The sequence below is a fragment of the Pagrus pagrus genome (assembly GCF_965226575.1).
Source record: "Pagrus pagrus genome assembly, chromosome: 9".
Lineage (NCBI taxonomy): Eukaryota > Metazoa > Chordata > Actinopteri > Spariformes > Sparidae > Pagrus > Pagrus pagrus.
The window spans coordinates 31,041,788-31,185,966 of NC_140193.1; the positions used below are offsets into that span (position 1 = coordinate 31,041,788).

At 40.9% G+C, this 144,179-nt stretch overlaps 4 protein-coding genes and 1 long non-coding RNA gene across 9 annotated transcripts; 1 reads left to right on the forward strand and 4 right to left on the reverse strand.

Moving 5' to 3' along the window:
* Positions 1-21,459: 21,459 nt before the first annotated feature.
* Positions 21,460-27,274, reverse strand: rgcc (regulator of cell cycle; the record flags this gene model as incomplete). Of its 2 annotated transcripts, XM_084362928.1 has the most annotated exons (5): positions 27,131-27,274; positions 26,606-26,779; positions 24,174-24,281; positions 23,157-23,219; positions 21,460-22,214 (listed from the first exon to the last, which is right to left on the reverse strand). In XM_084362928.1, exons 1-5 carry the CDS (start codon positions 27,156-27,158, stop codon positions 22,207-22,209), a joined length of 381 nt encoding a protein of 126 aa, XP_084219054.1. In that variant the 5' UTR covers positions 27,159-27,274. The 2 variants fall into 2 exon arrangements, with proteins under 2 accessions (XP_084219054.1, XP_084219053.1); XM_084362927.1 differs by lacking the exon at positions 21,460-22,214 and having other exon boundaries at positions 23,146-23,219.
* Positions 27,275-29,674: 2,400 nt separating this feature from the next.
* On the reverse strand, positions 29,675-53,230 carry f5 (coagulation factor V). Of its 2 annotated transcripts, XM_084362884.1 has the most exons (26): positions 53,201-53,230; positions 50,635-50,888; positions 49,925-50,007; positions 48,283-48,405; positions 47,516-47,728; positions 47,229-47,390; positions 45,844-46,065; positions 45,568-45,733; positions 44,274-44,454; positions 43,297-43,393; positions 42,966-43,171; positions 39,781-39,928; positions 39,467-39,679; positions 37,087-39,241; positions 36,803-36,971; positions 36,253-36,489; positions 35,699-35,918; positions 35,425-35,604; positions 35,101-35,217; positions 34,903-34,974; positions 34,710-34,795; positions 34,448-34,603; positions 34,195-34,339; positions 32,795-32,946; positions 30,946-31,128; positions 29,675-30,334 (listed from the first exon to the last, which is right to left on the reverse strand). In XM_084362884.1, exons 2-26 carry the CDS (start codon positions 50,793-50,795, stop codon positions 30,188-30,190), a joined length of 5,994 nt encoding a protein of 1,997 aa, XP_084219010.1. In that variant the 5' UTR covers positions 50,796-50,888; positions 53,201-53,230; the 3' UTR covers positions 29,675-30,187. The 2 variants fall into 2 exon arrangements, with proteins under 2 accessions (XP_084219010.1, XP_084219011.1); XM_084362885.1 differs by lacking the exon at positions 53,201-53,230 and having other exon boundaries at positions 49,930-50,007; positions 50,635-50,775.
* Positions 53,231-53,767: 537 nt separating this feature from the next.
* Positions 53,768-63,085, forward strand: slc35a5 (solute carrier family 35 member A5). 3 transcript variants are annotated; one of them, XM_084362519.1, is made up of 11 exons: positions 53,816-53,853; positions 55,831-55,897; positions 56,043-56,199; positions 56,353-56,451; positions 56,539-56,672; positions 56,966-57,033; positions 58,283-58,471; positions 59,085-59,285; positions 59,378-59,505; positions 61,278-61,546; positions 62,037-63,085. In XM_084362519.1, the coding sequence occupies exons 3-11, from the start codon at positions 56,073-56,075 to the stop codon at positions 62,103-62,105; spliced, it is 1,284 nt and encodes a 427-aa protein (XP_084218645.1). In that variant the 5' UTR covers positions 53,816-53,853; positions 55,831-55,897; positions 56,043-56,072; the 3' UTR covers positions 62,106-63,085. The 3 variants fall into 3 exon arrangements, with proteins under 3 accessions (XP_084218643.1, XP_084218644.1, XP_084218645.1); XM_084362517.1 differs by lacking the exon at positions 55,831-55,897 and having other exon boundaries at positions 53,768-53,853; positions 56,040-56,199; XM_084362518.1 differs by lacking the exon at positions 55,831-55,897 and having other exon boundaries at positions 53,774-53,853.
* Positions 63,086-64,138: 1,053 nt separating this feature from the next.
* ccdc80 (coiled-coil domain containing 80) lies at positions 64,139-84,988 on the reverse strand. Its single transcript, XM_084363074.1, has 10 exons — positions 83,443-84,988; positions 83,012-83,209; positions 81,182-81,657; positions 79,737-80,084; positions 78,208-78,364; positions 74,216-74,352; positions 73,120-73,271; positions 71,505-71,608; positions 65,781-65,864; positions 64,139-65,039 (listed from the first exon to the last, which is right to left on the reverse strand). The coding sequence occupies exons 1-10, from the start codon at positions 84,131-84,133 to the stop codon at positions 64,717-64,719; spliced, it is 2,670 nt and encodes an 889-aa protein (XP_084219200.1). The 5' UTR covers positions 84,134-84,988; the 3' UTR covers positions 64,139-64,716.
* Positions 84,989-85,462: 474 nt separating this feature from the next.
* LOC311262547 lies at positions 85,463-86,053 on the reverse strand. Its single transcript, XR_014623270.1, has 2 exons — positions 85,968-86,053; positions 85,463-85,678 (listed from the first exon to the last, which is right to left on the reverse strand). It is a non-coding gene; the product is annotated as an uncharacterized lncRNA (long non-coding RNA).
* Between the last annotated feature and the right edge of the window lie 58,126 nt (positions 86,054-144,179).

Genomic DNA, 144,179 nt, shown 5'->3' on the forward strand with positions numbered 1-144,179 from the left:
CTAATCAACAACTAAGCACATGGTTTCAGTTAACAAAATTACTTTTCCAGTGAGGCTGTGTGTGTTAATCTGTTGAAACTTTAACTGCCTGGCAGTGACAAGGACAAACGCAGACAGTGTGTGTGTGTGTGTCCATGCATATAATATCCTCCTTATGGAAACTGAATTGGCATTGTCCACTTTCTACCCACTTACAACTTCCTTGCAGCCACAGACACCTATTCAATCTCTCCAAGTCTGCATCCAGTCTTCCATTCAAGTCATATTCATAGACTGCTGTTTCATTTTACAAATTGAGAACATGCAATGAAATGAAATGTGAAAAAAGTTCAAACTGACAAACTGTCAATTTATCTAAAGCCAAGTATGGATATATTTCTATCATTCACCATTACACTCCCTGTGAAATCAGACATCAGCGACAGTGAATGCTCCATTACTAATGCTTCCCATTTAGATAGTTGGAGCTTTCATTGTCATGTGATGAGTCTTACATCATGCAGAGGATGTGGTATTGCAAACTGTTGCTGTGATCAGCTCTCAGAACAGATATGATAATGCTGTTGTCCTTGACAACTGGTAAACATTGTTTTGTTTATGTGCTTGTGACTGTGAGTTGTTAGTTACGCTAGTTTTTTTTATTGTACAAACATGTCATGGGGATTTTTTTTGTCAGATTCAGTATTATCCCAAAATCAAATGTTTTGTGTTTATAGCAGAAACACTAAGGAGTTTGAATGTGTGATAGAGATGAATATCAAGAAAGTGCATGTGCCCTACCATGACATTTATAAATGAAATCACAAGAAAAAAAAACAACAACATCCACAATCTTGTTCAAAAGACAGCTCTTCTGTCACTGACAGTACTAATGTGTCTAATTTAAGAGTCTGGTGCATTTTTATTTGCTCTATTTTCAACCCTTGTGTGGATATGTGTGTGTCTTTTAACACATGTTGATTTATGGGGCAGGCAGAGAGACTTCCCCTCTGACAGGGTGTTTCTTGAGCAGACGCACTGAGAGGACACGCCTGGAGCTGTTTGGGGAACAACACAGCTCTTTTAGATTCTTGGACCTTCTCTGCAGGGCTAACATCCTCTTCCTCTGCCTCCTTTTGCAGTTGAACCAAAGTCAAATCAAGACAAGTCAATTATATTCATATTCAATCTTTAGACCAATGATTCAGATAAAGAAAAACTCAAAGAAAATTTTTGATGGGAAAGGGAGGCTACACACTTGGCACTGGAGCTTCAACCAATTAATAATTATTAAAGTATTTATGATACTGATGACAAATGCATGTCTCACAATCCACAAATGTGTTTTCCAATGCACAAACAAATAACATCAGCTGTCCCATTCTGAAATTCCACATGATTGTGCTGGAAAGCCAGGCGTCCATGTTTCCCACCTGCACTGAAACACAACATGTATCTGTGAATCAGGGCTGTGAAAAGGGTCTCACAATGCCACACACAAATGTAACCCAATATACAATTGTAGACCATGGCTACTGGACCAGAACCAACCTGATAGGCCAGGCCAGGTTTTGACAAATTCTGAAATTATAAATTACTTGGTGATTTCAATCTATTTTAGTGAAAATGAGTTGCACAAATAATAGTGTTTATATTATTTCTTGTTTTATATCTATGTGCATTGAAGACGCCTTTTCATGGCCATCTACACGGTACATGTAATCAGGGTAAACAGACAAGCTGTAACCATTGTATCAGCCGGGCGATGGGGTGAAGGCCTTTTCACAACAAATCTGATTTTTTTGTGCATGTTTTTTTCATCTGTCTTGTGATAAAAAAAAAACAAAAAAAAACACAGTAACCTGGCACAATGAGTCCGATGGGTTTATTATTCTGTTCATCATGAAACTTCACAATACGAGACAAAATGGGAGTCGTCAAGCAGTGAAGATGATTTTGTGTTCCCCTCACTTCTTGAACAAAGAAAAAGAAAATACTGGGTCTATCCAATCCTAAAAACAAGAGCAAGGAGAGTATCACCTGCTGATGAAGGAGCTGAGGAGTTATCCGATCACATCCAGGTGTATGTCACCATGTCAGCGGTCCACTTTGATATGCTGCTCGCTACACTGGAACCACATATAGAACCTCGCTTGCTGAAGGTGCTCACTTGCAAAATCAGCCGATTGTGTTTAAGGTCCAAATTTGTACATACTTCACTGCTCAAAGGCACAGGAGTTGAGTCCAGTGGTTTAAACAGCTGACCAGTTCATAGCCACATGAGAATTAAATTGCATACTTGCTGACTGTGCATTCATGTTTGCACATGTTGACCAGAGATGTGTTGTCCTGGTTACAGGCTGTGACTGACAGCAGAAACCTCTTTTTCGTTGTTCATTGCTGTTTGTAAGTTGTTCCGCTTGGAGTGTGTGTGTGTGTGTGTGTGTGTGTGTGTGTGTGTGTGTGTGTGTGTGTGTGTACAACAGATGCGGCGCTGATTTGTTTTGCAGATTTCTCCCGTTTCCTTCCCCTCCCTCTCTCTGTCCCCCCTCCACTCTGTCATTCTTTCCTTCCTGCTTCTTTCTCTCACACCACCACGTCAAACCAAGCTGGTCTGGCAAGACCTGAAACCAGCCCTCTATCTTTCTCTCTTTGTCTCTATATCTCTCTTCCAGTGCATGTCAGAGATAATATGCAATCATTCTGCTAGATCAGACCAATGTCAATGAATGTCTCATTACTATCATGATGAAAGATGTAGAAAGGGATTGTGCTACCAGACACAGTCTGCTTCACTCAGTCTTGTATGTTCATGCTTCATCTGCCTTTCTTTTATTTTTCTCCCCACAAGCACAAAACAAGGGTGGAGCTGTCGCTGTTGACCTCAAAACTGTAGTGTCCTGCAGACTGTCTAAGCCAGAGCTTATCCCCCAACAACAGCCCTGAGGAGACAAGCAGTAATGACCATAATGATGATGAATGATGCAGTGAAATGGTGACAGGTGGATTTCGAAGTTTGTTCGAGAAACAAAGGTCAAATAGTCAAGATTTCCTCAAGTTAGGCTTACCTGTAAGCCTTTATCCTGATGTAAATGAAAACAACATTACCACACACCCATACCCATGCCTGCATTCCTCCCAAGACTATACATCTTTAAGACAGCACTGCACCAGTAGAGGATTGTGTGTGTGTATATGTTCCTGACCTTTACTCCAGAAAGGCCAGGACATTCACCTGGAGTCAGATCTGTTTTGGAATAACAAGAGACAGTGCCGGCCCTGACCAATTTGGTGCCCTAGGCAAGATTTTAGCTGGTGCCCCCTCGCATCGCAGTCAATTTCACAATCAATTTTCATAAACTCACACTGAAACTGCATGTATTCAATATTTTATTTCTTTTAAGTCAAAAATATCACACGAAATAAAAACTGAAGAAAGAAACAAGTGATAAATGAAAAATACAATATAAATAAGGTATTGCACAAACATATTAAAGAATATTGTCACTCTGCTGTGCTGAGGTAGAGGGGACAGGAGCTCCTGATGCTGTGTCACTGGGGGTGGTGGTGAAATATTTTAAAAGTGCATCTGAAGAGAGAAGAGAAGTATATGTGACCAATGGATGTTACATTTTAATAAAAAACATGCTTGGTGTTTGCTATACATAAGACTAATATAGACTAGTAATGAAAATACGATGAGATTCATTCAACTTTATCATCATTGCAATGCAATTCAGTCTAACCAGAGTGCAAAAAGCAGTAAAGTGCACTGAAATTAATATATATATATATATATATATATATATACATACTCCATCTGCTGAGGAAGCTCAGGTCCTTTGGAGTGCAGGGGGCACTCCTGACAACTTTCTATGACTCTGTGGTGGCATCAGCCATTTTCTATGGTGTAGTCTGCTGGAGCAGCAGCATCTCGGCAGCAGATAGGAAGAGACTTGATAAACTTATCAAGAAGGCCAGCTCCATCCTGGGATGCCCTCTTGATCCAGTGCAGGTGGTGGGAGACAGCAGGATGATGGACAAGCTGTCATCGCTGCTGGTGAGAGGTATCGCAGGTCCTTCCTTCCTGCTGCTGTCAGACTCTACAACCAGCACTGCTCCCAGTAGACCTCACTGTGCACTGTGCAATACAAAACTATACACATATCCACACACTTTCTGGTTTGCATTAGTTGGACAATTTTTAATACCCATATTTATTATTTATTGTTTGTAAATATAAATAGCAAACTGTTTATACTTACACTGTTCATATTGTAAATACTAAGTTCATATTGTAAATACTATATATATACGAGTTAATTCTATTTCTTATCTTCTTATTATATTGCTTATTTTTTACTTTTTATTATTGTTTAGTGTGACACTGTCCTTTGGCTGCTGTGACTAAGAAATTTCCCCATTTGCAGGACGAATACAGGAATTCTGATTCTAATTCTGATAAAAACATATATGTATCCTATGATTGATATGGGAAAGCTAAGGTATGGCGTATTAACAGTAATACACTTTAACACTGATGTAAACTAAACACATGTAAACTGATGTAAACTAAACATAAACTGTGACGCAATAAACCAAAGGCTTACAACTGCCCTATTATTTATAAAGGGGATGGAAAACTAAAAGCATTTTAACTGACATACAAGCAGGAAAACACAGCCAACAGGTTAAAATAACACCTGAACAGGCCTGACGTTAACTTCCCAAATGTCCCTGATGAATTTAAGTGGAGTAACATTAACTTACGTCGACTCAGCTATTTACTGATTATTAAACAATGCTACTATCGTCCAAAGTAAGCTAGCAAGTTAAGACTCCAACAACGGTAACTACGATACATTAAACTATTCATTTCATTCACTTCATCACATTGACGTTACTGTACCCCTTTCTTTTTCACGTTTTTCTTCCTCTTCTTTCCTTCTTTTCCTTCCCTGGGCGCCGGATGGTTTCAGTCTTTTGGACACTGTGGTTCCGCTACAGTATCAATAAATGTCTCTCTTGGTCATTGGGTCACCCTGCCTGCCCTGTCCTCTCCCTGCATTTATCATAACCACAATGATCGCTACTGAGTACTAGGCTCAGTACTAGGACCGCTTCTGTTTTCACTATACACTAGATCACTAGGCTCTGCAATCACATCACATGGATTCTCTTACCACTGTTATGCTGACGACACCCAGCTGTTCCTCTCCTTTCCCCCATCCTCCAATACCCACGTTGCCACGCGCATCTCAAAATGTTTGGCAGACATCTCCGCTTGGACAACTGCCCATCATCTCAAGCTCAACCTTAGTAAAACTGAACTCCTCTTCATCCTGGAGAAAGACTGCCCTAACATGGACCTGTCAGTCACTGTCGAGGATGTCACTGTATCCCCTTCATCGACTGCGAGGAACCTGGGTGTAATCCTCGACGACAAGCTATCCTGCACCCTCAACATCACTGCGGTGGCCCGATCCTGCAGATTTGCCCTCTACAACACCCGCAGGATCCGGTCTCTTTTCACAAAGGACACGACGCAACTCCTGGTTCAATCGCCGGTCATCTCCCGCCTCGACTACTGCAACTCGCTCTTGGCTGGACTCCCACGCCTCTGCGACTAAACCGCTGCAACGTATCCAGAACGCTGCAGCGCGCCTTGTTTTCAATCTACCCAAACTCTCCCATGTGACCCCCCTCCTCCGTGACCTCCACTGGCTTCCTGTTGCGGCCTGCATCAGATTCAAGACCATGGTGCTGGCCTTCAAGGCCGTCAACGGAACTGCACCAATCTACCTCCAGACACTGATCAGACCACACGCCCCACTTCGCTCTACTACATCAGCTGGCTGGGTGGTACTGCCATCGCTAAGAGCAAACAAAGGCCGCCCAGTGAAGTCGCGACTCTTCTCTGTTCTGGCACCTCAGTGGTGGAACAAACTCCCGACCAATGTCAGGACAGCAGAGTCACTCGCCATCTTTCGCAAAAGACTCAAGACTCACTTGTTCAGACTTCACCTCGACCCCGCATAGCACTACTGCTAATACTAATACTACTACTAATTTACTGCCTAATGAGATGAGAAATTAAAAGTGTTGGAGTAACACTAATTTGCTTCCTGTTAACTCCTTTACCGAATAATGTAGGCAACCTGCAATTCTTCAAAGAGAGGGAGAGAGATAGAGTGGATAAAATAGGTCTAATTAGCATAGCCACAGTTAAACTTGGCTAATCCTGTGTGTCTAAGGCTTGATGGTCCTAATTACCTCAACAGTCAGGAAATGCCTCTCTGAATGAGTTTCCTTCTCTGCCAAGTGACACAGCCTGAGCAAAGCCTCTGGTTTTCACTCACAAGATCACACTGCAGACTCACTGGTTGTTGATGGGCAGAATTTTTCATTAAAGTTGCACTATGTAGTTTTGGGAAAGAAATTTTAATCAGAAAAAAAAGATAACCTTTCACTGACTGATACTGTCTGCCTAAACATACTAAATACACAAACTCTTTGTTTCCATGACTGAATAAACTGAATAAACAAACTGGGGGGTGGCTGTAGCTCAGTGGGTAGAGCAGAAGGTCGCTGGTTTGAACCCCGGCTCCCCTGGGCGGAACTGAGCTACATGCCGAAGCATCCTTGAGCAAGAAGCTGAACCCCGAAATTGCTCCTGATGCGCAGTTGGCACCTTGCGAGGCAGCCTCTGCCATCAGAGGGCCCTGCGATGAGCTGGCGTCTCATCCAGGGGTGTACCCTGGCCTTTGCCCATTGAGAACTGGATTTGGCCCCAGTAGCCCCGCAACCCCCCGAAAGGGGGGATAAAGCGGCAATACCCCGTGACCCTAAAACAGGAATCAAGCGGACAAGAAAATGAGATGAGACCTTAAAGGGTGACGGACCCTGCCACCTTTCTAGCTTCATACAGTGTTCTGGGACCTTATTTTCCTCTGAGAACAGCTTGTTTACTCAGTTATGGAAAAAAAACAACATATTTCTGAGTTTCTATTATTACCTGACTGTAATTTTGTAGATATTAAAATTCTGAGTTACAAACTACACTACACTGCATAGTTCCCCTTTAAAGAGCAACTCTACTTTGAAACACAAATACTGTGTATAAAAACTTCATTTTAGGATCTGACTTTCCTCAGTATGTGCCTGAGCGTCACCAGCTGCAACAGCGTCGGCTAGTAATGTTTTCAATTTGTAAGTCTGTGTCTGTGTGTGTGTCATCATGTTAAAATGTAGTCCTGGTGACACCTTTTATAGTGGAGACTAACACAGAAACCATTTTGAATATTTGGTGGGCAGATTTTTTTCAACCCAATCTCAATCGTGTAAGATGCAGTCATGAAACTTCACAGGTGTGTAGTTTGGATCAAAATGAAGGCTGAGTTGATGATGGGTGTGGTCTCATAATAATGTAGTGACCGCTACTGAGTAGTCATGGGTCAGAACATGAACATGTTATGTCATTCACACACCCGCAACCTAGGAATCATCTTTGACAGTAAGCTAAGGTTTGACCTCCACATCAATCATATCACCAGGACTGCCTTCTTCCACCTCAAGAACATCGCCCGTCTCTGCCCCTCACTCACCTTCTCTGCTGCAGAAACCCTCATCCATGCATTTATCACATCCAGACTGGACTATTGCAACAGCATCCTCCATGGCTCACCATCCAAACTTCTCAATAAACTGCAATACATCCAGAACTCAGCCGCACGCCTGCTCACCCATACCCGCTCCAGAGACCACATCACCCCCGTCCTCCGTGACCTGCACTGGCTGCCCATCACTCACCGCATACAGTTCAAAATCATCCTCCTCACACACAAAGCACTAAATAACCTGGCCCCCCCTTACCTCACAAACCTGCTTCATCACCACACCCCCTCCCGCGACCTCCGCTCATCCGAAGGAAACATCCTCTCCCCACCTACATGGACCAAGCACCGAACCTGGGGAGACAGAGCCTTCTCCATCGCTGCCCCCTCCCTCTGGAACTCACTCCCCAAACCCATCCGTATCTTCACACACCTCCCAACACCATGCTCAAAACGCACCTTTTTAAATTAGCTTTTAATATATAATCTTTATGTGCTTTATACTACTTTACTGCTATACTGTTCTATACTGTTTTGTGTGTTTTATACTGTCTTCTGCTGTTTTTAACTGTATATTTTATGATTTTTTTCAAGTGTATATAAATAAAATGTATTAGTATTATTATTATGTTGACGGGAAGTGCAGCTGGTGTGATCCCATCATAAAATGAACTCCACAATATTTTGGTGCTCAGATCTTCATCAGATAAATGTTGGAAAAGTGAGCCACAGTGTGCACGATTTCACTGCTATAACTTATTATTGGCTATTTTGTGGAAAGTTTTACATCAAATAAGTTTTTCATTAATTTAAAAGTCACAACTCAGTAGGGAAGAAAGAATTTAACAGTGCCGTTGTAACTAAGCCAAAACTTTTCATCAGGAATCAGTGACTTCCAGTCATGAGCTGACTTACAACTTTCTGAGTTAAACTCTGCAGAAGTTGATGATAAATGTGTTCAGTAGAGCTCAGAGAGGACGGGAGGCATGCAGTGTCTTGTTAAGGCATCTTGTGAAACTTTCTCTGTCTGTTTATTTGTGCTGTGAGGGAGGACAGGATGATAGATAGTGATCTCAGCTTTTACAGGTGGGATTATTTAATATTTTAATTTGACAGTCATTTATCATCTCTCCACCACAAAGCTTCAGCTGATGACAGATACATTTGCAGAAGGAAAACTAATGGCTTTAGGGAAAAATCCTGGTTTCCCCTCTAAGGTATTATTGAGGGGTGGAGTTGGGGAATACGGTTAAATATGTATGAAGCTTTAGGTCACACACCTATAATCCTACTGATTTAGGCTCATTCACTTTTTTAAAGCTCATCCTTCTCTGATTTATTGTCCCATTCTTGCCTAAATTTATGGGCAATGGACTAAGCGGCAAAAGAAAGCATTAAACAGTATCATCTTCACTTTCTGTCAAACACACACACCAGGCATGCAGAGTTTGAACACCCCTGTCCTTTGTCAAAGAGAGGACAGTATTTGACTTGTTTTCACAGCCTGTATTGGGCAGTAATTATGCAAGGAGATTTCACTGATGCCCTGCAGGCTCAGCTGAAAATGAAACAGACTCTTTTAGGTTCTGCCCTCTAAGATAAAAGGGGAGACTTTGCCCTGAGGTGGCACTTGCAGTACTAACTGTCTAAATGCAAAGTGTTGACAAGTGCTTTAAAAATGCCCACCTCTCTGTTGAAATGACTGTTGTCATTTAAAACTGTTTAGGAAATAGTTTGTTGAACACATTAGGGTTCAGTATTTCCAAAGTTTTACTTTAACTAATCAAATATAATGTAGAGGGCTCATTAACGATGATAAAACTGCAACAAATTATTAGCTAAATCTGCAGCTGTACTGTGTTTTTAGACAATTCCAGCACATTGTTTTGGTTTGGCACATTTTCCATATCGTTCAGTCTTACCACTGTCATTAACTCATGTCTCCAGCAGCAGCACTAAACAAACCTGGTTTGCCAAAACATTTTCCAATGGTGGAGGGAAGTCAAGCTTTGTTGTATGAAATACAACCTCAGTATTAGCTTCCTGCTGCCACCTTGTCTGTCTTTGTTATTTACTGATGAAAGCCTAAATCATTCATCACAACAGGAGGAGAGCTCAGAGATGTATTTTTAACTTAAGATAACCTTCATTCCTGTTTATCAACCTGACTACAGCAGCCATCGATAGAGGTGTTTATGTGCTGTAATGGGAAATGTATTTTACTTCATGAACGTAGAGAGGACAGGGGAGAAATAAGAGAGAGAACCAGAGTCTCTGGTGAGTGCTGAATTCAATGAGATGTTGAACTGGTGTATGCCATGGCTCACTAGCTTACGGCTAATGAACAGTAAAGTGATCTGGCTGTTAACAGCAAATAAACACTCAGGCAAATTTTATGTTTGTATTTTGAGCAAAACACAAAAAATGAAAATCTATCTGACATGACTCAGACAAATGTTCACAGATTGAGGTTATGTTTTAAAGATTTATTCACGTTAAGTTTGGTCTCATTTGCCGACTTCCCTCCTCTCTCCCTGACTCTCTCCTGGAAGTTATAGTGACAGGCAACTGAATGAAACGCACCTTGAGTAAACTGGATTTCTCTGGTTTGAAAATTGTTGGAAACATTTGAGATGATCTAAGAACATGACTCAACAAACCATGTGTCAAAGGTCTTGTTGTTTTTGGACATGTTAATGCAGAATTTTTTTATTTTTTTTTTATATCTATAAAAATGCTGATATGTATTTACAGAATAGTAATTCCAACGGGATAATCTTGAATGTTCAGATGTGCTGCGGTTTATACTAAATCAGTATATTATTTGTCAATTTTTGTCTTTTTAGTTTGAATGTGATTTTATGTCAGGAAATCGGGGGAGAGCGATGTGAAATGACATGACTTCCAGGATGAACATAAACTGGGGACATTGCTATTTATGGTCAACAGCGTGGCCTCCATGCTACTGGGACACCCTGAATGGTGTATTCTTAGTGTGACTGTCTGACTAAACTTCAGTCAATGAAACACATCAAAGTAATTAAAAAAACTCACAGGACCAAAACTCATACTGGACTCAACTGTGAATTACATTGACTTGGCCTTACATGACTTTCTCTGATAATCCTATTTTAAGGTTGCAACCCTGTTTATATTACCATGTGTGAATAATCACAGGAATGAAAAAGGGGATTTCAAGTGATGTTCCAAGCCCTCTTGCAGCTTTCCTGAGGGACATGGCTGCTATTGAAAAACAATTGTTGTAACCAACCAACTTTGTTTCTAAAGATGTGACATGACTGTCTAAGTGGAACTTGACAATTTTGGTTTATTTCTGTATTTTTATTCCACTACATACTTATTCCAACCTTGACGAGTTATTTAAATTGTACCAGTGACATACTGCAACTTCTGCAGATGTAATAGCTGAGCTATAAGAGGAGGGGGCAGTGCTGGTTGAGATTTCTGCCATACCTGTACACGATCTCAAACACGTGTTAAACACAATAACTACTGTGTGTTTGTATGTGTGTTAGAAAATGAAAAGTATAAGAAAGTTCTCATCATCAAGCAGGTGAGCTAAGGTGAGCTTTCCCCCTTCAGGTCCAGTTCCCATGAAAAGTCTGGTCACATGTAAACTCAGCCTTAATGACAGGGTGCTGTTGCTGGCCTAGAGCTAAACCCTGACCCACCTTTATAACCTGGCCTTGAGGCAGGCTGCACTGAGGGAGGGGGGGACAAACACAGAAAGAGGGTCAAGAGAAGCAGAAAAAGTAAGCCAGATCTCTGTAAAAGTGCCAGAGGTTGTGAGGAGTATAGACAAGAAAGATAGACAAAGCTATAAAAGACAATAGACAGTTTATTTGTGAAGAAGAGACATGCTCAGACAAAGGAAGAGGGTGGAGAAGAAGAGCTTAGTAGGGTGGTGGAGGAGAGGAGGATGAATGCTATTTGGCGGATGGGAGGAGAAGTGAAAGCAGGAGGAGGCCTGACAGAAGTCAACAGCTGTTGAAACTTAGTTATTAACGATGGCCTGTGTCTGCTAAAATAATGTTAACTCGCTCAAATGGATCAGGATTTACACAGCAGCTGTTGATTAATATTTCATGATAATGCATTTAGAATACTGAACACTCAAACTGCAATAAAGCTGAACCCTCACCCTTGGACCCATTATGATGGGTTATGATCTTTCATTAACATCGCAATAAAAAGTTGGGGCATGGTAGTAGTTCCTGTCAGGCACTGTTGTGTTTGAAGATTAATTTTTTTCTTCTTTTTTTTTTGTCTTCTTTATTTTTTTGTTTCTTTTCAACAGTTTTCAAAATAATCATTGATGATAAAATTGAAATAAGACAAACATTAACAAACAAGCGCTAAATAAATATACTGAAGAAGTTTCAAATGTCTGCAAGATGATTTGTATAAAGACTTTAATACCAACACGCCTACCAGGACACCAAACACTAATTGAAAATGTTTTGCATGTGAAATAAATGATGGAAGCAAATATTGTACTTTTTACTCACTACATTTATTTGATAACTTTAGTTACTAGTTACTTTGCATATTGCATGCTGCATCAAATCTAATCGACAATCTGATAAAAACACTGATTCTGATAATCAGAGAAATGCTAAATATCAGATCCAATGATCAGCCAGGCCCACAGTATGTATGGTATATACATAAATATAAATATATTTTTAATTTACACTTAATTGTACTTTTGATACATTATTACATTCCATATCAGACTTTAACTGAAGTACTATTTATATGGGTTTCACGTTTACCAAAGTAATAGCTAATATGATATCTTTACTTTTACTCAAGTCAGACTTGGGTACTTTTTACAACGCTGCATTACAATTGTATGACCTGGCTTTCATATCAGGAAGTGGAGTTGATGGTGGCAGAGTCTGGCTAGGTGAGAAGGCTGCTGTGCCAGTGACTGCAGTTTGAGACTGTGTGACTCGTTTCTTAAGGAGACCTTTGACATTTTCAGTGTGTTTGTGGCGGCAAAAACAGGTATTTTAAACCAAAACATGATCTTTTCCTAAACCTAACCAAGTGGATTTTTGTGCCTCAACCTAACCAAGAACAGCATTTTCACAACTTGAAAATTGAAAATTGAACCTAAAGAAATGTTAAGTTGCAGTGTATCAATGGTTTGCAGAAACATACATTGCCAACACTTATTCTGGCTATTTAGTTCAGATAATAGCCTCAGCCATGCAGAAACATGTGTTTGGTCATTTAAAGCTTCATGCAGCGTGACTGTGTCACACAACGCTTACAGCAGATTCCCCTCTGCCCTTTCTTACTTCTCTTATCAAAATAGAAGATGTTGAAGATTACTGTCAAAATTGCACAGCACTTCCACAGCATTCACAGCATCAACAACTAATTTTATATGTAGTGGTCAATACTGTGAGAGGCTCTGTGTGTTCCCAGAGATTGTGGTTTGAGTGTAATTAAACAAAACTGTGGAGGACAGCTTGTCTTTCACTGCTTCAGCGGTGTGTCACATCCCCAAAACCTCCAATATCCGATATCCAGATATTGTATATTGATACTGATCTAGTTGCTGTTATTGCAGAAAATCCCTGCCCTGATGTTGGAACTGGCATGTTCCAACATCAGGGCAGGGATTTTGGATGTTGGAACTCACTGTGGCCGTACACAGGACCATTTAGGAAATTACTACGAGACTACGAAACTACAAGGGGACAAATTGCATCACTGCATAACATTCCTTGAGAGAGTGTGTCACACAGCATGTACATCTTACCGAGGCTACAGTACGGACTGCTCAGACCTTATCAAGTACATTATGAAACAGAAGGGACTGTTTGTGGTCGGATATGTTATCTCTCTCTCATCCCCTCCCTCTCTGGTGTGAAGGTACTGACTCTTCTCTGAAAGACTTTTTGATTTCATCTCTCCCTCTCTGTCCCCCGTCCTTCAAAGAATACTTCCAGAATTAAAACATGGGTCTCCTTTTTTTAGCTTCGCGCTTCTAGCAGTAAGGATAACACTGGAGTCACTCAGGAAATTGCAGGGACCTGTAACCGTAGCAACATCACTAAAACAAAGTCAGACAGGGTAAGTGACACAAGCGTATACACGATCAAACAGGTTTAAATCAAGCCAACAGCTGAGCCAGATTATCTAAAAGCTTGTGTTTAGAGGGAAACTTTATTATTCCTCATTGCACAGGAAAACTCTGTGCACGCTCAACTAAAGCTGCACAAACTTAAACCAGGATGTTGTTCTGTCAACTGTCCGGGTAACAAGTTGTACTGTTTGCCTTCGTTTACTCTTCCAATTAATGATAGCTATCCTTGAGGTTTGTTAACAATGTGTCTGATTATCTGACTGATAATGTTTCTTCAGCCATATGACTTATTTTAAGTGATCACTCAGACCTCAGCAATTAACTTGCGTGCATTACATGAATGTATCATAGACCTTGATACGATGGTGTTGCTCAGCCTTGCTTCCAATTTTGCCCAGTGGCCACTCACGGTTTTGCAGCGTTGATCCTCTTTCCCCCTTCCTTGAGCCGAGGAAAGTGATTCAAAAGTCTGAGGCATCATCACAATGTAATCTCTCTGTGTGTGTAATTGCTTTGTAACTCTTCTTTCATTTTTGTTTGATTCTGGCGGCCCCTTTGGACATAACAAGGATGAAACAAGGTTTTGGTGCCATACCACCAGACTATAGAGCAGCTTCTTTCCTCTGGAAGGCTCTTCAGTTCATCCTCAGCACTCCACAATAAAAAAATGTTTTAATTTTTTTTCAACTGATTCAAGCAGTATAAGTCAAAAAAAGTTCCTATGACAGGCATTAAGAATTACTATAATAATTACACAGAAAAAGACAGTTTTCTTGCTGGTGGTCTTGCTTGCCTATGGTGGTCATATAGAGGCATCAGCATTAAATTGATATTCATAACCATTTAGAAGTTCCTTTTAGTATGTTTGAAGTTGTGCTTGGATAAACTACGTCAATTCCCTTCAGTGTCTTTTTTTCTCTGCAAAAGTGCCAACTCACAGCTCTAGGACAGATTAAAAGCATGCTGGTGGAACACCTCCGATGATCAAATATGAGAAGGGTTCCCAGGGACAGTCTGGAGGGTCAGCTTTGAGCTCACGGTCCTTTTAAAGAAGCAGCAGAGAGATTTGGAGGATGAAGGAGGGGGAAGTGCACAACTAGAGGGATGTATTGAACACTGGACATTATAGAGCTGTTTATAAGATTTCATGAAGATGTAAAAGCACAGAGGGATAAATGGGAGGAAGTAAAGTGAGCAACAGATGGGAGCCAGACAGAGTCTGACAACAGCAAGGAGAACCACGACAGCAGAGAGCCATCTGGGACCTGCCTGGTCCAACACACACACATACATACACACACACACACACACACACACACACACACACACACACACACACACACACACAGAGAGAGAGAGAGAGAGAGAGAGAGAGAGAGTCTAGGTCTGAGGGATTATACTGTGTGGCACTGTGACCTATCACACAGAGGGAGTTGGCTGTTACATTCACTCTGTTTCACAACAACTTCTGGATAAAAATGTGTCTGTTTTTTTTTACCTACTTACTCATTACTTTTTCAATGATCTGTCTATATTTTTACAAATGACCTCTGTGTGAGGTCCATGTCTGATGTTGCACAAGATGAATGTTTAACCACAAGATGAACGTTTGCTGAGTTCACAGACAAACTGATCGCCGTCTCCACATTCATCATATGTGCAGCACTGCAGTGACTCATTGATTTGGAAACATAGGGTCAGACTCCCCTTTATACTAATGGACCGTACACTCTGACTCGGAGTTTGTCTGCAAACTGGTCACTGCCACGTAGACGTCCTGCATGATTCACAAGAATGAAGATTGTCTGGTTTTTATCAAGCGCTAACAGTGGATTTACTGTTCATGCTCAGGTGCAAAATAGCAGAATTAAACCACTTCAGTGGCCTTTTTGTGGTTATTTGTAACCATGCAGATCACAACCCCGTCTCCTTCAGGTGTTTCTCTCTCAACTGTTAACTGTCCAGTAAATCAGGTATGTTCAACAATTTTTGTATCAAAATGAAAGTTGTATTTGAGCAAACCAGTGCTCCAGTTTCTCCTCTTTGTAACCCTTCCAGTGTGAGTCAGCCAAGCTCAGAGGAAGTCAATGCTGAGTTGAGAGTAGCCAAGGGAGACAGCTGTTTCCAAACATTGGCTGGGGAGGCAGCAGGCTTAAAGCCCAGTAATATCACCACCTCTATATTCATAACGCATACGCCAACATCTCCGTCATAATGCATACGCCAACATCTCCTCATCTCATGTCCCATCTGTCATACTCTGCTACAGCCACATGGAAAACCTGTAGTGTTGATATACTGATATACTAAAAAGAATAGTAGCTGTTGCACTCGACAGGTGGACAGGTACTCGTTCAAGCCTACAGAGTGTAGGACTACAGCAGGACGACGACAGGTGTTTATGTCAATGATGCGTTGTGCTCAAATGCAGTTAAAGTTGACGGACAGTGTTTACCTGATGTCAAACTGTGTTATCATCATCTGGTTGTTGCTGTTTACATTCACCCACGCAAATATAAAGATGCACGAGTTTATACTTATATATGTGTATATACGTAACATGAAGGAGTTTCACTTCCTTGTGTTGTATAAAGATAAAAAAACACCATGAACCTCAATAATTGTGACTAAAAAAACTTCCCACATGACTCAGCAGCAGTCACACATCCATTTTGAGATGAATTGCATAAGCACTTGAATGTAACCACACAAGGACAGTATGACTCATGTTGTAGGAAGCGAAAAAAACTTTTTTTTCGTAGTTAAGAAGCAATATTAATATGTTTTGCCAGATGTATTTATCCAAAGATTACATACATTTTTATTTTTTCATTTTCCTCAATTTATACACATTAACAATATGGGATTCAGTGTTTGTATGTAACTTCTGCCACAAGGGACTCACAGTCTGCTTGCTCTGGAGGAGAGCGTTGAACACAAAGCCAGACCATCTGTAGCAATACACTCCCAGAGTCACATCGGATTCTGCTCTGATCCAGAGCCGTTAACTTGCCAGTTTACAGATAATGTACAGTAAAGTAATCTGTTTTGGGCAAATAAACACTTGAGCCAGTAACTTAAATAAAAACATTAGATTTTCACAAAGACTGATAAAAGAACACTCTCACCCACTGACCTACAGATGCAAGTGGAATAGAGGAGAAGTGCCCCATCTTTATACAGCAGAATGATTAAGGCTATTACATAACAGTCAGACATAATTCTGTTGTCATAACACCCTGTGTTACTGTGTGTGTTTTGTCCAATTTTAAATAGTTTTTTTCAGTGTACACATTCAACATTGTTTCTAAGTTACCAAACAAGCTAAAAAGTCATGTGTCACTATGTGTTCATGGAGTGAGTCTTCAGAAAACCATCTAGCACCTGCTACTGAGCTTTCTATTCAGCTGCATGGACGTCCACAGCAGTAAATTCACTGCTCTGTCAGCTCCAACACACCCACACATTGTTCAGACTTCCCAGCGGCCAGCCACAGTCACTACTGTGTATGTGTGTGTGTGTGTGTGTGTGTGTGTGTGTGTGTGTGTGTGGCATCTGCCTGCATAGAACAGTGTGACCTAATTCCCAAGGTGGACATGAGGCTAAATTTCATCATGCTCAGAAGTTTGTCAGAAGTTGTGTGATATTAACACGGACACAGGGAGGTGTCTTCATTACCATTAACAAGCACTAACCATCCATACTTCATCTTCCATCCTGTTGTTTTAACATTGTTTTTATGACAACAACTCACACACAGTGTCAGTCAGGGCAAAGATAAGTCAACCTGACGAAGACAAATGAATGAAAATCATAATGAGGGTGCAATTTAAATGACTGCACGAGGTCAAGGAAAGACAATAATTATCTCCACGACAGCCAAACCCTCCTGTCAATCCTTATTTGACTCAGTCTTTCTTGACTCATCTGTCATAATGGTTAAAGATTTTCATTGACAGTATTTCTGTCTGTGCATGTGATGCACATTTTTTTGACATACTTAACATATAAAACATAAGAACTGTATCTAGTTTTGTGAATATTATTTGAGATAGTGCCCCCTCACCATTCAAACACGCTCTTATTAAAACCTATTAAACATTTAGCATTTGACAATTGACGGATTTCTTTGCGTCTAACAATCTATTTGGACCCTGATGGGATATCAACCACTTCACAGCACTGAGCCTCAGCCAAAGTAGATAACACTTGCTAGGAGTCTTAATCACATGTATGAGCAAATTAAATGTGCAAGTTCACTTGACTTTACTGTCTTGGGGCCGTGGCAGGAAATCAGAACACCTTAAGGAAAGCTACAAGAGGAAGCTGCAAACATCCCACTGAAAGAAGTGAATCAAACCCTCCTCTGTAAGGCAACAGTGGTGAGCAAGGTGAGCAGAAAGGCAAAGACCCATACACACAAATAGACACACACAGACCTTTCCACACACACATATAAACATTGTGAACAAGCACAGACATGCTCATACACAAACGCATTCATACAAACCTCTCTGTACACCGGAATGCACAATACATGTATGCACACACATAGTACTTACTGTAAATGTATGAACAAAATAGTATTATCGGATGCACACATTTGAAGAGACCAACATGACTCTATGCAAACATATTAACGTTCTCCTCTCTTAGCGCTGCCAGTAGTGACATCTGGACACCAGTGATGGGGGACCCTGTGGAAAGCTGAACCTGATATTTGGCTCGGTGTATTTATGTCTTTTTGTGATGTGGACACACATCTGTGTGTCTCTGCCCAGCCTATTCATAGAAAGACCACTTCAGCAGTCTTGAGGGGCCTCCCATCGGAATCCCTCCTGATGTAAAGACTGAACCATGGTTGTAGGATTTTGTATGTTTGTCTTTCTCTGTCCATTTCTCCATCTATCCACCCATTCCTTCATTCACCTTAATTGGTAATCTCTAAAGGCTCCCTACTGTGTTCTATTAACGTCCTCCACCTATCCCACTCCACTCTGATCTCTTGCCTGTGTCTCCTACTTTCCCACACTTTCGGCCCTGCGTATCTACAGGCTGTCCACTGGTAAGGGACAGACCCATGCTGCCAAATAGATGCCCTCCTCTGCCAAGTGGGACAGTTGTTTTAGAAGAAAGGGCAACCCACCCTATGCCCTCAGGGGATCATGTGTTGTGTCAACACGGTTTCTCAGGTTAGTGCCAGCAGTCTAGTCGAAACCCACCAACACCATACCCATGGAGCAGAAGAGCGCAGATAGGTGGACAGTGGAATAGTGCCCACAGCTTCCCTCTGCCAACTGTACTGAAGAAACATCAACAAGACTAGTGTCTCCATGCCAGCTTCCTGCCATCAGATTAACACAGTCTGGTATGCACTGATAGTAGGCTGGCTGGATCCACAGACTGTGAACAGCAGTCTGTAAAGGACTCTCAGTTTGTGGACTGAGGTTTCATCTGAGCACTTCAAAACATGAGACTGCATAGAAAACTATATCAAAGGCTGCAGCACAAATCAGTTCAGATGCAATCAGTCACAGGCTGAAGGAAAGCAGGGGCATAATTTCTTCCTTTACACACAGTGAGGACACAGAGCCACATTACAGATCAACACAGTATAACACGGCTCTTCACTGATTTCACACATGAAAATCAGTTTACTGGGAAGTACCACAAAGCCTTTCAAAACTGTTGTGTAATGTCTTGTGGCTCTGACCGGAGATTTCTGGAGTCGGAAAAATATGATGTCATAGTGATGTAAGCAGAGTTGTCTCGACTTGGATTCATGACGGATTATTTCAAGTGAAATAATTAAAACTTCTCTGTTAAGTTGATATTACATTTAGAAAACATTAGTTGATTCCACTAAATACTTTTTATAGTGCGCAAAGAAACATGGTGAGGATATTAGTGGACTCAAAGGGGCAGTTTTTTTCTCACCACTGTTGCCAAGTGCTTGCTCATGGGGGGATGTTGGGTCTCTGTCATGAGATAACTTTTGTTGTGAGTTGGCGTTATTTAAATAAAATTGACTTGACTTGACTTCCTAGCATGCATTGCTTTTCATAGTTTGAAAAAAACATATCTGAAAACTTACTGTGTCTTTCATACATTTTAAGATAAGTCAAGGTTGTGACAAAGGTTAGCACTGAATTCATTCCCCCTGGTGTGTTTACAGCAGTTTCACATATTGTCTTTGTACCAATGCTGGAACAAAGTTGCTCCAATGGGAACAGCTGCAGTTTTACTTTTGTGAAATGACAACTTGACACTTCAGACTGAGAAAATGCTGAAAGGAAATCAAATTTGTTTGTGGTATTTGCGCAGGCTGGAACAGTTGTTGATTCAACTTAACCGGTTAAGGAATTTCTCAAGTTCAGTCAACTTAAAATTTAGTTTCACAAAAAAGACTTACAAGAGGACTAATTATTCAACCTAGGTTACATTAACTGCAATATTAATGCAGCAGTTGAACTTACATTTTTAAGTTAAAACAGCCCAACATTTTTTTACAGTGTAGACACCAATAGTCAGGATATCTTTGACTCTTTTGCACAGATTTTGATCCTTTTTTTCAATCTCTCTTTGACAAGTACCCAAACTTTATGAAACCCTAATATTAAACTGTTGGAATATTCCTTAAGTGCATGAAACAGGATATCATTAATTTGATGGTGGTCCATCATCTTTGTTCACCTGCTGCACTGCCTGCACTGCACTGGTACCAATATGGAAACGTATCTGCCTGTATTCAGTGACCTTTGACCCCTGGTGGTCAGCAGACAGAGGGGTGCCTCTGACATTTGATTACTTCAGCCACACCTGCTGCTGGGCCTGGAATGGGTCACACACCCCGTCTCCCTCCACCTCTGGAAATAGACCCTGTTGCTACATTAGTTACATAAGGCCCTGCTTTGTTGAGTGGTTGATTAATGAGCACAGAAGGTAAGAGACATGTAATATCTATTTCAGTATCAGTGGGTTGTAACATGTTTGAGTTTACGTTCTTGAGAGGAAGTGAAGGTCCAACCTCTTCTGACAGTATTACATGCAGTCTATTTTGGTGGATCTCTTTGGTGGCCTACAGTACATAACAACATCCACATTCCAGGAAAAAATATATTAAATATATAAATATATAGAAAAATAAATGTTGAACTTGTAATGTTAAGTGTAAACAGTTTAATGTAGATCTCATTTGGTTTGGCTGCCGGTGCCCTCGGCATTATGTCAGCCTTGGTCCTGGAAAGGAAGCTAAAACTTCAGAGGGAGCTCAGCAGCTCATTGAAACACACAGAGAGACAGGGAGAAGGACAAACCAGGGTGGTAGTGTTGGTGGGTTATAAAGTGCTGAAGCGGGGAGGAGCCAGCTGTCATTCAAAGAGACCTACTGTGTTACCACTCCAATTGAGCCAGTCAGCAGCTTTACACCTACTGGGTTAGGGTTAGCTCCATGGCCTCTGGAGGAAATCCATACCTTCTTATGTGGTTTGATTTTAGTATAGATATGAGGACTTTCTGTATAAAAAAGATTGAAATGCAATGTGAAATATGCTATTTGTTTAATTTCAGATGTTTTTCTATACTGTGAATGGCAGAATGCACATATGTGCAGGCTTTAATGGCTAGAGAGAGAAAAAGCAAAATAAATGCAGGGTATATAAAGCTAAACAGAACTGCACATTGAATACATTACTGAAACAATCTGACAGGAGCCCTGCAAGTCCAAAATAAAGAGAGGAAGCATGCTTTAGTAAAAGAAAAATACGTCTTCCTTTAATATTAACTCTGGCAGGCATTGGCAGTATTAAATACACATATTGCTTTCCAGTTTTTTCAGGGTGGATTAAGTTTTCAGTTCACATTTAGGCATGTAACCAACTTTATTCCAGTCAACAAGTGTCAAAACTTAATCCGAATGTTCTGTTAATACCAAGGCAAATACCATTGGGAACAATTATTATTTACAGAAGATACAAAAATATATTTCACAAAAAAGACAATAAGGAGCTCTATAAAATTACAAATATATTTCTATTATAAAAAGCTATTTTTAAATACTCTTCCAGCTCAGGTTTTGGATTAGGGAGTGTAACCTGGTCTGTGTGTTGGGGTGATTTATTATTCTGACAATAAATGTTCCAGTGACTCTTTGCAGCTTGTCTTCACTCCTCACAACTTTTCATGGAGTCCATTACCTCATGGCTGTTCAAATATTCTTTTCCTGGGGTTCCCTACAAAGCTAATTTTGACCCTTCTTGCAGTCCTCACAGCCCAGTAGGCAGGTGGCCTGCAGTTAGTAGAGCACTGATGGGTTAACTTTAGATGTGTGCTGGCTAGACGTGATGTCGTGGTGGAGCCACTTAGAAGTTGCTGTGCCATCCAGCTGTATCCTATTGGGTGTTTTTCTGGCATGGGGGCACATGCTGCTCAAGGGGGGTCCAGACATCCTTCCTCCCTCATGGCTTCACTCCAGGATGACTTTGAGCCTCCTCATCACATACCTAACAACAGACAGAGACAGACAGAACTGATTAGAACAGGACTCCCTGGCTCCTGGGTTGCTAGTTCTATTCTCAGAGTGGCGAACGTTTTATAGGCTGGTCATCGTAAACACTGGTGCCGCTAATAAACGCCATTCTCCAAAGCTAACAGGGGGCTGGCCGACTGCCCAACTACAGAGAGACTGGACACCTCCGAGCTGTGAAAGACGGACATTCAGTGGCTGAAACAGAACAGAGCAGAGTAGTGGAAGGAAAAAAATATGGAAATAAGGGCAACGTTTCAACTCCCACTCCTGTCTCATTCCATTCCTGACATTTACAGTTGGAATTTCAGCCCAGGTTTGCACCAGCACACATTCCTTCCACACTTACTCTGATGCAGGTTCCAACACTTACAAGCCCCGTAGTAAAGAAGAAGTCCAACACAAATTAGACATGTATGTCTATTACCCATGACGTTCTGTAAGCTACTAAGCGTCACCCTATTGCCTTCTATTGGGAAACAGCTTCATTCATGAGCATACACAGAGCTCTATGTCTTTGTTGTGCAATAAAGGAAACAGAGATAAGGCCAGAAAAGGATGGGACAAAATAGAAACCCCAGAGTTCTCAGCACTATGTGGTGTGTACACACTGTATTGTGTTTGTAGCAGCACTTTCTTCAAATCTGAGTGATGGGTTAAAAGAGATACCCTGCCTTTCTTTCCAGTGTAACCCCAGATGCCTCATGGTGCACATAACATGCTCCAGCTCCTTCATAGTCCTGACACATCATTGTTTCTTAGAAACCTGAGGGGAGTGACTGCTGTGTCACTTTATGAGTGGTCGTTAGCATAGCTGACATAGGGAACAAACGCTACTGTTAATCCCGAGCAGCGGGCGGCGCCAGCACACAGTCTAATTCATCAGAGGTTCTGACAGCTAGGTTGCATTAGCACTTACTCTCTAATGTCTTGTCAAGGTCGGCGATGAAGTCCTCCAGTTCTTTAGTGTCGCCCAGTTTGGCTGCAAGGGAAAGAGGAGATTCAGGTTTCAGTCTAGTGAAGTGTTTTATTATAAACATCTTCAATCACACATTACAGATGACATATAAGACTGAGGTTGGTGGCAGAAACATTAAACCTCAGTCTATCTGCTGTCTTATACTGTCTTCAATCATATGATTTATACTTTATACTGATATATCACGTTGACCCACGTCTCAACAGTGATTTGATTCTGTCTGCAGCTCATGTCTTTACCAGAGTGAGTAAACCTGGGTTGTTGTTTTTTTTTTTATTAAATGTGCAAAGTCATAATGGTGCGTGTGTTTAAAGCTTTAATTTGTAAAATATGGCCAGAATTAGAAGGCAGTTCCAAAGCTATAGAGGCCATCATATGACCAGAGTAACCAACAACTGCATAGTTTGCCCAGGTGGGGACCTGTGAGCATGGGGGAGTCACCATGGGCAATGGGCATAGGCATGACAGGACAAAACAGCTTGTAGAGTCAGAATATCTTCACATCTTAATTTTTGAACTGAGGATTTCATTTGACCAAACCAGAGGTGATTGTGGAAAGACAAACCAAGACTGTTTTGGCAAGTTTTACTCGGAGTCGAATTTGAATGAAGTATGTTTTATGAAGGCAGTTAAGCTCGTCTTAGCTCGGTAAAAGAGAGAAACTTAAATTCAAACAGTACGTTGTATTTTCTGTTAGTAAGGAAACTAGACTTTTTCCTTTAACGAAAGTGAAATAATTTTGTTTATTTATAACACGACTAGGTGTAATAAAAGCTGGTGAAATGTCACAAACTGGCCACTGGCATGTATATCATAGCTGAAACTCACCTCTTGCTGTATAAAGAGGAATTGTAAATCAAGACAGGGGCTGGCTGGTTAGCATGCTAATTTTGAATGTTTGACAAAAATATTTTGACCATACAAATTTCTCCTTTAAGCCTGAGGACTGTAACTCACGTTTTGGTGACATAAGAGGAGGTGAGCTGGTGGTAGGGGACAGCACCGTGGGGGAGTTGAGCCTCTCATCGCTGAAGCTGAAGCTGTTTCTGTTGAGCGACTCTGCACCTGTTAGAAAAAGAGAGAGAAGACAAAATGCAAACAGATTAGATTGGAGGCGCATTCACTTCTCTGTGTACTGTATTCAACACAACAAACTCAAATCTGATCTGTGTCAGTGGAGCATCTTCAAGGTGTAATCATTGCATTCTCCTCTAATGACAGCCTTCCGCCATGGCCTGTCACACACATGCACGTGCTTGTATTTGCCGTAACGTAAGGTGTGAGTACACACAAACACATACTTTGACAAAATAAAAGTCTCAGGTGTAAAAAATGTACTGCAAAAAAATGATCACTGTAATGACATCTTCTGCTACACTGGACAACGCTGAACAAACACCATTTACAACTACCTCTGTGACCAAATCTCCATTGTGGCTGTTGGTGACAGCAATATAACAGGTTGTCCAGTTTATTTAAATCTCTGATATGTTTAGATTCTGACACGAGAGAGCACATTCTTGCTCTGGCTGCTGTCTCTGTCTCCCCTGTACCACCCAAACTAAAAACAAATGGTTACATAAATGATATAATGGCCACTTTGATTCTGCCAGATCATATTTCAAGCCACCACATAACATATCACATTATCATTGTTTGTGTGTCTGTCTTTGTAAGAGGAGGAGAGAAAGAAGCTAGATTCCAGGACAGAAGCAACTTTTATGTCATCAAATCTGGTAGCAGAAGTATAGAATCATTGTAGGACCTCCTGATCATGCTATGCATGTGACTATGAAGTGTGTGTGTGAAAAAAAGAAGATTAGGCAACACTTAAAACAGTCCTTGTCTATCTCCCTCCTCTCGCTGAACTCCAACAAACCCTAACAGGGTCTCAGATGACTGCTTACTTACTCCCCCCTCTCTGACCTGCAGCACTCCCACTACTCAACACTGAACACACAGCTTGAGAGAAGGGACGCCACACACAACGGGGAGCACCCAGGCGCAAACACACACACAGAGCTGTGGCCTTAACATCGACATTTGACTTGGACATCAAACCCTGTCATTTCTGTTTTCATTCCTGCTCTTATAATCACTTGTGTTGCTCACGCTCTCCCTCCTCCACCTTCTTTTAATTCCTGCCCCTCACTCCAACATACTCTGAGACCCTGCACAGTTTGTGCCATTCATCTGCACGTTGAACAGTCCATCCATCCATCAGGCTACAACACAATAGGCCGTCCCTGCATGGGACAGGTCACTCTTCATTAGACTGCTATGGAGAGGACAGAACTCATGCAGGAATCTGATCCCTTGAGCAAATCAACAAGCTCATTAGCACCAGAGACACAGGTTTGAACACATCCCCCTGCCTTTATCATTGATGTTGCTTGCAGGATCTGTGGTTATGTGGTAATTACACATAAATTGTAGCTGGATTAGTAGACATTATGGGCATTGATGATACTTCATAAAACCACTGGTATCCCAGTCATCATAATTGCCAAATTGCTGTCCCAAAGGAAAAAAGCCCAGAATGAAATGATATTTTATTCACATAAGATTCTATCTTACTTTTGAATGCAAGGCGATCAAGTGTGCAGTTAACTGGGCAGCCTCTCTTCACTGCTAAATGGTTCCACAGACAGCTTTCCCAGAGACTGAAGGCTATAAAGCCCCAACCCACTCACACGTGTTAGGGAAAACATCCTTGCTCATGGGGACCTGAAGCATATTTTTCTCTGTATATCAGTATACGAGGCTATAACCCATGTGGATTAGAGGCTGTAACATGTGACAGTAAAACTTTAGACAAGCAGTCACAATATGGGGGCATGTGCGCCAAAATATGCAACAGTAGCTGACAGTAATCTGATGCCAGAATCTCTGGACTATGAGAGCAAGGACTACTCTCTCGCACTTTCTTTCTGTGTTCATGTGTGTGTGAGAAAACAGCATAGATGCATGTGCTACAGTTTGCCTGTGGCGCCTGCTGTCATCTTGATGGAACATGATAACGTACTGCACAACATTAATGAGGCAAAGTTTTAAGAGTTTCTGACAGAAAGACTAACTTCATGCCCCTGTATTTTGTGTCAGAGTGGGCAGAAGTCATTCAGACCATCAGTCATAAGTGACGCATATGCAGAGAACATATCATAACTTAATCCTTTCTACAGTGCCTGATCTCCATTCTGGAGACTCGGTGTCAATGTTAAGTTGCTGTCTGGAACCTTCCTTGTGTTACGACACACAAATGTATCCATATGACACAAATTGCAGTCTTTCATAGTTCCATGGTCCATCACAGTAATAAGATACTTATTTGTCATAACATGGTCCCTACACCTGATGAATATCCAGCTGGTAATTCATGACTAACTCACTCTCTGAGTCGCTGATGCCGCTGTCGCTGACGCTGGCGCTGCTCCTCCTCTTCACGGTCTTCAGGTGTTCGTCGTACCTGAAGTGTCGCTTCTCCACCGGCGACGTGAAGTCTTCGATCACCGCGTCGAACTCACACAGCACGTCGCTCAGGTCCTCCTCGTTGACGAACTTCGCTGTGAAGAAAATGCCACAAAAAAGAAAACATGAAAACAACTGTTTTACACTATGAGCAACATCTTCTGATCAACTAAGGTTTGAATTGAATCAGGTATTGACAAAAATCATATCATCAAATATCAATGCTGTGTTAATAGAACATTATATTAAAGTAAACATGCAGGAGAATAATGTAAAAGTATTCCAATATGAGAAACATTAAATGCAGGGCTGTAGGCTAATAAAACACATCATATTTATGACTTAAATACTATAAGAACCTTACTACAGTATGAACATGAAGAGCCGTGTTGTTATTACATTATTGTTATTAATGCAGGTTGGGAAAAAAACAAATTCATATTTACCTTGAGTTTTCAACTTTGGAGACTTCATTATTCCAGTAATAGGGGTTGAGATTATCCAGTATATTAAAACGTCTGTGTAATGTATAGATATATACAGTGATGTGCCTCAGTGTTAAGTCCGACTCCTTCCCTCTGTTGCAACACCCTGAAGGTCTCCTCCAGCCCGGGGACTGCCGCGTTTTAATGAGCCCTGCTCAGTGGGGGCGGTGACCGAGGCACAGAGGGGAGGGGAGAGGAGGGCGTGTGTGTGTGTGTGTGTGTGTGTGTGTGTGTGTGTGTGTGTGTGTGTGTGTGTGTGTGCAGTGACCAGTAAAAGTCTCCCGGCTGAAGTTACACTCTTTTGACGTCTCCCTCATAAAAGCGTGTTTGTAAACAACTTGTGTGTCCCCTGCCAGCAGTGTAACACACAGATATTTATAATCATGACCCGGTGCTTTTCATATTGTATCGTCAGGCAGACCATGACAGAACGAGGCCAAACTGAGATTAACATATAGCAAGATCATTTGAGGGACAAGGCTTTTTAGACCTTTACCTTCATGGATTGGTGCTCTTTTAAATGATATTGGACCTCATAATCAATCTAACTGAATTATGCATAGCAGTGATGGCAGGCAAGCCACAGTGAGGCAAACATTTGACTCTAATATAAAAACTGTGTAATGGCGGACAACATAAATAATTACTTCAAGGTTCTAAGTTCATTTGTGTATCAGTTTACAACATAGGGTTGTACAACAAAATGTAAGTTGTAGTCTCCTTAACAACATGTTTTTCATGGTGGAGTGTTGAAGATGAGTTCAAGAGTCTCGCAGCAAGAGGGAAGAAGCTGCTCTGTAGTCTGGTGGTATGGCAGTGGATACTTCTGTATCTGTTGTCTGATAGCAGCAGGGTGAACAGACTGTGGCTGGGTGGGTGTTGTCTCTTAGACATCTCACAGATGCTCAGTAGATAGGTACCAATGGTGTTCTGGCTGGTTTTGAATTTTACATACAAAGCTAATAAAATATGACACAATGTTAGAGATTAACTACGAGTAGGTAGAAAGCATACATTTAGTTTCACCTTGCCAGAGTACTTTTACTTTCCATTTACGAGCAAATTTTGCTTCTGTTATTTTCCTCAAGTTAAGTTTCGACTGTAGGATACGGCATTCATCAAGAACTTCTGGGTCCCAACAGTCCCAGCAAATGAAACATTATTTCATTAGCATATTTATTCCATAGGGTTACTACCATGAGGTTGTCGGCTTTAAATTAGGTTTAATCTGTTTTATTCTTGTAAAAATCAAATTTCTCTAAATACCCATGGCCCTTTTAATCAGGGATTATGCTTCATTTTCTTAAAAGCACACATTTAATTTTATATTTTTATTATATTTAAAGTTTCTGTCAAATTTTTGAAGTTGACAACATAAGAACTGCACTGTACTCAGAAAGAACCTCAGGCAGGAAGTCATCTGGTTCTGTAACATATGATTTCCAGACAGTGATCTTATCAGGTGCAGGTGTGTCAGAAAAAAACCTTATCACACTGACATAAAAATGAAAATATTTTGTCTAGGCCTGATCCTCAGCATAGGTGAAGTTGGAGTGACATCTGGTGGTAAAATGTCACAATTGCATCTCATGATTTGACCCTTTGAATCTTGGGTAAAATACCAAGGGCGTCACTTTGTGTTGAAAAGTGGTGGGGACCTAATGGTTTTGGACATATGGGATTTTAGGCAATCTAATGGGGAGATAATATCAAGACAGACTAGATAGTTACAAAAATGGATCGCACCTTTATACAAAATCTGCTTTGTTGTTTCAATGCTGCAATCTTTTACGTTTGAGAGGCAGAGTGATCATAAGAGTTCATGAGTCAAGTTCAACCAACAGTGGAGACGTCTGAAGTGAGCAAGTAATCAGGTATACCTACATTGGCTTGGTGTCACTTGTTTCTCAGGCATGAAGTGAAATCTTCCCAAGATTGTGTCTGAAGCCTGGATGAGCAGCTGGGTGGCCTTCGTTCAGGACCCATTCAACCAGATAATGTCCTGTTAAAATGTCCATGAACGCCTACCAGATGTGTCCTCTGCAAAAAGAGATTTCCTGAGCAATACAGTTATTTTTACATACAGTTTTGCCTCAGTCAAATTAAACAGAGACTAACAGCTGGTTCTCATCAGTAGTCCCAAAGCCTGAGACAGCCAGTTGTCCAATAAAGTTATTTGTGAGTTAATTTGTCTTCAAAGATCAGTAGCATGCAGCACAGCCATGCTGAGACTTTCACACCTCCAGCGCCCAGTTTAACATGATTAGCAAATGGATAAACATGCCATGTGTTTGCAGCTGCACGTGTCTGTTGATTCTGGAGGCCCTGAGGTGCTGCTTAACGACGGGCCTGGCCTCCGCAGAGGTGCTAAAAGTGACACCTTCAAGACACCATGAGAAGATATCAGTGTTCACATACTCATACTTGGCATAACAAGACTCGCTATTTGCAAACAGAATCCGTTCATTTATGTACTCATAAATCACTGACGTGGACGCTGAAAAATAAGAATGGTAATCATATTTATTGAAAAATAAATTACATGATCTCTACTTACATATTTACATTCATTTGTATTCATTTATGATACAAAAAAATGGCATACATTAGCTTAAAAATGCTTTTAGTATTTCAAACACACAAAAAAGTATTGACAATATGGTTAAGATTACTCATACTTAGTGCATTCACCTATGAGTTTTAAAAAACTAATGTTAACTGGACATATATTTGTATAGTAAAACACTTTTCCCAGGTACACAAGCAGTAAGACATTTAACAAGTTATTAATGTTTGTAGGTCTTTGCTTTTGCCTGAACACAAAGATTGTGATTAACTATATTTATGTATGAAAGATCCTCCATACATGACCCTGTGTTTGGAAGTGGATGTATTTTGGATTTTGGATGTAGATGTGAATAGTTGACCTGACCTGTCGTCATTTGGGATGGATATGTGTGTGTGTGTGTGTGTGTGTGTGTGTGTGTGTGTGTGTGTGTGTGTGTGTGTGTGTGTGTGTCATTCAAAGTCACAGCCCAGTAGTTCTATTCTCATGGTGATGGCGGCCATCCAGCTTTTGGGGATGATTCTTATGAAGCGGGAGAAAATAGGAGGGTAGATGTAGTTCTTCACGTGGTCATTGTTATCCGTATTTCCTAAAAACGTCTGGATTTAATAAGAAGGAGACATGGTTTAGAATCATCATTTCTCTACTGTTGTCAAATAAATCTCCAGTTCCCAGTGAACTGGTTAAAGCCAGAGTTGGTAAGTTATTCTAGATGCATTGTTTGTTATATTTGTAAAAAAAAAAAAATGTTAACAACCTGGCAGCAATCAAATAAATCAAATGCTCTGACAAATAAAGGAAAAACATCCAGTATCTGTAGCTGCTGTAGGGCCATCCAATTGTCTCAGTCTGTGTGTACACATGTACCTGCCTGCACACACTGCCTGTAAACTCATTGCAAATGTCTTCCGCCAGGCTAGGCAGATGTACAGTAATGCTAAAGCTATTACAAGTCACACAAAAATGGAAGAGAAAATGCAGCCATGATTTTCCAATACTAACACACTAGCTGGAGAGCGGTGAGTGTTAACAATAGCCATGTTTGTTGTTTACATTCATTATGATAATGTAAGGAGTTTCTATGTGAATGAGACATGAGGTAGGTGTGGTTAGTAATTCTGCTGTGCTCACAGTACACAGTGCACAGTCACAGAGCCTGCTGTTCAGCTTTAATGTCAATACGACTTCATGTGATTTTGCCAGAGCTCACCTTCAAAGGGAGGCCCTCATCATCAGTGTAATGTTTCCAGTGCATCCCATTGTCGCTGTACTGCAGAGAGTAGGAGATGACATACATCTCCGTCCCCAGAGACTTGGCTCCTTGAGTTATGATACCTGTGATCTTCTTAATTTGGGGCAGCTCCACCTGAAGCCACTGGTTCATGTCATTATGCTGCGGAAGAGACAGCACAGAGAGAGGTAGATATTAAAGTTGATCCGCAGGTTGGTGTGAGCACACATTTGTGAACTACCGAAGGTATTTGTGTGCTATTTCATTCAAACATTTCTAAAGGAAAAGTTCAACCCAAAATGATGATTCAGTCATTATCACATACCCCCACACAGATGGAAAGCTGGATGAAGTTTCGTAATCCACAAAACATTTCTGGAGCTTCACAGCACAACAGCACTGCAGCATTCTGCTAAACAACTGAAGTAGCTGGGGACTTGTTTTAAAATGTAACAAAACAACCATACAGCTTGGCCGGCGTAATCAAAGTCTCAGGAAGCCCCAAGATCCCAAAATTGATTTCAAAACACTCTTTCACACCCTCGACGTGTGGCCCATTTTTTGCACCCACTTGGGACAGGATGCCTTTAGCTTAGCAGCTACAGTGAAGATTTTGGCTTTAAAAAGGGGCTGTATGGAGCCATTTTATGTTTTTTTTGGATGTTTTATACATTTGAAAACAAGTCCCCAGCTACTTCAGTTATTTCAGAGAATCTTATGGACTACGAAACTTTAACATTTTTGGGTGATTTTTTTCCCCTTAAAGGAATAGTTCACTCTAAAACGAAATTCAGTCATTGTCGACTCACCCTCATGCTGATGAGAAATCCGGTGTAGATTCTTATTCCTCAAAGTGCAGCTGGAGACCCGCGGGGGTACCCTCCTGCAGCAAAGATCCGAATAACGGCCGTCAATGTGCCCGAGACGAAAAGGTCCATAAAACTACACAAAAACTTTGTAATATTCCTCCATACTGCTCATCCGCTGCAATCCAAGTGTCTTGAAGTGGCAACATCCAGAGTTTACTCGAAACAACGTCATTAGTACATTTTTCTAGCATAAACAGTCACTATGCTATATTTGCCTGGAGGCACGCTCCCACGTGCACGCGAGTCTCCCTCACAGCCGCTCGTACTACGGAAGCTGTAGTCCGAAGCCAAAGTCCTCGGACATTTTTCTTTTTTCTTTCAAAGTTTCAAATCACTAGTGCAGGCAGATCCCTCTTGTGTTTGTGTGTCGCTCGGTCACTCACAGCAGGATGTAAATACTGGTCTGTATCTATCGCGAGTGTCCTTGATCTTGTCTGGCGCGGCTTCCGTAGTGCAAACCGCTGTGAGGGAGACTTGCGTGCACGAGCGTGCCTCCAGGCAAATATAGTATAGTGACTGTTTAGGCTAGAAAAATATACTAAATGACGTCATTTCGAGTAAACTCTGGATGTCGCCACTTCAGGACACTTGGATTGCAGCAGACGAGCAGTATGAAGGAATATTACAAAGTTTTTGTGTAGTTTTATGGACCTTTTCGTCTCGGGCACATTGACGCCTGTTATATGGATTTTTGCTGCAGGAGGGTACCCCCGCAGGTCTCCAGCTGCACTTTGAGGAATAAGAAACTACATCGGACTTCTCATCAGCATGAGGGTTAGTCGATAATGACTGAATTTCGTTCTAGAGTGAACTATTCCTTTAAGGGTTTTCAGAGGCTGCTGGGGTCTTATCAGGTCACTTACATCCTGTGTTACAAAATCAGCAACATTCAACCTGATCATCACTATAAATTTGAACGCATTCACTTTGACTGGTTATGTCAGTATTAGGATTTGTACCTTAGCCTGCCAAGCATTGATGGTGCCTTGTCTGTTGAGGCGTGCAAGAGAGGGTTTCCAGGGTCCTGAGTACCAGCTGGAAGCTATGGAGCTGGCTGTGATGCGTAGGTCTTCTATCAGTCCGCTCTCCATCCCCAGAGGCACCGAGCAGCCTGAGTCAGGAGGTTAAAACTGTCACATATAGAGTACATACTGCATACACATGAATTTAGCTTTTGGAGAAAGTATTTAGAAACCAGGAGAAATGATTTACTATCACAGTGCCACCTATGTTTAGATTTGCAAATTTAACCTCATTGTGTATATTTATTTCAAAAATATGTTATACCTTTTACACCAAATGTTAAAAAGTAAATCCAAGCTGATAATGGATGTGCCAACTAAAACCCATGCACTTTGAAGAATCTATTGGTGAGTGAGTTTTTCCAAAAATGACAGAGTAAAGAGAGAGGGAGCAAATTATATGGCTAGTAAACAATGTCCAAACTCAACAAAGCGTGGAAGAACCATTCACCATGAGGTTTCAGACATTCTTTGACACCCATTTTGTCACTCTGTGATGAAAGACCACCAGTATGTGGTAGTAGATTCTGCATATTTCACATATTTAATAAAGGCTAAAATGGGTGTAACTTATATGTAAGTGATGATGCCTAACAGGGTATTGATTATCAATAATTCAGTGAGGATGTGGTTTGATGTAAATTTGCCTACAGGGAATCCATTAAATCATGATTATGGACACTTCAAAGAGCATTGTTCCACTTATACTATGGTCACTTGCCAGGGAAAAAAAATGAAGACCATTTATTTTATTTTCATGCGTTTTGTGATCAAAATGCAATGTTTTTCACAAGCTATAACTCTATTTCCCTGGCAACATCTGAAATTCAGTAACATTGCGTGCAGTTGACAGTTATTCTAATCTATCTGTATGTTTAACACCATATCATAATTTTCACAAATGGTAGTCCATGTGTTAAGTAAAGAGTAGTGAATGCGAGATGATGGCTTGTGTCCGGATAGTGTCGGCTACTTTCTGCAGCTTGTGTGTTACAGGTGCCATCCTGTGGTGTTCAGAGGATGATGGACTATACTCACTGTTGGAAAAATATTCAGTTTCTTCTTTTCCTGTCTGCAGCCAACTGATGCTAATGCCATTCATTTTAGAAACAGGCTACAGAGCATTAATTCAGAACAGCGAACAGAAAGTTTCACTGGATTCCATAGCTGTTCATATATCAGGAATCAATTACAGCCAGTCAGAATCAAATACTCACCCAGACCATGATTTAACAGGAGCAGAAGCTTTATATAATGAATGGATAGACATAAAGTCAAAATTTCAAAACATTTTTGTGGCTTGCCCACATCCACCCACACACACAGCAACACCTTACCATCAAGCTCACAGCCGTAGAACTCCATGCGGACTGTAGCCTTGTTGTACCAGTTGATTGGGTGGAGCCTAATGAATCGTCCAACCACAGGAGGAGAGAAAATGTTTTGCTTTGTTTCATAGGCATCCCGGTTCCCATCGAATACCTGATGAAAGATGGAGACAGACATAGAAAAAAAAAGAGGTGATCACGCACTTCTCTCTCAGTTTGTGGCTGTTTGCATTGATAAAGGCGGTGATCAAACGTGTCCCACCTTCCAGAGGCCCCTGCTGTCGCCCTTGTAGAAGATCCACTTCCTGCGATCGGTGCTGTAGGAGATAGCGTATTTGACCACAAACTGGGAATGGAACATCTGCTTGGCTCCCTGGGTGGCCACCTGGCTGATCACAACTGGTCTCTGGAAGTCCACCTGTATAACAAGTAGTCCAAAGGTAGCAAATTGTAATCAAATAGAAAGCAAGTGCTTATATGCAAATCCAGTCAAACACACACACTTATTCCACTACAACACATACCTGAATCCAGCTGGAGTTCTGTTCTGTGCTCCACGCATTGTATTTACCCTGATTGTTCAATCTGGCAAGATGGGGCTCCCAGTATCCTTTAAAGATGGAAATATTGTCATTACTAAAGTGACTTATTTGCTTATAGAGCATTAATTCAATACTTATTGTATTTGCAGTAGGACCACGGTGGAGGTATGGCTACCTCTAGTGTTGATTGCTGTAATTTGGTTGTCTTTTACACTGCTTGACTGTAGACCCAGTGGACGGGAGCAATCTTGGAGGAGACATACAAGCAATATCTCAGTATTAAAACACAACATAACAAAATAGCAATTTAGAAAAAAAATAATACAAAATATTTAGGAAAACATGATGCTGCAGAGTGTTTAATTGTTTGTACCATTATCTAGAACCAGAAAGAGGGTCTGCATGCCCTTCTGTTGGTTGAAACCAATTTCTGTCTCCAGCTGCCACAGGCCAGGTTTGGACGGGTACATCTCCAGAGTAGCAAAGTTCCCTGCAAAGACAGTTTGATGTAGTAATTAAGCTGAAACCTACTGTATATGCTGCGTTATCGACATCAAATATTACCAATAGCTATTCTCTATGTTTTGAGGTATCATCAATGCAAATACTAGAGGGGGACTTCTTTTCTAAACTTGAAAGCACAAAAGCAGCAAAAGATGTTATTCTGAATTCACTTAACAAACATTATGCTTCTCACCAGGCAGCAGGGGGTAGATGGCCTGTCTGTAGCTGGTGGTCTTCTTGTGAAGGAACGTCTGTCCGTGGAAGTGGACACTCTGAAAGTCCTTGGGAGAGCCCATGTTGATCAGATGCCAGCACACAAGCTGGTTGGTGTACATCCTCAGGCCCTTCAAGTTGAAGATAATGCCATTGATGGCTGAGCAAACAAGAAACATTTTTATTTTTTCTGTTCTGTAACAGACAACTCTCACATGCATGGAAGAATATGTATTGCAACATAAATGCATTACAATGGAACTTGAGGGTCTCCTTGAAGTTGGGGTCGATAACTCTCCTTCGGCTTTTCCTCTGCATGGTCTCAAGGTTCTTCTCATAGTACCAGCTCTGTGACTCATCAAAGGTCATGAAAAGCAGTGTGAACTCCCTCATATCTACGTTGTTCTCGCTGTTCAGGGTGCTCTCTCGACACACCAGCAAAGGTCCGATCAAGCCTGAGTGCACATCTCTTTCCTAGGAGACAAGCATAAACTAGGTTTAATATTAGTTTTAAAATTGTGAATATATTCCATTGTGCTCAACCTAAATGCCTAGTTTAATGTACCACATGAAGTGAATTCTTAATTTAAAGCTCCTATGTGTAGAATCTGTATGTGACTTAGCATAATAATGGCAGAAAAAAAGACAATGCTGGTGAAAACTGGTGCAGCGTGTTTTTTATGCTGCTGCTGGGAGATGGCCACAGTCAGAAACTCAAATGCTACATACAGCGGCTCCTGCAACACTAGTATAACTTATATATAGTTAATAATAATTTTCAAGTTTTTTTCAAGTACAAATTACTCACAGGATTAACACCCGAATAGTAGGCCCAGGTCCGACAATGAGACTCCTCTGGCTTTGGCCCAACCATAGAATTTACCTTCCATATATATGTGAAGGTGGAACCAGGTTGAACCTCATTGTCATATTTATACCAGTACTTAGAGCCATCCTCATAAGACAGACCTTCTGTCTGCTTGGTATAGGAAACCCCATTAGGGTGTAAGGAGTATGGACGGTTGGCACTGTTCTTGAACACCACCTATGAGACAAAAAGAAATTCTGTGATTGGTTGGCGATGACTTTAAAGGAATAGTTATACATTTTGGAAATACGCTCATCAATCTATCAATACAACTGTCATGTCTGTATGGTAAATATTTGTTTTCTCTCATTATATATAGAAATATAATTTTTCTCGAAAATCTCAAACTGGCCTTTTCAGTTAAGGCATGGCTACATAAAACAACAAACCAACTGTAGATGCTTTAATTTACACAGAAAATAACATTTGAAAGTGTGAGATTCCAGAAGAGATAGACAGGTTCAGGCTAAGCAGCTGATGACAGTCTTACCATGATGCTTTGTCCAACCTCCGCCTTGATGACAGGTCCCAGGATGCCGAGATGCTCATCTATCTCTCCCCGGATTTCAGGTGTGCTGAAACTACTGTCCATGTAACTTCGGAACACCACTTTGGTGAACTTTGTTTCTCGGCTGTTCGGTTGCAATTTATCTTGCCTCCTGTTGGATTACAGGACCTTATTTCAGCTTTGTGTGTGTATGATATGAACCTGCTGTACAGTCAGAATAGTCGTATGAGCTTTTATCACTGCTGTCACTGAGCAGTGTCACTTACCTCTGTCCGTAGCCAGCATAGTCCCACTCAACCTCCTCTGCAGCAATGAAATAAGTCTTGACATTCGGGCCAGATAATTTTAAGTAGTATTTAGTGGTCTCGTCCAGGTTAAAATTCTTGACGTCTTCATGACTGCTGTAGGGGTCTTTGTACATCACATACTCATATTCATCTGCTTTCACATCGTGCCCATCCAGCCCTAGATGATCTGGTTCATCTCCAGGAACGTACAGCTCATAGTCACTGAAATCAGGCCGGGGTACACCAATGACCACAGGGGTGTTAATGAGTTCCTCTTCATCAGAGACAGGTCGTGGCACATTGGGTCGTGACCCACGTGGGGTCATGCCTGGATTGAATCCACGAGGAGAGAATGGTAAGCCACTCCTGGCCTGAGGCTTGTATTCCTTCCTCTTCCTTGTTTTCATGCCTTGGCCCTTCTGGGGCCACTGTCGAAGGTTCACCTTCCTGGTCTTTTTTGGGGTTGGCGTTGTTTTAGGGGTCTCTCTCCCAAAATATTTCTTCATGTTATCAGGAATGTCCATGGGTACCATTTGATGAGTTCCATCATAAGTCCAGTTGTGCCCCTGTGTTCTGACGGAGGTGGTTTTGATCAAATTTGTACTGTTCTCTTTAAGGTAGATGAATACTTCTTCACTGCTATCTGAGGCACTTAGCTCCACAGAATTGCTCTCTCTTACTACATCTCTGAAGAGGGACAGGTTACCTGAAGTCTCATTGGAGAAACTTTCCACAGCTCTGTGGTTCAACTCTCCACTAAGAGCGGTGACATTCTCCATACTGTCCGAAATAATCTCCCCTGATGGATCTGATATGGATGTATTCACTATGACATTCTGTGAGGGCCTGATTTTGAGCAAAATATCAGTTACATTTTCAAGGCTGGAGTTGACTGGAATAGTCACAATTCCAGAGGAATTCTCTTGTCCATACGCTGGCTCTGCTGTGGTGATCCGAGAGTCATTGGCACTGGTTTTGTTGTCTGTGCTCTCCAAGATGGTCATGTTGTTGCTGCTGATCTCACCTTCTCTAGCCATTTGAATGGACAATGAATGGTTTAGTCCATCTGCTGACGGGTTCACTTGCTTAGTTGCTGTGTTATTTTCATTTTCCTTTTTCAAACTGCGTGACAGAGAGGTGACATTGCCTTCTGGTGCACTGTGGAGATTGTCGGTGCTTGAAGTGGATAGAGGCACAGAGTAAGAGAACACATCCCCTCTGATGAGTCTCTCCTCTGAGTCCATAGAAGGGTGGTTATCACTAGTCAATGTAACATTTATTCTTTCAGTCTTCAAGATGGAACTGGAGTTTCCTTTTAATGTTACAGTAAGATTGGTGGTTTCTTTTAATGTTACAGTAAGATTGGTGGTTTCTTGTAATGTTACAGTAAGATTGGTAATCCCTGTAGATACATTTCTGACCACTGGTAATGACGTAACATTGTGAACTGTTGTGTGTTTTGTGTCAGAAACTGCTAAATTATCACAATTTGAGACATTAGCAGAAGCACTACTATTTGTTGTTATACTGTCATTCTTTAGTAATATATTTGGGCTAAAAACAGTTGTATTCACTGTTTTATTGTCAAAAGTTGATGGCATACTGCTGTTTTCCATATGTGTTGTATTCTCACTGATGCTTTGGGCTATCAGATTAACTGCTGTGAGGTTTAGTCCATCCACCTCTTTCCAGTTTGGGAATAATGTGTTATTCAATGCATTTGGCTTTAGAACAGAAGTCTCATTTTTTCTCTTTGTCTCTCTGAAATTAAGTGTGACATTCGATTCTCCATCAAGCACATCAATAACATCATAGTCGAGGAAAGAGAGGTCCAGCTGCTCCACATCCGTGCTACTAGATTGGTTCTTCCGAGACCTGAGACCTAATTCAGCTGCAAACATTGCTGTGTACATATCAACCTCCTCTGGTTTCTCTTTTTCAGGTTTTGGCTTTTCCTCTTCTTTCTTTCTTTCCTCCAAGCTTGGAGGCTGCCACACCTTAAAATCTTTTTGTGCTTGATCTTCATAGTCACTGTACTCATACTGGGAGTCACGATAGCACTCAACATCCTGAAACTTTACGCGCATTGCTTTCGTTGTCTCATAGAAATTCAGGGAGGCCAGGAGCCAGACACCTGGTTCAAGAGAGACACACAAAAAACCTCCATGAAAGACCTTTAAAAAGCCAAGCAGCTGTCACTTTTAACATATTGACGTTCTTAATATCACTTATTCTTAAATATAAAGAGCATATCGATTTTCTGTTGTCACAGTAGTTTAAATTATCCCTACACATTGAACATTTTGATACATAATACATCATTTGACATTAGAAAAATGCACTGTAAGCTCTGACTGACCAATGTTGTCCATGTTCATGCTGATGGTCTCTCCAATCATGGGGTAGAGGCTGAGAAAGTCCTCTGTCCGCTCATTCAGTGTAAATGTATGGCCATAAAACGTAGCTGTCTGGATGTAGTCCTGTGCTCCAATACTGGACACGTGCCATGTTGCGACCTCACCATTGCAGAAACCCAAGACTGGCCCACTCTCAAACGCATAACCGTTAATTGCTGTGAGGAGAAAAAATTATTATGATCAAATGATGGAGTGATAAATAATTTCTTTCAGGATTAGCTTGTATTAGCTTCAATCTGGCTATGGCAAAACTTACTGTGCATGACGTTGGACTTATAAAAGTCTGGGTCTGCCTTGCTGACTTTGGATCGATCACAGTATTGGCGAATGTTGTCATCCAGGTACCAGCTTTTGTTCTCATCGAACACAGCGAACATGGCATGCTGCTCCTTGTCCGCTTTCAGCTGTACAAACAAAACAAAACCTCTTCATTTTAAAATATTGTACTTTTATAATATAGTGTTGAATTTATGAATTTTGACTCTGACTTTTAAACTAAACTCTTTCAATATACAGTGTCTGGTAGAAATGTGTACATCTTTTAGAGTAATATCAGTAGTCTGTATGTAAAACAATCTTAAAAATGTAATACAGAATTAGTGTATAAAGTTATTTTTATTATATTGTCTTGCTAAACATTTTGCTCCAATCACATAGAGTTGAAAAACAGTTTGGTCAAGGATCAAAAATACAATAAGACGTCTTTTACTCAGAAAGGATAAAAACACTTGCTGCAAACATTGAATTCACTTGACTTTATCTCCCATAATTTCTCCAGTAGCTATTTAGCAATGCCAAAAAACAATTCACTCTTCATGTTGAAAAATCCTGAAACTTACTCACTAAAAAAGTGATAAAGACTTTACAGCCATTTTAAGAGCTCAAGAGGTGTACTATGGCAGTGTCAACATGCTCACAGTAACAATGCTAACATGGTGTTGTTGAGCAGGTGTAATGTTTGCCATGTAAGCTTGAATCACAAAATATAGCTACGGTTGATGGGAATGTCAATTAGAGACAAATTTCAATTGATGGTGGCAGTAGATGAAACATTAAAGGTGTAATTTATAAGAAATGGCCATTTGAAGGTTGCTCCAAAGTTATAGGGGACAGCATAATCATTAACTGCTGCTCAGTAAAGTCTTACTGTAGCTGTTAACTGTAGCGACAAGCTGCTGTTAGCAAGTAGCTCGGGTGGCTGTTAGCTGTAAGTCTGCCCGTACCGTAACATTTCATATCTTACTCTGTGAATTGAGGATTTATTTTGACCAAACCAGAGGTGATTGTTTTGGTGAGTTTCATTTGTCTGTCGAATTTGAATGTGTTTTACAATAAATTATTGAGGCAATTAAGGTCTTCCTAGTTTAGTAAAACTCACCGCTGTATATATCTGAAACTACAGGGGGCTATATTGTGCTATTGCTTCTTGAGGTACAAAGTTGTATTACGCGACAGGACTGCCTAGGCAAGCTGGTTAGCATGCTAACTTCAGTAGATACCTCTGCAACACAGTACATTGACATAATTTATAAATGGAATCATGGTCAATATAATTTGGCTTTTTTTTTACAAGAATTTCCAAAAAAGAACTCTTTAATGTTAAAGTGAAAACAGATTTCTACAAAGCAATTTCAATTATTAAAAATGTATGATGTAAAATAAGTGACTGCATAAGTAATCACCCCCTTCAAGTCAGTATTTAGTAGATACACCTTTGACAGCAATCACAGCACTGAATCTGTGTGGATTGGTCTCAATCAGGCTTGCACATCTGGACACTCCATTCTTCTTTGTAAACCTGCTCAAGCTCTGTCAGGTTGCACGGGGATGAACGTCCCTTTTCAAGTCCAGCCACAAACACTGTTGCCAACTCCTCAGTAAGGAATGTCGCTATTGGCTGTCCTAAAAGTTGCTAGAAGTCGCTAAATGACGTCATCACCTAATTTGCATAACTGGCCATGTGCATTTAATTGTAATGGATGCTGTAGGAGAGAGGAATAACGTCGTGGGAGAGATAAAAAAACACCCTTAATGTGTTTAGAACTACAAATGAACTTATTTTAGTGCAGTGATTTATTTTGGACAAAGAAAATTTTAAATCTACATCCAGCCCTGACTGTAACCCAGGGTGGGATCAGCCAGCGGCGGCTTCGCGCAGTCTGGACGCGAGGGGTGAACTTCTCCTGCTCTGACTGCAGCTGGGAGGGACTGTTGCGCGAGGACTGGGACGCCTGTGAGTGCTTTGGGACGGCAGCACCCGCTGCTCATTGAAAGCTGCTGCCGAGAAGCATCCCCACAGCATGATGCTGCCACCACCATGCTTCATGGTGGGGTTGGTATGTTTGTGGTGATGTGCAGTGTTTGGTGTCCACCAAATATAGCGCCGAATCTGATGGGCAAAAAGCTCCATTTTGGCCTTACCAGACCAAAGAACATTCTTCCAGTTGACCTTGGAGTCTCCCACATGCCTTTGGATGAACTCTAGTCAAGATTTAATGAGCTTTCTTCAACAGTGGCTTTCTCTTTGCCACACTCCCATAAAGCTTTGACTGGTGAAGAACCCGGCAACAGTTGTATGCAGAGTCTCTCCCACTTCAGCTGATGAAGCTTTAGGTGTCTTGGTGGCCTCCCTGACTAGTCTCCTTCTTGAACGGTCACTCAGTTTGTGAGGACGGCCTGCTCTAGGCAGGTTTACACATGTGTCATATTCCCTCCATCTCTAAATGATGGATTTAACTGAACTCGGGGGATGTTCAGTGACTTGGAAATGTTTTTGTATCCATCCCCTAACTTGTCCTTTTTAAAAACCTTTTCACAGAGTTGCTTGGAGTGTTCTTTTGTCATGGTGTAATTGTAGCCAGGAATACTGATTAACCAGTGACTGGACCTTCAGACACAGGTGTCTTTATACTACAATCACTTAGGACACATTTACTGCACTCAGGTGATCTCCATTTCACTAACTGTGAGACTACTAGGACCTCATTTGGATGTCACTAGTCACTTTAAAGGGGCTGAAGTGTTTATGCAATCACTTATTTTACATTATATATTTTTAATTAATTGACATTACTTTGTAAAAATCTGTTTTCACTTTGACATTAAAGAGTTCTTTTGTTAGTTCTTGCCAAAAATCCAAATTATATTGACCATGATTCCGTTTATAAAAGCAATAAAAGGGGAAAACATCCAAGGGGACGAATACGTTTTATGAGCGCTGTATTTAAATGTTATTGTGGTGTTAAAAGAAAATTCAAGGTACCACCAAAGTTGGTATGGTCACATTCTGTGGAGACCCTAAATAAAGTCCATGTAATAGTTGTTGAGATATTGTAGTCTGGACCAATAAAAATGGACCAACCAATTGACAGACAGACTGAAATAACCATTGCTAATGCCATGCTGCTAGCGTGGCTCTGAATTAAAGTAGAATCTTTTTACCTGCACGTTCCTGACATTGAGGGACTGGCTCTTGCAGATGAGGATTGGTCCTATCAATCCTGAGGCAATGTCACGCGGTGTGTCCACTGCACTGTGGTACTGGCGTGTCAGACATCGAGCGTCATCGTCCAAAGGCTCATCCTCTTCACCCACTCTCCATACATAGGTGTGTGTCTCACCTGGCTCAACACCATGAGACTGGTTGCCTGGCAAAAACATTGAGATATATCGCATCAATTTTATTTGACTCATTTTATATAATCAAGCAAGAATGGATAATCCACTAGACCCAAGTGTTCAAACAATTTGTTTTACAGTAAGGAGATAGTACCTCCTGCTGGGTAGTTGACTCCCTCCTCCGACTTCTCTATTGTCAGTCCATGTGGATAGATGCTGTAGGGCCTGGATGCCATGTTCTTAAAAACTATCTGTAAAAAACCAGAGGGATGTGTCAGGACATGCAGTCCGTAGACAATGACAGATGTTATGAAATAAAATCATTAGAGTGACACATGATTCATTTATTGTGCTCACAGTCATTGATTTAAAATACCACAGACTGGAGTTAAAGTTCTGATTTTCAGCTTTAAAACTGCAGCCATTTTCTGACACATTTCATTCCAATTTTAGGAGACAGTTATTGGTGTTAACCTGGACAAAAACTTAAATCTTAAATATTTATTTTAAACCCTTTGCAGTCATTAGCTGACCTCTATTATTAATAATAATAATAATAATAATAATAATAATAATAATAATAATAATAATAAACTTTATTTCTATAGCGCCTTTTAAAACCAGAGTTTTAAGGTTTTGAAATTCTTCACAAAAGACAAAACCATAAAATATCAGTGCAAATATAGCAAGTCATAAGGAAATAAAACAAAATAAAATGCGATAGAAACCAGAAATTCACAAGCAATGAAACACGAAATATAAAACTTAGAGAGATAAAAACAAAAAATAAAAGAGCAACAAATTTAAAACTTTTGAATAGACATTATCCAAATGCTTGTCTGAACAGGTGTGTTCTTAAAAGCATTTTAAATTGAGGCATTGAATCAGCTGATTTGATATTTAACCACCAGAGCAGCTTTGAATTTCAATGTGGTGGAGCACAGAGCAAAAGCAATGCTTTCTGACTACACAGTGTTTCAAATGCACTACCTTATAATGATAGAGAACACACATTTTATCTGTTTTAAGGTGTCTTCAACAGGTGCCTGTTTCAGAATATACTTTGTGTTTTGTATTAAATCGTTCAATACACTAAACACTTGATTTGATTTTAATTGAATGTGATCTCACCTTGATAACATCCCTGATTTGTGCTCTGATCACCGGGCCCAATATCCCAAGTTCACTTTTCCTTTGCTTGGTCTCCGACCTTTCCGTGAATGACGCATTTTTGTACAGCGTGTAGACTGCCTTCTTGTATTTCCGACCTATGCGTGTTGGTGACTGTCTCAGGTACTGTAACTTGAAGTCCCTACACAAAAAGATTGAAGAAGAAGGTTTTCTTACATTTTGAGACATTGATATTGTTACCTTAAAGGAATAGTTCACTCTAGAACGAAATTCAGTCATTATCGACTCACCCTCATGCTGATGAGAAATCCGGTGTAGTTTCTTATTCCTCAAAGTGCAGCTGGAGACCCGCGGGGGTACCCTCCTGCAGCAAAAATCCATATAACTGGCGTCAATGTGCCCGAGACGAAAAGGTCCATAAAACTACACAACGTCATATTACAACGTTTTGCTGCAGGAGGGTACCCCCGCAGGTCTCCAGCTGCACTTTGAGGAATAAGAAACTACACCGGATTTCTCATCAGCATGAAGGTGAGTCAATAATGACTGAAATTCGTTCTACAGTGAACTATTTCTTTAATCAAATAAAACCATTTAGAACACTGATGCCTCACAGCCTCAACATGTACTTCAAGCTGTGTGGCACCAGTGTTTTCAGAGGTCTTGGTGTAACATAACTTAAACAGTTGAGGGATTCTCTTAATGGATGCAGCAGAGTTAAAGAAGTTATAAAAAGCAACACTACTTATATGTTTAGCCTCTTCAGTGAGGGAAAGGTGAAAAAAAAAACAGGTTTATTTAGAAGAGACACTCATCAGCAGCAATATTATAATCTCCCTTTTCACAGTAAAGAGAGCAATATAGATAGATAGATAGATAGATAGATAGATAGATAGATAGGCTTTCTTTATCCTACAATGGGGAAATTCACTTGTTACAACAGCTCAAGATGCAACAAGTACAGGAAAAAGAATCAGACAAATACGCATAAAGTTAAATATAAATAACATAAACATAAATACATAAATAAACATAAATAAAATAAAATAAGATATTTACAAAAAACAAACAAGTAAGTGGAAAGTGATTGTTCAGGTCCTGCTTGAGTTAAACAGTCTGATGGCTGTGGGGATATATATCAGGACATTTCAAATGCTATCACGATAAATGAAAATACGACAGTAGCACCTTATATAAGGATATACTTTATTTTGTTAATCTCTGATTAGTTTGCATGCATACCTTTTGAAATGCTATCAAATGTATAAAATATATATATGTAAATGCTGCTTACTCGTCAACATGTTCATGCATGGTAGGTGCATAGTCCCAGACAACTTCCTCAGCAGCTATGTAGTATACCCACTCCCTGCTGTGTCTTTTTTGTGCAATCGTCATCCTTCGCCAAGGAGCTTTAAAGCCATCACACTTTGTCACATCCACAAAACCACGCATGCCAGCTGGAACAACAGAAGTGTAATTTTTCTTGTCAGTGTAGTTAGACAGGTAAATAACATTTATCCATGGTGGATGACAGATGCATTTGACTCATAAGTAGAGAAACACCTACCTTCCATGTGCTTGATGGTGTGTGAGGAAAGCAGCCAGCGGCCTGTGTGGAGAGCTACCATGCTGGCAGTGGTAGAGGAGCCGCTGATCAGGCCCACTGATGACATTTTATGCCCGTTCTGCTGCAGCACCTGCCCGTTCATATGTACAGAAAATACCTCAGGCTCTGAACTCATCCCCACTAGATGCAGGCTCACAGAGGCATAGGCACACAAACTGACATCTGGAAAGAAAGGAGGAAATTGTTAGTCAGTTGTGTGTTTTATCTTTGCATAGTTTAGTTTATGCAGAACATCTGGTGAATGTCTTTTCACCAACTGTTAACCAAATACACCACTTGGTACCATTCATCATAAATCTGTTTATATAAGCAGTAGTGGAGGAAGTATTCAGATAATTCCCCTGAGTAAAAATAGTGTACCACAACAGTAAAGCTCAGTTAAGTAAGGAAGTAATGTCATTAACATGTAAGAATCAATAGTAAAGTTTCGTGACAGATAGTGGCTCTGTTGTGATGAATTAACTAAGTAATGATGAAGTACATTATAAGGTTTTCTGATATACAGATAATGGGCAAGTTAGAGACAAAAATTGCCAATATGTTTATATCAGTACATGTGTATCCGTACAGAGTGCATTATTCCACATATACAGTGGATAGTGAAACAAATTTAATTAATCTATCAACAGAGAACTAATTACCAAGAAATTATTTCATTGTAGAGTCAAAAAGCAATACACATCTCTATTTGCAGCTTTGCAAGAGTGAGAATTTATAGCTTTTCTCAGTTTTCAAGGAAGAAATTGCGATGAGCAATTTTACTACTTTGTGCAAAAATCGAAAAAGGTCATCTGCATATCAAGTTTTAAAAAATACCAACAAAGGAGACCTTGTTGACTAAATGACTGGCTCAATGTTTAAAGGCCCCTACACAGCTGCAACAAAGACTGACCTCATCTCGGCCAAAAAGCTGCACTTGAACACACCTCTGGTGGCCAACAAGCTTGTCTGCGTGAAAGGAAATACCACTGTACAAACTGTTGTTATGATTAAGCAGCATTTTGTGACACCATTCTAGTGTTAATTTAACCGCTCCTGATGGAGAATATGTCTGATAATACGTTGTAAATGGTACTGACAAAGACGTGGAGGGGACAAATAAGGAGAAACTGCAGTAATGGGTGAAATCCTGGATCCTACAGCGACAGACTCAAGGGGCTTTCCCTTTCTTTTCTTTTATTTCTGTTTCTCTTCTCTCTTTTCTCTGTCTAGTGCTGCAATAACTAGAGCCACGAACACTCACTGACTGCCCTGACAATGCCCGACAGTCGACTGTTGGCCTGGTGTGTAGGGGCCCAAACTCAATGAGTGACAAAATGACTGACCAGGTAGCGATCCCTCCGTGAATCCATTGATGGTGTATTTCACATGCTTGTCTGGGGCATAGCTGTTTGGTTTGTACTTGCTCTCTTTTTCATCAAAAACCCCAAAGAGGAACACATACTCCTGGTGGACGCCGACCTGTTTTCCAGACTCATCCAGACTGCCTGCAGAGAGAGAGAATAGTGGAGGGAGTAAGAGTGATCAAAAACACCAAACAAGTCATTTTGGTGCAGCAGCAGCTGATATTTTGTGATTTTTCCATTAGCCCAAAAAACAGTTTACTACTTACCAGGCTTGCAAATGAGTAAAGTACCAATGAGGCCCGCGTTGTAGTCCTCCACAACATTTTGGTGGGAGACATAGGTGTAGGTGAGACAGGTTGGGTCATTTGGCTGTGGAGAAACATCTGATGTCACCTCCCAGTAGTAAACATGTTCTCTGTTAGGCTGCACAACGTCGTCCTCTTTCTCTCTCTGTGATGTGTTGTCAAAGTAGTTGGCTCCTGCAAAAAACAGAGGCGTTCAGTTTGAAATTGAGGGCCACCAAAATACTCTAATTAAATGAGATACCTTTTGCAACAGGGGTCTGAGGACATTATTGACTTTCCAAACACAATTTGTAAACTGACATTCCACTTAATCCCCCCAAAATGATGAAGACTTAATGAAGAATACACTGCAAGATCTTTAATTCTGAACCTCTGCACTCTGAGTTGTGCATTAAAAGTGAATTAAGAAGTCCTTAATTTTAATTTCCTGCATCTACAACAGCAGGAATTTATTGTTTTTTCTCTTGATATGAACAGACACAGACAGTGATTTCCTAAGGCTTAGCAATGCTTCCTGTTGGACTTCAGTACTGTCTACTTTGATTATCTGCCTGTCCTGGTTAATATTTTAGAAAAAGACAAACACGCTTGTTTGTTGTGTTGGCCAACATCATGAGCACCCACAATGACCCCAACAGACAGGCAGACAGCGTTGTAGAGTGTAACTGGTATCTTCTTGTTTGTCACAGCTGTCAGATTCATCTGCAGCTGGTCTAGAAGGTACCCACCCTCTGACTGTTTCCCGTAGGCAACCCCGTGTGGGTGGATGCTATGTAGTCCAGTCGCCATGTTTCTGAAAGTGACGACAATCGTCTCCCCCTCCTCTGCCCTTAGTGTGGGTCCAAGCAGCCCTGCAGAGAAAGACAGGCTGAAGTTTATTTAGACTCCACAACACTTGGCACACCATCATGACATACTGGAACAAGTTACAAAGTGTCATACTGACTCATTACTGGTTTTCTGTTATTATAGCTGATTCACTGACTGTTATTGAGCAGTAAATGTCATTTCAACATCGTCCAAAAACTATAATGTACACCAATGCAATAAACAAGATAGCCTTTCTTCTGCTTGGTATTTTCCGAGAAAGGAAGTAATATGTAACAGAAAATGTACTTTACTGGTTACATGAAAAATGGAGAAAGCATTCAACTGGGACAGGAAAGTGAAACAGTAGCCTGGTTACTTTTTTAATGGTGCAAAATGTAAGAATTGTAGTTTTTAAAAAAAACTATTAAAAATGATAAAAAAGAATATGAAGAAATAAGCGACAAATTTAGATGTTATGTTGAGGACATCTATGTATTTTGTTGCAGGGTTATCTATTGAAGTTAGCATGCTTACCAGCTAGCCCCTAGCCACTTACTCCGATAGCAAACCACACCAACACTCCCATGGTACTGTGAGCTCCCAGCCCAGGCAGAGTTAGTAAATATGTGAGCACTAGCTGCACAGTTAACTGATCTTACTAGCTAACAGGAATTAGCAGCAGTTAGCAATTACTGATATGTTTGGTGTATGAATTTGACAGGTAGCCAATTCTTACATGTTTTTATACATCTGGCTGGCTGTATACTGGCTGTATATACTTCACAGACTTTACTGACTAACTAAATAAAGGCTTTTAATATCTCCTTGTGCCTGAAGAGCATTTTCTTTTCCATCTCAGTAAGGTTTTGGGAGGGGGGGGGGCGACACCCGTTCCGAAGGGCCGCCATTCTGATGGTCCGCCATTCCGACCGGGTTATGGTTAAGGTTAGGGTTTCAGGTTCGGAATGGCGACATTTTTTCAAAAATAATTAAGGGCCGGCATTCCAAAACATGAAAGTGAACGTTCGGAATGGCGGCCCTTCGGAATGCCGCCCTGGACCTGGTTTTGGGTAACCACCAGCTTCAGGCCACTGACTCACAAGTCTCTCCAAAATCTCCCTTAGCTGTTCAGTTGGCTGACTATAAAGAGCATAATTTAAGTCACATCATTTTCATACTCACACTATTCAGTGAACCCTAGTTCCCTGTATGGAAGCATCTACAATTGTTTTGTTTCTACACTCATCTATTCAGGTTTGTCCTTTAGATTCATACATATCTGTATAATCTGTCTAATGAATATGTTGTTATTTATTTTTACAAAATGAAATAAATCAGAAGGTACTCACTTAGCTATGTTTAATAACATCTTAATTTCCCCTCTAATCAGTACCAGATTACATTGTACTTTTTAAAACCTGCAGGGTAATAACAATTATGCACATATCCATTCCTTCCTGGGAAATATTACGGAAGAAATGTTTCTATGTGGGTGGAAATGAGCGTGTCTTAGTGATTAGAGCCAGACAGACTTTGTACTCATGTAAATCCAAAGTTTACCTAACCAGGAGGGATGAGTCTTAGCTTGTCTGAAATCTTTCTCATATTCCCGAAAGACCACTTTCTTATAGGTGGGACCAAACCTAAGAAAGAGAAAACCACAAAGTGTGAATCAACAAATGAGCAAAACTCATCCTACACACCTCACTGTATATTAACAAGATATTGTCTTCCAGATATGAAGTTACAAGTTTACTTATGTGTGTGACCCACTATGTGTGTGTGTGTTTGTGTAGTCTTGTTTTTGCTTTTTTGCTTTTTGTCATTTTTCCAATTTTAGGGTGAAGGTTAGGGTTAGGCAAGTATTTGTTATGGTTAGGGATAGGTTAAGGAAGTGAATGTAAGTCTATGTAATGTCCCCTTAGTTGATGAAAACATGGATGTGTGTGTGTGTGTGTGTGTGTGTGTGTGTGTCATACTAACACTGATACTATCATAGGATAAAGAACAGACTGCCAAAGGAATTAAACAAGGACAGACTGGACTGTTCGGTACAAACAACTTGAATAGAATGCTAGACAAAACTTCACAGATGAGCTGACACAGACAGAATTCAGATAAATAAATAGTATTAATGAGACAAAACTACAATATAAAGTAATAAAATTGTCGAATATTGTAGGAAATATCTTATAGGAATATCTTATAAGGAAATAAAATATAGTCTCATTCTTCATTTAATATCATAAATCCTCCAAACAGCATCTTACCTGTGTGTGTCATTCCCAGAGTAGTTCCAGTCTATCTCAACAGCAGCAATGTAATAGTGTCTCTCTCTGGTTAGATGCTCGTCTGCTTTGACATGAAGGACAGTCAAAAGAGCCAGGACGAGCAGGAGACACCAGGCTCCAGCCCACGAACAGAGCCTCATATCTGGGATCAATTCTACAGGTGAGACCGGTCTGCTCTGTGAGTGAAGAAGCTGTGATCTGACAGAGAGGTCCGCTCTGTGCTTTATCTGTCACTGACACACACACACACACACACACACACACACACACACACACACACACACACACGTTTAAACATTATGTCCCAGGGCAATGAACTGTGTCTCTGCATATTTTTTTTTCTTCTTGTAATTGAAACCGTATGTGCGTGGCTGTGAGTCATCCCTGAGGGGTGTGCTTATTCCCAACATCTCTGGGGATGAGTGTTGTAAATTACTCTCACCTCAGAATGTCCCAGGAAAAGTCATCCCATGGAGATATGGCATAATTCAGGAACAAAACATTACTGTATGTGATATAGATGCCATATGCCAGATGCGACCCATCACAAACTTGGCTTATTTATGTTTGTGGAATAAAAAAAGTCATAATGCAAGGTAAACATTAATGTCATCCCAGTGTACATCAATTATGGCAACCTATCAAACCTGAGTAAGTTATATGAGAATAGGTGTTTTTAATAATATCTGCACTTGGCACAAACAACAAAACAACTCTGTTATGACTAACTTTTTTCATTCAGAACTACTGCTAAATTTAAGCATACTTCTCCTTTAGGAATTTGGAGTATGTTATGTAGGAGCTGGTAAGCATTATCTCACCAGCAGTTCATCCAAAATGCAACACAAAGACTCCTTATTGATACCAAAAAGAAACAATATAATCTTTCCTACACTGGCCTCCCATCACTGGTTATCAGTGAAATACAGTATTTATTACTACCTCCGCCAAAGAAGTTATGTTTTCACCTGTGTCCATGCTTGTACAATTTGATGCAGATCTGGTGAGCTTTAACTATAGTTAAGCAGTTATGAGTTTTTCAAATTTAGAAACAGGGCAATCAAGTTTGATATTAGATTAGGCTTGAATTAAAGGGGACTGCTGGGCCTCGTCTGAGGTATGCGCTCTGCTGAGTGCCATTCTAGTTCTATTTGTTCACTGCATGGATTGCCCTATCGTCATGTATTATTTTTCATATGATGGATTATTATTACTGATGCATTAAAGTATGGGTATTTTGAAAGGAGTAAAAATAATAGGTGCCCTGACCTAAAATGATTGAAAGGTGTAGGCTAAATCTCTTGAGCCTCTGACCACAGCAGACATCATTGCTGGGTGTGGTCAGGTGTAGTCTCTAGTAATTGTGACCACACCCAGCTGTGATGTAGCATGGTACTATTAGTGCAACAGCTGCTTATCATAAGCAGTGTTTTAATGTTGGTTAATGTGAAGCCAATTTAAACTACTTTTTATGTTTTTGAGTGGTAAATAGCATTACATTTAATAAGTTGATCATATGTTTTGGACATAATATCTATCTGCAATGTAACTATTGCTCTCAAATTATTTTAGTGTATAGTACAACTCTGATTACAAAAAGATAGGACACTGTGTAAAACATAAATAAAAATAGAATGCAATCGCTTGAAAATGAAATGTACTTACTAACAACTGTTATATATAAAGTGTTCATGAGCCCATGTAGTAATATCCTTTATACAATCATGTGTTTCACACAGTGGTGAACTTCACCCCATCCTTGCTTGTGATCGACTGAGCCTTTCCAGGTTGCCCCTTTCATACCCAATCATGATACTATCTGGATGCATGTTTAAACAAAAGGGACACAAAAGCAGACACAAAATCAGGCAGGTAGGTAAACAAAAGGCAAGCTTTATAAACATAAAGCAGAAGTCCAAGTACAATAAATCCAAAAATGTGGCAAAAAAGAAAACCAAACATGGGAAAACCAAGAAACAAAAGCAAACAAAGTACAAACCAGAAATAACGCAAGGAATCAGGAACCAAAAGCAGAAACACATGACAGGAAGATGGGTCAGGGAGACTAGGGGACACACAGAACAGGAAAAGATCAGGAGACGCATAAACAGAACAGACAGCTGGGAAGACAAGGACTTAAATACACTAGGGGTGATTAACTAATAGAACACAGGTGGGGAGTGAATAGTGCGGCAAAACAGACACAGGGAGCAATGAAAAGCAAAACATGACACATGAGAACAGAACTTCAAAATAAAACAGGAAATAACTGAACCACAAACTCAAATCATGACACTATCACCTGGGCTGCCATCAAATTCAGAATAAACACAAATTAACAAAAATCAATGAAGCATTAAAACATTAAATATGTTTATCTTTGTACTCTTTTCAAATGGGTATATGTCAAATAGTTAGCAAATGATCACATTCTGTTGTATGTTTTAGACAGTCCAACTTTTTGGAATTGGGGTGTTACAGTACTTTTCTGAGGAAATAGAAAGGAAGTAGTGAGTGAATGTCTCTATGGATATACTTGACTTACTCTGTTCTGCCTTGTGCTTCGTGCTTATTCTGGAATAAAAAACAACAGAGAAAAAACAAGACATTACAGAAACACTGTAATGCCGCAGTACAGGAAACAACAATAGCCTTCAAGGGTACACAAAATAATAGCATTACCAAAAACGTTACATGTGTTGTAATATTGGGCTCTTAGCATGAAGAAACTGTTGTTGCCTAACACAAAAAACATAAGGGGAGTAAGCTACACTAAAGTCTGCAGCTCTTGTCTTTGTTTGAGTTGTTTTCACTTGTTGGTGCACTTTCTATCTTTCTTTCTTTCTTTCTTTCTTTCTTTCTTTCTTTCTTTCTCACGGTCACTTTATAGGCTTGTTTAAATCATTGTGTAACTGTGACTAAAAAAAAGTATACGTGCCGAAACTCTCCTCTTCTGAACACAGAGCATATAGCGTTGATTCACATACAGTTCGTGGACAGACACTTCAGTCTTCTCAGCTGGGGACAATCCAAAGTCCGTGTAAAGGGGTGTCACGTGGATCTGCAGTGCGTGCAGGATGACGTCAACGCGTCACTTATGCCAGTACGCCTGCGCAGATTAACCAGGAAGAGCAATGGCAGTTTGAGACAACAATACAAAACACCTCAGCTATGTCTTGGAAGAAAGGAAAATAACAAGTAAGCCCGTTGAAATTTCACACATTATTGGCGGTGACCTGTTAAATGTATACAAGACTAATGAAAAGACGACGGGTGGGCTTTTATTGGAGGTGTTTAGAGACATGACAGCTGTGGTGCAAATGATGCTAGCTCTGAGCTGACAGACTTCACTGCTCGGTTGGTTTAACTCTTGTGTTAACTGTGTGTGTGTGAGTGTGTGAGCAGACTGACTCACGACCCCGACAACAGTGTGACTTTTGCGCTACTGTTGTGAGTACTGTAAGAATATTAGAACATGATCAATACATGTTTGTTATTATGTTTGATTTGTGCTTTCTATAAAATATTGGGTCAGTGAGAAAAGCCGAGTTGTCTTCATGTTGTTCATTTTGTCCTACCAACAGACCAAACCCGAAACGTACTTCATTTTCCCATGTGAGAAGCTGGGACCACGACGTTTTTTTGCTTCTGAGATGAGATTTATGTTTAATCGTGAGGCCAACAGTCACCTGCAGTTCAATCAAGCCTAATCCAATATCAAACTTCTTAGTCGTGTCACTTTAAATTATGAACCACCCATAACTGCTTCATCACAATTTAAGCTGACAGATCTAGGATCTGCATCAAACTGTACTCACTCCAGTCACCTAAAGCCATCTGATTAATTTAATCAAGACCATAATATGCACATGATCACATATTGTTGATATGAATAGTGTAATGCTACTTTTTTCCTGTTCTGTTGCCTTTGGTTTACGTTACACTGAAAGCTCTTAAAGATATAATATGTTGGAATTATTATTATTAAGAGTGTTCAAAAATATCTTTGTTATATATTTTGTTGATTTGTCTACTTACCCAAATGTTTCAAACAATTTTCAAACCCAGAGAAATCCACAAGTTTACTCATAGTAACGGTGCGTTTCAGTAGGTCACTACTGCTACTACCGCGATAGGGAAGTAATCGAACAAGACTAAACTTGAATTAAAACTTTAAAACATTATTTCATCTGTGAACATTTGCATCACCTCAGATAGATTGTCAGTGGTGGTTATTTAACGGTGTGCACACCACCAGTGAAACAGGTTTGACAGCAGCATTTTTGTTTATTCAACTTTGTCATGCAGTATTTATCCACTGCAAACAGCCAGATTACTTCAGTACGTAAGTCGTGATCTAACGTCAGTCAGCATTGACACACAAGAAGAGTGTGTGTGTGTGTGTGTGCGCGCGCGTGTTTAAATTCAAGTTAAAGCTGTGATGCTCTCTCTTCTTTTCCCCTTTAGTCTCTGTAATGTTTCCAGGAAACAAAGTACATTTCCCCTCCAGCTCCAGTCAGCAGTCAGCATTACAGTAAGGTGACATAAATACAGACAGCGGAGGTGTCCACGGCAGATCACTGCTTCAGTCAGGTCGATAATCGGTAGTGAAGATAAATCCACTTCTTAATCCCAAACGTTAAAAAGTGATCTCTGAGCTCTACTCCCGTTGGTAAACAGCTCCAGATCAGAGCAGAATCTGATGTGACTGTTTATTCCTCAGGTCTGGCTTAGCCCCGGTACTCTAGCCGGTTCTGAGTAGCTAAGAAGCATCTCCTCTCCACAAAACACTCTGCAAGGGTCTTATGTCTTGTTTTGACTAATGGAAATGACTAATGAAAGCAGCTGTTTACTGCATTCTTAGTTTTAGCTAGGTGTACCTAATAAACTGGTACTGAATATAAATTAAATATTCTTATAATATATAATTTCCAGCATTTGTTGATAAGATAGAACTGTCAGTGCTGGTATGTTAAATATCCTTTTTTGATAGTCAAGTGTGATGAAGCTTTTCTTGACATATTGAAAGCTCCTGATTAGCTTTTTAACAGATATGCAATCATGGGAAATGTTCACCCCTATGTAAAAACCAGTCATAACATTCATGCATAGCTCAATCTGGTTTTCAATGCTCCATATTTGTTTTATTTTCTAATATATTTTCTTCATTGACAGTTGCTTGTCCATCTCCATACCCTGCAGAGCTCTGACTGAAGATTGTTTGCAGATTTTTTTATTGAAGGTGTTGGAAATGACTTTGTTGATCTGGTCAATATGGGATGGAGATACACCAGTCTCACCATCTCTTTTGCAATATGGATTCTGAAACTGAAACTCAGTCTGACACCAGCACTGTGCATGTCTGTGCTTTTAATGTGCTCCAGCAGGTTTGATTGCCTCCAGTCCCAGTCCTAGCCATGGTGCGCTGCCAGTCCTGCCCCAGGCTGTGCTCCCGCTCGTCAGCTTACACGCTGGCCCTTGGCCTGGGCTTTGTAACCTTGGGGACCAGTCGTTTATTGCTGCTCAAACTATCTGCCAATGCTGGTGACTGACCAACGATGAGACACATTACACTTTTTGTTTCAAACAGATAATCTTCAAGTCAACAGTAAAATGGTTTTAATGTTTCCTCTGTGTATTCCACTGGAGTGCTTGCATCTTGTTGACTTTGTGTCTTTGTTTGTGTTCAATTTGCAGAGAACAAGTATGACTTCCTCCCTGCATCGGTCAACCTACTTGCTGAGACACTCAAACTGCTCTTCTGTCTGGTTATGTCAGTCAGGGTCGTAGTCCGAGGTAATCATTGAAGCCTCAGCTGTCTCAGTGGGTCTGTGTGTGTGATGGTAAGGTTTACTGATTGGCTCTTTTCGTCTGTTCCTTCAGAGGGACGATCATGCAGAGAGCTTGGCTGTTCCTCCAGTGCTTCGTTCCTCAGTTCCTTGAAGTGGGCTGTGCCTGCTTTCCTCTACTTTCTTGACAACCTCATCATCTTCTATGTGATGACTTACCTGCAGCCTGTTAGTTCAAATCTCAATATTTAGTTATATGACCACTACCTTAAGAAAATATTTTGTATGATAGCTTTGCAATGCGGTTTCTGAAGGAAATAGATTCCAGTTATTCAGCTTGTGTATTTGTAATTCTTTGAAACCCTGTTGGGAGTTTACTGAAAAAAAAGATGTTATTTAAATGTAGATTTACAGTATCTTCTCATATCATACAGGCTTTTACAGAATGTCCTGTACACAGTCTTCTGCTATCACTCTGTACTGTTTAACTATAGACCAGCTGTTCCTCCCTCTGTTCCCAGGCCATGGCAGTGTTGTTCTCCAACTTTGTTATCTTGACCACAGCTGTACTCTTCAGAATTGTTCTGAAGTAAGTGGCTCAACTGACAACTCTAATGTTTTGTTCTTTTATAGGGTAATGTGATTATCAGCTGACTCACTTTTTCTCATTCCCCGTTTCATGCTGTTGCTTTTCTATACCTTTTACCGATTTGTGAGACTTGTTTAGAATTAATGTCTTCCACTGAAACAGATGTTATAATAATATTAACAAATATTATAAAAGTGGCTTCAAAGTCAGATTTGACTTTACTACACAGTAGGGCAATATTACTGAATGTACTGCACTAGTTACAATGATTTTTCTAAAGCAAAAAATAGACAACTTTTACTAGACAACTAGTAGATAACTACCGTTGCAAAGACAGCATTAGCAACATGGCTAGTGCTAACAAGTAGGCTACTGTCCAAAGCAAAAAACAACTGCAAGAATTCCAGTGGGACCTAGAAACCCTGATCTCGGTGCTATGAAAAGGCAGAGTAAATCAATCAATCAATCAATCAATCAATCAATCAAACTTTATTTGTAGAGCGCTTTTCATACATGTTAATGTAACTCAAAGTGCTTTACAGAAATTAAAAGCAGCAGCAGCAACAATTAAAGCACCCAGTTGTATTAATAAGTATGCAGGTTTTGCTTCTTACTGATATAGTGAAAGACAATGTTGGTTTTGAGCCGTCTCAAGTCCCTGTGGTAAGAGGAAACGCATATCAGCAGGGTAATAACACTGGCGCTCTCCATTGAGTGAATGCCCCTCCATTCACTCTCTATTACTTTCTATCACTCTTCCTCTATGCCTTCTTTCTCGAGTTTCTATAGTTATTCCAGTTGTTCCACTGTTACCTGGGTAAAGCAACCAGGGAAAACAATTTCTTTTCCTGTTTTTGTTGTGCAGTGGCAGATGCGCTTCCTTTGTGCCATAATTTGACCTTAATTTTTCAGGGAAAAGTCCAGCTCGGTGGCAGACCGATTAGCATAGTGAAAGCAAGACTTATAGGGAGCCAATCTGTGCAGACATGGTGTCATGTAACCTGTACACTGTGCAATCAGTATTTACTTAAAGCAAGTTCAAGCAAAAAACGTTGTCTATTGCTAGTCTGAGTCACATTTAAGTTGAATGAAATACTCAAACTTTCAAGTTTTTATTGCTTCATCATTTCATGCATCATGTCATACATATTAGTGTAATGTTGCATATTTAATACTTTCACTGAGAATTTTACATGAAATACAGAGTCCAGATAAAACTAAAATGTTTGTTTCTCATCTTTTCCCTCAGGAGGCGCCTGTCCTGGGTTCAGTGGGCAGCATTAGTTGTCCTCTTCCTGTCTATCGTTTCCTTGACGACAGGATCAGGGAGCAGCCAGAAAGCCCTAGCTGTACCAGGTCTCCACTCAAACCCCCTCTCCACCCCTTCCAACTCTTGCCTACTCTACACACAGCTGCTGGAGCAGATGAGGAACAGCAGGTAATATGAATGCAGAAATACATTATAGGTGATGAATGAACTACCTGAAAAGAGAATGTAGCAGAACTAGTGATATTGACTTTTTTATTCCATGCATTCTCCCTCCTTGTCAAACCTACATTACCCACAATACAACTTGACCACCAACAGTTCATCTGGAGATGTTAAGATGTTAGATACAGGTAGTGGCTAATGTAGCTTTAAGGCAGCTAGCAACCAGATATGAGGATTGGGCTACAGAGGTCTATATGCTTGCGTCTTTCTAACCCCACACCTCCAGTTTTTTATTTTCAAACTTGTCACTTGAGCCAACATCAGTTGGGTTTGAAGACTGCATCACTTGAGCAAACTTATCATGCACCCAAAGAACTGAAATCTGACTTTGATGGTCCTTTGAGTTCAACTTCGACAACTTAAAAGAAAATCTAGTGAGGATAATTGTTGCCTCATAGGACATACTATTTACAGTCTATCGGCGTTTAATACAGTTGTTGATCAATATGTATGATTCTCCAGAGTCTCACAGCCTATTGTATACCTTATTTTGGAATAAATTTGAGTCAGTTATGTTGCTTTAATTTCTCTTGTTTTTTTTTTTTCTCTCCTACAACAGTGCCAGCGAATCATGGGTGTCGTCCCTGCCTGGACCGGCCTGGAGGGACAGGTTAGTGGGGAAGCTTCAGTCGCTGGGTGTTGGTCACATCCTGCTAATCCTCCAGTGCTTCATCGCCGCCATGGCCAACATCTACAATGAAAAGATCCTCAAAGAAGGAGACCAGCTCACTGAGAGCATCTTCATCCAGAACAGTAAATTGTGAGAGCGACCTATGGAAAAAATGAGAAGGCAGAAGACACATAGTTGCAGTCAGTTATTCCATTCTAATCGTAGTCTGCATAATCTTGTAGGTATGCCTTTGGTGTGGTGTTTAATGGTCTGACCCTTGGGCTCAGCAGTGAGGCAAGAGGCCTTACCATGCACTGTGGCCTCCTCCATGGACATAACATCTACTCCCTGGGTCTGATGGTGGTGACTGGTGAGTTAACAGTGGAGAAGAACAAAGTCCTCACATACATAAATGACAAAAGAGCTCATATGTCATTAACTTCTAAACAAATGATGTATCTTATTTGCTTTCTTACCAAGAGGTAGCAAAGAAGCTTGACACCACTTTTCTGTCTGTTAAATATTAAGCTCCAGCCAGGAGAACAGTATCTTATCTTAGCAGAAAGGCCAGAAGCAAGGGGAAACAACCCTGGAAATGGCCTGATTTTGTGCAAAAGTAAAAAAAAATCCTCTTTCCATCTGTCCTACCAGCATCTTTTCAGCTCACTAGTTAACATGTAACATGGAAAAAAAACTAGTTCATACCACATCGACAAACTTAATATAATATGTTACTTTGATGCTGGTAGAGGGATTTTTTTTTCTTTGGACTGAGCCAAGCTATCTGTTTTCCACTGCCTCCTGTCTATATGCTATGCTTTATATTCAAATAAATAAAAAAGCAACTAGGAAGGCACCCAGTTGATTGGATACCTCTGCCAAGGCCCAACAGTACCCTTTCATGCAATCAAGCCTAATCCAATATCAAACTTGATAGCCCATAACTGCGTAAACATGATATAAGATCACCAGATCAGTAACAGCCAACCACTAGAACAACAAAACAAAGCAGATGGAATCAGAATCTCCTTTGTGTTGTGGAAGAATAGTAGGTTCATAAGAGAAACAATGCTGAAGTCGAGCTGAAATTAAAAATGCCTTTTTAACCATTTTAGATTACATCCATGACCATTAAACTATTTAACAATATATGACAAAAAAATCAATTTCTTTGTATTTTTATATCAAAACCAAGTCATGTCGTCATCCTATAAAACAAAATGTCACGAGTGCTTATCGTAGCTTGAACCAACCAATTTCAACCAATAGTGTCATGCCATCCACCCATCAATCAATCTTCAACTTTAAGCAGTGGGCAACTGATTTCATGTCAGAAGGACGCTGCTGGAGCGGAGTGTTTCTGGGGGCTGTGGCACAAAGATTACTTTACAAATACACTCATTTATGACTTTACTTAGTGATTTTCATAAAACTGGATCATATTTTATGGTTTTCCTTCTAATGTCCTCTGGCTGCTCTGCCTGAACCCTCTGTGAGTTATGGAGCTTCCTGATGACCCGATGGCTTTACTTGTTGCTAAAGTAACCTCTAACAGTGGCTAACTGTACTGGGCTCCAAGTGAACACGGCTGGAGTCGGGACCCAACTCAAACTCTGAGACAAACTGCAGCCAGTTTGATGACATGAATCCAGTACTGAGGTGGTTTACAAATTTAGCTGCTGTTAGACAGTTACCGCTTGCTCACTTAGACCTTATGTTAACATTCGCGGTCCTCTTAGCTGACCAACGTTAAGCCGCGGGTTGCCAGGAGCCAAATCCGGCAAGGTTACTGTATTCCTGTCATCAAATTGGCAGCAGTTGGTCTCGGATGCTGCGTTCGGCTCTGCTTGGGTTGTGTTTGGACCTCTCATCACTTAACTGCTTGTGTTTGAGCTCCCAGTGACCTGGTCAGACAGAGTCCGCTACTTTGACATATAGCTCCATGGCAGGGGTTGTAATACACATTGAACACTAATGGTATTGGCTACAATAACTGGCAATCAATGTCCTCTAATACTTAGTCCCTCCCTACTTGACAGTTTCGACATTAAGGCTCACAAGTTGTCTATGAGTATATGACAAAGATCAGAAATGTAAAGTGTGCATTTGATAAACTGAGGCTCTTCTCTATCTTCTCCTCAGCGGCACTGGGTTTATCTGTGGCCTTCATCTTGAAATTCAGAGACAACATGTTCCATGTGCTGACAGGCCAGATCACCACAGTTCTGGTTACAGCACTCTCCTTCTTCCTCTTTGACTTCCACCCTTCGCTGGACTTCTTCCTCCAGGCTCCCATGGTCCTACTGGCCATCTTTATCTACAATGCCAGTCGGCCCAAGGACCTGGAGTACAGCCTGCAGCAGGAAAAACTGCGGGTCATCAACGGAGAGGTGTTCGAGAGGTCCAGAGGGGTAGGGAGAAAACCACAAAAACACAAATCTTCACTAACCATGCACACAAGCCACACACTCCTTTTCTCACACAGCGTCACTCACCTAACTGCCATGTTAAGCCCCTTCCTCTCCTCCCACACATACCAAGTCCTCTGTTGGAAACTTGGCTCTCTTTTTTTCTATAACCTGATTCTCTTCTCTGCTGAAAACAGCATTCAGACTCATGCTGGTGCTTTACCTCATTTAATTTCATTAGGTCAGTGCTGTCTATTGGATTTTGAAAGAGGAAGTTATTAAACAAACAGATCTCTATAGGGGCCATATTAGGACACTGTCCTGCACTTAGCAGGACTTGGAGGTTGTATCCATGACCCACACTCAACTTAGAAAGTTGGTGTGTGATGATGGTAGTAAGATTCTAAATACCTTTGTGTCTGCAGGTTTGTCCACTGAATTCCATCACGTCTCCACGCATTCTGATTTGCTCTTTTTACGTTTTTTTCCACAGGACGGCGAGGAGCTGGAGCTCCTAGCAAAGACCAACACAGACAGTGAATCTGAGGAGGAGTCTTTGTAGCACTGACTTACCTATAGGAGAGAAGATTTTCTTCTTCACTGCCTTTATATTCCAATACAGCATAAACCTGTGGTCCTGGACATAGCATGGTTGCAGATTCTTTCAAAGCGTTTACTTGAATGATGTTCAGCAAGTGAGCGATGAATGACAGAGATGAGAGACTGTGTCATGAACTCTGTCAGACTCTTGTGGTAACTAAGGCTATTGTGTATATTTTGAAATGTGCCTGTCTGTGTATGAGGACTGTCGAATTAAGTAGTGAAAGAAAAACACCAGTAATACATCATTATCTGTGAAGGGAAATCATTTTCACCATATTTTCTTTATTCTTTTGGATCATTAAGGGATTATGTTTTTGGTAGTTTACTTCCTTCAATGATTTCTGTTGTATGTACTGCTATTTGACTACTTGCAGTTGATTTACTGTATAAGTTGAATGACCAGCAGCCACATTTCAGACAGTTTGATGATTGTAAGGCTTTACACTATTTGTAATTGTTGTTGAAACTGTGAAAGGAGTATTTATTCAATCAATGGTCAAATTTAAAAGGTTGAAGACTTAAACACAACACAACACAACACAGTACAACACAAATTCACCAACAATAGTTTGAAAAATGTCCATGTAATTGTATTCTATAAATTGCCAGAAATGTAAACACATCAGGACAGTTGTTTCAGTTCCAGTACAGGGCTTTCTATTTTTTGGCTCAAACAGTGTATTTACTTAAGTGTGAACCAGAACTATGAGCTTTATAGACCAGTTAGTATGCCTGAATTTCTGAAAGCACAACAAACAGGGTCTTGGTTCTCTACTCGGCCCTGAACCTTTTTTTTTCTTCTTTTTTTTTTTTTTAAACATTTTTTTATACTGATGTATTATATCTTGAAATACTATGAAATAATTTTTGCTCTTGCTCATGCCGTGAATTTTTATCATGTCTGACTGTTGTTCTGAAATAAACTGCAAGTAAACAACTTTAATGTTTTCTGAGTTTAAGTAACATTGATAGCATCTAAAAGGTGAAAAACTGCAGTCTTATAGGAGAGGAGATGAACATGTGAGGGAGGAAAGGGAGCATAGATGTGTCAAGAAGAATGGGGACAAAAGGTAATGTTGACGAACATGAGAGGGTGGAGAAAGAAAAGAGTGATTGTGGATGAAAACTGTGGACCAGTTTTTGGACCATGGAGAGGGAGAGTAGTGAAGCAGGAGCTCAAAAAGGGAGGAGAACAACATAAGAAAATACATGTCTTTGTAACTACAGGTGAAAACACTATTTCATCATTACCTGGTCAATTTGAGAATTTGCAGACAGATCATTGGAAAGAAAATGTCCAAAATACACATTTAGGTGTTTAGTTCAGTTGCACATTTAAGCAAATAAGTGCATTTTTTATTATGTATCCTCATTGCATGTTTAAAGTAAAATATTCAAATTCATTCATATTCCTGGTGAATCTAAAAATGTAAATGGCAGAAATCTGCACCATACGCCAAACTTTCCAGTGTCACTTCTATCTGTATTCTGAAGGTGTTTTCTGAGAGGTTACTTTATAATTCATTCACAGCCTGATTTAAAGAACACCATATTGTCTGACTTATGGGGTGATAAAAACAGATATCCAAAATTCCCTCAGTAAGAACTTTAATATAATGTGTCAACAAAATGAAAAGGGAATTTTGAACCTGCCCATATTCAAAATTCAGATTTCCGATTTGGAAATTCGTGTGCGCATTTTTTATGTGGAAATGAATCATTTGCATATTTAAACATATGAGGGGGTTGAGGGGGTTAATAGCCATCTTTTTATGTTACATTCCTACTGAGGTACAGCACACATTTTTTTTAATGTATATATCATATTTTTAACTTTATTAAATGGCCAATAAAATATACTGTCAAGTAATTTACCTTTATCATCTTAATAGGCCACTAGGAGGAGATGTAGCTTAAAAGAAGAGTTTGAAGTGAAACTCAGCAGGTGAATGCTGATATACTGTGCACAATAAGCAATTTCAAGACCATTACTGGAAGTAAACAAATGTTTATTTGTCATATAGAACAATCGAGTATAAATAAGAACATTGTGTAGCAACAGAAATTTTACAAAAGAGAAATAATGTGACAGCTTCTTTTCATAAAATACTCGATAAATGCACCTCAAATGCAACAGATGTCCAATAAATACATATATGTCTTATTTTAGCCCATTATCTACAAAATAAAGTACTGTGCTGATAACATGAATAAGTAAATTTGACCTGGGAGGCAAGTGAAGCATACAGATAATATAATAACGTGCAAAACACTCTTTGTTTGAAGTCAGAATTGACTTGTTTGAATCCATAAAACAAGAACTAAGTAAACAACAGATCCCTGAACCTCCTGGCTCATCTACACAGCACAAACTTACTAACCGGCTCTAACTGAAGCCCCTTGCAAATTACCATTACTTGCAGCATACTATGCTACATGCTATATCAAAGAACTGGATAGGTGAAAGCAACAGTTTTAAGGCTTTCACTAAGTGCTACAAAACATTCGAGGACCTCATTCCATCTGAGCCACCTGCCTGCTGGAGGAAGGGGTAGGAAATACGTTAGACGTTAGTAACCATAGCCCTGGTGATAGCCGTCCTGGTAACCATGTTCGTATCCATGCTGATGGTAGCCATAGCCACCATACTCATCCTCAGGGCAGCGCATACCCAGTGACTGCTGGATGGCCATCTCCTGTCTGCGCAGCTGCATAGAGTCCACCAGGTCATAGATGATAGCCATGGACCACATGGGTGAGGGGTACCAGGACTTAACGTTGCCATCCTTCCCTACCAGCAGCATGGAGAAGTATTCTGGGCTGATCTGGAAGTAATTCCTCATGTCCTTCACCAGGGTGGCTGACAGCCCTTCACGTTCCACAGTAGCACTCCCTGGATGGAGCAGAGACGGAGTATTTAAGACAGATTTTTCTTTTTTCTTTTTTTTTTTACAGTGGTGAGAGTACAGCCATATTTTGTCAGCCCTTTCTGACTTATTTGACATTTACTGTACTGTCTACATGCTGAGCTCAATTGGCAAAAGCAGAAACCACTTCAGTCAACTGGCAACAGCTCTGGTTTCTACAGTCTTGCATAAGCCTGACTCCAATTTCTTATATCCCAGTAATGTTCATACCTGGTTTGATTGAGAGTTTTCTTGAGCAACATCTACCAGGTCATATGAAATGAAAGAAATAAGAGTCTCTTTCCTGAGTCTCCCTTCACAGCAGATGCGCACATGGCAGTCATAAGGTTATGGAGTGTCCTTGTTATATAACAATTCTTTGAGGTTCCTCTGGGGACATGGTGAAACATTAAGTGGACCTTTGTGATGTGATGGATTACTGATGAGTAGTGGGATACAGAAACAGTAGCTTGTACAGGGGATTTGTGGATTGGCTGGGATACTGGTTTTGCATAAGGAGACAAAATCTGTGGCAAGATTTTTGGGTTGTAGTGTGAGGAAACAGCTGTTTTTAAATAAAACAAGTCAGCTGAAAGTCAGTTTGTGGGCATGGCCCTAAAAATGAGGTACTTTGTGCCTAAACAGAAGTACTATATGCCTGTTAATGTGTTTGCTACACATGCTTGACCCACAGTCACATTAATTTTTTTATAAGAGAAAGTTCTTACCATTGATAGGATACAGTTCCAAGACTCCACCCATATCCAGCGGCTCTGTTCCGACCAACCTCAGGATGGCAATGTGCCTCAGACCTATGTCACCATGACAACAACAACCACAGTGACAACACACATCAGAGAGAAGCAAAATATCTTCCACTAAAAGTCAGACTGCAAACAAGGTCATTGTGTCTGTAATATGCTGACCACATGTTTTTTTATCCTTCTGCTTATCTGAGCTGATTTCACTGTGCTTGTTTATTATTCGAACCATCCTCAGCGCTGGTTTCTAGGTAAAGGGAGGAGAACGTGGTGGTCCAGAGAGCCCAGCCAAAAAGCTGTTTCCTCTGAAGCGAGAAAGCCCACATTAAACACAGGGGAACGCAGGCTTTACTTGGTGAGAGCCAAGTGCTGAATACCAGGATCAAACCTCTCAGGCCTTCAGCCCAGTCAGCAGGACAGGCCTTTGTCTGGGGCAGGGAGGGAGGGAGCAGCCCTGGGTGCCAACCCAGCCAAGAGCAACATATTAGGGGAAAAAGTGCTCACAGACCCTGGTGTGGGCCTGCTGATAAGCAAGACAAAGTTTTTCCTTCAGTCACCTCATGGAAAAAGAGTGTGCAGACATACTGATGTCACAAATGGGTACCGTTTTCTAATAAAGACACACTTACTGCATGAGGTGTAAGTAATTACTTATTTTAATGGTTAAAGCAAGGGTTGGTAAGTTATTCCAGAAGCATTTTGGTTATATTTGTAGAAAATCTCGTTATCATCACAACAGCAATCAATAAATTAAATGCTATGACAAATAAAAGGAAAAAATCAGTATCTGTAGCCTGTAATAAGCTCATCCAATCATCATATTTGGAACATATAAAAAGATTGGACAGGCTACCTGTCTGTCTACCATCGTACGAGCTTGTGGTATAAGAATGGCAGAAATAGTATGGCTTTTCAGTAGCTGGCTAACTCCGTATCCAAAGAACAAGTGAGCAGCAGCAGTGACACTCCGCCGCTAACTGAAGCACAAAGCACAAAGCACAAAGCACAAAGCACACAGCCCCTGAGCCTGCAGCAGCAGCATGTTCTTTTTTTCCAGTTGGATTTCAAAATTTTCCTTGCTCTTGCTGGTTTTAGAATGAAATTGTGTTATAGATCATTAACAAACCATCAAAAAGAAAACCTTTAAGGTTGCCAGGTTGCAAGAATACCTGCCACTGCTTTATCTGTTTGACCACTTACCTGTGAGAAAAGAGGGTTAGGGTATTATTTTAGGAAAGAGGCCTTTGGATATTCTTTAAAAATCACATAGCTCCTCTGACAATCTTGTTTTTGCTGACCTCCAGTGTTTCACTTGGGTGCGATTACAGGTGCAACAATGCACACTGCTCACCACACCCAAGAACCATTCACTCATCATGATGCTGGCTGTTGTAAGAGGTGACAGAGGTTTAACAGGGCAGTAGAAGACAGATTTTCAGCCTGGTGTTGTTAAAGACAGTCACTTACAATACTGTCAATGACTGCCAATTTAATGGTTTGATATTAAGACACAAGAAAAATGAAGAATCACTAAAAAAGGTCATGAGAAACCCATGACATTTATGGCTTTCTCTCTGTCTAAGTATGCAGTTGCAAATATTAATGAATTGTTGCCCTGGTCAAATGCTCCACTACTAGTCTAAAGACACAGCAAAAGCCCATCAGTTACAACCTATTAGCTCTTTACAAAGCATGCCATATCAGAAAGTGGTACTGATATTAGATCAGACTTATTCTTTCAGAGTGAAGGCAGTAAGTTGAAATTCATGTTAACATATAAACAAAATAGTAATACCTTAGGGCCCTTACAAACCAGGCCGATTTATCCTAACAAGGGTTTGTATAGCCACAGTCCTGAGTCTTCCACTTTCCCCTTTTGAATAAAAAATACTACAACAGACTACTGCCACCTGTGATATGAGTTATTTCCTCTCATGCAGTTGGCTGTCAGCTGTGTTCTTTGTGGTGTGTCCAAGTACAGCTTTTTGAGACACGGGCGTTGTGAGGCGATGTAACTGTCAGACTTTCTCAGCACTAGCTTTTGGCTGTTGGTTTCTTGTGTCCGGCGCCCTAGTGGTGAGCGTGGAGTGTGGTTTCTCCTTATTTTTCACCTCCGCATCTTCACCACTGTCGTACACAACTTTTCATCAGACATGCTCTTGCTCAGGCTATATTAGCAAGAGTGGTGGGAAAAAAAATGCTTCTTCATGTTAACAATTGTTTCTATATCCGCAGCCCTGTCGGCTGCAGTCTTTGCGGTGTGTTCAATTGCAGTTTTTTTGCCAAGACACAGCCAGACATGAGGCAACGCAACTGTCGCCTTTGTTGTCACTAGTTCTTTGAGGTCTGGTGTGTGTGTGGGGCCTAAGGCTGAAAAGTTTTAAAATCTAGTTGAATGTCTGGTCATTCAATCAAATCAAATGGCAGAAAGTACAAGAGTCAAAGTCAAAAATGTGACAAAAACATGTATGTTCCCGACCATCTTAAGCCTTTTGAGAGAGTGCCAAAGAAAGAGGTAAGAGGCAGGGCAAATTGTCAGAAATCTTGAATTGATATAAACAAGACTGGAACATGAGGTTCAAATAAGGGAGAAACTCCAGATGACAGCATCTATTTGGTTTTACTGAGAGTTCACTGTGGGCTATTTAAAGTTTACATCTATCTCACGTAAATCTGTCGGACACATCAGCTTGTTGAGATTTGCAAAGTTTAGATAAATCACTCTTTGCGATATACAGTAGTAACATTTAAGTAACTGGAAAAGTTGACTAACTGGCATGCTGAAAAGGCCAACGTCAGAGAGAAAAGAGCTTGTCAGCCTCAGACAGAAAACTTCTGTCATCCCTCTGTGCACATACATGCATGTACACACAAACACTCACAGTATGCACACACAAGTTTTACAATTTCTTCAGGTAGGTCTTTTCTAGGAGGTTAAGCATACTTTGTGCTCCAAACAATGTTCCTGCTACTCCAGCCAGAAACAAAGAGTGCTCAGTATGAGCCGAGCCACTCTTGCTGAATACACACAGAAAGTGTCATAATTTTGGCTTTGCATGTATGGTTTCCTGTTTTATTTTGCAATTTTGCTCTCATGTGTTGCTTTTCATTTCCTCCTATTGTGTCATTTTCCCTCCTGTTTTCTTGCTGTCCTCACCCGCTCTGCATCTCTTGGTCCGTTCATTCTGTTACATTTCGTGAAAAGGTGAGGACCCAAACGCAGAAACACACGGGAGGCAGGAAGGATTAAGAAACAAAAGGCAAGCTTTAATAACTAAAGCTGAAATAATCCAAAATCCAAGAAGTGCAAAATGTCTGAATAGTACAAACCAAGAGTAAAATACAAATCAAAAGCAAAGTTCAAACCAGTTATCACGAGAGCAAAGTAGAAACATAAAGCCAGGAACAAAAACCAGAAAACGTACCACGGGGAGACACTAGAAGACACTGGAAATAACACGGGTGAGAAACACAGGGTGGTAACACAGGAACGAACTGACCAAGAAGAGAGGTAGCACAAAGACTATACACACAGACTATAAGGAGGTAGATGCAGAGCAGGTGAGGGCAGCAAGAAAACAGGAAGGAAAATGACACAAGGGTTTACTCAAATCACACAAAATTATTTAAATTATTTGAATACGATGTGTTTTCCTGAGGTCCAATCACTTCAGTTTACAGAGAGGCTATAGGCCTACATGCTGCCTTCCTCCTGTTATTTCTTTGACCCCAGCCATGATGTGCAAGTCCTGTAAGTGAAGCTCTTAATATACGTAGTAATTGATTTAGTTTTAGAATTTGAAGGTAGCTCCTGTAGGGGGCAGCATGGGGATACAATACAGAGGTGATTTACAACGGCTCCAACCAGGACTATGACTCTGGGGCTGGCAGGATGGCATGAAGAGGTACAGGAGTGAGGGAGCTGAGCATCAACAGCAGGAGAAAAGAGTGTAGAGCCGCACACATTTTAACATCTTACTCTGTGAATTGAAGGCTTAGTTTGACCAAACCAGAGATGATTGTGGAAAGACAAACAGGCGGTTTTGGTGGGCTTAATTTAATCTATGACAAGTTTGAACAAAGTGTGTTTTACAATGAATTAACGGGGTAATTAAGCTCATATTAGCTCAGTTAAAGAGAGAAACTTGAGTTCAGATGGAGTAAGGTTGTATTTTTCTGTTTAGTAATGAAAATATGAAAAATATTTCTATTCTTGTCATTTTGTGAGTTTATTAGGTTTACTTGTTTGAGTAAGTAGAGACCTCTACATCACACAAACTATAGGGGTGATCAGACTATCACCTCTTGTGATACAAAGTGTTATTTAGAGATAGGATGGGCTGGGGCTAACTGGTTAGCATGCTAACTTCAGTAGATATCTCTGCAACACTGTACATAGAGTACATAGAGACACATCTGTCTATGGGTCTCTCAAAATAACTTCAGCCTACCCACACAGTTAAGAACCTAATAACTTGCATATGCATGTGGGTTTGTCCTTAGTGACGAACCCACAGAGAATTATCACTCAGTTTTCCAGTTCCTTTTCGCCCAGTGGAGATTTATAGCGTCTTTTAAGTCATTGTTTTGGTTTTTCAGGCTTTTACAATTTAAGTGTTTTGGACATAATGCTGTCATAGTCTCATTTTCAGCCTTTGCAGACAGCTGTTTTCTGTAGCAAAGCTCTAAAAACACAGCACCAAATGGCAGAAGGAGGCCATATTTGACTAGCTGGTGAACATAGTACAAAATTTAGCTAAAAAGCCGGATATTTCTCTCAGGAGTGCTTTATAAATCGTTAACTATTTGCCATATTGAATTCAAAGGTGTGAATTTAAACATTTTAATCATTTTATTCAATAGTTGAACATACTCATCTTAAAGGATAACTACCGTTTTTTACAACCTGGACCTTATTTCTAGCAAAATATATGATCATTTACTCACCCAGATAACTTTGGTGTCATTCGGCGTTGTTCGGACGAAATTAGATCCAGCGTAGCGCCGATATATCCATATAATGCGAGTAATGGGGCAGCGACACACAGCTTCTATATAACGCATTATCTGCCACGAAACTAGTTCATTTCACCAATATTTTGTCATGATACGCTAGTGCTATTCCCCTCTGAGTCCGGGCTTGTCCGTTATCAACATCCGGGGTCAAACTAGCAGTAGCAGCTACAGGTAAACAAGCCGGCTGTCGCGGGTGCGCGCGCAGCTCAGAGACGACATCTTCCAGGTCAGAGGTAGTAGGTCAACCTACAGACCCCGGATGTTGACAATAGACGAGCCCGGACTCAGAGGGGAATAGCACTAGCATATCATAACAAAATATTGGTGAAATGAACTAGTTTCGTGGCAGATAATGTGTTATATAGAGGCTGCGCTTCAGTGCCCCGTCACTCGCATTATATGGATATATCGGCGCTACGCTGGATCTAATTTCATCCGAACGACGCCAAATGACACCAAAGTTATCTGGGTGAGTAAATGACCATATATTTTGCTAGAAATAAGGTCCAGGTTGTAAAAAACGGTAGTTATCCTTTAATACATCTGCAAATGACATTCTCAGCATGACGAGATTACATTGAATTTTTTGGGTGAACTGCCCCTTTAATGTCCCCTTCCTGCCCTTAGGAAAGTGAGTTAACTGGCCAGTTACAAGTTAGTTTTGGAGTGACTCACCAAGATTGCAGGCCTGGCTGCTCAGGCCGTACAGCTGCTGCTGATAGGCCCACTCCTCGTCGCTGGGGGAGGAGATGATGAACAGACGACGTCTCCAACGGAACCTACAATCACAGAAAATTTTAGCCTGGATTTAAATGGCACTTTGCAGCAGTGAAAGCTCTGATCTAAGACAAGGAACTTTTGCTCATACAGTAACATATCCCCATACTATTACTGCCAGAGGGTGACAACCCTGAATTATGGTCAAAAACCTGCCAGATCTCAGCACTGATCAAGAGCTGAAATTCAGGTCTCCATGGTAACAAAAGACAGCCTGTCCGGTTGAGACATCTCAGGAAATATGTGATTGCAATGATTCAGCCTTGAGCAACAGCAGCGTTTATGCTATTTTTAATATCCGTGGAGCGCACACAAACAGACTGCTGCAATCTGCCAATGCTGCTTCTAAACAGTATAAATTGTGGTCCTGCTGATTATTGAGCAAAGCAACAGATGTTGGATGGGGATGGAAACAATCTGATGGGACCACCCAATAATTCTAACCACAATGGTTTTTATTAAAGTCAATTCCACTGAAGCAGAGACATTCATATACAGTATACCAGGTGGTTGGGAGGTGTTGTTATGACGGGATCTTTGCCAATTATCAACCAGCTTTGTATCACTACAGTGTTGGTAGTATATTCAAATGAACAATGGTTCACTCTCCATTCTGCCTGCAACCTGAGCACCCCACCCTTTGCCCAATGATATAAACCCCTCATCTGTCAGATTTTAAGGGGTGTTCAACTACACACCGCATTTCTGTGTGTGTGCAAAAACTCTCTACCTTGTACTGAGTGATGAGCTTCTCACCAAATTCCAATCACTGTCAAAACTAGGCAGTGCTAATAAACTATCAACCAAGATCCTGTCACTACACTGCCAGTTTCTCACCTAAAATGTTATCGCAGACATATTATAGTTTTGTTTAGCTGAAAGTTAGAGAAAGTTTGTGAACCAGAAGCGGCCGCCATATTATTCTTGTATTGTGAAAATGGAGGCTACAAAAAAAATCTGTTCAAACTGTAAAACAAGGCACCCCACCTCATGGTTCATCAATATGAACTGTGATCCTGTTCATTCTCTATTTCTCTCCTAAAACATTTTCACAAACAGATTTTAGGGGACAGTGTAGCTTTAAGATGATATTTTTTGTTACCAGCAATGCTGCAATATACCGTTTCCTGTTTCAAAATGGACTCCAAGCCAAACCCAGGCACCACCCAACTGGCAGTATGTTACCCATCATTGTTTTTGACTGTGGAGTGTTTATTGTCCAGTGTGGTGCAGTGCGTTCTGGTTGTTGTAGGTTATCAACCTTTTAAGCAAAAGGGAATACCGCAACCTTTTTTCTCTGATTTCTCTGGTCATCTAGCACCAATTTCAAAAATATTAAATCCTTCTACTGCATAGACAGCCCAGCTTTATGCAAGCTTTATGGAAGTTCCAAAATCTTGTGGAAAGTCTTCCCAGATAAGCAGGCTGTTACAGATCCACGTGGGTGTAATGTTTGGGTGTCCACATACTGTACTTTTAGTAATGCATTTAAAATAGTTTGAAACAACTTTACCTGGAGAGGAAGTTCTCCAAGGATCTGGGTTTATCCTCTTTCTTACAGACAACCCCATCCCTCTTCTGCTGCTCCATCTCTCGGATGCGGGAGGAGAAGGTGTCGATGTAGTCAAATACAGCCTTCATGGCGATGGGAACCTCATAGGATTGCTGACAAAAGAGCAAGAACCAGTTAAACTCTTCCAGAGGTTGATTCAAAATATGGTGAAGCCACAGGATAAATAAACCAATATGCTCATGCAAAAATTACAGAGGATATGAAAATAGAATTCCATTGCTTTAAACAACGGTGAAGCTGTTTCCAATAAAGTGATGAAGTGAAGTTTTGGACGGGCTTAGTAGATGTGGTGTGGCCTTGGCTACATCACACGTATTGTTCATAACTTCTGGGAAGAAGCACAAGGCATTTCAGTTAAACCTAACACAGTACTCCATTTAATTTGCAAGAATATACAACACATGCAAGTAAATGTAACAGAGCCACACACTCTCACACCTTCCTCGTGATATGCTGAATGTGCTGCACAGCTCGTTCTCACTCTTTCACACCTCTCTCCACTCTGCTGCCTCTGCCACTTTATGTCTCATGCCCACACCCACATCCTTGTATGTTAACAGACTTCCCTGTCTGTGCCTCTGTCAGCAGAGAGCTGAACACTGGCCTCTTTGATGAATCTGTCCAAAAACAGCCTGCTGATTTACCCTGGCATGCACACACACATACACACGGAGACGTTGGGCAAATGTCGTGTTGTATGAATTAAAACAGTGTTTTAGTGAAGGCAGCGTGTTTGCAGTACAGGACAAGTCAGTCCATATTCAAAGAGAAAGAGGAGATGAAAGTGTTGGGCAGATGGTAGTGAACCTGTAAACAGAGTGCAGACCAACAAACCAACAGCAGTGCTGTGAATGAAGGAAAAACCTCATTTAAGGGAACTAAGCAGTACAGCATGAAAAAGACTAACTATTTTAGAGGGAGTTTCTTTTTGTAACTGATAACGGTGCCAGAATGGAAGGCCAGAACTGAAACTTGCTATAATAGGGGCCACGGGCCAAAAGCAAAAACTTCTGTCTGCAGGCCTGCAAGTACTTACCTTGACTCTAATGTCGGTGTCGGTGAGGACCATATAGAAGTCCTCATATGTCATACTAAACTCTTTCCTCAGCTCTGTGATCAAATCCTGGTTCACCAGGTCCTCCTGACGAAGACCCTTCATAGGCTTGTCATTTTCTGGAGAAAAAACAGACAGTGGTAAGATACAGTGAGACAGTTTGCATTTGTCAATTCACACCATTTGTGTGGAATGAGGTGGAGGTAAATGAACAGGGTTTTTAAAAAATGTTTCATGTAAAGAAAATGCTTGCGCTACAGAGCATTTTCAGTAAATCCTGTGAAATATCATCACACAATAACTTGTGACATCTCAGCTCTTGCTTTGATATTTTTACTCCAAAGAAATTCAAGTGAAAAATGTAAATCTGACAAAGTCTTTATTCATGAGACAGTCAATTGTACAATCTGACAAATAAAAGCTCTTACATAAGCACAGATGTGATGGTTTCCCATTAGATTAACCATTTTAACACAAACACAATGTGAGTGTTCAGAACACATTGTGTCCAAAGCAAAATGTGTTTTCCATTGCTAAGATCAAAACAATGTTCCTCTGAAAAATGAGTGTGACATGACAGTGAAGTCGACTCAGAATGGAAACATGCAGAGTGAAACAGGGACACACTCCACAAAGAGCAGCTTTTATTGACTGATATCTGACAAGGTTGAATTCCTTAGAAATTTACTGTTGCTGGCGTTTATACAGGCTAAAGCAAAAGCCTTTAATCACCACTCCCTCCATGCACGTTTGCACAGCACACGAGCACACACATACACACACACAGACCACAGAACAGTGCTTTTGGGGCTGGTTCACCCACTCTGTGCTGTGTAATATGTATGAGCAATCAAACCAGGAAAATCCCAGCACATGCTGGAGACAGCAGACACAGACTGTACACGGCACGGAAATATACAACATACTAGAGCCCATCCTATAATATCACTTGGACCATTTTATCGGCTGATTTTGTGTATATATATATATATATATATATATACACACACACATATATATGTATGTATATATATATATATATATATATATATAACACATATATATTAAATTCCCAGCTAAGTTTACTGTCGTTTGGACAATAACGTTTATTGTTAAACTGTAAAACATCCTGCCTCCATTATGTATACATATATCTTTTTGGTAACACTTTATAATAATCATCATTTTTAAATGGCAAATTTAAAGTTAATTAAACGTTAGTTTATTGTTATTTCACTGTTAATGACATGCTTTATGAAACCATTTATTAAGCTATTGTAAAGGTTTCTAAACACCAGTTGTAATTTTATAATGGCCATCCAAGTAATGTTTTGATAAGACACTTGGGAATCATTGTTAGAAATAAAAATGTCTTTACTCCCTAATATTGGTGTCGGCATCAGCCCCTAGAAATGCAGTATCAGTCGGGCTCTTTAAAAAAATAAACCCAAATGTTCCACGTCGAACACATGCTGTTGACCAACCAAGCAACTGAAAACTCCAACACTATGAGGTCACCCTAAACTGAGGGAGGGGCAACACTGAAAGAACCAGTTGTTGTATACAGTACATAGACACACATAGTGATACACACACACTGAACTTCTAGCCGGTGAGTGGAACAAAACTGTAATCGAGTTCTATCATGGGTGGGGGCAAGTGACGTCAGCTCTGTACTTTTTTCGGCATTCCATCTGGAAAAAACCTTGTTGTCATGTGGAGTGACAGACTCACAAACTTTTACAAAGTGGGTTTGCATGTCTGGATGTTAACACACACGCGGGTTTGAGACTATAAAATGTCTCAAAATATAACTGGCTGCCAAGCACAAATGACACAGCACAGCTCATAAAAACAGCAGTGTCCGTTCCTTTTGAACAAGTAGTAAGTAGTTTAAAGCTGTTATAAGTGTGTGTAAATAAGCGTGTGTGTGTGTGTGTGTGCGTGTGTGTGTGTGTGTGTGTCACTGTCAGCTACACATCAGCTCTACAGGGGGAAGTCTTGTTTAGGATGATACACATGGAAGGTATGTATTCAGTGGTCCCCCCTCCTCCTCTGGTACATGTGATACAGACCCTTGAACTGCTGACCTCACTTGTTAGAGGAAGATCCATAATCCACTCTCATCACTCAATATACAGCAAAAGTGTAACATTTCAAAGTGATATAAAAATACACCACAGGGTTACATGCACATTAACGTCAGAGTACAGAAGCCAGGATCTTAGGAGTCAGCTCTGTCTACTATCACCTGCACAGAGGAGTACACAATACTGTGGCTTTGGCAGAGTCCGTGAACATTCTGAATGTTATACTTGGAGCAGAGATCGCTGCTGAAAGCCTCTACTTTGACATCATGCAAAGAAGGTAAAACAAGGACAGGGCAGCAGACGTGGCAGGAGACACCTCTCTTGGCCTCCCTCTTAGTATGGAGCACTTTCACACAGTAAATTTTCCCTGAACTGCTGTAGCTTCAATTACAATGACGTTCTCAAGCCACTGACTACTACTGAGTCTTAAGATTGTAGTTTTTAAATATAAATCTGCTATGTTGAGGAAATATTTTTAAACATACAGTAACTGGATCAATTTTAAAGAAGTCAATTATAATATTTTGAAATAGGGAAGATCACATACATTGAATAACTAGCATTGTTTTACAATGAAGGAAGATGACAGAATACTTGATGCTGTTTACTTTAGTATTTGGAGGGTAGCAGGGGAGAGCAGCGTAGACAATACTGTGGTAAAGACTACAACTAAGAAAAAAATGGGAAGTCTCATGGAGACAATAGAAAACTATATGTCTTTGCCAAATTTAGGAGCTACTAGATGCTATCTGGTAGAGTTGGGCAATATGGCCTTAAAATAATAAAGTAATATTTTACATTTTGTATTGATACACAATATACATCTCAATATTTTGAAATCTCCCCAAAAGCACTTCATAATGGTAGGACTGAGAGGCAAAATCCAATAACACAGTATTTTTGACCAAATACCTTAAACCGATATGCAACAATATTGTAGGTATGACTACTGGTACTGTCACAGAAATGAACATAATGAGATTTTTGTTAAATGATCATCAGTAATGTGGATATGATGACTAAATGGGTAAAGACAAGTATTAGAACACGTAGAACAGTCTGGTATGTTCTGAAAATGACATCACTACTGAGATGCAGCCTTTAAAGATATAATATGTAGGAATCCTGCATTAAAATGTCTTTATAGTGAGCAGACCTTTCTTATATATCTTGATGAATTGTGTATGTAAATTATCCCAAATGTTTCCAATAATGTTCAAACTCAGAGAAAGCCACAAGTTTTCTTTGGACGGCTGTCGCTATAACTTCAAGGAGAGAGTCAGAGAGGAAGGAAGTCGGCGAACAAGACTAAACATAACGTAAATAAAATCTAAGCTCGTTTATAAACATTTTTGAGCCTGAGTCACATCACATAGATTTTCATCAGCAATGGTGGTTGTTTACCAACATAGAGAGAAACTCCCATGTCCCCATGCTGCTGACGTCTTGCTGTTTGTTATGACTGGGAGACCCCTAGTGGCAGAAATTAAATACTGTGTTTAAAACCAGGACTAAGCACTAATGGTAACATCAGAATCGAAGATGATACATGGTCCCATTTCACGATCACCCACCCTATTCATTAGCACAAAGAGAGCTGCCATTTCATGATAAATTGCCATATTTTGATACTTTTTTCTGAGTTTCAGTTTAGAATGTTTATGACTTCTGCAGACTGAGGAGAGCAAAGCGCAGTAGAGTGCTCACAATATCAAATGACAGACGAGTGCATGACTCAGCAACTGCAAAGAGCACTGACAGTCTAGCGAAGGATGCAGTTGCCTGACCAGATGGAAGGGTTTGATGGGTTAAACGCTGATGTCTGAGAGAACTGACAATCATCAACTGCAATGTGAGAAGTGAAACTGTGTGGGAGTTACTTACCCAGCTGGTAGTGGTCAATTTTCATGGTGGAGTTGGTCAGGGAGCCAAAGATGGTGATGATGGAAACTTTCCTGATGGCCATTTCACACACAGACTCCAGGTACTCATCCCTCTGCTGAACATACATGCTGTTCTCCTCACTGGGGGACGTAATCAGCTGGAGGGAGAGAGAGAGCGAGGGCGGTTAGAGTGTCATGTATATGCAATGAAATACACACACGCACACACACACACACACACACACACACACACACAGATATACACAGAGGGCTGCAGAGGTGGTGTTTACATTAACCTGCAGCGGAGGATGGGACATATTTTCCCAGCCTGCCCACAGCACTGCTGTGATAAGAATCTGTGCTGGCTGCAAAACAGAGACACACAGTCTGTTAGCACACAGCTGTGCAGCCTGTCAAATAGCTAGCGGATGGCTGCTCCACATACTTTATGCCTGTTTATATTACATACCACTACAGTACATACAGCAATTGCATTAGAAAGAGGGGAAACAAGTGAATAATTTGCTGCCCCAAAGCACAGAAGTGTTTACTAGCTTGTTGACTGGACGCTGGATTTCTTATCCAGATGTTGAGATTCTTTGGCTTTTATGCTACTCTTTTATTCCAGTAATCTGTTTTGGAAAACAAACTCCTTCTGATTGGGGTTTAACATACTGTAGATCATCTCAACCGGCTCTACATTCCCTAATGTTTAGTGATGGAGTCAAGCTACACAACTCATTTTGGCTGAAGACGGTCAAAAACTCTGAAGCCAGTCAAAGGGAGTGAAAGCAAACCAGTTCAGCATTCGCTTTAATGGTTTTGCCAGACGATTCTGTTGCATCACTGCTCTGATTATCTCGTTTACTTTTCTTCCGGTCTCTTACTGTGAAAAGATAATTTAATGTTAACAACACATAATTTGGCATTGGAGACTTCTATAGGTGTACACAGTCATAGTAGTAGTGCATTAAAGTTCCAGTCACTGCTCATGTAGAAACTCAATCAATGCTGAAAATACACCAGAAATAGGTTGACATTTTGGTAAAATTGCTTTCTTCCTGAGAGTTCGATGAGAAATACTTCTCATGTCTGTATGGGAAATATGAAACTTCAGCCAGCAGCCTGTTAGCAAGTTAGCATAAAGACTGGAAGCAGTGGGAACAACCAGAAATGTTAGAGCTTACAGTGTAACTCCAGTGGAGTGCCATCCACCGGACTTTTGTATAGTCTCCACTGGTTGCCAGCTTGCTGCTGGCTGTAGCCTTATAATGAACCCAATGATAAGAAAGTGCTATCTGTCCACTCATCTACCTCTCAGTAAGAAAGCAAATTTAAAACCTGATCAAAGTATTGTTATTGTTGTAGAACTGTTTTGTGTATGTACTAGGAGTTGGTAGATAACAGTTTGACAGTGCTACTGTATCTGAGCACTAATATTTCCCTCTGACTGAATCCTAAAACAGGAGATTTGCCAGGAGAGAGTGGTAGTGAGTCTGTTATGAACTGTGAGTTATGACATGCTCTCACCAGCAGCCGCCTCCTGTTCTCAAAGTAATCCAGGAAGGAGGCCAGAGACCCCTTTGGAGGGGGCGTTGGCTTCTTAGTGGGCTTTGGGTAGTCATCTTTTTCAGGGTACTTTAACAGCTTCTTTCCATTTTTCTTTCCACCAATCTTCCCCTCTTTCCCTGCTTTCCCTCCTCTCCTCTCTGCTTTCTTGGCAGCCTTGTCGCTCTTTTTCTTCTTCTTATCAAGCTTATCGTGCTTGCCCTTGACCTTCTTGGTAGGACTGATGTCAGTGAAGGTTTCTGTCTCCTCAGGATCACTGACTGTTGGCTTGCTGGGTTCATACCTGTCCTCGTACTCATTAGTCAAAACCTGCACAGATAAATACATGTTGTTTACTGATTACATTTTTCACAAAATGTGTATATTACACAGTTAGTTTACTCGTTAGAAAATGATAATACCCAGTTCACAAGAATATTAAAGGAAAAATGTACCAAAAGTGAAAATTCAGTCATTATCTACAGTACTCACTCCCATGCAGATGAAAAGTCGGGTTAAGTTTTTTAGTCCACAAAACTTTTCTGGAGCTTCACAGCGAAACAGTTTTGCAGCATTCTGCTAAACAACTGATATAGGTGGGGACTTGTTTTAAAATGTAACCAAACTTACAGAAAAACATGAAATGGCTCCGTACAGTTTGTCCCGTGTAATCCAAGTCTCTAGCAGCCTCAAGATCCCAAATTGATTTGAAAAGACTTTATTTGCACCCTTGACGTGCGGTTGAGCTTGGGCACCCACTTCAGACAGGATGCACACACACGCTTTAAACTTAGCAGCTGCAGTGAAGATTTCAGGTTAAAAAATAAACAGAAATGTAAATGGTGTAAATAACATCTGTTCTAATCAATCTGGGATCACAGGGCCTCAGGAGACTTCGAATAAGATGATGAGCTGCAAGAGGCCATTTCCTTTTTTTTCTCCATTATTTTATTGTATTAAATTAAATCTCCAGCAACTTCAGTTGCTTACAATAATTATTTGTGGACTAGAAAACTTCATCTGACTTACCATCAGCATGTGCATGAGTAAATGACAACATTTTCAGTTTTGGGTGAACAGTTCCTTTAAGCTGTTGTTCCAGTTTCAAGGCCCAGTTTTCATAAATCTTTTCTGCCAAAATAAATCTCCTTGTACACACAAAAGCACCTTTCCAAAACCATATAAACCATGTCTGGGAAATGTATGATGACCCCTAAAGTGACATTTCAGTAGCAAAAATGTCACAGATTCAAAAGGAATCAACAGGATGATCATTTGCATATAGCTCACCGTTATAAGTGCTCATAGTACTAATGTTTTTCACAAGTTTAGTAGCCTGTATTCAGATTCTCGTGCGATTTTTAAAACCAAATACAGTAGATTTTGCAGTCAATAAACATATATGCAGCTAAATTTTATTGAATCACCTTCTCTCCCCCGTTCTTCTTCCTGGTGGGTTTGATCCTGGAAGGCTTATGTGTGGCAGGTACCAGCTTGCGGCTGTGTGGATCTCTGTTGTCTTTGTCAGTGCGGTTATCTCCAGCTGGAGTGGTTTTAGCTGGGTACCTCTCCCTATCTCTGCGGTTGTAGTAGTAAGGATCAACAGTTGTTCTGGGGGCTGGGAGCCACAGGGCTGTGGTGTGGGCTCTGGTTGGTCTCTGGGTAGTGGTGGTGGTGGTGGTGGGGCGTTTTGTGGTGGTAGTGGTGGTTCTTCTGGTGGTGGTAGTGGTGGGTTTGGTGGTTGTTGTTGTCGCTCTGGTTGTAGTGGTGGTAGTGGTGGGCCGGGTTGTAGTTGTTGTGGTGGCCACAGTAGTTGTTGTGGTGGTGGTTGTGGCAAGTGTGGTTGTTGTCATGGGCTTTCTTAATATCTTCTTCCCTGGTTTTCTTTCGACTGGTGTATCTACTGCTCCACAAACAGATAATAGATAAAAGATTTCCTTCAAATACTTTCTATATTGTGAGTAAGTACCTTGAAATAGTACATTTCTTCAATAATATTAAATTAGTCCATCAAAGTTTGACTTCAATTATTTTTTCAAAATGCATTCTAGTGTGAAAATGTTCTATTATTTTGAAATGACCCTTTTCAGGTATTGCCAGATGACATGCTTAACCCCTGCAGACTTAACTTATACACAACAACTTCTGCTAAAACATTTGAGGTAACACTTCACTTTACAGGTCCAGAAATGACATGGTATGTAGGTGGTTACCAAGCAACATATTGGAAATGTATTTGAAAGAACCAAAATGATAACAATAATTACCTGAAAATGTATTGAAAATTACCCCAGCATGATTCATTAATAATATTCAGCTTTTTTTTTTTCAAAAATCAGTTAATTGATAGCTGCTCATTTCTTCAATAGGCCTTCCTTTCTGGAAAACTTCCAACTGAACATGTCATTGGCCACTAAACCGATGTGAGGTGTTTCAGCTTGATTTCCAACTAGTTTCTGCCCAAAGGTCAGGTCAGTACATTGAAACACATTTTTGAAGTTAACAAGTTTTAGAAGTTAATGTATTAAAGCAATTACAGGCTATTTATTAACTGCTTTTGAAAATGTCAGACTATTATTATTAAATCATGTTGGAGTAATTTTCTAAACATTTTAATGTAATTATTGTGGAAATTTCAAGTATGTTGCGTGGTAATTACCACCTACTTACCATGACATTTGATGTGTGTTACCACAATTGTTTTTAAGTTTTTGTTAGTATCACATCTTCTCCTGAGTTGATATCTACCTGTGCAGGTAGCTTTTATGAGTCTGTGAATAAAATGTCCGCAGTAACCCTTTTTTCTATGAACAATGTCCCCTCAATCTTTGATAATCCACAAAATGCACTGATTTCATTTGAACTATTTTCTTCAGATGATATAGCCCCAATATAAACAGTGGTCAGAATGTTTTGTGGATAACGTTGAGTGTGGAGGAAACACTCGTCTATCTGGAGAGAGATGTTGAAATTGTTAAATGTGAAGACTGAGTGCTGTGAGAACCACAAACAAAAGTTCATTCACCACCATTCTGTGGTAGCGGAGGCAGAAGTCCACTGATCTTTTTATAAATACAAATCTTGTTACATGAAACCAAATCTAGAGATTAGCACGAGAGACAGAAAATGTGTTTCATTTTTTGTCATTTGAACTGTCCCTTTAAATATATGGCAATTAAGAACCCCCTAAAAGGTGTGACCCGTGGCTCCCCCTCCTGTGATCACTGTAAAAGAGTATGATTTATCAACATAATTACCTGTGAGTGTGCCCTCCTCCACTTGGCCCTCCACACCTGCTCCTTTACACTTCTGGACAAAACCTTTCTGTCTGAGCTTCTCCAGCTTCCTCATGGGTGACTGGTCGATCACCTCGTACATGGCCTCCAGCCTCACAGGGTAGGGGTACCTCTCCTCCACCTGCAGGGTCTTCTTCAGCAGCACCATCCCAAACTTACCTGTCAGATTTGGATACAAACAGTGTCAGGTATTCTGATGAGCTGAGTGTGAGGTGTGTGCTGCCTCAGACATGATTTCTGGTGAAGTTCCCTTGAGAAGAGATATCATTAACCACCTTCATTTAACTTGATCTAGGCCTGAGCTGCTTTCGAGAAAGTAAATTATGAAGTCATAACTCCAAATAAAATCTCAAACATGCACAAACTCCCTCAGGACCCAAACACATTCTTGCCTTTCTCCAGTTTTAGGAAGCTCATGAGTCTGGGGATGAGGGCTGTGTCCAGCGGCTCCTCCATCACCTTCCCCTCAGTGGTGATCCTCCTCACCTTGCCCCCCATCTCCCCCTCCTGATGAAACATGACAATCTGGTGGACATGTCTCTCGGCCAGCTCGCAGTAAACATCTGTTTTCAGTAGGGACATCATCAGTCGGTAATAGCCATCCGAATCATGTGGCGCTGAGATCACCAGGACGCGATTCTTCCCTGCGAAACTAGCCAGCAGATTTGGTGACCCGGCGCTGCTGGGCATCCGGGTGACCCTGGCTCTCGCTCCTGGTGTGCCCTCATCTTGCAGCATGGCCGGCTGACGGGGCAAGCCGATCTGCCCGGTCCCCCCTCTCCTTGGCACTAGACCCTGACCTTCTGCTCTCTTGCCCTGCACAGAACCTGTCCTGGCGGAAGCTGGCACACCCTCATCAGCCTGCGCATCTCCACCATTCCTGGAGCTGTGCACCGAGATTGCTGAACCAAACCCAGGACGCACACCTCCGACGAAGCGCTCTTTGTCGGTTGCGCCCGACTGGACACGTCCGAGTCTTGCGCGTCTGTGAAGTGACCGTTTGAGGTGAGTCTGTTTGTCGGCTTCACCTGACCATGTTAGCAGACATATCAGAGCTAAACCGAGTATAAAAGCCCTCCGCATTCTGGCGAGATGTCAGATAAAGTAGCCTAACACTCACTGAGGGAAAGATATAGATCCAGTGGTGGAGCCGCGATCCTGGCGCGCCTTTAGTGCATCTGTGGTTGTTTATCAGTTAATTTAAATTAGAGACAGACAGTGTGCAGGGTCGGCACATAATAGTCTGCCAGCAATGTGTTTCAGAGCATGCCTTCTGCCCAGGAAATCCACTTCACTGTCTGCTCTTTATGTGACAGACGAGGCGAACAATAAGAGAAGAGACTGGTGGTGCGTAAACAGTTACATCCACAACTTCATCCCAGCAACACTTCCGTTTTCAAGTAGTATAATCCCGGATCAGGAGTTAAGACCATCTCTTATACAGACAGTTAGAAGTTTTTCGGCGAAAAGTCTTTGGACCGCGTCACGTCTCTAAACACTCTCTTACGTTTACATCCTAATAAGTTAACCTCTCCACATGATCTTCAGGCATAGTTCATTTCCATCAAACTGTGAGACGGTCTTCTGGGCGCAGGAAGGAGGAATCTGAGACAAAATGCAAGGAACCTGCGCGGGCTCTGTGCTTCTCCCCAGGTTCTCCTTGGCAAAACGGAGCTCTGGAGGCTTTCCCAGAAATGTCCACTTAAACCTCAGCCTCCGGACTCTTGGCGACGCAATGGCAGGACCTGCCCCGGGACTCTCGGTTGCCAGTTCAGTCTGCAACACCCATCTCAATAGAAATACATCTGTACCAAAGTTTCTGTCCCTGCGCTGGGATGGTTTTAGGTTTCACTGAAGCACAACGAATTTAGAAGCTGACTAAACGTAAATATGTCAGGAAAGTTAGACACGCTGCCCCCCTGCTGGACAGATTACCGGGAAGAGAAATGACCATAACCAGACTCAGTGTCAAGTTCCTCCTTTACAGCCAACAGAGAAACGCCCCCAAGTCTCGCTCCTATCCTCCATGGTTCTCTCCAAGCGGACCGTTTTTTCCCATCCACCTCCAGAGAGCTACTCCTTATTTTGGAGCGCTGTGTCCACAAACAGATGATTTAGAGGGAAATGCAGTGCTGGTGTATATTTAAACTTAGAGGCTGACCATCCATTTACTGTTCTCCTAACTGTTTATAGTGAGGAAAAGGCACAACTGAATGTTGTCTTTACATGTTTATTGCCAAAATAATGTAATTGCAGTGACCCTCTTTGCTCTTGCTGACGGCCAAAATCAGACTCTTTCCATTTCCTCTAAGAAAGTTTCCCAGTTTGGCTTGTAATTAAGGCCTGAGTAAAGAAAAGTAAACCACTAGGTCTGAGCCACATCCACTCTCACTGCAAGGGCAAAACACTGTATAATATGAGCCACTGCTGCATCACGCTGTACAGCTGCTAGTTTATTTTAAACAAAGTCGGTTTCCACCTGTACAGAATCTGTTATTTTAATACAATAACCACATCATATACTGTCAGAGAAGTCTCATCACTTTTCTTCATTTCCCTCCTGTTTTCTCCCACAGTGCTGCAGGTGACATTTGTCAGTGGTGAGATGCAACACTGGATCTGAGGCATCTGGAAACAATAGATAAGATCAGTCCTGAGCAGCCTCTGGTAAAGTGATGCTAAAGAATAATCAAAAACAATTAAAAGCATCTGAACTGTGAACCAGCTATACACACACACACACACACACACACACACACACACACACACACAGACACCGCCTACTGAACTGACATCCTCTATGGAGGAAGAGGAAGAAGAAGAAGAAGAAGATTGCACACTGTGACGGTTGGTAGGTATTTTGCAGGACCCAAGATACAGACAACAGACTGGGGAAGGTTTAAAGGAACTTATTTACAAAAGGGTCAGGTAATAGTGCAGGTGATAAGCTGGCAGGAGCTGGGTGCAGGGAGGCTTCGTCAGCAGAGGGGTTACTTGATGTCGAGCTCGGGGGAGTGCTGGACAGGTGGGTCACTGGCTTGGTGGCAGAGCTGTGGCCTTCTGTGCTGAAGCACAGAGCGGAGCGCGGGTAGGCAGGCTCGGAGAGTAAGCGGGGAGGACTGAGACGAGTGGCAGAGGTGCGTAGGCTGGAGGCTGGTGGCTTGTGAGGCTGGAGCTCGAGGAGGATGTCCACACTGGAGAAGGCGAGGAGAGACAAGGTTAGGTTTGCAGGAGAGCAAAAACATAAATATTCTCTAGAGGCCTGAAGGTCTGATCTACCACGTAGTAGAGACGAAACAATCTGGCAACAAATGCAGAGTAGCCCAGAGCATTTAAGAGGGACTTGATGAGATTTGCTGCAGGTGTGTGAGACAGAAAACTCTAGCCTTCCAGGAAAGACACACCCAGCCTCCACGTCCCCTCTGAAACACACAGGCAAAAAGGAAATAACACCAAGCACAGAAAATTCACCTGAAAACTCCAAACCATGACAGTAACCACAATATCTCCAGACTCCCTTACAAATCAGGTGATTTAAGAGTTGTTGAGTGAGGAGAAACTGAACAAACTTTGAGAAACGGCTACAGCAAATTCTAAATCATTTGAGCCAGAGAGAACGCAACATTTCATAGACAGTGAACAATTTTTCAAATAAATGAAACAGTAACCAATATAGGCTACTTCTTTGTGACCAGAGGATAAAGTCCCCAGACTCCCTTAAAAAAAAAATCACTTTTGAGTTAGGAGTTAGGAGAAACTTTATAAGCTTTGTGAAACGCTATCAACAACACATTCGTAACTATTTGGGCCTTGTTGTAAATTTGACAAATGTAATAATTTTTTTTTTTTCCAAGATATTTCTTTGTGAAAAACGCCATGTCTGTTTGTCCCACTGATCTACATGTCAATTTGCATATAGAGCAGGGAAGTGAGATCCCATCACTGGAGAAGCATGTCGAGGTGCATGTTAATGCCAGGTGTGAACTGACGCCTTAAAGCGGTCCACAATTGAGTGGCTCACTCAGGACTTGTGTTAATACCACCTCTGAACTCCCTCATACTCTCTTTTGTCTCAAAACCTCCAGCAGGAACAAGACGGTGCCAGCTGTTTATTTACACCAACACACCAGGGAGTCAACACACAGTCAGCTAGGCTACCAGGCTGTGTCTAGAAAAAAAATTATCATGTACAGTTTATATCAGAGTCACATGTAGGTTTCCCAGAAAGTGAATCTACCATTAAACAGATGTGTTTTTGTATGATGGGAGCAGCAAAAGGGCCTCGAGCATCCTGTGCTCCTCCTGGTGTCAGCAGATATTAACAGTGTGATATTGCTCATGTGATTTCAACATTTTTGGGTTCAAGTCAACTAGAAGACAGAGGCTGTGCTCCTGCTATGGTGGGCTGAACAAGATGGGCTTGGATATGCTTGATCTGTCTCTTTATAGTAGCTTGTTGTGCTGTAAGCATCACACAGAGCACTGATTGCTACATGCGTTCTATTCTAAAGTCCACAGAGTCTCTATGGTTTACTCTGTAATTACATTCTGTGTGCAAAATCACTGCAGTCCTCTGCCCACTACACAGACTGTTCACTTCGCTCTGAATGAGCCAGAGTGTAAATCATTCCCAGGACTGCCAGCTGAACCTTGTATTTTACTTCCATCAGATCTTTATTACATTGAGACAAACCAGTAAAGTCACAGAAGTGGTGGTCCACATCATATGCAAGTACACACACATCAAACATGAGGGGAGCAGATGCGTAAGCCATAGCGGAAGATGCACCTCAAATGTTCTGCATGTGGTGTTCACATGTGCAACTGATACTGACCCATCGACCCCAACATCCAGCATCCAGCAGAGCTGATAAATAAAGTGTTCATTCATTTTGTGAAGTTCACAACATGATTTTTTTTACTAAGCAGGTCACAGGACATGATAGGTGTGGCACATACTGTATATCAGATCTGTGTCTCTATAGCAGCCTTCCTTTTGTATCCACAATGTCTGTTTGTCTCTGTAACAGAAACGCTTTAAAACTTGGTTTTGAGTATGTGTTAACACTGGAAAATGTACAACTATGTTTAGTGGATGCTATTGTCCCACAAAGCACAAAGGAGTGGTGGAGATACTCACAGATGGAAAAAATTTAAAGAAACTGCAAAAGGTGGTGAGACCTTGGAAAACCAACAGCACAGTAGGAACTCTGGGAAATCAGCTTGTTGTTTCTGTAAAGTTAAACTGGTAGTACCTTTTAAAACTGCAGTTTGATTGACTACTAAGTGTAAATCTATTCCAGTAATTTAACTTTATGTACTGAATGCACTTTATGTACTGAACTTTTATGGTATCAGTATGCAATATGGATCTGGGCACAGCTCAGGATTGAGTTTTGGCTCTCCTGTACCACCCCTTTTCTGTTAAAATCAAACTCTTTACAACGTCTGATGTCCTAAACCCATCTGTGTATCACATGTGCTGTTCAAAGGGTTTCTTATTGAGAATGATATGTCTGAAACTTCACTGACATCTTGAGTTCTTTCTGGGATTTAGAGCCCAAAGGTGCCAATAATTCTTATATGCCTCACAAAACAGTTAGTGGGGTGTGGATGAATGGCAGCCCGCTACATCCATGATTCTGAGATGGTCTGGGTTCAGTGGATAGCTAACCCTATCTTGGAGTCTCACCCCACCCTAATTTTAATCAAAATGTTGATTTGTCATTAACTTGACAGCGTTACAGACACACCATAGAGTATTTTCAAGTATCTTAGTTCAACGGGGCTCCCCAGTAGCTCAATTGGTAGAGCATGTTTCCCATGTAGAAAGACTCGGCCTTCGCCGCAGCTGCCCAGGGCTCAAGTCCGACCTGCGGCCCCTTGCTGCGTGTCATCCCCCCTCTCTCTCATCCCAATTTCCTGTCATCTCTGTAAGCTGTCCTATAAATAAAGCCATGAAAAGGCCAAAAAGTACATTTAAGTATATATGTACTGTATGTTTCTGTATTCTTGAGGTGTCAGTAGAAAACATCAGCCATTCAAGTCATTTCAAGGATAGAAGAAATCCTGCTCATCTCACAATTTGATATTGAGAAATTTGGACATATCTTGTACATCAAGTTTGCTACAGACCAACCTGCTAGAAATAGGGGACTCTGTTTGGAAACATTGTCCCACTCCACAGTAACATCCTGACCCTAATGAATTTTTGTTGACGCAGCACATCCAGTCTAGGGCTGCATTCATAAACACGATGACCTCTGACCCTGCCCCTTGACTTTTGAACTCTCCTTCTGTTTTATCAGCCCGCTGACAGGTCAGTGAGAGAGTAACCTGTCACATGTTACGCACATACACATTTATGTGACACATGAGTGCGCACAGACAAACCTGTCTAGATTTTAAATAAGAGGAATTCCTTATGATGTAAAATGATGGAGTGGGCTGGCCTATGAGAAACCAAAAACCATGAAGACAAAAGTAGATTACTGCTTTTATTGGCTCCCACATCACATAAACCCCTCATCCTAAGCGAAAGTCCATGTTCATATGGTGAACATTTTCCTCTGACATCACGCTCTGGGAGGGAAGCGCAAATGTCGTAACATTGTGTTCCAAGTTGTAAGTTGTATAAATATAGGGAATCTGACAAATCATTTCACAGCGTCTCAATTCAAGGTTCGAGATGATTTATTTGTCATTATACAAGACAGGGTTGCATAACAAAATTAGAGTTAATAACTCCTTCATGCTACATAAACATAGAAGATATATTGTCATTCATATACATATATGCATAAACAGGTAGTGCATTTTCTTCATTTGCGTTTGAGTACATGTAAACAGCAGCAACAAGCGCTGAGTTTGAAAGAGAAACTGAAGTTAAAGATATTAAAAACCATTGTCACTGGTTTCTGTGTGGTCTGAGCCTCGTCAGCTGTCTGAAAGATCTGCTGCTCTAAACTCAAAACCTTTCTTCTCCAATGCTGATGAATGTATTGTCATAGGTAATACTTGTTTTGCAACAAAGCTGAAAAAAATAGCATGTTAACATCTTATGGCTGTAATGAGGGGTCTATCATTTGCTGTATGCCATTCGGTTTACTTAGAACACTTCAATATATATCTAAGGTATTCAAAGCATGTACTGTGTTATCACTCCTATATCTATTAGCATAAAGTATCAGCATTGATCAGTCTTTTGGTATATGATCACTTCAAACAGGCTTACTGCATATCATTATGAAAGACACACAATGAAAAGCATAGGTAGTACTTGTTTTAGCAACAAAGCCAAAAAAAATAACAGTTAAATAACAAAACCGTTGCCATAGCAACTCATGATCAGCAAATGAGAAGACAACTGATATCGAAAATCTGGAGGGCTATCAGGCCGTATTTCAAGGTATAACAACATATTTGGTAAACTATTAGTCTTATACGATCCATTAGGAAATACGTAAATTCATTTTAAAATATTAACACACATCTTGGACACATTTATTTAAACCTGAAAGTAAAACACACAATGTAATCAAATGGTAATGTTAGCTAGGACATGGTTGAATGCTAACATTAACTAATGGGTTATCAAATATGTTGTTTTACCTTGAAGTATGTCCAGATGGCCCTCTAGATTTTCATCTTTTCAGTGACAGGTGGTAAAATTCTAACAATTTGTCAGATTCTCTACCTTATTACAACTTCTAACCTGGAACACAACAGCATAACATTACCCCAGCAGTTGGGCTTCCCACCCTGTGAGGCATCAAAGGACTATGGCTGACATGTGAATATGGTCTAATGCAACAGCAGGGCACACTAGAAATACTAGGTAGAACATTTTATTAACACACTATTACTTACAGGATAGAAACAGTCGTACAAGACAGAGCCCATCCATACAAAATCCCATGTTTACAGAAAAATAATTAAAATGCTGATTACAGAGGTCAACAAGTGTCCTTTAATTGGTATCTGCTATATTCCTCCCAACGTGCTTCAGAAGTAGACTCCTTGACCATCACCACCGACACAGTTTTTAACGTGGAACCTAATGATAGAGAGGAGCTGGTTTAGATATAAAAGGGGACTGCTTACACATGACTGAAGTAACCTAATGAATCTCATATGTCATCATTTAGTGTAGCTCAGCAGGAACATAAAAACTATTTGACTGAGCAACATGCAGAGGTTGATTCAAGTCAGACTGACTTCAGAATGGGCAGATTGTTCTTTTTTAATGACGCCTTTTTTCTCACTCTCAGTCCATTGTTCTTTTTGAGGTTGTGTCCTCTATGTAGTACTGTTGTTTTCCACTTCAACAGACCATGGCTTCACATGTGAAAACACAGAGCAGCTATGTGAGTGTGCATGTATGTGCGTGTGTGTGTTGATGGCTCCCGGGTGTGAAGCTCAATCCCAACCACAGGTGTTTTTCTGAGACCAGAGAGCCCATCCACTCCTGTTGTGCAAACACTAACAGCACAAAATGAAAACCCACAGGAGACCATAGGAAAGATTTACAATATTTTCTTCAACATTTTAATTGTTTATATTGTACCGTAGAGGAAGAGGGAGAGATGAGACCGTGGCCAGGAGAAATACCCGAAAGTCTTAAAAAGGAAAAAACAGCAAATGCTGCCGTTCAAGTCATAATGGAAACACAATAGTTGTGGCTGTGTTATTATGATACTTAGCATTCCACTTCAAAGATGAGCTAAAGCAAAGTTAGCCCAATCATCAGACTGAATTTGGGTTTTACTGTGAATTTACTATTTGCATTACTGAAAATATTACAGATGTGTACGATTGTGTGATGTAAAGGTAATTATAAACAATGCATTCTGATCATATGTTATGCTTATAATCTCATTAGCTGATTTGACAGTATTGTGTGTGTTTTATTAAAAAGCATGTATGCATGGTCTGTTTTTCATCAAATAAATTAAAACATAAACCTTCAGTTTCAGTTCATTTTTCCAAAAAGAAGGCCAAAATGTACTTTTTTGGCCATCAGAGGAGCTTTTATAGCATTAAAAAACTTTTAGAACACATGAGCATACTCTGCACAGAGAAAAAGCAATAAATTCATTCTCCGTACCAGTTCTCAGGTACCAGATCTTCACCATTCTGAAAAACCTTTAATTATATCAACCAACATGGCAGACAACCTACCCATTGAGACATGTGAATAGATTCTTCAGTGAAGTTTGCTTAGCTAAGTAGTCCCTAAGTGTGTTAACCCACTGATGCCTATGGGTGTATATTAGCGTGATTATGTTCACGTGTGAAGCAGGCTTGGACCGATGACCTCCTGGCTGTGACTCGTTTCCCCCGAGCTGCACCGTGAGGCTGACGCCATTCATCATTTCAATACTGAGCCTTTCATAGGGGTAAAACATCATGGAGGGCCTGTGGTGTAGGAGGACAGACTATGACTCAATCCCCATATGGGACTGCTCAGGCCATGGCTTACCAGCTAATGACCTGAACATGTGGGGCTTTCAAATCCTACTTGTTCTATTTGCTCTGTGGAGCATAGATACTATGTTAGAGAAAAAACGTGTTTTAGGATGGACCGTAGGCTCATCCATGAGATTCAGCTGCATAGATGAGATGATTACAGGCTAAAAATGATTCATAACTGACACACTTGTTGAGGATGTTTTTCCTTTATTGTGGAATTTGTCCGTATCCAAACAGAGGGTCTAAACATAGGTAATAGATGTTGTGTGTGGCGCAGATTGTAAAGCCCTGTCAGGCTATTGTGTCATTTGGGATTTTGGGCTGTGTGCTCTGCTGTGATTGGTTGTTCCCTTATAAGTAGCTATCAGAAACAACTAATCACAGCAGACTTTCTAAAAGAGATTTCAGCATGGAGGATTTCAACTGCATCTGACTGTGCTAATCAAATATTCTCTGGTTGTGTCTGTGATCTTGTGGCGACTGGTGTGTATTACAAACAGGCGCTGACACAGTGGATTAACAGCTGTACTTTCCTCAGAAAACACACCATCCTCTTCGGCATGCCGAGCGAGCTCACAGCTGTGTCTCTGGGCTAGGCAGAGGGGACAGGCTCTGTGAACGATTGTGGACCGCCCCTCCACATGCGCCAAGCTAGCGCACTGGAAATGTTACGTGGTTTCAGCTCAATATTGAGCTTTTGCCACAATATTGTTGTGAGCAGTTTAATATCGGAACTATTTGCCTTCATTCACTAGCAGTTAGCTAGGCTCTCATCCATCAGTAGTAGCTTACTTTACCACTATATGGTTGGCAGGTGCAGTTGGGTAAAAAAAATAGTTTCGACATGAAACTACACACAACAAGGTCTGTGAATTAAGCAGGTCATGATTTCTGTAAAGAGACACTGCTGTTGAATTTTGCCAATGTATTTTTTTGGCACTTTGAACACCACAGACTAAGTGCCATCTAGGTCCATTATAGTTAAGAGAAGGCAGACTTCGCTACAGCTGATATCGCCAAAACTCTGCAACTCACCTCAACTATCGTGATCAGGGGTCCCCAAACTACGGCCCCCAGGCCACATCCGGCCCGCCTAAACAACTGGAGTGGCCAGCTTAACGATCCCAAACAATCCCTCTAAACATGGCCTATTTTTTAAAATTGCATTTTCCTATAAAGCAGTAGTAGCTAATTTTCACCCCCTCACACAATGGTATATTCCGACGTGACTTAAGCATCAAGTCACGCTCTCGGTCAAGCGCCAAGTGCGGCTTGTGATCAAGTGTGCGCGGGCGAGGAGAACGGAAGAAAACCAGACAACAAAATGTCGAAACTGTTGGGGAAATGGAAAATAGATTCAGAGTGCAGAGTTTTTAAACAGCAGTGGACAGATGACTATTTTTTTGTCCAGTGCAAGGAAAAGGCAGTTTGTCTAATCTGCAAAGAGACAGTGGCGGTGTTCAAAGAATTTAACATCCGCCGACACTATGAAACCTGCCACGGAGGGCAGTATGCTAGCTTGCTGGGCAAAGTGAGGAGAGACAAGGTGACTAGGCTGTGGAGTGGATTTGCTGCCCAGCAGAGTACGATGCTACGCCAAACACAGATGAACCTGTCATCCGTTCAGGCCAGCTTCAAGGTAGCTAAACTGATTGCAAACTGTGGAAAGTCGATCAGTGATGGGGAGTTTGTTAAGAAGTGTTTGAACGCTGTCATGGAGGGGGAATGTCCAGACAAGAAAGATGCCCTGAACGTGGTGAGTCTGTCCGGATCTACAGTTGCCAGGCAAATTGAAGAAATGGGGCATAATGCACATGTCCAGCTGAAAGAGAAAGCTAAAGATTTTGAGTGTTTTGCATTGGCAATGGATGAGAGCAATGACATGCAGGACACAGCACAACTGCTGATTTTTATCCGGGGAGTTAATTCAATTTTTGAAGTGTCCGAGGAGCTGACAGCTCCACAAAGTCTCACGGATACTACGACAGGAGAGGATATTTTTTGTAAAGTATGCCAAACGATGGAAGAGTTGGATTTAGACTGGTCTAAGCTGGCTAGCATCACAACGGACGGTGCTCCGAGTATGATTGTTGCGTCGCGGGGGCTAGTGGGGCACATAAAAAGAGAAATGTAGGAACGAGGTCTCACCCCCCCACTACAAATCCACTGCCTGATTTACCAGCAAGCACTGTGCTGCAAAGTTCTGAAGTGGGAATCTGTCATGAAGGTGGTTGTGTCTTGCATAAACTTCATCAGAGCAAACGGACTAAAACACAGGCAGTTCCAAGCTTTTCTATCCGAGCTGGAGTCTGCCCATGGAGACGTGCTTTACCAGCAAAAAACCTGCAAAAAAAATGATCATTTTAATCTCCACAATAATACTGGTTGTCACTTTGGCCCATATCATTTCCTGTTGTAGACTGACCCCGGCCCCCCATCACAGAAAGGAAAGTTGATGTGGCCCCCACTGAAAAAAGTTTGGGGACCCCTGATCTAGATGGACAAATAGCACTACAGATATGAAAAATATGTCATATTGATTTTGGGGCGAACTCTCCCTTTAAGGGTACAAAGACCTTCATTGTAGATTTATAAATAACTCAAACAGGTCAAGACTTCACCACAAGCATTACTCAAATGTGGCTGTTTAAACTTTCACCTCCAAATCTATATCTGACAGCTTTAAGGAAAATAATTCAGTGAGATGGTGTATGATGTGGGTGGAGTCGTGACCACTTCAGCAGAGCATATTGCAATGAGCCACATCCCCAAACTCAGCAGGACAAAGCACATTCCTGCATTGCATTAGTTTTGAATAAAAAGGGAGAAAAGAATGTTGCCTGATTTATCTTGGGTATAGGAGCAACTCACTGAGACCACACTGTATCCCAAATCCATTCCATGTGCACTTTTGTAACTGGTATGCTAATGGTTTTAGTGCAGTGAAAGCCTGGGAATGTATGAGGGAAGCTGTGGAACAATAACAAAGGGGTCTTTGAAGAAATAGGAAGACATTACACTGGCATTGTTGTGAATTGTTTTATGTTGCATTACAAAATGAAGATTTACCTTCTTATTCAGTCCTGCAAGGTTTCATTAGAGTTACATAGACTGCCTCAAAGAATTGTTGTTTATGAAATGTTGAAACTTGAATGATTCCCATGTGGAAAGTGACTCACCCTAGCAGTGAACAGTACCAGGACGCACCAAACAAACAAGAGAATAGACATGAATCTATACAGGGAATGGAGTTTAAATAACCACGTGCATTGACTTAGACAACGAACAATGAATGCAGAATATGTATGGTGAGAAGAGGTGTCTTTTTTGTGAAATATATGCAGTCCGGAATATGTGCTGTTTCTGTACTCAGGAGTACTCTAGTTGTTAGTTATTCTGCTGCCCAGATTGGATAATGACTTGCAGACTTCCATGTTGGGAGAGCATGGGGACTATTAACCTTGAATAAATGCCACATAGACACACACACACACACACACACACACACACACACACACACACACACACACACACACTTCTAAATCCAAATGCATATCAAAATAGAAATCCCATGCCTTGCGGAAGGAAATTGCAGATATTTAATGGAGCACAGATGAGGATGATAATGAAATCTGGCTGCATTGCAGTTTAAAGGGATCCAGAGACGACAATCAAATCCAGGCTGGACAGCGGATGTTTTGGTTGGATTATAAGGTTGATGATACATGATCTTTAATAAGCTTGTAAATGTGTTAGCCTTCTAAACTTGCTGTGTCGTTGGATAATTATAACTTAGGAGAAAATGTCCCACTCCCTAAATTTGATTTAATAATTCCTCACTGTTTGGACAAATTACTTAGCTTGTTTAAAAGATAACACGTATCCTCATACATTTCCCTTATCTTTTTTCATTGCAACAAGCTATTTTGATTATGAAACTGTTCAGCATCACATTGTGCTCCAATTAACCGTAAACATTTACAATACCTTAAGATTCCTGAGTTACAGCAATGATTGCACAGTGTCGTTTTAGGACAGTTCTTGAAATAAATGGGTTTGACGTATAAGCAAACTTGGGATCAACATGTTCTTACATGCATTACTTGTAATTACAGACTGTAAATACAAGCACACTTGTACCATATTAGCATTTAAAGCCTCTGAAAACATAGTTTAAAGACTGTAGTGTTTCCACAGTATATAACAATAATGACTAAATAACCAACAATCGATGTTAAAGGTAGGAAAAATTCATTTTCAAAAAAATTCAATTCATTCATTCATTAAATCAGGACTGTGGACTACTGAAGATTTGATTGCTCAGATTTGATTGCAGGCTGTTAACAGGTGTTTTTTCTGGCCCTTTGCACCAGTCAATAAAACTGTCAGTTGCTATTCTCTGTGTAGTCCCTGATCATTTGAAACCTGATGAGGTAATTGCCTTATTTGCTTTTTAAATGTCTAAACTTATAGGACAATTATCACTTCTCTTTCTATTGTGTGGTAGCTGTAGGTGTCTGGTGTTTGTGCATGTTTGTGTACAATCCTGTACTGTTAATGCAATATTGATGTGATGTTTACATGGGTATTTGTAACATGACCAGTAGTATCATCTTTGTCTGTATCTAATCAATCATTACATTTACAGATTGCATACAATGTGGTATCACAGCATATGGATTGTGCAGGTGTGTTCAAACCTTCACCTTTACCTGACAAAGCCCATTTGTAGTTAAAAGGCTGCCAGGTCCCTGTGGACCTTAGTCATCTTTGAATTAAGTATTACTAAATCCTGATTGGTGCACGGATGTATGTGACATTACTGTACCTTCCGAAGTTAGTAATGTGGCATTTAAGGCTATATAATGGTAATAGACTATCTCAGATCAAGAGTTCATAACTCAAACATATTCAACTGGCTTCTCTCAGTGTGTACATAAACCAACTCACTGTTTTGACCACACCCTTGACCTTGTTCTAGCTTATGGTATCGAGATTGAAAATCTAACAGTTTCTCCACAGAATCCTCTTTTATCAGACCATCACTTAATAACTTTTGAAGTTCTATTACTGGACTACACACCATTAGGCAAAAACTCCTTCACTAGATGTCTATCTGATAGTGCTGTAGCTAAATTTAAGGAAATTATACCGCTGGCACTAAATTCAATGCCATGTCTTAATATAATAGAGGACTCCTCCGCTAACCTCAGTTCCTCACAAATCGATCATCTTGTTGATAGCACTGCAGGCTCATTGCGAACAACACTGGACTCTATTGCCCCCCTGAAAAGGAAACCTATAAAGCACAGGAGGTTAGCACCCTGGTATAACTCGGATACCCGCAAATTGAAGCAAACATCACGGAAATTTGAAAGGAAATGGCGTTCCACCAACTTGGAAGAATCCAGCTTAGCCTGGAAAGATAGCCTTAAAATATATAGGAAGGCCCTCCGCAATGCCAGAGCAAGCTATTACTCGTCATTAATAGAGGAAAACAAAAACAACACCAAGTTTCTTTTCAGCACTGTAGCCAGGCTGACAGAAAGTCACAGCTCTACTGAACCATGTATTCCTACAACGCTCAGTAGTAATGACTTCATGAGCTTCTTTAATGATAAAATTTTAACTATTAGAGACAAAACCCATCATCGCTTGCCCTCAACTGGCACTATTGTATCTTTAAACACAGGAACCTCAGAAACAGTTGTAAATTCTGACTTATATTTAGACTGCTTCTCTCCCATCGACCTCCACCAACTAACTTCGATGGTTTCTTCATCTAGACCAACAACTTGTCTCCTAGACCCCATCCCAACTAGGTTGCTGAAAGAAACTTTACCTTTAATTAGCACATCTCTACTAGAAATGATCAACCTGTCTCTATTAACAGGATACGTACCACAATCCTTTAAACTAGCTGTAATTAGACCGCTCCTTAAAAAGCCTAATCTTGATCCAGAAGCTTTAGCCAACTATAGACCTATATCCAACCTCCCTTTCCTCTCCAAGATCCTTGAGAAAGCAGTCGCCAACCAGCTATGTGACTTTCTTCATAAAAATAGTTTATATGAGGATTTTCAATCAGGTTTTAGAGCACATCATAGCACAGAGACGGCACTGGTGAAAGTTACAAATGACCTCCTAATCGCTTCTGTCAAAGGACTTGTCTCTGTCCTGGTCTTGTTAGACCTTAGTGCTGCATTTGATACCATTGATCATCACATTCTACTACAGAGACTGGAACACTTAATTGGCATTAAAGGACCCGCATTAAACTGGTTTAAGTCCTATTTATCGGATCGATTTCAGTTTGTACATGTTAATGATGAGTCATCCCTGTATACCAAGGTTAGTCATGGTGTTCCTCAAGGCTCCGTGCTTGGACCCATACTATTCACCTAATATATGCTCCCTCTAGGAAATATAATTCTGAAACACTCCATAAACTTTCATTGTTATGCAGATGATACACAGTTATACCTATCAATAAAGCCAAATGAAACTAATCAGCTTACTAAACTCCATGCATGTCTCAAGGACATTAAGACCTGGATGACCTGCAATTTTCTGCTGTTAAACTCAGATAAAACCGAAGTTATGCACCTTAGAGATGCATTATCTAATGATATAGCGAGTTTGGATGGCATTAACTTGGCCTCCAGCACCACCGTCAGGAATCTGGGAGTTATCTTTGATCAAGATATGTCCTTCAACTCCCACATAAAACAAATTTCAAGGTCTGCATTTTTTCATCTACGTAACATTGCAAAAATCAGGCCCATCCTGTCTCAAAAAGACGCAGAAAAGCTAGTCCATGCATTTGTTACTTCCAGGCTGGACTATTGTAATTCTCTATTATCAGGCTGCCCTAACAAGTCTCTAAAGAGTCTCTGGCTGGTCCAGAATGCTGCAGCACGTGTACTGACAGGAACTAAGAAAAGAGATCATATTACTCCTGTATTGGCCTCTCTGCACTGGCTCCCTGTAAAATCAAGAATAGAGTTTAAAATCCTTCTCCTCACTTACAAAGCTGTTAATGGTCAGGCACCATCATATCTCCAGGAGCTCATACTACCCTATCACCCAACTAGAGCATTACGCTCCCAGAACGCAGGATTACTTGTAGTTCCTTACGTCTCCAAAAGTAGAATGGGAGCCAGAACCTTCAGCTATCAAGCTCCTCTTCTGTGGAACCATCTTCCTGTTTTGGTCCGGGAGGCGGACACCCTCTCTACCTTTAAGAGTAGACTTAAGACCTTCCTCTTCAATAGAGCTTATAGTTAGGGCTGGGCCAGGACAGGATCAGGCCTGTCCTGGACCAGAATACATTGTGATCTCGTTGATCTGCTCTGTACATGCGACATCTATTGCACGTCTGTCCGTCCTGGGAGAGGGATCCCTCCTCTGTGGCTCTCCCTGAGGTTTCTTCCGCATTTTTTTTCCCTGTTAAAAGGGCCTTTTTTTTGGGCAAGTTTTTCCTCACTCGAATCGAGGGTCGAAGGACAGAGGGTGTCGTCTCTGTACAGATTGTAAAGCCCTCTGAGGCAAACTGTGATTTGTGAATTTGGGCTATACAAATAAAATTTGATTTGACTTTGATTTGAATTATATATGGACAAGATACAGGACAAGAGAATTATTACTTGACTTACTACTACCTGTGGAGAGCCGTTATCAGACACTGTGTGAGGCTGACCTCAGGGCAGCTGTTCTTCATTCATTCATAATTCATAATTTCAAAATGTACAGATGTAACGCAATATAATGACATTAAATCATACCCTTGAATGTATCGTTTGACAGGCAACAGATAACTGTGGTTTTCACCAACAAAAAGTTCAGCTATACTCTAATAAATCATGGAGGCTGACAGGAGTTCAGTTACATCAGCTCCACATGCAAGGGCTGATAACTGATGATGTCAAAACCAAATGTCATTTCAGTTTATTACAACTAAGCTGATACTTTAATAATTAATAATAATTTTAAAGAACTAAACAATAACGAATGATATGTTATTATTTTAGTTTCATTGTACATTTTTCATTATTGTCACCATGGCTTTGAGTTAGTCTACAAAAAGGGTCTGATCTACTTTATATCAGTACAATCTGGTAACACTGTCCATGAGCTTTGATTCCCTGTGCCCCCGACCCCCCACAAAGTCAACCATTGTACCATACAACAGTATCATATTGCACAGTCCTCCAGACTCAGCCTTAGCTCCAGGCAAAAGATGGATGAGTCACTGTCTGTCGGTGCTGTGGGTTTAACATCAAATGAGGAATGCTTCAGGATGGGGAAGTGAATTTTTTTCTTTTTATTTGGAGAGGAGTAATGCAAGTCATGGTCAACCAACCAGAGAGAAAAACTTACTGAGCTGAAAAGGCTGTGGGTCAAAGGACAAGGTCTCACTGAAAGTAGGCGTAAGAGGACTACCAAGCTCACAATTAAAACAGTAGTTTAAATACACTGTAAGTTTACTGTCAGTCAACATGAGGAGTAAGCCATGAGTCGGAACCAGTGTTTGGCTTTCTCACAGAGAATTTTTGGGAAGGCTTCAAGATCTTATTACCCTATTTAATAATGTGTTCTATTTCCCACAATAAGTCAATATACTCTATAGTGCAATTCTTAACCTCTTCGGTTAAAAATAAAGAGTTTTGAGTGTCAAAATTTCAAGATAAATTAAGACCACAAAAATAAGCAGGGGATACACAAAATAGACTTTTCAGCAATAATTAACTTATGGCTAATACTGTTAAAATTACCAATAGTTTCATATTTTTGTAGTTTAAAAGAAGTTGTAATTTATGCAAACAGAAAAGCGAAGACGTAGTGAGCAAAGATCTATGATTTAATATTGCATAGCTCTAATAAGACGTTTTCCTTCCTCTCTGACGTATTGTCTTCGTCTGAAACTGTAAAAAAATGTCCACAATAGTGACAAAATTTTTGACTCTATAGTCCACTGGCTGTAAAGGTGAAGCAGTTCGACGTAATGATGAATGTAAAAGACTGCGCTTTTTCTTCTGCTCCTCTTCTTCTTCTTCTTCTTCTTCTTCTTCTTCTTCTCTGTGGCTATTAGTAGATCGCAAACCATCTTTCAAGCTGCAAACAGACACCTGCTGTATTGGAGATTGTAGATGGGGCGCTACACTAACAGCTCTATTTATTGGCTAGAATTTCACCAATACAGATAAATAGCCCATAGTATACATTTCCCATATTTCCTATTATATATTGTGCATCCCTAAAAATTAGAAAGAGGCATATCTTATAAAGATATGGTGGAGAAGATTGTCATCCCGAGACATACGGTAGTATCAGCTGTTTTAGCAAACGTACCAAAACATTACATTTGTCTTTGCTTGACAAAGGCCCTAGTCATGGGAATTATGTTATCATCAAAGCATGTGAGCAAAGGATGAAGTAGTGATATAACAGAGCCACAAAGTGTCTGACTTTAACGTGGGAGACCACTGCTCACTTTGTGTTGTGTTTTGTGACTGGTTTCATTTAATCATGACTATGTTCTGCTATGTCAGCTTTCCTGATATCTGGAGAGGTTCTTGACTGAATTAACATCTCAAGCACACCTGTTTCTCTATGTCCTTTCTTATCCAGCCCTTAAGTCTAAGCTGACCGATGCTTGCCTCAATGGGAGAAGCAGATACATTTTCAGTAAAGAATTTAAAGAAATCCTCTGCACCAAGAGAAGGCTAACACAACCACAAACCTCCCTTATGTGGCAACACTCAGAGACTGATGGCTCAGAGTGTGCAGATCTGTTATATTATGGTATATGAATATGTCATATTGACATGTGAGCTGTTTTCATTTACTGTATAGACCAATTCAAGTCACAGATATGAGCAAACATAAATAAAAAACTACATTTTATAGGTGTTACCCTGATGTTTTCAATCAGCATCTGAAGGGAATGCAGTACAGAGTGTGGGTAGGTCTATAGTGTTTGAACAGTGCATTCCATGGTCAGGCTTTAGAATAACATTCCCTTCATGCACAGCTACTGGTACAAATAACTCTAAGTTCCCCGTCAGCTAATGATCCAGGCTTTTAGATTCTCACACACATACTGTACCTGTGCAGACACATACAGTCTACACATGAGTTCACTATATTCACTGAAACAATCATGTATCCATTCTGTGTATGCAGTGTACAGTATAGGTCAGAGCATGCACACACACCACAATACAAATTATCACACACAGGGTTTAAAAGCTTTAATTATTCACTCAGTTTGATCATGAGTATTAACAGCAGTGAAAAGACATAGTCACCTTATGATTTACTATGATACATGATCAAGAGTGCACTCATTATGTTTTTATCCCAGTTTAATTGAAAATAAACTATGATAGATGATTTATTTCTTTTGAGGCATGGACAGTAATGTTTTGATATGTAATATTAAAACTCTGTAATCCTGACGAGGATCACATTTGGAAATCTATCAGATTGCAGAACAAAGAAACAAATGCAGAAAATGTACTTAAAAAAACCCCCACAAAATAAAATACAGCAAATTACTGTAAACCAGACTGTATGCAAAATGAATCTCTTTTATAAGAAACGCAAATGTCTGAACATCCGCCAAACAATATGCTGGAGTAATACGTAGCTTATATTTATGGCCTGAGATAAGAACTTGCTTTTTAAAGAAACAACAATCGATTATCGTAGGCAGAATTTATGAGAGACTAAGAGACTTATGATAGGTAATGCTGTTAATAAATTGCGAAATGTATAAAAACAAGAATTTGTATCATTTGTGGAGTGAGAGGTGAAGTCATGCCCCTTCTGGTGGACCACCATAGGAGATTATTTAAAGAATATTTGAAATTTGAAAATACGGACTGTAATAAGAAAGTACGACAGTCCTGTAAGAGACAATGGGCCTCATGCAGCAACATTCTCTAAAATTTCTCTTATTGTTAATATTATTATATTATATTATAAATAAAAATAAGAGTCAACTCCAGATGCACCAAATGTTCTTACCATCCAAATCTGCTCTAACCCAGGTGGCTGAATGATGAATCCCACTTGATCGTAAATTGGAGGCATGTGGCCGATTGTTTGTAATTAGAATAGGTAATGCAGTAATGCACCCTAAACACCATATAAGGGTAGGTGTAGTGCTGTGTGCAAATAGCCGACACTGGAACAGCAATTGGAGAGATGTCACCAGAAAAGGGTCGTAAGAGCAGCAGTAAAATTGAGGTATTGTTAAATCAAATAAAACAAGGTAAACATGTGATCTTCCACAGCGTCAGCACTGGTGTTACAAAAAACTGTACTGGGGCATGAGTGATATTATTGCTTTCAGTACTCTCGGAAGCTCACGGCTCAAAGAGGAGTGTGTGAAATGCCTGACCTCTCTCCTATCTCTCACAGGATTTGACCGGTGTGTGTTTCGCCTAAGCTGAGACTCCAGGTTATTGCACAAATCCATAAGTAGTGCTCGTGGCAATCTGAAACCACTCAGCAGCCATTCATCTGTCTCATCAAACAGATCTGTGCGATCTCTACAAACGCCCTCTCTCCGTGAGGCCTGGTTTGCCAAAGCATCTAGTAGCAGTGTTTTTTTATGTTCCTATAATTTAAAGATATGTTTCTGTGCATTGGACAAACAAATTGTGGACTTTGTAAACAGGATGTTTTTTTCTTTTCTTGGTAAGAGTGCTCTCGACAACTCTTACAATTTTCTCTTACCAAAGAGAAGAGCAAAAATAAGAAAACATTGGTGAATCCCAGAAATCAATGGGTACAAAAAAATAAGAGAAAAATGAGTATACGAATAAAAATAAGAGAAAATGTGTTCGTATATTGCTTCTTGCATTAGGCCCATTGTTTCGCTTGATGTTCAAAGCCCATAACCAAAACCTTATAAAGCCATTCCTGCATATTAGCTAACTCACAAAACTGACTTTTACATAATTGCATTTGTCAATAGCCATTTTCCACAGAGTTGCCGCATTATATCCGCAGCAGCGGTTCGCCAATTCTCCGCCGTTGTTTGTTCACACAGAACCAAGCAGCTCCGGCGTAAAGACGCACCAGTGTGTAATTCACACAGAAAGCTGGCGCTGCGGCTCCAAAAGAGGCGTGACGGTACACGTCACGATGATGACGTCTGTGTGTTTTTCAACGTGTTTCCCCCGGTGTCCTCCTGTTAATCTAAACATGTACCTGCTGACTGTTTATAATCATATGGATGGTTATAATGTGTTGTGATTGAGATCCTGACCCACCAAACATCCTGGAAAGTGACAAAGTTAAGTTTTTTGCTCTAAATAACATAATTACATAATCACCATCAGTAAACAGGACTCTGTCTGACTCTTTCACTCGTGGCGAGAGATCGTGTTTTCTGGGGAAAATTCACTGAAGTCTCGGTCAGGAGGGCTGACCTTTGCGGTGACTTTTTTCACTGTGACAAACAGTTGGTGAGTAAAAGTTTCATGCCGGGGTCAGACACTGTTTTTCGAGCAGAAATGTGACGAAGAGTCAGTAGGACAGACAGTAGGACAGACAGGAGGACAGACACTTCTCCACGTATAACTGTGGTATTTTTTTCCTCATATAAGTTGCCAAAGACACGACCAGTTACTACGTTACTGTTGTTTGGTCCTGTAACGTTTCACCCGTGACATTTAGATTTAACATTTAGCATTCAGATTTAACATTTAGATTTAACATTTAGATTTAGATTTAACATTTAGATTTAACATTTATATTGAACATTTATATTTATATTTCACATTTAGATTTATATTTATATTTATATTTAACATTTACATTTAACATTTACATTTATATTTATATTTATATTTAACATTTACATTTAACATTTACATTTAAATTTAACATTAGATTTAAATGTAACATTTAGATTTATATTGAACATTTAAATTTAACATTTAGATTTATATTTAACATTTATATTTAAATGTAACATTTATATTTAACATTTAGATTTAGATTTAACATTTAGATTTAATATTTAACATTTGGATTTAGATTTTGTATTTAGATTTAACATTGACATTAAATTTTTACAAGAGAAGTAAATATCACAAAGTTCACAAATATCGCTGTAAATCTGGTCAAAAGTAACATTTTAAAATTAACATGTGTTTTTTAAACGTGTTTTTTTGCTAAATGTGTGGAAAAGTTGCTGTTTATTTTAGCATGCACAACTTTACAATCGGCGCCCCATACACACGAGGGTGAAAAATGCGTTCTCGGCGTCTCCTTCCATTGTTTCAGTGTCTCCTTCTTGCAACAATAACCGCAGCCATGTGTGCGCAATTACGCATACAAACCGTTTGCACCTCCCTTTGAGACGTGGTAAATATAGACGCAGTTTCTATGAGCAAAATTGCTTTCTGGTTTGATAAATCACTTTGTGTGTGCTAAATTAATATATTTACATTTTCTCCACCCACAACACGCACAATTTCATGTAAACGCCCCATGTTGCATATTCATTGCTGCAAATGTACTAACTGAATGCAGACGCGCTATTTTGCACCTTTGACAGACGCAACCCTTTTTGCGCACTCTTAGTAAATCAGTTTGTAAATTTTTTTGCGTGTGCAAGGAGTTTGCACACGTTTTAATACACGCAAACCTTTAGTAGATCCGGCCCAGAGTGTATGATGTTAGCATTCATTAGCAAAGTGAATGGACTCTTAGCCACTGTATAGCTAACCCAGCTAACAACAAAGGCTTTAGTTGATGGTTTCTGTTGTGGAAACCCTGAGGATTTAGCAGAGACTGCTTTAAGCTGACACTACAGTATCAACGTAACGCTCAATATTCACTGCACTTTGATGCAGAGACGACCCTATCAGACACCTGTGTGCCATCTTGTTCATCACTGAGATTGAGAGACTGATTAAAGCTGGAGAGACCACGGCCCCTTATGACAACCGCCTGCCCTTGTGTTCAACAGAGACCAAGAGACTGGTAAACCTGCTTTTCTGTGCTGAGGTGACAGCCACTAGACGTATACTGAGTGAGACGATGTAGGTACTTTACTATCTTTACGACAAACTGGACTTTCTTGTTCAAAATGATGTCACTTTATACTTGTGAAATGATGTCAATGGTGAGAGACAAAAATGATCCGTCTCACCATTAACTACTGTACAATTTCTTTTTTAAGGTAAGGTCCCATTGGGCACATCAGAACGGGTAGGACTTCACCTCTCTATTAATGATGTGATTCATTTTTAGCTCCAACATAGTGTTGCATTTTTGAATGATGAAACATTATGCCATGATTTGTTGTTACACCCCTAGACAGTATGACAAAAGACTGACATTTAAATGAGCCTGGGATGGCTGGGACAGAGATCCAGAACCAAAGCTTTTCTCTGTATGCCTGTCTCCAGTTTTTGTGGTTCCATGCTGGCTGGTTCTCTGCAGTGCAGCTCCCACTCCCAGCATGCTCCACCCAGACCAATGCTCAGTGCATGCACACCCATATGCACACACACTTTACACCACAGATGGTAAAAATATACCTATATTGTATAAACTCATGTACTTTCTGTACCTACATTGCAATTTCTACACAAGGGGAAATAACTAATGAACAACCTTCTCCACTAAAAAGCGGTCCAAATCTATTCCAGGCCTGTTTGAGTTGGAAAAACATCCCAATTACAAATTAGAGCACATTAACTCATTTGAGGAAGTTGAAGGAGTTATTACCATCCTGTCTGGTGCACAGTGTCCTTAGGCCTGTGCAAATCTGATGGTCAAGTTTACTTTGGGGAGGATTAAGGATGAGAATGTTCGCTCTCTCACTGAGCATCGCTTGAGTTCCTCAGCGTCTCTACTCACCCCAGCCGACGTCTCCCAGTGCCAAGTGCCCCTGCGGCGAAAAGCTCTGACAAACACTGGGCACCAAAACATGTCTGATGTCTGGAGGAGAGTGAATAGAACCCTAATACCAGGTCAAAGATCTCATAAAAGATCACACTGAATCTGGCTTGTGTTCTATCAACACCACGCACATACACACATGCTCCTGTGCAAACACACAGACACACACAAACACATGTTTGAGTACACATAGACTTAAAGAGGTCAGCAGTCAAAACGAGATGTTCAGCCAAGGACCACGGACAAATTGTACCATGGATCCTGTTAACAGGCCTTTTATTATCTCAGTTACTGGCAGCAATGTACCCAGTAGGTTGATGCTTAAATATAAGCTATGCCGTTCTTTCCTGAGCAGTAATAATAAGTAAATGTTTTAGAAAATTGTTCCAAACTTGAAATAAAATCATTTGCTGAAAAACAAAAGTAAATCATCAGGCTCTTAACAAATGTTCCAAGACAAGAAAAGAGAGTGTGTTCTATAAAATACACAAACGAGATGTATGCCGCTCTGTTTAATTTGTGTGTGTGTGTGTGTGTGTGTGTGTGTGTGTCTGTGTCTGTGTGTGAATGCAGTGGTATGTGTTTGTAATGATTTAAACTATTGTAATATTGGAAAAGGGAATATTGTTTACATTCCTCTTCTAAGAGTACTTACAATTCACACATTAAAGGAACAGTTCACCCAAGTCAGGGAAGGTTTCGTAGTCCACAGAACATTTGACTCCATTTACTCCATTCTTCTTTGCAAACCTGCTCAAGCTCTGTCAGGTTGCACAGGGATGAGGCGTGAACAGCCCTTTTCAAGTCCAGCCACAAATTCTCTATTGGATTGAGGTCTGGGCTTTGACTCGACCACTCCAGAATATTCATCTTATCGTCTTTAATGGTCACATATTATGAAAAACACGTTTTCTCTGGTCTCTACATATATAAACTGTTCCTCCCTGAGCCTACCAACTCCCAGAATGAGGAAAGCAAACGAGTCCTGCATGGTCTCTGCAGCCCACCCACTGGTAAAACGGGGCTCCTACAGGCTGTTCAGATTCAGCTCCTGTCGTTACGTAACGACAGGAGTTGGTTGTAAAAATCAACATAAGTGCCTATATTCTGTCCCAGCTACAGAAGAACAGAAGAGACAGTGGTTGTGTTTCATTTTTAACAACAACGTGCCGGCTACGGTTCCTGTAAGTCTGTTTGTGTGTGCTAACCACTTCACATCGGACTGCTTCAGTAACGAGGGTCAGTACAAAGCTGGCTTTGCCTCGACACTGACCCTCGTAAAAGGATCAGTCCCAACCATACGGGACCCAGCAACAGCACCCGAGCCACAGGTAAGCGTCGCCACGTTTTGATAGTATTTACAGTTGCCTACGAGTATGGTGAAGTCAGCTTGAAATTGGCTAACTAGTTAGCTCCACTTTGTTTAATGTTAATAATATTACGAGGGAGCTTGGTTGTCACAGTAAAAAGTCTGGAAACGTGCAGACTGGAGACAGAGACTATGCCAACAGTGTCCAAGAGTTTGGAGACTGTGTTGGAGACAAACACAGCTTTCGCTAGCTGTTTTTAGATGTTACCTGTTGCAGGTCAGTGGGGGATGGGAGCCAGGTGGTTGTGTTGGGGAGTGGGGAGTCTCTCATATAATGGTGGACAACACACAGATTCCTGAGTGTTGGCTTATCTCGGTGAGCCATAGCAATACATCCACATAAACATTAGCGTATGCTACCGCTAGCGTAAGCGGCATCCTCTCCCTGAGAGGGGCGTGTAGCAGGCAAGGCAGGCGTTAACAGACGGAGCTCAATAGCATTTTAAAGGTGCAGGCACAGAAACAGCCTGCTCTCAGTAGAGCTCACTAGAGCTCACTTGAGCGACTCTTAGATAGCTGAAGTTCAGGACCAGGATGGGTTTGGGGCAATACATTTCGAATACAGTGTTGTTGGACCTCTGACAGCCGTGTGAAATTGATGAAAAACAGTATAATATGGGACCTTTAAACCATTTCTGTGTAGTTTTTGCTGTATGCTTCAGGTCATTGTCTTGCTGGAAAATAAATCTTCTCCCAAGTCATAGTTCTCTTGCAGACTGAATCTGGTTGTCCTCCAGGATTTCCCTATATTTTGCTGCATTCATTTTTACCCTCTACCTTTATAAGCCTTCCAGAGCCTGCTGCCGAGAAGCATCCCCACAGCATGATGCTGCCACCACCATGCTTCACGGTGGGGTTGGTATGTTTGTGGTGATGTACAGTGTTTGGTGTCCGCCAAACATAGCACCTAATCTGATGGGCAAAAAGCTCCATTTTGGCCTCACCAGACCAAAGAACCTTTTTCCAGTTGACCTTGGAGTCTCCCACATGCCTTTGGATGAACTCTAGTGCAGATTTAATGAGCTTTCTTTAACAGTGTTTTTCTCTTTGCCACTCTCCCATAAAGCTTTGACTGGTGAAGAAACCGGCAAAAGTTGAATGCAGAGTCTCTCCCATCTCAGCTGATGCAGCTTTTAACTCTTTCAGAGTAGTCATAGGTGTCTCGGTGGCCTCCCTGACTAGTCTCCTTCTTGAACGGTCACTCAGTTTGTGAGGACGGCCTGCTCTAGGCAGGTTTACACGTGTCATATCCCCTCCATCTCTAAATGATGGATTTAACTGAACTCAGGGGATGTTCAGTGACTTGGAAATGTTTTTGTATCCATCCCCTAACTTGTACTTTTTAAAAACCTTTTCACAGAGTTGTGAGTTGGAGTGTTCTTTTGCCTTCATGGTGTAATTGTAGCCAGGAATACTGATTAACCAATGACTGGACCTTCAAGCCACAGGTGTCTTTATACTGCAATCATTTGAGACACATTTATTAACTTCAGTCATTTTAAAGGGGGTGAATACTTGTGCAATCACTTATTTTACACAATATATTTTTGATTAAATGACATTACTTTGTAAAAATCTGTTTTCACTTTTTTTTGTCAATGTTTTGTTTTGTATATTGTTTTGTGTATTGACCATGATTCCATTTATAAAAGCAATAAAAGGGGAAAACATCCAAGGGGATGAATACTTTTTATAGGTACTGTATAGAAAGAACTGAAAAGTGATGGGGACAAAATGAGATTTTGAAAAGCATAGTCAGCCAAATGAAGTGGGGATCATCCAAAATCACATTTTTAGTTTGTTGGGACAAAAATCCTTTGTTTTATTTCTCCCAAAACAGTGTTTCTCTGCTGACTTTCAATGGAAGGATAGTTGTCCTTAAAAAAGGGAATTTGGTCCAAATAAGACTGTAACTCTGGAACAGGCCTACTTGCTCATGCTAAAGAAATGTATACATGCGAAGCTCTAACATAGGGATGGAATAAATCCTATTTAGAAGTCATACGGAAAACATAACCCTAATCTGAAACATATGGTCCAACATTTTGAAGTTGCCATTGATCTTGTCATTCATATCTGTATAGTCTGGCAACGTACAATGCAGCTGCTGCATGGATTCATTAACAAGCTGTCAAAGAAGTACTGTATCAGATCCTTATGGAAGATAGTGTGTGGGAGAATAAGAAGAGAGGGGACAGATGAAGAGAAGGGTGTATAGAACTGAATAACCATCGGTGTTGCACATTTTGAAAATTGTCATTAATGTTTGTCTGTTGTCTCAGATTTCAACATATAGCACATTTCAGCCTTAGTAGAAGATTAGAGTAGAGAAAATGGGTGTAATTATGCCATGGTAAATAAATATGTATATATTCCCAAGTGCCCCAGCTTTAAAGAGTTTGCCGTGTCTCTGATGCTGATACAACAGTCCCATTGTGGAGCAGAGAGGCAGACTGTCTGTGTTGTACTAATGTTGACATTTCACAGAGACAACAGCAGAGTTACTGGAACAGTGACAGTTCCAATGACTACAAAGTCTTTTCAACACAAACTTTCTCACACAATTACACAAATGACTGTGTGAAAAATACCACTTAGACATCAATTGAGATCAAAGAAGAGCAAGAAATAATTTATGTAACGTGAATTTAAGAAAAAACTGAAATATGATGTAAAGAGTATGCTCAAGTTCAATAAATGTTATATGAAATTTAATTAATATTACTTTAATATAAATGTAATTTAGGCCTATTATTTAAACTACCTGCACTAAAGAAAAAGTAGTCAGCATGGGTTCCCCTCACAGCAAATTAACAGCACCTTCGAAACAGAGAGACAAAATGCTCAATGTGAAAACTAGTTTGTCTCGTGCATATTTTCTGGCCTCGCTGTGAACCAATAAAGTCAGAGGTACGTACAGTATAAGTGGCTGTCAGTCATCTGAGGTTGCTAAAGCACCATCCTAAGTGATTTGCAGTGGATCTAGTTCATCTATCCCCCCAAGGCCCTCCTTCTTCCACACTACAGCAGCACAAGCTTGAATGACAAGGATTTAGTTGGGTTTTCATGGAGTTGCACCAATGAGTGGGTTATTCCCATTCATAGTCATTTCCTGGCCTTTCATCCCTCTCTCCAAGGCATCCTTCTCTGGAAGAATGCAGACAGGAGCTGATGGTCTGTTGAGATGAGGAAGAACTCTTGTTGGAAACATAAAAGTCCAGGTACGTTCAGACAAATGGATGAAGTTTAAATCAGTATATGAAGCATTGATCATCAAATATTCTCACCAAAATAAAAGTCAGTCTTTCCAGGGACATCTGTGCCTAACTCAAATCTTGGTCAAGCAGTAAGCCAGCCCCACAGCTGGTTTGGCAAATGACTAAAATGAAGGCTGCTCAATAATGGGACTGAGTGTTGTGGACCGACAGATTGAGGGGAGGCGGAGAGGCTCTGGCTGAGTCTCCCGTTTTCTGCTCCATAAATGGCACAGATGGCCATAAAAATGAAGCAAGAGAAAGAGATCAGTTTCAGTCTCTGAAGGCATATAGTAACTGATAGCCAGGATATCAATTACTAAATCTACTCTCCTTTGATCAAGGTTTAGAATAGTGACATAAAAACAGTTTGCTAACAGTTGGACTATATGAATAGGTAAAGTTTGTAGCAATGCTTTTAAGTAAATTTTTTTGACTATTGGATAGATTGCCATTAACGTTCGTTTAAAATTGCAATTACTTTGGTGATCAATTACTTTCCTCTAGTGCTGTCATCAAGACAACATTTTTATTTTGTTTAATACTTACACCTACAAAATTTATATTTGGTGCTAATTAGCAAACGTTAACATTCTAATAGGCTAAATTAAGATGGTTAATGGAGTAAATAGCCCATTATATCAACTAAACATCACCATGTTTGCATTGTCATTACAACACATTATCACTAAAAACTCGCCAAATACAACAGTGGCCTTAACCCAGTGAGCAAAGAGTGGTCTAGATCACATCTTTTAGACGTCATTTAAGGACATCCAAGACGTCTAAAAGACGTTCTCTGGGGAGCCAGAATGAAAGTTTTTTATACGTCTTTTCTGGACGTTGTATAGACGTTTATATGATGTTTATCAACTAATTCTGGCTGTCAGTGGACATCCAGATCATAGCCAGTATGAACGTCTATTCTCAACTAATTCTGGATGTCAGTGGATGTCTAGATTATGGCCTGACTGGCCGTCTTTTCAAAACGCCATTTATCGACTAATTCTGGCTGTCAATGGACGTCCAGATCATAGCCAGTATGAACATCTATTCTCAACTAATTCTGGATGTCAGTGGATGTCTAGATTATGGCCTGACTATTGACATGGCCAAGCCATGATCTGGATGTCCACTGACAGCCAGAATTAGTCAATAAATGACATTGAGAAAAGACGTCCAGTCAGGCCATAATCTAGACATCCACTGACATCCAGAATTAGTTGAGAATAGACGTTCATACTGGCTATGATCTGGACGTCCACTGACAGCCAGAATTAGTCGATAAACGATATATAAACGTCTATACAACGTCCAGAAAAGACGTATAAAAAACTTTCATTCTGGCTCCCCAGAGGACGTCTTTTAGACATCTTGGATGTCCATAAATGATGTCTAAAAGATGTGATCTAGACCACTCTTTGCTCACTGGGAAGTTTTAAACTTTGACACTTGACCATAACCCCTCTGGCATCAGTTTTGGACATAAAGGGCTCAGCTGTAGCAGTAACATGTAATATTCAAAGTCACATTAGACTAACAAAATAAAGCTAGCTGAGAATCAGTTCACATATTATAATAAACTATGGACTGTTATTTACCTTGTCAAAGAGTCGCTCCAAAACTATTTGGCTAAGTTTAGGAAAAATAACTACTTTCAGTTTTATGTCATCTTTCATAGCAGATGCAAGCTCTTAAGGGAAGTTACATAAGTGATGTAAGTGTGTCACTCATGTAACAGAAGTTACGTAATTTTTGTACGCTAACTGACTTGCGTTACATAACACACACACACACACACACACACACACAAAAAATCATTCTTGATTTTTGGTCACAAATGAGACCCAAACCCCGGTCAGAAGACGGAAAGTCCAGCGTATGACCTACCCAACCAAGCAATCATCTCTGAACTCTCTGAATTTTCTTGCTCTTTAACAAGTTCCCCTCTACAGCACCTTAGTACCTTAGTACAGCCTCATAGGGTGTGTTGCAGTGTTGGTGTTCCTAAAACATCATAATTAATGTTGCTCCTGGTCCATCGCAACTGACCAATCACGTTGTTCTAATTGAGACTTGTGTTGGTATTGTTCCTAGAACATCTTAATTAATGTTGCTCTGAGGCCATCATTTTAAAATACAAAATGCTGACAAAGGCCTGATCTAGAGCAAGGAACTGAGGCTGAATGGCTTAGGTAAAGGACTCTCACCCAGAAGACTTGGGATTGTATCCTTTTCAGTTGCGTTAGGTTTAGGCGACAAAAATACTTAGTTAGGTTTAGGAAAAGATGGTTTGTATTAAAAAATACTTTTTTTTAACAGCATTAGCAATGTTACCTTATCCCGTCTGCATATTTTCTGGCCTTTTTCCCTGATTTGCAAAGCTATCACGTAACAAAAATGTGATTGGTCAGTTGCAATGATGATCCCTGAGTCAACATTAACTAGAAAGTTCCAGGAACAATGTCAGCACAGTGATATTAGATTGTGCAAATGCAGCCCGTCGTCATCATATGACTAGGGAAACTTTTGAGTGACATGTTGTGTGTTAAGTGCTAATTAGCTATTGTTAGCATGCTTACAGGCTAAACTAGGACGGTTAATGCGATAAACATGTCAACTAAACAGCATGTTAGTATTGTCATTGTCAAGTGCAGCCTCATAGAGCTGCTGACTGGCTGTAGACTCTTGTTATGCTCTGTAAATCAGAAACAAAATGTCTCTTCACACCCTGAAATATGCAGCAGCGTGTAACTTTTGCTTTGTTGTTTGAGCACTGGTTTTGCAACACCCAAGTCTTTAGAGACTAAATATATCTGACCAGAATCAAGAAAACCTACAAAAACCTACCTAAAACCTACAAAAACAAGCCTGGCAAAGTCGCACACCATATTCACACATGTACTGTGTGTATTTCAAACAAAGTCAGAGCTAAACATAGTGCACGTTTATTTCTCTCTATTGTGACTTGAAACAGGCCTGTGTCCAAAAATTCTGGGTGCTCCAAAAGCCCTCGTTGTTTGGTTGAGGGTGAGGAATTTGTGTGTTCTGTTTGTCTCATAAGGAGAGCTCCTGACCTGAAAAATTAGAAACCTGTGCAGAATGTAGTGAGGATCTCAAGAGACACATTTTTCTCATTGCTATAGTTCTTTCCAATGAGTATCTGAAGAAAAAAGCAAGTTTTGTGTTGCCATACAATTGACAAAACATGTATCAAAGAAGCTGTTCTTCTGAAACATTTGACTTACCAAACATCAATAGTCTTAACACACATTTTCTGTGGAGGTTTTCCTATACCAGTGATGTCATCATGAATGTCTATGGCTAATGTGAGTAACAGGTTTCCTGCTTCCTATGTTAGAGCGGACAACCTGAGGAATCCCAGACTCCTTCCCATGAGACAAGGCTTCGACCCCCAGTCGAGACAGAGCTGAATCAGCCAACAGCCAGTGTTTCCACTGACGTCACTTACATTCAGGACTCTCATACAGACAGACATGGGGGAGTGAAGTTAACTATTACAGCATCTAAGAGCTATGAAGTGCTACTGTGCACTCATGGCAGCTACCATTTGTTGTCGTGGAAACCTGCAGTATGTTACTGTATGAATCAGGAGTCACAGACATGATGTTGTAACAACTGCCCAAAGATTCCCTTTCTTTGATTGTTATCTCTTATATGCAATGCTGTTTAAGAAATAAGAATAAATTATTGATGATAATATCCTTGACGATCCATTCCGAATATAAACCAACTACACAAAATGTGTTTGTAGTTTACAAGATATACAGATGATCTATTTTAATGAGAAAATGAAACCTTAATCCAAATTAACAGTTCCATGGCCTTGTCTCTGCTTTAGTGTCTGAGAATATCGATGTGATTCATACATGGGCGAAATGAAATAATGAACTTGTTAAATACTGTTCTTATTGGACACTAACCATATAACACATTCAAACTGAATGTTGCATGTTGTCTTTTCAGCAGCTTTGAAGAAAGGAACATTCCACTTGCGTGCTGTCATTTGCACTTGTTTATTCAAAACAAATCCTGGTTTCTCTTTCCAACAGGTTCCAAATATTGTCTTATAATCTATAAACTCTAATAAAAATCCTCTGAATCATAAACAGATGAAGTAAGTAAATGGTGTTCACAGTACTTTTAACTTAAGTCATTTTAGTTTCATTGTATGTGTGTTGTATGTGTTTTGTGGTGTCTTTTGCCTTTTTTCCAGTATTCTGTTTTCCCTCCTGTTTTCTTATGCTCCTCACCAGCCTGATTTTCCTCCATACTGTCTTGTAGCTGATTAATTTGCGCAGCTCTGTTACCTGAGTTTGTGTCCAGTCTGCTTTCCCTCCACACCTGCACTGTATCTCCCTCATTGGCCCTTCCCTCTTTCCAGTGTTTTTCCAGCTTTTTCCAGCCTATCAGCCCCTTCCCTGTTTCTAGTGTTTTTCTGTTCATTTCCCTCAACTGTGTTTCTTTGCTTCACTCTACCTGCATCTCTTCCCCGTGTTAGTTTAGTTTGTATTTGAATCATCTTTTGTTCTCTCATTGTTGAGTCATCTGTTCAGTTTTTGTTATCCTGCTGTTCTGTTTTCCCTCATGCTCCTCTGCGTTTGCCAGTTCCTGGTATTGCCATTGCCCAATTAAACCTCTTCCATTGCACTGCCTCTCCTCTCATGCATTTGGGTCCACCTTCCCTGCTTGACCTTGACAGAATGACTCAACCAGCCATGGACCCAGCAGAGACTTACCTGTCAGTGTTTCTGCCTCTCATCCAGCCCAGTGATTCAGATGGTGAGTTCATCATTCAGTTTTTCCGGTCAGTTCATGAGGAGGATCCAGCTCCTACTAAAGGGCTGATGGCAGCTCGCTGGGAGTCTTTTGAGTGTGAGGTTTCCAGCTACCAGCCCAAGCCTCCAGCCAAACCCGTGCAGACCAGCCTGCGCTCCTCCTGTAAGGCTCGGTTTTATGAGCCTCCAGCCAGCTCCTGCATCTGCTAGTCTCCAGTCAGCTCCAGCTCCAGTGTCTACTAGCCACCAGCTTGCTAGCCTCCCATCAGCTCCAGGGCCTGCTGGCCTCCAGCCAAGGACAGTATCTGATATCTGACTGGCATCAAGACTGGTGACACCTCTGACAGGTCCCAGGAGTCTCCTCTCTGGGGGACCTGCCTGGCCTACAAAAAGGCTCCCAAAAGAAAGTGAGGCCATCAACCACATCCAGACTCCCTGTCATCCAGCTCCCTGGTCTCATTTCTATTGGACCCAGCTCTGGAGCCCAATAGCCTCCAGCCAGTTGACTAGGTGGCTAACACTGGTGTGTTTTGCCCTTTTTCCAGAATTCTGTTTTCCCTCCTGTTTTCTTGTGCTCCTCACCAGCCTGATTTTCCCTCCACACCTGTCTTGAATCTGATTAATTAGCCAAGCCCTGTTACCTGAGTTCTTCCCCAGTCTGCTTTCAATTTCCAAATGCATTTGGGTCCACCTTCCCCGCTTGACCTTGACAAAAGAGGGGTTAACTGTATTAACAGCATATTTATATTTATGAGAACTTGTCAGTGATGTTGCTTATGGTATTTTCTTGACCATTCCTTCATCACCTCGGGGAATTGTACATGAAAGGCTACGCAGTTAACAGGAAATGTCTTGCAGGAATGTTTTTTTAACATTTTGTGAAATTTTAATTGTGTCTGCCTTACTGAGCTCTTGATGAGAATAACAATATCATTTTCATTTATATGGTTTCACTACAGAGATACCTCTTTTACACATTAACACCGTGGACTAAGAGTCTGTCCTCTCCTGAAAACCCTAACCAGTGTTGGGCAAGTAAATGTAGTGTATAACATATTAACCAGTTTTCTTCATTTGGAAGTAATAAGTTACTTCACATGTCACTCTCACATGTGTAGAGTCTGTATCAGTATCACAGTAGCATAGTGTGGATACATTAATAATTAATCACTGACAAATGATGTCCTGCCACCAGGGACACCAGATCACGAAATGCACACATGGGTCTTTTGGAAGGCAATGACAAAGACCTGTTTTGTTGTTTAGGTAGGAGGACTTGTTGGTAACTCTGACACCCGGCTGACTCTTTGATTGTATTGGCAGGCTTGCTGGCTGACAACATGTTAATAAGACGGTTTTGGTTTTGATGGACAGTTAAACATTTTTCTGCAATTTGCTAGCGGTTGCTCTTTATTTTCACTGTTTATGCTAAGCTGAACATGTCACAGATATATGTGTATTGAATGCACAGAAATGAAATCCTCAAAAGGTTTGGCAAATAATCACATTTCACTAAATGTTGAAGCACTCACTCTTTTATCCATTTTATATTGCACAATGAGACAGTGCATAATGAGGCCTTTCACGTCTTTCTGTACCAAAATATCTGCTCAGCTGTTTGTTTTCTAGAAATAGTTGAGCAAGCATAACGCCCACACACCTGAACTTTGGCTGAAATGTCAGAGTTTCAGCACCACCAGAGACAGGGAGCACCAGGTTTTTGAAGATTGTTTTCTTTTCACAGACACAGTCACCACAGGAATGCACCGCTGAGACGCAGAGGTCTGAATGTGTTTAAAATAAAGCTGTGAAAAGCCACAGTGGAAGAAAAAACTAGTTTGTGGTGTAGTATAGATAGACAGAAAAATACATTTAAACTAAACACACACAAGTAAAAACACTCAACATGTGGTCAGCTATACACAACACGGCACATACAGTCTCCCTGTACTGTCTATTTCATCTACTGTGTTCAATCTCAAACTGAGTTTGGTCTGATCATATAACTGCACATGGGAGCACAACTGTGTTTGTATCTATTTATAAGTGTATATGTTTTAAGGCAGAGGTGGTATTACTGTAAGTAAAGAATGCAACACCACCATCTATGGGCCACAATTAGCAAACACGTGCCTCCTGTTGGGCTGTGACTCCATTACTGCCGTGTGTCTACTTCAGCTTTCAGTTTGTTCCTGGCTGGAGGAAGTCCTTGCGTCTATTTGCTGCCTGTGAGTAGCCTGCCGCCTCTTGGTGATATATAGAATGAGACTCCTGTAATATCATAGGCATTGCCTTTCATAACATGCAGACACAAGAGGGAGCTAGTAGTCCATTAATTTATCCTTGACCTGAAGTGACCCATTAGGTAGCTGCAAGGCAGGAAGACCTCCCTGAATCCTAACCTGAGTGACAATACAGAGTGTATCTGCTTAAAATCATTTCTAGACTCTTCTTTACTGTATTAAATGTTCATTTGCTCAATTGATGGGGCTTTGTGGCTTTGCTTCTTGGTTGTGAATGGGCGTTTTTTAAACAACTGCAGATTGTTTCCCACAAATTGCCTGTTTCTTGTTGGTGCATGTCTGATTTAAGCAGCAGCTAGGTTTTTGGTAAATAGTCACCTCTGCCCCTGAAGGTCTAGCTTTGGTACAGTGAAAGAAAGAAATTAGTCACGCCTCAAAAATCTGTTATTCAGTTGTTCAGCAATTCAGTGGACCATGGTTTATAATTTTCCGTGTCCTTGAGAGAGCACCTCAGTCTTTCTAAAGTGGAGAGCTTGTCAGGAGAGAAATGCCACACGGGATCTGAGACTGTAGTTCTCAACTATTTCTGTTATTAAATTGAGTCATGTCAAAGCAATAACAGAATGATTTCCTTTCATTTATTTCATTTGATCAGAAGAACCGAAATTGATGATGTTCACAATATTTCACAAGGGTAAATTGAAGCAAAACATCTGATAATCAATTTCTATAATAGATCAGCATTTTCTAAATCTAAGATAAATCTTTCTAACAACATCCTAAAATAATCTCCAGACCTTCTTTGGTTATGGTTAGATTTCCTGGGTGGTCTTAACCCCTGGTCTGAGTGCTGCTGCTCTTTGACAATCAATTACACAGTTCAGAAGCATTAAATGGAGCTCGTCTTTTTCTTATCTATACCTCTTTTAAGCTGCTTTGACAGGATGAAATGTGAGAGATTGCACTCCTGCATTTTTAACCGATCCCTCTCGGATGTGTTTTTGATAGCAGAATGGTGGCTTCTTCAACCTTTGACAATCAGTTTCATCTTTTAAAATAAAATCATGTACATACACACCAGCCCTTTACTCAGCTGGGTATTTTAAAGATTAGGGTTAGGTTTGAGTGGCAGTGAAGTAACCAAACAGTGAGGTTAGACAAGGAAGGTAATGCTGGTAGAATTAATCTATCATGCCTGTTTAAGATTTATTTGTTTCAATCAGTGTTTCTGTTCCCCCTGTACCCCTGCATTCCCCAACTCTCCCCTTTGTTGCCTCTCTAGCCACCTCCGCCCCTCCTCTTTCCTGAGGGGCCTGCAGTCAACTTTGACCTGCACAAAGAGCTTGTTAAATGCCTGTGTAATCCCTGTGTCTGTGTTCGTGAGTGTGTTTTCATTCACTGCTTTTTTGCAAGTGTCTGTATGTGCATGTGTTTAATCCTCAGGTTGGTCACTCAGGAGACATCTTGTCTTGGCCCATCAGATCAATCTGATTGATCACAGCAGCCTAAAGCTTTAACTCACTTACCAACAAGCTCTTCCTAAAGCCCGAGGGCAGCCTCCTTCAGCCAGATCCATACTCCCAACAAATCTCACCATCCGACATTTTTCCCATTTGAAATACAGCCCCTTAGGGGGTTAGCCGGAAGATGAAAAATTAGGAAAATTCTCAACCCATTCCAAGCTTCTAGTACTGCCAACTGTGGCGGCCTCTTTGAATAAAGACAGATGATCCGGAGTGGTCTGACAGTGAGTCATAGACATCCACAGACATGCCTGTCTCTTCCTCTCAACCCTGGTGTTCACCTCAGCATGGAATGCAAAGGAATGTTCTTCAGTTCTCATGGCTAACAACCCAGGATATGAATCAACTCGCCCTCCTTACATTTACACATAAGAGGATGGGGAGAGTGTGTGCATGTGTGCACACTGGTAAACAGATATTGAAAATTGTTGGGGTGAGAGTCATGGTTTGAATGAGGACAGAGTTTGGTGTAGCAGAAATATGTGGTGGAACAGTTAAAATAAGCTTGTTTGTGCAGGCAGTGCAAACAGAGGTGCATGCACACTGTGCACATTAGGCAAATACATTGAGATGAGGGTTTGGGTTTGAGATGCAGTTGCAGATCTTGATAGTGAAGCTGTTGATGGTGGAGGCAGTTGTGATTCATGAAAGTCCTTTTATAAGGTAAAATTTATAAATATATGCAGAGTTAAAACACCTATTTCAACTAGTCAGGGCCCAACTCTAGTGATAAAATTTGCCTCGAGGAACAGAATCAGGGCAGGTGCCAACCAGCGAAAATTCAGTAGAATTTGATCTTGTCAGTGGCTTCTGTGTCACTACCCAAGCCCTACCAGCTTCCTGATAGGTACTGTGCATATACTCTCAACAGAGATGAGAAAGATGTGAGATGTTACACCCCATAGCAACTTCCCTTTTCAGCTCCAAAATAAAAGTCTAATTCTGAATGTTATTGATGAAGACTTTTTAAAATAAGTTTAACTTCTTCTGGATGTGGTCTGTTGAGGTATGTGATCTGCTGCTTTCTACTGTGCCATTGGTGATGAAGAATGTGACTCACAAAAAAAACAAAAACAAAGACAAACTCATCTCCAGGCAATAGGACAATAGTCAAATACACATACATACAAAAATTGCATTTACACATCAATTTAGATGTCTAAGTGGTATTAAAGTAAAATTCCTTTACTGTTTTTAAAGAACATATTTAAAACTATTTCAATTATAGTTCAAAACTGTTTTTATTAGCACTTTTTGTAGTCAGAACCAACTGTAAAAGAATTTGAATCATCAAGATGGTCTTCACTTTCACGAACTGCTTTGTAGCTGTCATCATCTTTATGTGAACTTCAGCAAACCCAAAGACTGTCTCTGTGTTGATGCGAGTGGGTGGTACATTTTGACAAGATTCTCATGGTTCCCATAGGATTTCATGGCCTGACGGACAGAAACTGACAACAAGAGTTTACAACAAGAGCTGTGTGTTTTGCATTTACCCTAGGGCCACATACCAAGGTGTGTGTTTGTGCGTGCGCGTGAATGTTTGTGTGGGTATGTATGTGTGTGCACACTCATCCAGTGTGCCTGTGAGCTGTGGGGGTATCTGCCAGACGAATGTTATCTAAACTACCCCAACAAGCATTTTGTTTTGAATGGGCAGGGCCTAGATAAGATCACCTGAGTGAACACATTAGCACCCATCGGTACCCATTCCATCCTCATACTCATTGTATAAGGAAAGAATGTAGGGTGGTGCTGTGGGTCTCCTGCCTTTGACGCTTCCCCTAGCTGAGCCTCAGGGGATAATAACTCATTCCTCAGACACTGGGCTACAGATCTATGCATGCATTTTAAAACTGCTTTCACAGGCCAATATCAGGGCTGTTATTTTGACAGATGCCTGTTATGCACAAATGGGTTTTCTGCAGAATGGGATGCTCAGACTCAAAGCACAATAGCACTCAGGGCACAAATGTTTGTTCAAATACATCACACACATAGGAGTGTAGGATGAAGCCTTCATGAACTGCAACTAAGCACCCCAAGTCAAAGGTCAAGCTATTGATTTGGCCTCCTCTCCCCCACTATCCACACAGAGAGTCCTCTCCACTAGCCAGGTTTCAGAGGGAGAGAGCTGAACATATCATGACCTGACAGCCCCATTCACCACCACCAGGGTAAATACACATGGTGCATGAGAGATGACCCCACCGCAATATTTCTCCCTGGTCAATCGCCTGCTTAAAAGCCTGCAATTTTCTGAATAAAATTGGAACAAATCTTCATATCTTTCCATCTTCACTGCCCTTTTTACCTCTTTTGCCCTAATCTTGCCTTTCTTTCCTTCTGTCTTCTCCCCCTTCTTTACCCCCTTGTTTGTCCTTTCCCCTCTCTGCCTGTAGCTGGTGGAATCCCAGCCCCATCCACCTAAGTGTCACTGAAGAATGTTCCATCATTTAAACGGGGAGAATGCTCCGCTAATATATAACCAATTACACTGGTCACATTTCCTGTGTCTCCTTTGAGCTCTCGGCAGGCTCAAAGTGCCAATCAGGCCTGGAATGCCAGAACATGGCTCTTATTTGCCAGGGGTCAGTGCACCAGTAACCTCACATTCTAAAGGACCATTGTTCCCATGGCCACACATACACATCCAGGGTGAAAGACACACACACAAATGCTGGCCCCTAGAGGCCCCACATCAAGGGCCCGCTCTGTTTAAACAGCATCCGCCTGCATAGCCACCCGCCATGAAAGGGATTAAACAAGGTGTGTGCTTATACATGTATGTACACTGCAAAAAATGTCAATGTTTAATCCCATATTGAGTCATTACACTTAAAAAATTTCCCTTTGAGACGTCCCAATTTAATTTGCTTCCAAAACAAATCAGCATTCAAGAATTTGTGGAATGTTGAAAATATCATTTTTCATAATTTCAGTATGTTGGTATATCTCAACAACAAATCCTGTGCAAATGAACTTAAGTCATCTGAACATTTTTAATTTTTATTTACCATGAAGTCAAATTTTAAGACAACGCACCACCTACAAGCTAGCATGATTTTCAGTGTGTGTGTGTGTGGGAGACAAAGAGAAAGCACAACAGAAAGTGTGTCTGGCTGATTGCAGGTACTCAAACTGTCCTTGCACAAAGCATGGCGACAGAGCAAGGATACTTCATAATGCACAGTGCCTTTCAGAGCCTCGACATTCTGTCTGTTACATTTCCTCCCAGGAGCTGCAAACATAAACAAAAGATGACTCAGTGTGAATGAGCACTTGTCACTGTGGTGTGTGTGTGTGTGTGTTCAAATTCAAAGAACATAACACTCAAAGTATTTCTTTTTCTCTCACCCATGCCTACACCACACATATAGACTCATCAAGGCTATTCCTCCACTTACCCATGCCTCTCTGTATGCAGCTAAACCTGACCTAAATGGGATGCTTTTAACTACAAGTGGCTGCATTCAATGTACAGTATGTGGCCAAAAGTATATGGACACTGAAATAGTACATGCACACGACCATTAATAGGCTGCATTAACAGGCTCCACTCTTCTGAGAATACTTCCACAGTATTTTGAGATGTGGCTCACAGTTGGCATAACACTTTATTATTTATGAGAGGTCAGGGCTCCGTGTGGGCCAGTCAAGTTTCTCTACAAGAAGCTGGAAAAAACATTTCTTATGTAGTCTACTGCACGGGGCACTGTCATGTTGAGACAAGAAGGGACCTTCTCCAAACTGTTGCACTGTTGTCTTGAATATCATGATGTGCTGTAGCAGTAAGACTTTACTTAACTTAAACTAAGCCACCCATCCTCTATGAAAAACAGGCCCAGACCAAAAGTACACAAAAGTATGTGGTCAGGTGTGTCCACATACATATAGTGTATATCATGATATACAGTGATGTCAAAACTTGAGACCATCTTACGATGGGATCACATCAGCTGCGATGCCTGGAAACATGACCCATGACTCATTAATACATTATTACATGAGTACTCAGTATTAATGGCTCATACCACACCCGTCTTAGAACTTGGCCTTCATTTATATCTCAACTACATACAGTTTTACATACAGATGAATGTCCGTTACATTCAACCCCTTGCCAACGAGTTACACAATGCTGATTAAGCCTCCACCACCAGATAAATCTCTCTGTTTTTCGCAGTATGCTAGAGTTTTTGGCAACTTTTCCCGCTGGCAGCAGGTAATGATAGCCAGCAAAGATTGGTTTGCCCAAAGTGGGGAGGAACTGTATTAATGGAGTAGGCTACAGCAAATAGGAGTGCGGGGGAACCTATGGCATCATAAGCACGTTGACAGTGTTAGTGTAACTATTCTCACTGCCAGAAGGGGGAGACAAAAGTTCCATACTGCAGGTTTAACTTCACTTACCAGCTTTTTCCAGAGCTGTTCACAACCACTCATGGTCTCCATCTGTTAATGCAGACTGTGCGATGCAGTTGAAAGATCAGAAAAAGCTACTAAATGGATACTGAGTTAAGACTACTATTTCCTTACCTTGCAAGGCAGGTGGATTCACAAGATCACATTATCACGTGATCATCTTGCCAGCCTTCAAGCTATGAGGTTGTGGCTAAACACACAGGTGTCAAACCAATGAGCGTCCTTTGAGAAAATAATGGTGGCTACTGGTGTGACTTGGATGTGACCACCAGCTAAAGAAGTGACTGTTCGTTTCAAAATAACAATGACAGCTCCACAAGAGGTTGGCGTAGCTGCTATAGCATCAGGTACATCAGAACTGGAGAGTATATTTCATTGAAAGAAGAGCAAAAAACAGCCCATAAGATGTTTTTACTCTTCTCCTGACTGGCCACGGTAAGAGTTTGATTACCCAACAAGCTCTGCTGGTTATAGCGTTATCCTACTGTGGATCTGATTGGTTGAAGACAGCCTGCGATACATGCTGATAGACAGATGGTTCATCCAATCACCTGCCAAGTATCTTTTGAAAGTGCCTGCACTTTTTGAAAAAGTTTCTAGCAGCTCCTTTCCAGATGGAGTTGAGAAAAACAAACCATCTTGAGTAATAAACCATCTGGCTTATCATGTTACTATTTCTATGATCAAAATAAACTTTCAAAAAGCTTTCTATATGAAAATGTTCCCCTGTCTTCTCCTGACTGAAGGCTAGAGATGCTTCTGTTGATATTTGTTATGTTAGCCATGTATTTGTTTCTATGACTATGGATTTGCAAACACCAAATAAAGTGAATCTGTGAGCATGGTTCTGGAGTGAGTCCAGAAATCTGATTGTCTGTCTAGTTATGTTTGCTGTCTAGGCAGACCATATCAAGAATGATTGGATTCTTTACCTCTTTTTATGTGTCTCAATACAAGCATGCAAATGCATGCACACATGTACACACACACACACACACACACACACACACACACACACAGTTTCACACAGGTATTCATTCATGTTAAGAGAAACCTGACCTACCTGACGGATCGAAACTACTCCTACGCTACTCTGTTAACCCCTAAGTGTTCGGCGTGGGAAACAATGCTTTGGCATTACCAGCTAATTCCTGCTCAAATACCTGAGATGGATGGCTGGATGGATAATGGATGGATACACTGATAACGCTGACATGGCCTCGAAAGGAGGAGCACAGAAAGATAGAGGTTCCACATTTGGAGGAAAAGGTGAGGTGAAGTAAAGGCAGTAGGGAAAAGGTTGTCAATACACTTTTTCTCAAATTTTTCACTCTGCTTTCCTTCTCTTGCTTGCCTATAAGAGATATCTGAGGCCAAAGGGCAGACAGCCTTTTCAGAGAAACATGATTGCAGCCTTGTTGCAAAAGGCCTTTCCTTTAGAAATATGTGACTTTCTGTTAGAGGAGAAAGCTGAAGCATTCCCTCTCCCATCACTGCTTTTCTCTACAACACAAAACCATGGCAGAGGGAGACCTTGTGCCTCTGAAAAAGGCCTTTCAAGACACTCGTGTTTTCAAGGTCCTGCCTTGAAAGGCAGTGGGTTTATAGACATAAAAATCACCATCCAGATAAAACTAGAGTTAAAATTTTGAGTTTCTTTTTCATTTCAAGCTGTAACATATTGTAATTCTTCTTTCATGTTGTATTTATGAAAAATATATATTTACACATGAATACAGCTATGGGAAGGAAGGTGAGGATAAATCTGATAAATCTTTTTTCAACTGCTCCTAAAAACATTTTCCTCCTTTAGTTTCACACTAAAATGCTGTGTCATACTTTGGCCTTAACCATACTCAGCACAGGGTGCTCTGTTATTTGGCCTCAAGTACCTGGAGGTTATGTAGCTTAGGTCAATACCATCTGTGTGTGACCAGTGTACTGCAAGGGTGATGTCACAAGGCTTGTGAAAGTCCGCTTTGATGTCGGCAATTAGACTGTCGAACTCTCAGCTTGCTTCAAATCTCAGCCGGCTCATAGGTTGCTAAGTTACCTTGTGAAAAACATTTGATGTCTTGATCCTTATCAGTGATAGGGTTCCAAACAGAACATCAAAACTGCTAGTGCCTTCAACATGATATTGTGGAAAAGATTTGATAAGTTTCTTACTGTCAGTGGATCATGCGACTATAAGCTAAGAGTATTAGTTTTCGATCTATTGATTAGCATTGAGTAAAGGCACAGCCGTTTTTTTTTTAAAGTGAGGTAAGCATCACATTAAAGGACATTTCACCCAGAGAATCTGGGTCCTTTAAAATGCTGCTCTGCACTTATTCACACCCATTTTCCTTACAGTATGCAGTATTTGAAAGCACCATGCGTGGGCTTGTCCACACAGTGCATGACCTGAAAGCTGCGTGATGTAGGCCACGCTGATAAGGGGAAGATGAGAAGACTGGGAGGGGAGGAACATTACTGTGCACTGCTTTATCACCTGTGTGTCCTTTGATATAGTTTCACTGGTGGCAGATCAAAGCCACCTGCCGTCTCCAGCAACTACGCTGCCACTGCAGCAGGCTGGTGCTTACGGTGGACTTCAGCCAGAAGCTCCTAGTTCTGCCCTGTCACAGACTTGGAATGACTTGTAACAGTTGAGTAATGATGACTGTAAGTCACACACGCACAGGGCAAACTGCAGGCAGGGGGTGTGGTGTGCACCCTTCGGAAAGATTACATTATTCGCTTTAGTTCCTGATGCTTTCTGGCACAGGTATCTGATTTCCATATTAGGGATTTCCCTCATTTCGAGCTCTGTTTCAAAACCAGGTCGGAGTCCTTCCTCTGTCAGGTGAACTCCTCTAAACGCGAAAGTGGGTTGAGTGTTGCTGGGATTGGGGTTAGAAATAGAATCCTATTCTTTTCTCATTCAGTGTCTATAAGAGCTGCATTGTTGATTTCAGTGGGAACCCCCTCAAACAGAATTGAAGACCTTTTCCAGGAAGTTAGATAGCACTGCTTTCTATACCTGTGAGGCATTGGTTTCAGTAACACAAGTTATAGAAAAAGTAAAAGGTTCAGTTAGAGGATAATGACTGTTTCCATTCCTCTGACAACCATGATAATCCATCTTAACCCTCAGTGTCATTGTTTGCTTTGTGTGGGAGTAATGTCAACGTGCTTTACATAACAGACTCTTAGAAACATGTGTGAATGTGCAAGTCTGCACACCTTTGTGTATGTTTGACAGCATCATACATGGTTTACTATATGAGACACAGTAGCCAGCTCAGCTCTAACAATCAAATACAGTAGCTCATTATGAATCCCGGAAACAATGGCTGAAGAATTGAGTTTGCATTGAATGCTCCTAAACTTCACACCTGTGATTACAGTAATGAGGGCCTGTCAGAGAATGGCAAAACTGTGTTATATAAAATGTTTGAAGCTTTTTAATTGGTTCTGCTGAACAATAATGTTTCTGAACTGTCACTGTGCTGTACAGTTCTGACAGGCAGACCCACAGCATGGCGTCAGCTGCAGTGCCATTTGTTTGATTTTTCTTTCGGGTGAAATAATGTTTTTTTTTAGATAAGAGATCAGTCATGAAGTTGTATACAGTAATATTATATACCACAGAGGTATTTGCACTTCACTTGAATATTTCAAAGTAAGCTAGAGTAACTATGCAGATTAAGATTTTACACACAAGCCCAGATTTGAAAATAGTGAAGTGCCAAGGGACCGGACTAACATTGTTTCTATCTGACCTGTAAACATCAGGATTTAAATCTGTTACAACAATGCACTTCCTATATTTTTCTCCATTGTTTTATGCTTAGAGACACACATAACTAATGAATGGGCTAATTTTCCCACAAACAAAATGATCCAAGGACCAGAATTAGGTTGTTAAAGGGGAACTACCGTTTTTTACAACCTGGACCTTATTTCTAGCATAAAATATGATCATTTACTCACCCACATAACTTTGGTGTCATTTGGAGTCGTTCGGACGAAATTAGATCCAGTGGAGCGCCGCATATATCCATATAATGCGAGTGATCAGGGCACTGAAGCGCAGCCTCTATATAACGCATTATCTGCCATGAAACTAGTTCATTTCACCAATATTTTGTTATGATACGCTAGTGCTATTCCCCTCTGAGTCCGGGGTTGCCTGTTATCAACATCCGGGGTCTGTAGGTTGACCTACTAACCACTGACCTGGATGATGTCATCTCTGAAAGCCGCGCGCACCCGCGACAGCCGGCTTTTTTACCTGTAGTTTGCTACTGCTAGTTTTTTGCAACATAGCTGAATATTTTTCCGATTATGAGGTGGTGGACGATGACTTTGTTTATGATGGACGTCCTTACTGTTTTGAGCCAGAGTACACGGATGAGGAGCTCGTAGGAAGGAGGATGCGGAGGCAGAGAGGGGAACAGCTGGCCAAAGAACAACAAACGGCTGCGGCTAGGCTAAACGGCTAGGTCAACCTACAGACCCCGGACGTTGATAACCGGCAACTCAGAGGGGAATAGCGCTAGCGTATCATAACAAAATATTGGTGAAATGAACTAGTTTTGTGGCAGATAATGCGTTATATAGAGGCTGCGCTTCAGTGCCCCGATCACTCGCATTATATGGATATACCCGGCGCTCCACTGGATCTAATTTTGTCCGAACTACTCCAAATGACACCAAAGTTATCTGGGTGAGTAAATGATCGTATTTTATGCTAGAAATAAGGTCCAGGTTGTAAAAAACGGTAGTTCCCCTTTAAAGGGCCACATGCAGCCCACTGGCCACCACTTGAATAGGTCTGGGTAAAACTATCTGATATACTATATGATGACATAGTGCATTGGGTAGGGTGCGAGCCATCAACCTAAAGAGTTAGTGTTTGACGACCTGGAAATGCGATTCAAAAATCAACTATTTTTTTCCACAACAGACTGCTGTAGCATTGACGTATTTCTGGAGGCTAACCTGAAGTTACAGTTAACATCGCCCTGGCTCCCTCGACAAAAAGCCTATGAGATTTTGGAGTATCACCTAAAAAATAAGCTCAGTAAAAAACACAAGTTTATGATACTTACATGTTTTGTTCAGCAAGATGATCTTCACAGATGAACACTTGTGATTTTAGGTATTTTGATTTTCGAAGCACAAATTAAATCGCTAGCAGAAAAAAGCTAATGTTATATATCTTAAGCCTGTGGTAACCACATAACTTATTTTAGGCATTTAACCGAAAACCAATTCAAAAAACTCTGAGACATTGAGATGAGTGAACCAGATGTGCAAAAATGCTGATTTCCGGGTTTAGGATTACAGACTGCAACACTTAATTACTTACTCCCAGAAAACAGAAAATAATAAAAAATAATGAAATGAATTGCAAGCAGAGGGCAGAGTCTCTGTAGATACAGACAGCCACACACTTCTAGTTGGTGAGAGTCTATTACCTCTTTTTGTGAGGAAATACTTCATAGTATACCTTTAAACCAGATATATATATAGCTGATTCAGTACTCAGTACTCAGTACAGCATTGTAGGTGGGTGATAAGTATGAGTATAAGTATCACCCACCTACAATGCAGTACTGACCAACGACCCACAAGTGGCCCTAACGAGTCTGAAACTCAGAGCTCACACGTGTCCTTAACGACTCTGTAAGGACACTCCCACACAGAGTTTAAAAGCCTGTAACTCCCCTCCAGTTAGTTAGAACTGAAGAAGCCTCTTGGATGAGAGGTGAAACGTCTTCAAGGAACTGAAACACGTCCAGTTTTCTACGATACAGCACTTAGAGTTACCATGACCTGGATGACTGAGAACCTTCATCAACATTTGGAGTTGTGTTTCTGGCCACCTGATGAATGTAAGTCCAATATTCACTCTCTTTTAGCTCTGGTTTTAGTCTCTACCAATTCCTGAGGGCATATCTGGCTCTTCAGCTGCTAAATTCCCCACTATATCCACCAGCTATAGTTTCTAACCTTGTCTGCCTTCCGTCTTGCTCCGAGCAGGTAGTGTGAAATTTTAGAGCCTTTTTCTCTGAACACAGCTTCCTGCCGACAGAAACAATGCTGTGAACAGTAGCTAAACAATGAGCTGAAACTCACTATAAAGATCTGCTAAGCCAAGCCAAGCAGCAGATTCAGGTGGTAATTCTCTTTAGGTTGCTCACGTTGAGCAATCCCTTTCACGTCACGTTTCTGTATTTGTCAGTCTAGGTTAGTGGCAGTACTGTCTGTCATTTGGACCAGGAGGGTCCTCACTGAAGTCTGTCAGTTACATAGATAATTCCTTACATTTCTGTTCGCTGCCCTGGTAGTTGGCCGCACAGTGCTGGTCATAAAAGCAATCTGCAGTTTGTGGGAACACATCACCGCCAACACAGGACACCATCCTCGCTGACGGATCATCATGACACACTGCAGTGACTCACAACATGTGTCTCTGTTTTTGTTCCTCAAGATGAAGGAAAAAAACACAAAAGGCCTACTGACCACTTTTTTTTAAAATAAAAACACCAGCTGTCAAGTGGAGGGGATGCATTTGAGAACATGCGCAGATTTGTGCATGTGTGTGAGTTTGTCTGTGAGTGTGTGTAGTCAGGACCCTATCATCATCGAGACCACAGTAAATTAAATAGTAGCTGTCGGTCAGAGAGGAGGTAGTACTTGAGGCAGGTCATGGTGAATACCACATGACTCATGTGCAGTTGGCGATGTGGGTCCAACAGATTTGACGTGTTAAGGAAGTTTATAGACCTTTGTTGCTGAAGTCCTGACATCAGTAGATACAAAGAAACAAAACACACAGTTAATAATATAAATCACAAAATACAGGCAGCAAATCATTTAACACTTGAATCATGTATCACTGAAGGAAATCACAGTCAGAGACAGATACTGTATGATCCTGCTCAGCTGATGTATTTTGGTAGTTACACCTTACTGTCTATATAGAAAACGACTACATGGTGGATATAAAGGAACACTGCCATCTCACCCAGAGTAAAATATGAAGCTCAATATAATTTGTGTGTGAGAGATAATTCTGAGGTGTGATTAGTCTAGCTCTAGCTCTAAAACTGAAAGATCTTATGACTTGCTCCAGTGTTGCTGTAAAACACCTATTGGCATTCTATCTTTTGTTTTAAACCAAAACCTTTTTGTTTCTACTTCTACTTCATTCAAAGTAAATATTGCACAGTGTGATGGCTATAAAAAAATGACACCATCTGCATATAGATTTGGTTCGTATAAGTTGTGCTTTTACAGTGCTATTTGGTCTGCCTACTGGGGTGGATTTCTCCAGGAAAGGTGGAAATACGGCACAAACGAAGCACGTCTAAGCCCAGGTAAAACAAGAGTGAAGAAATGGGCACTGGTGTTGTGTCAACGTGTGTTCTCCTGCTGATATGCGTTTCCCCTTACTACTGGGACTTGAGATGGTTCAAAACCAGCATTCTGTCAACCAGATCAGCAAGCAACCAAACCTGCCTACTTATTAATACAACCCGGTGTTTTACTCTGCCTTTTCAGAGCACTGAGATCAGGGTTTCTAGTTCAAATCTGGATTCCTGTGGTTGTTTTTAGCAAGGCTGCTTGTGGTAGCCATGTTGCTATGGCTGTCGTTGAGACAGCAGCACCAACAGTGATACCACAGGGAAATGTGAGAATGGGGAAAAGTTGTAAGGTTGTTTATTTCAACTTTAACATATAAAAATGGAAAATTGCAGAAGCCTGTTTGAGAAACCAAAAAAGGCTACCTAGATTATTCTGGTAGAAACTGAGATATTGCAACATACATACACCTTATTCAGGTTTTTCATCACTGTCTTTCATGTGTTTCTTTTGATTCCTTCACTACATTAATGCAGTAGTGTCATTAAAAGAAAAATGATGACAATAAAGTAGCAAAAGTGCTGTAAATAAAACACCGGGCGTGCATTAATATTGTGTGTTGCTATTACAGGTAACAAAATTGAGAAGACAAATCCAGTCGAGTAGTTAATGTAGCAGTTTTCAGGCAACCTGAATTGGGTTCATCTTCAACTGCTGTTGTAAAGCAGTCAGAACAGAGTGGTTGGATGTGAAGGTCTGCAGTGATGCTGATTATCAAAAACCCAGTTAATACTAGAACACTGAAATATGTGAAAATGTGGGACCCTCATGCACAAATCAGAAATAACATTGTAATGTGTAATGTAACGTTAGCAAGCATGATTGTTTTTTGCTTGTTATCAAGAAACAGACCATAATACATTGAAATGGCAGATGGTTGTCATAGCCCTCCCTTTGAAGTGTGCCTCCGTTTGCAGGGCCATGTAGCACCAACACTTCACCCTACCCTTCTATCCCAACAAGAATCACAACACCCTACCACTAGCTGTGAATGTGCAAAGCTGAGAGGTAGGGCAATGTGGAAGGGGCGAGGAGTGTATTCGGATTGGGCCTTAATCTGCTGAAGTTGATGTACATCAGTACTGTAATTGCAATAGAGTTTCCATCCAAGCATGGCAGCACTGGGCTCACTGCCGCTGAGCCGCTCTTTATTCTGTGAGTGAGGAAGAAATCTGGCATCATCTTCGAATTAGTATTTGTTGTACTGACTTAAATGGAAAGCATGCATACTCCTTTAAAATTGGTCATAAGTTTCTTACGTTACACCTGCCTGACATTATTTTTGCTCCTCCTTAAAGCTACTGTAAGAGATATTTTTTGTAAGTGTAAGTGTGTTTTGTAGTGTTAACCCATGTCTCTCCTCCCCTCGCTCATGCAGAACAAGAGAAAAGAAATGTTCTGGTATCACTGCCCACTTTCTCCAATCAGGACAGAGAACTCCTTAAAGTGAACACACAGAGAGCAGGATCCTCCTGTATGCTTCTATGTGTGGCGATTACCGCCCTGCATTCATGTGGTGACATATAGAGGAGGGAGGGGGTTGCTAAATTTTAAATTGAAAAGGAGTTAGCTAAAACCACGGTTCATTTATTTGTTATTCTACAAGACATGTAAGTTGTTGGCTCTTTAGGCAACACAAGGAAAAAAAAGAAGCTGCTCTGGTGGTATGATACCTCTGTATGGACTGTGGCTGGGGTAGGTGTTGTCTTTTCATTTCCTTTGGTCTCTGTGCAGATTCCTCAGTGAGATGACAGACTGTAGCTTCCACTGTTGTTGTAGAGTCTGATGGCGGTGGGTACAAAGGAGCGCCTGAAGTGTTAAGTTGTCACCTGGGTGGGATGATGCAATGGCTGAATGTGCTGCCCATCTACCACAGCTCGTCGTGGAGAGGGTGAGAGGGGTTATCCAGGATGGCTTTGATTTTGTCCTTCATTCTCCTATCAGCCACTGTCTCCAGACTGTCCAGTTGTAGTCCAACCGCAGAGTGGGTCCTCCTCACCAGCTTGTTTAGCCTGGTGACCTCACCAGTCTTGATGTCACCCCACCAACACAACACAGCAAAGAAGAGTACACTGGCCACCACAGACTGGTAGAAGGTCTTCAGGAGCCTGTTGCAGACACCGAAGGATCTGAGTCTCCTCAGGTAGAACAGTCTTCCTGAAGAGAGCGTCAGTGTTGTTGAGACCAGTCCAGTTTATTGTTGATGTAGACCCCAACGTGTCCACTCTCTCCACTTCCTCCCCCTGGATGATGGCTGGGGCAGGGGGTCTCCTGCTCTTCCGGTAGTCCACCACCACCTCCTTGGTCTTACTGATGTTGAGCTTCAGTTGGTTGCTGTTGCACCATGTAGCGAAGCACTCTATCAGTCCTCTGTACTACTCTTTGCTGCCATTGCTGATGCATCTAACAATGGAGGAGTCGTCAGAAAACTTCTGGAGGTGGCAGGAACCAGCGTTGAAACGGAAGTCTGAGGTGAAGACAGTGAAGAGGAATGGCGCGAGGACAGATCCTTGGGGTACGCTGGTGTTGCTCGTCATCATCTTAGAGACACAACCGTCCACTGTTTCTGTTTTCATCACTTTGACACTTTAGGAGGTCGTCATGTCCTCATCTCTTATGTATGCATTTGACAGAGGGCGTGTGGAATGTATAGAGCTCAGATCGAAATAGGTATAATGATCCTGGATGGTTGTCAGATGAAACCCGCACATAGTGGCATCATTACTTACAAAGAGGAATGAAAAGTAAATGAAGTGAATCATGAGGATGTGCTTAAGTGTTTGTTTACAATAGGAGGTAAAGTGTACTGTATAAGCCACCCTGTGGATCACATACACTTAAAAGAGATTGGCAACACACAGAACAATCTTACCTATACTTGATGTCAGTTCCTTTGTGTGTCATTACTGTAAGTTGGAACCAACCTAGCTAGGTATCTTTACATCAGGTACACCCACTGACTTAACTGGACCCATCTAAGGTGCTGCATTTAAAGCTGGTAGTTTTGGTGATGGATAAGATCTACATCAGCTTTTCCCTCTGTATCTCTCCATCTATCCCTCTCTTTCTCCTTCACCGTGTGTGGCTTAAATTACAAAGCTTTCAGTCAGAAGTGACTCATGTCGGGAGAATGCGCTTCTTTCTCTCCCTCAGTTTTTTTTCTCAACTGTCGTTTTGCTTCTCAATCACACTCTCACTCCATTTTTTAAGATCTAATGTAGTCATGTAGTCATCTCGAGTAGTCAAATGGGGTCTTTTTCTCAGTTACCACGGTCTTGTCTGTATTGCTCTGCTGTACTCTTTGTGTTTTTGTTTAAGCTCTTGGAAAAGGACACTTATTTTACCAGAAGATTTGAGTATTGCACCTCACCATTACTGTACTGTATGCTGCAGCAGCAGAGTCTTACAGTACATCTTGACAGACTGTAACACCAGAGATCCTCATCCTCCCTTTGCAAGACCATCACCTAAAACACTGCAACCCTCAGATCCAAGTCCAGAAGGGGATGATGTTGAGAGACATGAGGGGGAAAAGACATGTGTAGCAAGGATCAGGAGAAAATGGAGCTGAGGGAGATAGACATGAGATGAGCATATGGAGATGGGAGAGAAAAAGGAGTACAATTAGTCATCGATTTCAAAGACAGCATATAATAAAACATTTCCCCCTTGGGTAAACCTGGTGAATGCAAACACGAATTAGCCGCCCACGCTTCACTCAGTGAATAAGGCTAAAAGAATGCATGGCAGCCCACTCATCAAACACCACAGAGCCACTCTCTCCCCCTCTCACTCATTCTCTCTCTCCTCTTTCCGCCGACACATCTTATAATGGGTTTCACCTCCACCACTCATGCTTGGGCTTCGGCACCAAAAAAAAACAAAAAAAAAAACATATTCATTTGAAAGTAAAATTGAAACATTGTTTAAAAAAGGTCCACGCCTGAGAAGTGACTGTCAGTTTTCAAGATTTTTTTCATCGTTCAATCGTTATTCATCGTTAAATAGCAGCACAATGCTGAGGGCGTGACAACCTGGTGAAAGGGACTGTCGGTTTTGAATACGATGAAAAGCATCATGTTTAATGGAGATACAAGGATGTACTTAGGGAGGGGGGACACAATCCAAAGACAGTCCCCCTCCATTCCTGAATACATAAAAGATGTGTTGACAGCAAAGGCCACTAATGCAACACTGCCATAGAAAATTATGATGAAAATAAAAGTTGTGCAGGAGTGATGTACATTAGCAAGGGCAAACCACTATTAAACAAATGAAAGGAATGAGGCTGAGCTTATTCCAGTGGTGAAAGGATCAGCTGAATAATGTGCAGAAAGAAATGTAAGCGACTAGTATCCTGCATTGACCAACAAAGACGAGGATCAAGACCTGTTGCGTCTTGTACAAACACAAAATCAGAGTGTGTGTCATCCGCAACCACATTTAAACACACATACATAAATTGCATGCATAGTTTGTGTGCACTCACTTTTTTACACTGATACTCACCTGAATCCGTCCTTGCCGTTACCAGAGCAACAAGTGAAATTTCAAGGGCTCTTGTGCTGCACTGCTAGTTGATTTCTTTATCAGACATGCGTTTTTCTCTTGGTGTCTCTCTCTGACACACACACACTGTCTTAAATACACAATCACAGTCACTCATAAAGTCATTGTAGTCTTTGCACAAGCTGACAATCAGCAAGTAGTGACTGTTCTTGGAGGGTGGTGGTGCTGGGGAGAGCAGAACAAAAGAGCACAAAATTCAAAGGCAGAATTTCCCAAAACCACATGGGCGTTTTACAGCGTGTCAAAAACATCAAAACTCTGAGAGAGGTTAAATAAATTAGGGCTTTTGTACTTTGCGTTATTTGGTGTGTGGGCGTAAGAAAAAAAACCCAAGAAAATCTCAGAAGCAAAACGAAAGGAGAGACAGAGCTGTGATCTCTGTGATGTGGAGGGTGACCCAGTGTCCTAACATTTACCCTGCCATTTGTGACTGAGGAAGCAGTCCACAACACATCTGAGTCACATCACACAACTGAAAAGTATCTTGCTCTGGTCATTCTTTGGCTATCTCTATGTCTTTCTTTCTCCCTGTCACACACACACACTCCTATAGACACACAGCTATATCTGATAGAGATAGAGGGAAACCACAGTGAGTCAGACAAACCACAATCAGCAGTAAAGCCTTTCACTGTGGGGAAGCACGGTGACATCAGATGTGACCTTAAACATGCTGATGAGTTCTGCACACACGCACACAAGCACACACGCACACACACACAAACACACATACATGACTATTATTATTGTACATGCAAATACACAGACTTGCAACTGAGAAAACCCCACATTAATTTACTGCATATTACCCTTCACCTTTACGAATAAAGTCACTAGCAATCAGAGATCAACTGGAAATGTCTCAGCTTGTGAAACTGCCCACTCTTTCTCTGACTACAATATGACATGTGAGAATATTCCCCTTCTCCTTTAAAGTGAAATAGCTCATTTGAGTTTTCAGTGTATTCACTGAAGAAACTATAAACTCACTTTCCATTTCTCTCTAACTCTCCGACTGTGTTTTCAAGTAAGCTAATCAGCATCTCCTGCATTAGTCACCTCTTTACCCTCTCCATCCCTCTTCCTTCATCCTCGCCGTCTGCCTCCTGTTAGTGCTGGCACTGTTTGGCTGTGTAAGTGTCCTTTTGACTGTCTTCTTGTCTGGGGCCTCAATACACTTCTTCCTCCTCCGCATTCTCTGCCTTAATGTGCATGAGTCAGGGTCTTAAGCACAGGTTTTACAGTGGTAAGTGTTGAGGAGAGCTCTTTATGTGTGTATTTGTGTGCTTGTATTTTGCATGCAACTGTGTGTGTATGTGCATGTCTGCTAATGCCAGTAGGTACCATTATCTTCCCAGTACTTCATTAGCATTAAATGTCAGAGCGATTACCTGCGTCTGTGACTCACCTCTCAGCCAGGTGCTTTCTCTCTGCTCCCACATGCAACCTGCACACCAGGAATCCACAGTATGCAGATACCACACACACACACACACACACACACACACTCCTGACACATAGCAAAAGAATGGGACATACCCTATGGCCAAACTGCTAGCCCACAGATATACCTGGCATACCACAAATGAATTGTAGATATCATCACCTCGTACCAAGCAACAACAAGTGTACAATGGCTTTGCTACCTCAAGTCCAGACTCATAACCTCATCTCTATCTTACCGTTTTAACTCTTTCTTCTCTGTCTGCTCCATGAAACTCCACTGGGGTTCAGAAAAAAGCATTGAAAAGGAAAATATACAGGGACCTTTTAAAATGGATACTCTCTCTTCTGACAGATGACTTTGTTCTGTTGAGTGGAAGCATCAGGCTAGTCATGTGAATGAATGTTTCAGTGTCATCTGACCATGTCCAAAGTGTCCTGGCTGAATCCCACTGCCTCACTCATCCCTCTTCAAGAGCTCTGTGTCTTTGGTATCTTGATGCAAATGAATTGTTTAAGGGAACCATATGTAAGATATGGACTAAATGTTAGTTTAAAGCACTCAAAAAATGTGTGAAGAAACAACAGTTGTTGACATTACGTCAAAGACATCGATCGACTGTGCAGCAGCGATATCTACTGAATTCAGCATGCTACCAGTAGCCCTGGCCCATCACGTCTGTACCACTTTGTAACACAAGAGGTGAGTCTGATAGCCCCCATAGTTTCAGCTGGGGGATATAAAAGCAGCTCACAAAATGTCGAGAAAGGAAATATTATATTTCTACACCTATTTTCCTTACTAAACAGAAAAATACAACTGTACACCTTCTGAAGTCAAGTGCCTCTCTTTTATCGAACTGAAATGAGCATAATTGCCGTGTTAACTCATTATAAAACAGACTTCATTCAGACTTGACATTAACAAGATAAAAATCTGTCTTTCCACAATCACCACTGGTTTGGTCAAAATGAATCCTTACACACAGAATAAGATGTGAAAATGTTCCAGCTCTACACACCGTGTTCACTGCTCTCTCCCTCTCCTCTGTCTCTGTCCTCACCTGCTGTGTCCTTTCATAACTGGAGTCATAGTCCTGTCCAAAGTCGCTTCCGATGGATCCATACTGGATGCCCTGTCTTCAAACTGGCATCTATTGGTCTCAGAGGCTGTGTTCAATCCCAGTCTGGTGTCCAGCTGTGTTGACTGGGACGCCACTGAGACCGGTCAAGCTGTGACTCCAGTAAGCTAATTGGGCTGCTTAACTCCACGGTTAACTGAGCCTGTTGCTCAAGGCAGTCAGTTTCTACCAAGCCCCCAGGATCAGTGTACTGGCTGTAAAACAAGTGATACTTTTTTTGTGTCACAACCTCTGTGAAATGACTCATCTCACTATCAGAATTTAAGCCATTCGGTCTGATAACATTTAGAAAGTCTGAAAGAGCTCTGCCATGAAATTGCTTTATTCCCATTCAAGTTAGCAGAGGGATAAACCACAAGTTAGCCGCTTAACCGGAGGAAGTCTCTAGTGTGCACACTATTGGGCACACAATGCAGAAGCTACGCGGAAGATCCAAGTCATTTTACACCCAGGAGGCTCAAACGTTTTTGGCTTCATGCAACACTGGGAAGCTTTTATAGGAATGAACTCCGGTGAGGTGTCCAGATTTTCCCTTATTAGATCGATGGTCACTAGAGTTAAGGATGGCTAGGCTACAGCAAAGAGTTTAATAAGCAGCAGTTAGCGGTTATGCTACCCCATATAGTTTTAGAGCCACCTTCGAACTCTTTACACTTTTTTTTACATTTCTTACAAAGTACGCCTTTAAACATTATTGAAGACGCACACATTCAGACAATCTCCTTGGAAGATTTCTTCATGGTAAGCTACGTGGATAAATAAAACAATAGAAAAGTTCCTATAGGTTTAAATCCTGCCTTCTTTACCGCTCTGCTCACCTGGCCAAACACTGCATTTTGAATGATGCAAATCATAAGCAAAGCAAATTATTAAATATCCCAACAACTTGATGATGAAGCAAACAACCATACACATGCACACAGCTGAAGGAGATCCCGAAGAACCAAAAGTCTCATGAATAACTGGAGTATTATCACACGTGAATTAACTCTTCATTTTGTCCACTTATCAAAACTCTCACTCTGTCTGCATCTCATTCTACCCCAAACCTTGACAAATCATCCAGTGTGGCCATTACTCACACCAGCTCTGCTTCAAGAAATCAGCAGCTGACAGTATAATACACTAAATAACTGCTCCCAGCCCTGTGTGGCACACCCAGTCTGTGGTGTCCCACCATGAAGAGGATTATTATGGGGTGTGTGGGGGTGGAGGGCTAGGTGACAGAGTTAGGTGAAATGAACTCAGAGGACCTTCGGCAAAGCGCTAGAGGAAGAACTGTCAGTGCAGAAGTCCTGGTAATTGACGATCTACAGCATTCCTGCTGTTAATATATCTCTCCCCTGCCTACTAACGCAGTGCTGCTCAGCCCAGCCACCTACGCAGTCATAAGGCCGTTCTGTATTGAAGACCTTGAGCTCACCAATCCAATGTTCTCTGGCTTTAAAAGAGCATGTTATCACAGCTTCTCTGAGGCTTCAATTTTATTTTCCCTATACATGTTTTGTCCGGAGCCTCATGTTTCTTTGACCTCTTCAGCACTCTCCTCCTTGTTCGATACCTTCCCTGGTACATAGAACAGGCCTTCTATATAGCCACAAGGCTGAATGTATACACACATATTTGCCTATAAATGATTGTTTTTGGTATTAGATCGTGTCAGTGCTGTGAGGCTGTGTGCAGATCGGATGCATTACGTGTGGAAGCTGAGAGAAGCTGTGAGATCCTGGAGTTTTGGCAGCACAAATGAGGCAGAAATGCCTCCATTATTACACAACACATCATTGACTTCACATCTCTCTACATGGGGCAATGTATGTCGCTCTGTGTCTCTCTGATCTCATTGGCATTCAAAAACTGTTTTATCGCAGCATTCACTGCCACACACAGACGCACATTTGTATGATTAATTATGGGTTTATGTACTATCTCCCCAAATCCCCAAACGGAGACATGAAGCTGCTGCAATGTTAACACATTAACAGGTCATTTCAATGACATTTAATGACACACGTACAGTTCATGCCTTATGTTTTTTGGAAAATACATGCTAAAACATCCAATTGCTTTGAGAGTTGTTCAAGTGCTATCTTCTTTAATGACAATATTTACTGTGGACCTCATTTCACCTTATGGCATCTTAAAGCTGCAGTCTGGACTTTTGAGAAAAGAGTGGACTTAGCCAGAATATTTGAATGATGCAGCTCCCAGGTCCCTCCCTCTTCCTCTCCGCTGCACTGCAGCCCTGCCTTCAGAGCCCCTCCCCACAGAGGAGCCTGCCGTGCACGAGCACGCTTGTAACGACGCTAACGGAGGACGCGAGATAACCGAGATGGCGCATTCAACAAAAGAGAAAACCCGCTAATGAAAGCTAATGTTGTTCAGGTTAAAATACACACATGGCACATCGGGTTGAATGCTCATTGCTTTGTTAGGGCATTGGCAACATAATACGCCCTGATTGTTCTATTTCTGATCAATACAGCTAAATTACAATGATGAGAGCCTCAGGCGAGTCACTGTATTTATCCAGAGCAACAAACACTATTCCTCACATCGCGGTAGACAGAGTTACCAGGAATCATTCAGGTAATCATCATCACCATGCTGTCTTTCTGGAGCATGAGTAACGTTATTTCTCTAAACTAATTCAACCACTTCAGAGCGTACTGAACACAAACTAACGTTATAACTGCCCGGTCACTTGAAAGACACTTTTGCTAACCGGTAGCCATACAGGCAAAGCTAAACAGCAGAGTTAGCATACAAGCTAACAAGCTAGATTTAGCAACAACCTACGTAGCTTGACTGCAACATCGGTGATGTGTGCTATTGTGAGTATTACTGTAACTGCCGCCAACATAGCCTCGTGGTTAAAACATAGAATGAAACATATATCAAGCAATGTTACTAACTTGTCCAGCAGAAAAGCGGCTAACTCTGCGTCGCTCTTCAGTCTTTGCAAATCCCGCAGCTCCCTCCACCTCTGAAAAGACGCTCCGATGTTGATCCTACTTTTATTTCGGGCACAGTCCCCTTCTCTCCTTTTACAACGTTTTTGTTCGTCAGCCTTCTTATTTTTTCAACTGTGGGATAGGCCTTTTTCCGAGCTGTTTTCTCTCCGCCATTGTTCGCTGCCTTTGAGCTTGCAGTATCAGACCAGGTAAGTGCAGGCACTGCGCCTGCGCGGGGGAGGGGGGCTGCCAGCAGCGTATGCACGGGAGTGGTTGACACCTGGCTCACACTCTCCGTGGCTCTGATTGGCTGTATTCAGCCGGGAGCGGTAGATTCTTGCAAATCAAATTACAGCCACTGGGTGGGCCCACAGACAGTGGATTTTTACAAAGCTGACCTGTATCATCTCTACTGTCAGATCATAATGACAATTTTAGCAAATATAACCAAAAAAAAGGTTACAGACTATAGCTTTAAGTATTTTACATTTATGGCCTTGCCCTATGACCACCAAAAGATGGAGGCAGCGCATGCAGATGCAGCTCCTTCAATGTCACATTTTTGTTTATTTCACAGTAAATGTTTTGGTCTTTGTTGCTGAAACACATATTACCTATGACAAATATACATTCAATAGTATTGTTTTTTTCAAAGAACATTTAAAACGGTTGTGGATTAAGAGCAGCTGACTATTACACAAGCCCTTTACAGGGGCATTATCGCCGCAGCGACGGCTCGCCATTTCTACGCCTTTGTTTGTTCACACTGAACCAAGCAGTGCTGCGGATCCAAAAGAGATCCGTGTGTTTTTTTCAACATGTTTCCTCTGGTTTCCACCTGTTAATCTAAACATGTATCCACCGACTGTTTATAACCATATTGATGCAGTTATGATGTGTTGTGATTGAGATCCTGACCCACCATGCATCCTGAAAAGTGACAAAGTTACGTTATTTGCATAAAAAATTACATAATTACATAATCACCATCAGTAAACAGTGGACCCTGTCTGACTCTCACTCGCGAGGAGGGATGCTGTTTTCTGGGGGAAAGTTCACTGAAGTCTCGGTCAGGGCTGACAGTCACAGTGAATTTTTTCTATACAAGTTTCCAGAGACAGTAACTACAACAACACAATAGTTGAACAAGACAAAGACATGGTGAGTTAAAGTTTTTTGCTCTAAATCACTTCACATAATCACCGCCATTCAACTGCGAGAGCCGCCTGGCTCTGCTGCCGGGGACAGACGCTGTTTATTTGGGCAGAAATGTGACAAAGAGTCAGTTGGACAGACAGGATGACAGACACTTCTCCATGTATGACTGCGGTATTTTTTCCTACATAAGTTGCCAAAGACACTACAAGTTACCACATTACTGTTGTCTGGTCCTGTAACGTTGCTTTGTGGGTTGAAGTGTGGGACATTTCTCTTTTATTTGATGAGTGAAGGATCTGTTTAGCTGTCAGACTGTGAACACCACCGGACCGACACACCCCTGATCTGCGCCGTGCCGATAAGAGCCACAGCAAAACTGTCCCCCCTCTCTGCATCTGTAACTTTCGCACAGACAATGATGCGGAGAATCAG

Excerpts from the sequence above, each read along its gene's own strand:
- f5 (XM_084362884.1), bottom strand. The coding sequence starts at position 50,795 with ATGAGGCTCTGTTCGTGGGCTGGAGCCTGGTGTCTCCTGCTCGTCCTG. Across the intron at positions 39,242-39,466 it reads CATGAACATGGACAACATTG|GTGTCTGGCTCCTGGCCTCC; the intron begins GTCAGTCAGAGC and ends CTCTTGAACCAG. Across the intron at positions 30,335-30,945 it reads ATGAGGGCCTCCCTTTGAAG|ACGTTTTTAGGAAATACGGA; the intron begins GTGAGCTCTGGC and ends TATTAAATCCAG.
- slc35a5 (XM_084362517.1), top strand. The coding sequence starts at position 56,073 with ATGGTGCGCTGCCAGTCCTGCCCCAGGCTGTGCTCCCGCTCGTCAGCT. Across the intron at positions 57,034-58,282 it reads CTCTTCAGAATTGTTCTGAA|GAGGCGCCTGTCCTGGGTTC; the intron begins GTAAGTGGCTCA and ends CTTTTCCCTCAG. Across the intron at positions 58,472-59,084 it reads GAGCAGATGAGGAACAGCAG|TGCCAGCGAATCATGGGTGT; the intron begins GTAATATGAATG and ends CTCCTACAACAG.
- ccdc80 (XM_084363074.1), bottom strand. The coding sequence starts at position 84,133 with ATGCGGAGGGCTTTTATACTCGGTTTAGCTCTGATATGTCTGCTAACA. Across the intron at positions 78,365-79,736 it reads AGAACAGGAGGCGGCTGCTG|CTGATTACGTCCCCCAGTGA; the intron begins GTGAGAGCATGT and ends CTCTCCCTCCAG. Across the intron at positions 73,272-74,215 it reads ACACCGACATTAGAGTCAAG|CAATCCTATGAGGTTCCCAT; the intron begins GTAAGTACTTGC and ends CTCTTTTGTCAG.